General features: G+C 59.7%; 4 protein-coding genes across 8 annotated transcripts; 1 reads left to right on the top strand and 3 right to left on the bottom strand.

The window, feature by feature from the left end:
- Positions 1–12,405: 12,405 nt before the first annotated feature.
- Positions 12,406–13,322, bottom strand: HES2 (hes family bHLH transcription factor 2). The gene is made up of 4 exons (XM_047083808.1): positions 13,278–13,322; positions 13,096–13,191; positions 12,727–12,826; positions 12,406–12,650 (listed from the first exon to the last, which is right to left on the bottom strand). The coding sequence occupies exons 1-4, from the start codon at positions 13,320–13,322 to the stop codon at positions 12,406–12,408; spliced, it is 486 nt and encodes a 161-aa protein (XP_046939764.1).
- Positions 13,323–18,874: 5,552 nt separating this feature from the next.
- ESPN (espin) lies at positions 18,875–50,676 on the top strand. 3 transcript variants are annotated; one of them, XM_047084897.1, is made up of 14 exons: positions 18,875–19,285; positions 22,204–22,397; positions 33,039–33,225; positions 33,361–33,543; positions 33,724–33,855; positions 36,342–36,543; positions 37,453–37,721; positions 40,355–40,516; positions 40,607–40,808; positions 43,326–43,471; positions 43,560–43,823; positions 48,310–48,389; positions 48,487–48,498; positions 49,765–50,676. In XM_047084897.1, exons 1-14 carry the CDS (start codon positions 18,992–18,994, stop codon positions 49,910–49,912), a joined length of 2,475 nt encoding a protein of 824 aa, XP_046940853.1. In that variant the 5' UTR covers positions 18,875–18,991; the 3' UTR covers positions 49,913–50,676. The 3 variants fall into 3 exon arrangements, with proteins under 3 accessions (XP_046940853.1, XP_046940854.1, XP_046940852.1); XM_047084898.1 differs by lacking the exon at positions 40,355–40,516; XM_047084896.1 differs by having other exon boundaries at positions 40,355–40,808.
- Positions 50,677–50,919: 243 nt separating this feature from the next.
- Positions 50,920–55,541, bottom strand: TNFRSF25 (TNF receptor superfamily member 25). 2 transcript variants are annotated; one of them, XM_047084899.1, is made up of 10 exons: positions 55,346–55,541; positions 54,682–54,802; positions 54,354–54,488; positions 53,820–53,987; positions 53,642–53,720; positions 52,843–52,898; positions 52,640–52,747; positions 52,393–52,430; positions 51,730–51,904; positions 50,920–51,534 (listed from the first exon to the last, which is right to left on the bottom strand). In XM_047084899.1, exons 1-10 carry the CDS (start codon positions 55,385–55,387, stop codon positions 51,203–51,205), a joined length of 1,254 nt encoding a protein of 417 aa, XP_046940855.1. In that variant the 5' UTR covers positions 55,388–55,541; the 3' UTR covers positions 50,920–51,202. The 2 variants fall into 2 exon arrangements, with proteins under 2 accessions (XP_046940855.1, XP_046940856.1); XM_047084900.1 differs by having other exon boundaries at positions 52,393–52,427.
- A 1,349-nt stretch (positions 55,542–56,890) lies between these two features.
- On the bottom strand, positions 56,891–73,671 carry PLEKHG5 (pleckstrin homology and RhoGEF domain containing G5). Of its 2 annotated transcripts, none has more exons than XM_047084713.1 (20): positions 73,570–73,671; positions 67,680–67,809; positions 66,388–66,490; positions 65,950–66,007; positions 65,493–65,584; positions 64,934–65,070; positions 64,508–64,653; positions 63,839–64,033; positions 63,564–63,761; positions 63,181–63,276; positions 62,519–62,569; positions 62,242–62,391; positions 61,816–61,926; positions 61,520–61,669; positions 61,292–61,429; positions 61,001–61,120; positions 59,225–59,357; positions 59,010–59,125; positions 58,737–58,924; positions 56,891–57,696 (listed from the first exon to the last, which is right to left on the bottom strand). In XM_047084713.1, exons 1-20 carry the CDS (start codon positions 73,669–73,671, stop codon positions 56,916–56,918), a joined length of 3,195 nt encoding a protein of 1,064 aa, XP_046940669.1. In that variant the 3' UTR covers positions 56,891–56,915. The 2 variants fall into 2 exon arrangements, with proteins under 2 accessions (XP_046940669.1, XP_046940670.1); XM_047084714.1 differs by having other exon boundaries at positions 64,508–64,660; positions 64,935–65,070.
- Between the last annotated feature and the right edge of the window lie 32,867 nt (positions 73,672–106,538).

Below are 106,538 nucleotides of genomic sequence, written 5' to 3'. Positions count from 1 at the left end.
GCATTGCAGCTGACCTTGAAGGAGTTAGCACCTGTTGGGTTTTGATGTAGTAGCAAAGAAAAGTATCCACAAGTTTCTGAAAAGACTATTAAAACATTAAAATACTCCTCCTTTGGGGCACCTGGGTGGCTCAGTCGGTTGAGCGTCCAACTTTGGCTCAGATGGTCCGTGGTGATCTCGTGGTCTGTGGGTTCGAGCCCCACATCAGGCTCGCTGCTGTCAGCCTAACAGTGTAGAGCCCGCTTCAGACCCTCTGTCCCCCTCTCTCTGCTCCTCCCCTGCTTGCGCTGTCTCCAAAATAAATAAGTATGAAAAAAGATTTTTTTAAATACTTCTCCTTTTCCCAACGATATATTTGTGTGTGTTTTCATAGGCTTCCATGGGAACAACATATCAGAACACGCTGAGCGCAAGAGATAGGAGAATCTAGCTGTCTTCTAGTAATACAGATAGCAAAGAGATTTGCAAAGCTATAAAAAACCATACCGCGCTTGTCTCCAAATAGTTTTGTTTTGAAAAAATGTATTATTGAAAAGATGTATATGCTGACAAGTAATGCATGTATTGTTGTTTCTAGTGAATTAACACATAAAGTTTTAAAATTTCTTTTTAATCTCTACTAGAGTAAATATCGATAGATATAATCTACATAAAGTTGATTTTAAAACGTCTTCCGGGGGCGCGTGGGTGGCTCAGTCGGTTAAGTGTCCGACTTTGGCTCAGGTCATGATCTCACAGCTCGTGGGTTCCATTCCTGCATCGGGCTCTGTGCTGACAGCTCGGAGCCTGGACCCTGCTTCGGATTCTGTGTCTCCCTCTCTCTCTGCCCCTCCCCCTCTCAAAAATAAACATTAGAATAAAATAAAATAAAATAAAATAAAATAAAATAAAATAAAATAAAATGTCTTCCAGCAACGGTTATAGCTAACAACACAAGTGGATGAACTTTCCAGGACTTCTATAACAATGTAGCACAAACTGAATGGCTTAAAACAATAGACATTTATTTTCTCACAGTTCTGAAGCCAGAAGTCCCAAATTAAGATGTCAGCAGGGCCACGCTCCCTCTAAAGGCCATAGGGAAGAATCCTCCCTTCCCCTCTTTGGGTGACCCCTGGTGCTCCTTGGCTTGAAGCTGCATCACCCCAATCTCTGCCTCATCTTCACAGGGCCATCTTCTCTCTGCCCTACTGTCCTCTTGTCCTCTCCTCTTTTTCTTTTTCCTTTAAGTAGGCTTCATGCCCAACACAGGGCTCGAACTCACAACCCTGAGATCAAGACCTGAGCTGAGATCAAGAGTTGGACGCTTAAACAGCTGAGCCACGCAGGCGCCCCTGTCCTCTCCTCTTCTCATAAGGGCACCGATCCTTGGATTTAGATTTTTTTAATGTTTATTTATTTCGAGAGAGAGAAAGAGAGAGACAGAGACAGAGCACAAACAGTAGAGGGGCAGAGAGAGGGAGACACGGAATCCAAAGTAGGCTTCAGGCTCTGGGCTGTCAGCACAGAGCCCAATGCGGGGCTCGAACTCTTGAGCTGTGAGATCATGACCAGAAGCTCAACCGACTGAGCCACCCAGGCGCCCCTAGCAATGTTTGGATGTAGAGCCCACCTAATCCAGTGTGACATCATCTTCAATTAATTCCATCAGCAAAGATCCTATTTCCAAATAAGGTCACATTCTGAGGTTTCAGATAGACGCGAATTCTTAGTCTATTTTTACTGACCCCACTCCAACTAGTTTACTACTGAAAAGAAATGCCCTGAGCTGGGTGATATATCAGGAAGTAAAGTCATATGGGGGAGGGGGGGGCTAGAAACGACGGGGGGTGGAACTGGCCTCACCACTGCGGGACGGGAGCCCCTCGGGAGCCCCTCGGGACCCGGCCTGCCTCCCCGCCTGGCCGTGAGGTTAATAACTAGGATTAAGTTATTACAGAGCCTAGCTGGGCTGTGCTGGACCTGGTGACAGAGGACAGGGACCACACCCCCAAGGAGCTGCAGGTCCTGGAGAGAACACACAGGACCGGATTCGGAGGTTGCTCGAAGAGTTGGAAAATAGAGTTGGTTAAGGGAGCGTGTATTGCTTTGGGGACATCATCCCAGGACACCGGCTGTGTCACACCGGCATTTACCCCTGGAGATGGTGCGGTCACGCGGCTAAGGTGGCTCTCGGCGGCATGACGGGGTGATGGCCCACTCTAAGGGAGGCCGGCCGTGCCTGAGAGGCTCAGAGGAGGGGCCCTGCTACCACGGACGTGCATGTAAGGCTGGACAAGCCCCCAGATGAGAAGGCTACTTGGGAGCACCCGGAGGACACACATTCGTAAGGAAGGCACAGCGAAGGTGCACCTGCGTCACGAAGAGGCGGAGCAGCGGGCAACAGCAGAAGACGCCGCTTCAGGAGCAGGACCACTGTCATCCCAGGATGACGGACTCCAAAACAGCAGAGGCCAGATGGCAGCGCTTAACCGTCAGAAGCCGGGAGCTCGGGACGATTGTCCTGAGTGGCAGAGACAAGGTGGCCACCAGGGAGGCCTGGGCCACAGAGAGTGGCGATGGCCACGAAAACAGCGTCCCAGCGTCCCAACATGGGCGTGGCTCCGTCTGTATAGTTAGAGGAAATAAAGAATGCTTACCGGGGCCTATGGCATCGGCCCCAATAAAAAGCAATGATTCCTTGCCTGTCTTCCATTACCGGAGACAATGTTTGGGCGTGGAACCCACTGACTGAAGGAAGGCTGGGCCCCCAGGACTTTGCAACACGAAGTAAATGCATATAATACTGAATCCTCCTGGATTTCCCCCCAAGAACCAATGGCCCTTACGTGGCTAACTGTGCCCTAGGGGAGGTAGCTTGTGTGAACATTTCCTGGGCCATTGGACACAGAGTCCAAGTTCATAAGGATCCTTGAAGATCCAAAGTGTCGTCACATACCCTCTTCGAATGGGAACGTGAGTGACGGAGGCCACGTCATTAATGGAGCCCTTCCTGGTCCTGTCGGGCTCACAGTGGGTCCACCGAGTGTGTGAACATTTCACACATGTGTCATTTCTCTGGTCCCCCAAGTATAATTGGAATACAGAAACTTGATATTTGGCACCACCCCCACATTAATTCTGTGGTCTGTAGGGTAAGACCTATCATAGAGGGGAAGGTCAGGTGTAAACCTCTCAATCAGAAACTTCCTGGGCTTTAGGAAATTACATCTAATCTAGGAGGGAGCAGTATTATGATGTGTGGGTTAGGAGAATATAGAATGGTGAGGGGCGCCTAGGTGGCTCAGTCAGTTGATTGTCCGACTTCGGCTCGTGTCGTGATCCCTCGGTTCATGAGTTTGAACCCCAAATCGGGCTCGTTGCTGTCAGCACGGAACCCACTTCAGATCCTCTGTCCCCCTCTCTCTCTGCCCCTCCCCTGCTCACACGGTCTCTCTCTCAAAACTAAATACACATTGGGGCGCCTGGGTGGCTCAGTCGGTTAATCGTCCGACTTGGGCTCAGGTCACGATCTCGCGGTCCGTGAGTTCGAGCCCCGTGTCAGGCTCTGGGCTGATGGCTCAGAGCCTGGAGCCTGCTTCCGATTCTGTGTCTCCCTCTCTCTCTGCCCCTCCCCTGTTCATGCTCTGTCTCTCTCTGTCTCAAAAATAAATAAAAAACATTAAAAAAATTTTTAAAAAATTAAAAAAATAAAAAAACTAAATACACATTAAAATAAAGAAAGAATATAGAATGATGAGGGGCATCTGGGTGGCTCAGTCACTTAAGCATATGACTCTTGGTTTCAGCTCAGGCCAGGATCTCACGGTTCGTGGGATCGAGCCCCGCATCGGGCACGTGAATTCGCTGACAGTGGAGCCTGCTTGGGATTCTCCCTCCCTCTCTCTCTCTCTCTGCCCCTCCCTGCTGCAAACAAAATCAAAGTGACAAACGTGATAAACAGCATTCTATATTCTTTTTTTTGTTTGTTTAAGTTTATTTAATGGTTATAGAATGGTGAGACACGGGACAGTTTGTCACTGCGGTTTTGTTTGCACAACGATATACACATTATAGAATCCTCTGTGCCTGAGCCAAACTTGACAAAGTCATATTAACGAGATTGGGAAAGTGAAGGACTTAGCAGAGTATGCTTTTAAGCTGGAACTAAAGAAAAACCTGAAACAGAGACAACCAAGACTGGGGGGCCTGGGTGGCTCTGTAGGTTGAACATCCAACTTTGCTCAGGTCATGATCTCGTGGTTCGTGGGTTCAAGCCCCATGTTGGGCTCTGGGCTGACAGCTCAGAGCCTGGATCCTGCTTCTCCCTGTCCCTCTCCCCTCCCCTGCTCATGTTCTCTCTCTCTCTCTCTCTCTCTCAAAAAATAAATAAACATTAAAAAAAAAGATGAATGAAAGCATAGTGGGAAAATATCTGTCCCTTAATTTAAACCCCTCCCACACAATTCTTTGTTTAGAAGTGAAGCACTACCGTGTGTGTGTGTGTGTGTGTGTGTGTGTGTGCTCACATCATTTTCTTAAGTAGGGTGTTAATTTTGGAATCAAAGGATAGTTAGCATCTGTTAACAGTATGTATACTAATAAGTTACTAAAGTTATCATTAAGTTACTAATGAATTCTTTCTTTTTTTATTTTTTTAAATGTTTATTTATTTTTGAGAGAGAGAGAGAGAGAGAGAGAGACAGAGAGTGAGCAGGGGAGGGACAGAGAGAGAGAGAGAGAGGGAGACACAGAATCCAAAGCAGGCTCCAGGCTCCGAGCTGTCAGCACAGAGCCCAATGCGGGGCTCGAACTCACTAACCGCGAGGTCATGACCTGAGGGGAAGTTGGACGCTCAACCGACTGAGTCACCCTGCGCCCCCTTTCTTCTTTTTTTTTAAGTTTATTTGAGAGAGAGAGCACGCACAAGTGGGGGAGGGTCAGAGAGGAGAGAGAGAATCCCAAGCAGGCTCTGCACTGTCAGCAAGGAGCCCAATGCTGGTCTTGAATTTGGGAACCTCGAGATGGTGACCTGAGCTGAAGTTGGACGCCTAATCGACTGAGCCACCCAGGCATCCCTTTAATTATTTTTTTTTTAAGTGCAAACCTCTGAGAAAATTGGACGGCCACATGAAAAAAATGAGACTGGACCACTTTCTCACCACACACACCCATAAACTCACAACGGATTAAAGACCTAAATGTGACACTTAAAACCATAAAACTCCTTGAAGAAAACACAAGCAGTAATCTCTCTGACATCAGTCGTAACATCTTTCTCGACATTCCCCTCAGGCAAAGGAAACAAAAGCAAAATTAAACTCTTGGGATTACATCAAAATAAAAAGCTTTTGCTCGGTTAAGGAAACCATTAACAAAACGACACGGAAACGTACTAGATGGGAAAAGGTATTTGCAAACAGCATATGTGATAAGGGATTAATATCCAAAGTATACAAAGAACTTATACAACTCAACACCAAAAGGCCAAATAATTCGATTAAAATGGGCAGAAGACATGAATAGCTATCTATCCAAAGAAGACCACAGACGCATGAAAAGATGCTCAACATCACTCATCAGCAGGGAAATGCAAATCAAAACGACGAGGCATCACCCCACACCTGTCAGATCGGCTAAAATCAACAACCCCAGAAACGACAGGTGTCGGTGAGGATGTGGAGAGAAAGGAACCTTCTTGCCCTGTTGGTGGGAATGCAAACTGGTGCAGCCACTGTGGAAAAGAGTACGGAGGTTCCTCAAAAAATTAAAAATAGAATTATGACCCAGTGATTCCATTACTGGGATCTACCCAAAGAAAACAAAACTCTAATTTGAAAAGACATAGGCACCCCTATGTTTATCACAGCATTATTTGCAATAGCAAAGATATGGAAGCAACCCAAGTGCCCATAGATAAAGATGACAAAGAAGGATAAAGGAGATGTGAGATATATCACATATATATATAAATGGAATATTATTCAGCCATAAGAAAGAATGAGATCTTGCCATTTGCGACAACATGGGTGGACCGAGAAGGTATCGTGCTAAGCAAAATAAGTCACTCAGAGAAACACAAATATGATTTCACTCATAATGTAGAATCTAAAAAAAACAAAACAAATGAGGCACACCTGGGTGGCTAAGTCAATCAGTTAAGTGTCCGACTTCGGCTCAGGTCATAATCTCGAGGTTCATGAGTTCGAGCCCAGCGTCGGGCTCTGTGCTGACAGCTCGGAACCTGGAGCCTGCTTCGAATTCTGTGTCTCCCTCTCTCTGCCCCTCCTTTGCTCATGCTTTGTCTCTCTCTCTCTCTCTCTCTTTCAAAAATAAATAAACGTTAAAATAACTTAAAAACAAAACAAATGAATAAACAAAGAATAAAAGAGACAAAAAAAACCACACACTCTTAAATACAGAGAACAAACCGGTGATCGCCAGAGGGGAGGTGGGTGGGGGATGTGAGAGAAAGGGGATTAAGAGTCCGCTTATCATGGGGAACACTGTATAACGTATAGAATTGTTGAATCAGTCTATTGTGCACCTGAAACTAACAGAACACGGTAGGTCAATTATACTTCAATTTTTAAAAATGGTTAAAAAAAAAAAAGGAAAGAAAAGAAAAAAAGTGCAAAGCTCTGCCCCCAAGCAGGATAGGCTAGTAAATCAAAACAGTCTAGATTCCCAAAGTGGCAAAAATTGATGCCACTCTTAAAAGGCCTAAAGTGTGCATCATAGCTTCATTTAAGTCATCTCCAGGATGCCCCATGCGAGGCTCAAACTCACAACCCTGAGATCAAGAGTCATGAGCTTTATGGACTGAGCCAGCCAGGTGCCATGTTTATCACAGTTTAATTTAATTGACCAGTCTACTTCCTATGAGAACCGGATGGATCTTCTGCAAACTCAATCAATCCTACTGCAAACTCGATCAAGGGGCAGCCCCAGTTTCAGATACTGCTTCTTTTCATTCTTGTTTTTGGTGGTAAAATACCCAGAAAATTCACCCTCTTTTTAAAAAAATTTTTTTTTCAACGTTTATTTATTTTTGGGACAGAGAGAGACAGAGCATGAACAGGGGAGGGGCAGAGAGAGAGGGAGACACAGAATCGGAAACAGGCTCCAGGCTCTGAGCCATCAGCCCAGAGCCCGACGCGGGGCTCGAACTCACGGACCGCGAGATCGTGACCTGGCTGAAGTCGGACGCTTAACCGACTGCGCCACCCAGGCGCCCCGAAAATTCACCCTCTTAACCGTCTTTAAGTGTGCGGTCCAGTGGCATGGAAGCACACTCACGTTATTAGCCAACCAGCATCACCATCCGTCCCCGGGACTCTTTTCATCTTGCAATCCTGGAGCTCTGTCTCCACCAAACACTGACTCCGTCTTCTGTCCTTCCCCCCAGCCCCGGGCACCCACAGTCCTCAGACGCGGTGTCTTTGCCCGAGCAGACTAACCTGGCCTCGGGTGTGTATGGTGTGAGGCTGTTGACTCAGACACAGGGCATCCGAACCCCTGGACGTGGGAGCTGGAAATCTGCATTTCACAAGCTTCCCAGAAAGGTGTAAAGGAAAAAAAAAATGCCGTAAATACTGTAAATATTCGTGTAAATATATAGCTTGTAACATAATAGCCCATAATGAATGGATGCAGTGAATGGAAGACATTTACCGTGTTATTGTCATCGAGCATTCTGGACTCTTACATTTGACCACGGAGTGTCTACTCTGGATTTAGCAGGAAGCTGATGAAGCTCAAGCTTGGATCTGCTCCCAAGGAAGGGCATAACCTAGTAGAATGTTCTGGAATGGAGGAAAGGCCTGGGTTGTCACCAGGAAGGTTTTCTGTGGAAGTGTGTCTGACAAATTGCTTGAAGAGAAACCAAAAGCATAGACATCAGTCTGCAAGAGCCACGCGTCTGATGTGATTTATTTTTTCACTGAGTATTTTCATACTAAGTCTGTATTTACAATTTTATATTGGAATGTAGCCCCACAAAACCTGGGTCTGCCTCTGATTTCTGAGGTCTAGAATGGTTCTTTGTTCTTTAATAACTTGGTCCCATTCTCCCTGAGGCTCGTAGTATGCCAAGCACCAAGGCAGGTGGTCTGGGCCCACCCTCCGCAACAGAACGAGCAGTGAGCACATACTCCTTCCTTCACCAGGGAACCCAGCCTCACAAAGCTGTGACCAGCCCCTGGGGCCCCTGCTCCCTACTGCCCCCCAGTGGATCTCAGGTGACAAGACACCACCTGTACACTGGGTGTGCCCATTAAGTGCCTTTCTCACGCCGCTGAAAGTGCCTGGGGCTTTGCCAGGGCCTCTCAAAACCCAGAGCGAAACTGGTTGCTCACTGGGAACTCTCAGTGGGTGGCAGCCTTCTCCCGCACATCACATGCCCTGGCAGCTCCCTGTAGGGCGGTCACTTGGCTGTGCAGAGGGATACACGTGCACACACACACACACACACATGCAGTCAGTACCCCAGAGACACAGCCACACTGGTAAGCGGCCAGGCCAGAAGTAAAACCAAGGGAAAAAACACCATTGGCTGGGTTAGTTCTTTTCTGGGATGTCTATAGCAACCTAGTATTTTTTTTTTTAAAGGCCACATAATTTGCAGCAACGTGGATGGAACTGGAGGGTATTATGCTAAGTGAAATAAGCCAGGCAGAGAAAGACAGATACCATATGCTTTCACTCGTATGTGGATCTTGAGAAACTTAACAAAGACCACGGGGGAGGGGAAGGGAGAAAAAAAGTTACAGAGAGGGAGGGAGGCAAACCATAAGAGACTCTTGAGGACTGAGAACAAACTAAGGGTAGATGGGGGGTGGGGGAGAGGGGAAAGTGGGTGATGGGCAGGGAGGAGGGCACTTGTTGGGATGAGCACTGGGTGTTGTATGGAAACCAATTTGACAATAAATTATATTTAAAAAAATATATCTATATATATAGCCACATAAAGGGACTCCTGCATGGCTCAGTTGGTTAAGTCTCCGACTTCAACTCAGGTCATGATCTCTCAGTCTATGAGTTCAAGCCCCTAGTCGGGCTCTGTGCTGACAGCTCAGAGCCTGGAGCCTGCTTTGAATTCTGTGCCTCCCTCTCTCTCTGCCTCTCCCTCTCTCAAAAATAAATAAACATTAAAAAAATTTTTAAAATATGGCCACATATGGATGTTTCAAATAGGAGATAGTTGCCCATGATGGGGAAGCCCCCCTCTGTCTTGCGGCTGTCTCCAGAGTGGTCACCCCAAAGCATGGGGGTGGGGGAGGTTCTGCAGAGCCGTAGATTTTTTTCCAGACATTCCCCGCAGGCTATGTTCATTCTGATCCTGTTACAGATAAACCAGTGGGAGACTCATTGGCAGAGTCTGGGCTTCACAGGCAGAGCAGAGCAATTTGTAAATGTTTATTAGAGGATCCCTCCTTGGCAACGTGCTCTTTATCCTCCCTCATGGAAATGAGATTTGACCTCTCCAAAGTAACTGGTGCCGGGGAGGGGGGATGTGTGGGGTTTGGCCCCAGCCTGAGTTTCCCAGACAGCTCAGTGCTCTGGTTATCCTTGGGCCATTGGATCATTTCACCCACTGGTTTATGAGAGACACAGGAGACTTTTGTCCAACCGAGCGTGATAACCAGACAGTTAGATTCAGTCATGGGATCATAGCAGAGAGGACGTCATAAGTGCTGGTCACCGGGCACGATGTGGGCCTCGTTAAAGATTTAATGCCCCTCTGAGCGAGGCAGCCTCCCCCACGTAGAAAAAGGCTGCACTGCCCTTCGTTCACCTTTAGGAACACCTGGGGAGGAGCCTGAGGGGGTCCTGTGGAGGAGGCTGGTATCATCCCTGTTTCAACAAGCCCAGTTCAGAGGACCAGCTGAGAACTTGTGGGCAGCTGTTGCCTATTCCGACTGGGAAACCGGCTTCTCACTGCAGGCCCAGAACCTCACCTGCCTGGGCACGCCTCAGCTCCTTGCCAGGGCCCGGGTAGCCACCCGGTCCAGGCTCCCCGGAACGCCTGATCCCGTGAGTCACAGGCCTGTCTACACTCCCCTCCTTCCCGGCTGCTTGTCTTATAGCTTGATTGGCGTCAAGTCAATGGGAGTCACAGGGTCGAGGACCCAGGTGGGGCTCAGAAGCAAGAAGTGGCAAATATGACCCAAAGAGGGAAAGGGGCCTCTGGCCGGCCAGTTCTTACTGTCTTCAAACCTGTGTCAAAAGATACTACGTATTGGGAACAAGGACCCTGCTCAGTGTGCACCCAGCGCGGAGTCCTCAACCCAAGGAGGAAACCTGACATCATGTGGTTTGTGGGCTGCCCCTCCTTATCCACCTGCTCCTGGAGACTCGGGAAAATAGGCTTACATTCTCAGGAACAGGGAAAACCAGCAGAAACTGCTCTTTCCGTTCTCCACACCCTCCCCCACGTTTGTCCCCGGGACGCACAAGTTTTGGTGGAGCCGATACGCAAAGTGACATTAGGGACTAGGGGTGGGAGTCGGGGCAAAAGGACTCCGTACAGCTGGGGTCCAGTCACACTGCCTGTTAGCTCGCGATGTTTATTAGGCAGCCACCACGTGCTGAGTTCCTGGGGGTCACAGAGGTGCACTCAGCCCTCGCCCTTACAGGAACTTACAGTCCTCGCCCTTATAGGAACTTACAGTCTAGCCAGCTGGGCCTGACAGGTGGCAGGACAACACTCCTGGCTGGGGGCACACCTGTTGTCTTTTTTTTAATTAAAAAAATGTTTTTAATGTTTTTTTTTTTTAATTTTTTTTTTCAACGTTTATTTTATTTTTGGGACAGAGAGAGACAGAGCATGAACGGGGGAGGGGCAGAGAGAGAGGGAGACACAGAATCGGAAACAGGCTCCAGGCTCTGAGCCATCAGCCCAGAGCCCGACGCGGGGCTCGAACTCCCGGACCGCGAGATCGTGACCTGGCTGAAGTCGGACGCCTAACCGACTGCGCCACCCAGGCGCCCCTAATGTTTTTATTTTTGAGAGAGAGAGCGCGAGTGGGGGAGGTGCAGAGAGAGAGAGAGAGAGAGGGAGACACAGAATCCAAAGCAGGCTCCAGGCTCTGAGCTGTCAGCACAGAGCCCGATGCGGGGCTCGAACCCACGTATGGTGAGATCATGGCCTGAGCCGAAGTCGGACACTCAACTGACTGAGCCACCCAGGCGCCCCTCACCTGTTGTCTTAACACTGACTCCTCCGAAAATGCCCACAGCGTCCCACCCAAATCAGTGCCCAGGCCACCATGGGTTTGTGACATAGTTGGACTTAGTTAACATGCCTGCCAAGTCAGCTCCTCTTGTCCCTAGTGCCCTGGTCCCTTGCTCGGGATGTTGGACTGGGGATGGCCGGGAGGACTGCCAACCTCCCTCGAATGCCCAGTGAGTCCTCGTGAAACAGGAACATGCCCAGCAGGCTGCAGCTGCCCCCCCCCCCGGGCACGCAGGACTGGGGACCACAGTCCCCTCCCTGAGTCTTCTCAGGCTCCCCTTACTTCCATGCAGAGGGAAAAGAAGCCCGAAGAACAAGTTGCTTCCAGTACCTTGTCCTAAGGAGTAGCAGGGAGCAGTTTGCAAGAGAAAATGAGGAAAGGTGTTTCCCCGCTCCTTTATTTGTTCTTATCCCCTGAATTTCTGCCGCTCTGGGTGACACACAGGCCCTGCTCACCTCACATTGGCATGGACTCTGCTGGGCCCAGGCCCTCCAAGCGACAAGGTTCCTTGAGGCCACAGGGCACCCTCCTTATCCCACCCCTTCCTCACACCCCAAGACTCCCTAGAGGTAACTTAACGCCGGGGAAGTAAGTCCAAGTAAGTCCAAGGCCCTGTGACAATGCCCCCAACCCCAGCAACACAGAGCCTTGGCTGCACCCGGTCCCTATAACTGAAAGCATGGGACAGGAGAGCCCGGGAGCAGAGGTGATGGCTGCCCGGCCCGAAGAGCCCCTCAGGCCATTGCTATTGTGTGTCCAGAGGTTCCAAAGCTGAGCTGTTAAGGAGCCAGGCCCAACTGGGAGGGCAGTGACCAGTCAGAATAGACGTGAGCTCCTGGCCCAGTCTTTGGGCTGGTGCCAGCTGCCCAAGCATGGCTGGCCCGGTACCAGGGCCCACCTCCAGTCGCTGCAGTGGGGGGCTCCTTCCTCCCTCTGCAGCCACCTGCCCCCTTCGCCTCCACCTAGACGCACCCAAGTTGGGGTGAGGCTGGGCTGCTCCGCTGATTGCCTTAAGCTGAGCCCGCATGGCCTTCAGTCGTCACACAGATCACAAACATCCAGGTTCGGGCCTGTGGATGCTGGGCTGCTACCTCGCGACGGGAACAGCAGCTGGCACCACGGGTTTCCTCTGTCTGCCCAGCGCCCCAGGTCTCTTGCAGCCAGCAGGGTCCGTGGACTGGCTAGGGGGCTACCAGGGCCTCCAGAGGCCGCGGGGAGGTTCAGGGGGCGCGGGCGCGGCCGGCGGGGAAGGCGCGGGAGGGCCGCAGGAGTCCCCAGCGCGCCCCCCGTCGGGGGTGGTGCCGGCCGCCCTCCGCCGCAGGTGCTCCAGCAGGCGAGCGCTCACGGCGGGCTCCAGGACGCGGCAGGCGGGCAGCACACGGGCCAGACGCGCCAGGCAGGCGCGGTAGCCCTCACCGTAGCTGTCGGAGGGCGCTGCGGACGGAGAGAGGCGTGAGGCACGCGGTGGGGCGCGGGGCAGGGCTGCGGCGGGGCGGGGCGGGGCACTCACCGGGCGCTGCCGCGGGGCCGGAGGACGCGGGCAGCTCCTGCAGGAAGCGCACGGTCATTTCCAGGATGTCCGCCTTCTCCAGCTTCGAGCAGTGGGAGCTCTGCGCCCGGCCACGAGGGAGAGGGGCAGAGAGACACACGGACAAACGAGACACATCTCCGGCCGACTGCCGTGAGCGCCGGGGTGTGGGGCGCGCGTGGCCGGAGGTGGGTCGGCCCCTCGGCGCCAGCCACGCTCGGGCTCGGCCTCGGGCGCCGCGCGGAGGCCCCTCGCCGGCTCCGGGGACAAGGGCCCCTCGGCCCACCCGCCCTCCTCGCTCTGCGCCCCGGGAGTCCCCACCCCCGGCCCCCCGAGAGCCCCGGCACCCACCTCCCTTCCCAGCAGCGGCAGGATGAGCCCCTTGAGTTGCCTCAGGCTCGCGTTGATGCGCGCGCGGCGGCGCTTCTCCAGCAGCGGCTTCAGGCTCTGCGGACGGGCGCCCAGGCCGAGGTCAGGCGGGTCGCATCAAGGTCCCCGCCCCGGCCGCCCAGCCCTCAGTCCCCAGCCCCTACCTTGCGCAGCTCCGCCGGGTCCCCCGCCCTCCGAGGCAGCCCCATGCTCCGCGGAGAAGCGGCGCGCAGACCGAGCCGGGAGGAAAAGAGCGGCGCGCAGCGGGGGCGGTCCCGGGAGGGTGGCGCACCGAGCCCGCCGCCAGGCTTTAAGGAGGCGGTGTCGCCCGCCCCGCCCCGCCCCGCCCCAAGGAGTCTGGCGGCCCGGGGTCCCACCTCCCGTCTTTGTTCCTTCGCCGGGTAGGGGCGAGCGGGTGACTGCAGAGCCCCCCAAGGTGCTGCCCTCGTGCGGCCTTCGCATCCCATCTGCGGCGCGGTCGCGGGCGGGGGGCGCACCCGAGCACCTGCAGGGGGTATGTGGGCGCCATCGGAACCTTCGCGGTCCTGAGTTTGCTCCTTCATTCGCGCCCAGCACCTCCTGTGAGCCCCGCCCCAGGCCGGGGCGGGGGACCTAGCGGCGGCAGGAGTTCCCACGTAGGTTTCGGAACAAGGGGAGGGACTCCCCCCACGAGCAGCTCTGCCGACTGAAGGGCTGAGCTGGAAGGGGAAACCGAGGCCCAGAGTAAAGTGGCAGCTAGCCTCTGGGAACTGGCCGGTCGCTGGAGGCCTGCCCTCGCTCTAACGACCTCACAGAATCTTCCAGCGGCTCACCAAGTTAGGGATCATTGGGTTCTCCCGTGCTCGGATTTGGATGGGTAAACTGAGGCCCGGAGAAGACGAGGCAATCCAGGAGCCCTGGGCTCGTTTTCATTTCAATTGGCTCCAGCGGCGGGTTCCTACCCGCGGGACGGTCGGAGTTCACGTGACGAGCGGGGCGGGGCGGTCCTGGGTGCCCCCTGCCCGCTGTCCGCCTCGGCCCCGGGGGTCCGCCGGGCCCGCCTCCGCGCCGCGTGGCCGTTGCTGTGCCAAACTGGCTGGGCGTCCCCCGCCCATCTGCTCGGGGCTGCCCTCCCCCAGCCGGCTGGCGGGGCAACGGACAGCCTTGCGGACTGGGACTGCCTGCCGACCTGTGGGCGAGCGGGGGGGCGAGACCCACAGACCAAGGGCCAAGAAGAGGTACGCCGGGGCTGGACCGACAGGCGCTGTCCAGGGTACTAGACGGATGTCCTCCCTCGCCGCCCAAACCCCGTCTCTGTCCCCTACCCCCGCTGCTCGCTCCAAGTCCCCCCGCCCATCCCCCCCAGCAGGGCCTGAGAAGACCGACTTGGCTATCAGGAAGGGGCCTGGAGCAGTCGGGGTGACCGGGGAGCTCAGGTCACCCATCCTCATCTGTGACACTCAAAGGACCAACTGGTCACCATTCATGGACCACGTGCTGTGTGCCAAGCACCTGTTAGCCACCCCCCCCCTCCATTAACCTCCATAGCAGTCGTAATTATGAGAACAAAATTCCCAGCAAGGCCTGGGAATGCCTGAGCCCCTGTCCTCCTGGCATCATTGAGCCCAGGGTATCTATGGACCAGCCCCTTCCAAGTTAATGAATTGTTCTTTAAGGGCTCAGAAAATGATTTTGTGGATCACTTAGTGGATCACTGACACCTCACGTGTCCCATCCCCCCCCCACGCACCCCTCCACACACACACTGCCTGACTCAGCTCTGTGCCCACAAGCCCACCCCACCCCAACATTTGTATCTTTGCTGACAGACCCTGATAGTAGCTCCTGGGGGGACAGAGTAGGAAGATTGCTCCTAGAACACCCCCCTCCATGCCTGTGGATCACCATTGGAAGACTGAAGGTGGGGGAGCAAACTCCCTTTTCAGCTACTCCAGATTTTAAGGTTTTTTTCTCCATTCTCCCATTGCTGTGATGGACTTTGGCCAGGTTGGCCCGCCGTTCCCTTCAACCAAAGGATTCTGGAGGTTTCGCTGGTTACCTAGAGCCAGGAGTTATTGATGACCAGGGGAACAGGTAAGACAACTGAGTAGGCAGAGTATGGGGGTGCAGGCTTTAGGGGAGGGTACAGTGGGGTCACACTCTGCCCTGGCTCCCTGCCCTTGGGCTGGGGGAGAGGTGTGAACAGGGTGGATGATTGGCCTGAGCCCAGAAGGGGGATGAGAAAAAGCCTCCTGGTGGGGAGGGAGCTGACATCTGGAGGGCACAGTGGAGGTGCTCTGAGCATTTGTGTTACCCCAGGCAAGATACATAAAAAAGAAAAAACAACAACAATAATCTCCTGGTGCCTCAGTTTCCCCAGCTGTAAAATTGTGATTGTACCTCTCTCATAAGTGTCGCTGTGGAGATTAGGTATACAGGTGAAGGTGAAATGACCACCTTTCGCCATGGCCATTTATATCACCCATCCTGTCTGCCAAACAAAGTGTGGCCCACAAAAACCATGGGGTGCACAAGATGGGCACACTACACGCGCAGCTCAAACCACAAAATATGGAAATTAAGTGAAAATTCATCTGAAATTAAAAAGGGAAGAGCAGGGGCGCCTGGGTGGTCAGTCATTGGAGCGTCCGACTGTTGCTTTTGGCTCAGGTCGTGATCTCATGGTTAGTGAGCTGGAGCCCCACATCGGGCTCCGCACTCACGGTGCAGAGTCTTCTTGAGATTCTCTGTCTCCCTCCCTCTCTGCCTGTCCCCCCCCTCATAAATAAATAAACATTAAAGAATCCCTACCAAATTGCTTTAAAAAAATAAAAAGGGAAGGAGAACCCCATCACAGGTAAATATATGCCTCCACCTGTTATCACCCAAAGCAGATCCTGCCGTTAAGAAGGCAGCCTCAGAACGTTTTCTGGACCCAAATGCCCAAACCCAAGCATTTGATCAGCTTGGCCATCTCTACCAAGGAAGTTCCTGGCGGGTTCTCCCCACAGAACTCTCCCAGCATCACAGCAGTGGGAGCTATAGGGCTGTTCGGAGGCTCCCGGACTGGCTTTTAACAGCATCTTCCAGAATGAGAACTTGCAGCTGCAGCTCATTCCCTCACCTGTGACCAAGGAGGGAGGCCTCTCTGGGGCCTGGAGACCAGAGACAATCTTAAGGCAACCGGGGAGGGACCCCGCTCTCTGGCTGGCTTGGCCCCCCTCTGCCTCCTCAACTTCTGAGCAGAGGTTCTGAGGTGCTCTTCCGTGCCTGGCGCTTTGTCGGTGCCCCCCAATTCCCCAGGAAGACTCCCAGCCCCTTGCAAGATCCTGCTGGGGCATCAACTCCCCAAACCCATCGCTTTTGTTTTGCTTGTTAAGCAAAGGAATGTCACATAACTCCCTCCAGCTTTTTCAGAAAATGCACTTGCCGGTTTCCCTGAAGCTTAGAGAATAGGTGGGGCTCAGGCAGGCGGCATTCCAGAGTCTGTCATACTCTGTCCCCTCCAGCTGCTGGGTAACAGGGAGGAACTTGAACTTCTCTTGCGCAGAAGAGGGAGCGGTGGCGCCTGAAAGCAGTGTAACTGAGCCCTGCGCTGGAGGGAGCCAAAGACCTGTGGGGGCGAGTGCATCTCTGTTCTGATGCGTTTATGTTAAAACCAATTTGAGGGTAAGACTCGTCCCTTCTAACTATCAATGTCTCTGTGTTAAAGTTCATATGCAGGCGGAGCTTAGCGTAGTGCCCGGGGAAGCAGAAGGGCTTCCACAAATGTGTTCCTGTTGGCGTGGGCTCCCTGGGGCTGCCGGGCGGGACCTGGTGGAGCCCGGAAAGGACAGGGAAGGCCTGGGTCTCAGCCTGAGTTTGGGCGGTGTTCTGAGAGGGGTCTGAGGAGATGGCCAGCGAGGACGGCTGCTCACAGGCGACCTTTATGGAGCTGTCCCTGTCCACGGTGAGAGAGGCTCAGGGTGTCTCCTCTGCCTTGCTGCCATGGCGACAGCACGTCACCCCCATCTGGCCCCCAAATGACAAAACCGTGTGAGACGTGAGGGTGTCCAGCACCAGGGGAGCCACCTTGGGAGTGAAGAACATGAACGGTAGGGATTTTTAGTCATGGAGGAGGTTCGGGGCGGGGGGCCCCGAAGTCCAGCCGTTTTAGCTCTCTCTCTTCACAGCACCCCCTGCCACTCGCAGGCCCCGCGGTGTGCCTGCCACTGGGTGCGCTAGAGAAAGGCAGCTCTAGCGGGCGTCGAGTCAGCTGAAGCATGGAGGATGCCACGATAAGGCTCCTCCCTCCCTCCCCTTGTCTGCAAACCGCTGGGTCGGGGTCCCAGGCCCCAGTTGTCGCAGGTCCCATGGAGGGAGTGAGGCCGTCCTGGCCGTTCGGAAACGAGTGGAAACCCACCAGGCCACTGCTCTGGTTTCCCGCGGCACCTCGGAGCCCTGCAGGTAATGGTGCACAGCGCCACCAGGTGTCAGCCCCGGAGTCCCACACGAGGACTCCCACTGTTCCCGGAAGCAGGTTCATTCTACGGCATGTCTACAGCTCGGGGCATCCCTGAGCTGGTGCTAGCTAGGTGCTGGGTGAAACAAACCCTCACAGGGCTCCAGTGGGGGGTGGAGGAGGGGGAGGGGGTGGGGGGTGAGGGCTGGGAAAAGAAGGGCACAGGCTGTTTCAACTTCACAAGACGTGCTGACTGCGCTCCCACAACTATGCAGCCCCCGCCTCCTGGCAGCTTGTCCTCCTGTCCAGGGGGCTACGCCTCCCTCCAGCTCCCACGAAAGGCTTCCGGCTATGCAGGCAGGCTGGTTTGGCACACGTGTGTTCTGGCCCCCTGCCTCCTGGAACCTTCCTGAGCCCTCAGGGAAGTGTCCTGGCCCTGCTCCCCAGGTGACTGCTCTGCTGATCTCCCCACTGCCCCCAGCCCTTGCATTCCTACTTCCCTTTCTCCCTATTTGGCAGCCCCAGGCCCCCAAGCTCACGGTTGGCCCCCCGCCCCCACCCCCCGACACACACCCCAGACAGAGGCTCTGGGGGCTCTCTAAGCCCACAGCCTCCAGACCCAGAAACCTGAATGTACCGGGCGTTCGCGCCCCTTCCTCTTCTTTCTTCTGCCTCCAGGAGGCTCTGAGGACAATTCTCGGGGGCCTGGAGGGCCCAGCAGCTGTTGCACCCACTTTGAAACAGACCCAGAGCCCCCCAAGGACTCGTATGGCCTGTTCCTGCTGCAGGATCTTTGCCCTGGCAGCCATCCCTGCCTGGAATGCCCCTTCTTATCATTCAAAACCCAGCCCACCATACCTCTTCAGACGGACCTTTCCCTGACCACCCACGTAGCCCCTACAACTCGCTCTCTAACCCCGTATTTCCGCGCTGGCGACACTCGTCACTCTCTGGAATGGTGGTAATTATTTGCTGGCTTGTGTCTCCAGCGCTTGGAACCACCGCAGGTAGTGGGCACTGGGTCGATGAATTAATTCGTTTGGGGGCTCTGTTCGCCAGCGCCTGGACGGCTCTCAGATTCGAACCCAGTGTGGCCGCCCTCCGGGGGTCTCTTTTTATACGTGAGCCAAATCAGGAGAGAAGTCCCCGGGCGCACTGGCCTTTGTCGCCAGCCCGCGGGGCGGCGCGGCGGAGGCGGGGCGAGGCGGCGCGGGGGGCGGGCCCCAGCCTTACGCCGGGCGCCCGCGGGGGGCCCCGCAGCCCCAGAGCGCGGCGGCGGCGGCGGCGGAGGCGGAGCGGAGCGGAGCGGGCGAGGCAGTGCGGGCCGAGACCCGGCCGGCAGCCGCTCCGCCCCCCCCCCCCGGAGCCGCAGGGCCCCGACGGCCGCGCCGCGGGCAGGACAGGTGCATGGCGTCCGGGGGAACGCGCTGAGCGGGTCGCGGCGCCGCGGGCGGCACCATGGCCCTGGCGCTGGCGCTGCAGGCGGCGCGGCAGGGCGAACTGGAAGTGCTGAGGTCCCTGCACGCCGCCGGCCAGCTGAGACCCTCGCAGCGGGACCCGCTGGACGCGCTGCCGGTGCACCACGCTGCCCGCGCGGGCAAGCTGCACTGTCTGCGCTTCCTGGTGGAGGAGGCCGCCCTGCCCGCCACGGCCCGCGCGCGCAACGGAGCCACGCCGGCCCACGACGCCGCCGCCACCGGCCACCTCGCCTGCCTGCAGTGGCTGCTCTCGCAGGGCGGCTGCGGAGTGCAGGTGGGTCCGCGCGGCTCCCTGGGCGCCCTGGGGGCTTCCTCCCCGGGGGGGGGGGGAGCTCTGGCCCAGAGCCGCCTTGGCTCCAGGGTGGGTGAGATTGGGCACCTACCGACTGAGCTTGCTCCCGAGCTCCTTCCAGAGGGCTTGGGGTGGGATGGGCTCCCCAGATGGAGAGCGCGCCGGGAAGACGCCCCGGCAAGCCAGGGCCACTGCCTAGAAGAGCACTGGGTAATGGGGAGCCAGAGGGAATTGGGCTTACCTGGGCCAGTATATAATCTGGGACAGGGCTGGGGAGGATGGGGAGGAGAGCAAAGCACTGATCCAGGGGAGTCCTGGAGTGTAGGTGGGGCACGGAATCAGAAGCCCAGGTCTCCTGAGAGCAGGTCTGGAAGAGGGTGGGCAAAGTGCCACCCCCGGCAGGCCACCCCAGGCGGAGATGCAGGTGTCCCCAAGGCCAGGGCGTGGGGGAGGGGTGATGGGCGTGGTATATGGGGCCTCCCCAGGGCCTTAGCTGACCCCGGGACACCAGCGCCTTCCTCCCTTCCAGCTTCGAGTTGCTTCTCCAGCCCAGCCTGAGTCTTCCTGCCCCAAGACCCCACCTGGTTGGTCTCACTCAGTGGCCCTCAGGCGGATATAAGCCTGGCCCCTCCTGGGCTGGAGGAGGAGGCAGCTCGGGGCCCTACGTGTATCTCTGCGTTTCGCTCCTGCTGGCATTAGAGCATCCAGCAGGTACCGGGCTTGGGGATTCAGTCACCTGATCTCCTGGAACTGTCAGTCCATGGGGGCAATGGCCCATGCAGTGGGGTGTCAGGGAGCTAGCCGCTTGGGCGAGGTGGCTAGGAGTGAGTGGCCTCTGCAGGGAGTCCTGGATGATGAGAAGGAGGTGACCAGGTGCCGATCAGAGAGTTCTAAGTGCAAGGAACAAGGAGTGCAAAGCCCTCAGGCACACACATTCTTATCCTGTTGCAGAAACAGCCAGGAGGAGGGCATGTTTGGGGCAGGGGGGGCAGGGGAGGGTGCTGGGAGAAGCCACCATAGGCCGGGGCTAGGAATTTGCATGATGTTCTAGTTGTGGGGAAAAGCCACTGGAGACAGGACCCAGAACTGATTTCCCACTTAGCAAGACCACTGGGTTAACTGAATGTAGAAGGAGAGAAGGCAGGGGTGGCCCAGAGCTGGCTGGTTGTGCCCTAAGGATGACCAAACCCCGCCCCCCCCCCCACTTCAGGATGGCAAGACCCCCCTTCCTACCCTTCCTGGGAGATGGACGGATTGCTTCTCTGCTGGCTGGCTCTGTTATCAGGACTTCCTGGCACATGGTCCACACCCACTCTTTTGGGAGGTGGCACGCCTCCCTCATCCCAGGGTCCGTCCAGCCTTGGCCGGAAGCCTCCCTGGCCACTGCAGAGGAGGTAGAGGAACAAGTGGCCTTGTGCCTGGCTTATCAAGTCTCCCTCCCTCGAGCCCCAGCCAGCCTGGGTGCTGAGGACGGAAGTGGGGGGGGGGTGGGGAGGATGACCTCGATCCCTGGCCCTCCTCAGCCCAGAGAGATAAGCAGCTTTAGGGTGCGGGCCACAGCACATGAGGCTCCTGGGGCCTATGCAGCTGCTGGAGGCTTGGGGACAGGCCAGAGCCCATAGGCCCGGGTTCTCTCCTTACTGCCCACCCCCACCCCTCCCCATGCAGAGGTCCGGGCTCGGGGGGGACAGACTGAAGCAATCTTCAGCCCCTGCCTGGGCGGTCCAGCACACAGAGGGCTCTCAGTGTTGTGCTCAGCCGCCTCTGTGCCGCCTGGTCCCCCTCACCTTCCTCCTGCCTCCTTCCTAGCCCCACAGCCACCCCCAGAAGCTGACTGGTGACTTACTGGTGGTGGCCCCTGTCCCCTCTGCGCCCTCTTTTCCTTGTGCCTGTTTTATAAGAGCCTCTGAGATTCACCCTCCTCGAGCCTCCTTGGCCACACCTGTCTCCACAGGGCCTCTCTCTGGGCAGAGGGGCTTCCCTTCCTTGATCCTAGTAAACCATGCCCACCTCTCACTGCTTCTGCACCCCCTCCCTGCCTGCTTCCCCATCATCCCACGTGCTTGGTGCCGGGAGCTCGCGCTGTTCTCGAACCAGTGCCCACGCTCCCAAACTCGCCGGCCTTTGAGTCCAGACTTCTGGGTTCTCTGTGATTCTCCTCCTCCAGCCCAGGTGAACATCAGCGGCACCTGCCAACCCCCTCCTGCCCCAGAGACGCACACACCTGGGTGTTCATGGATGACACATTTAGTACTTCCGGGCCATGATCATCAGCCTGCCCCCTCGGGAGTGCCCGGGGAGGTGTCCTACCCAAACCCCTCCCAGGGGCTGCCTCGAGCCCACACCTACCACCGTTGGCTGACTGTCCAGGCCCTGCCACCGGTACCCAGAAGCTTCCTCCTCCACAGAGCAAGAACGCAGCCTGTTCCCTGGGCCAGGAGCAGGGAGTCTGCTGGGGGGCCGGGGGGGGGCAGTTCTCTGCACTGATGTTGGGGTACTGAAGGTACACCAAGCTGGAGGCCTTTTCTCATGTGACACTTGGGGAGAGGGAGGGACCAAGGGTTAGATGCAGGGGCTGCCCCCCACAGTCCTGATGCTAGCTTGGTAGAGCCCCAACAGCCCACCCTTCCTGCCCCAGCCACCCTTGCTCACTCCTTCAGGTGTCCCCAGAGCATCTGGGGGACAGTTTCTCCTGCAGGGAGGATGAGAGTGCTGTGTCCTGAAAGTCTACTATATGCAAGCAGTTCCCAGCCGTGACCTGCAGCCTCAGGAAGCCCGGCCCGTATGGGTGCCACTTATGAACTGGGGCCGGTTAGGTGCCCAAGGACAGAAGGGCCCCTGTGGCCGGTGGGATGTGGGGCAGGACAAGGCGTCGGGACTAATGCGCTCTTCTCCCACAGGACAGAGACAATTCTGGTGCCACAGTCCTGCACCTGGCCGCCCGCTTCGGCCACCCCGAATTGGTGGAATGGCTCCTGCGCCACGGCGGTGGGGAGGCCACCGCGACCACAGACACGGGCGCCCTGGCCATCCACTATGCTGCCGCCAAAGGAGACTTCCCCTCCCTGAGGCTCCTCGTCGGGCACTATCCTGAGTAAGGACAACCCTCCTCGCCCGTCTTCTGGGTGCTGCGGGTGGGCGAGGCCTCCCGGGACTGCCTGGAATCCGCCCCTCCAGCGTTCCAGGGGAGTGACCACTTCTGGGCCACTCCAGTGGCCAGAGGGCCAGGCCGGAGACGGCTCCTACCCAGGCTGCAATGTTTCCTTTCCTGGCGGGCCGCCCACGGCCACTTGCCCCAGAGCTTGGCAAGCAGGTGTCCCCCAGCACAGCTGCCCCTGGGGGGCTGGGCACGTGGGCCAAGGTCACATGCTCCTCTCCAGGGAGCCTACGCGTGTGGCTCTCTTGAGCTCTGGCCTGTGCCAGTTTGCGAGACTATTCTAACGGGGGGATGGGGGGCAGGGCTGAAGATATGGGAGAGCTTCCTAGACCGCTACTCAAGAAGGAGGAGGAGCCTCCTCCTGCCCCCTGATTAGGCTGTCCACAGAGCAACCTGTCACTTCCTGTGGCCCCTCAGCCCATTCCCACCACCACGGGAGGTGGGGCCCCCAATCCTCCCAGGGTCCTCAGCCTGAGTGGCAGGTCTGAGAGAGCTGCTGAGCAGTGAGCTGGGAGCTCCCCAGGGTGGGGTGGGAGCATGAGGAAGAATGGGGCTCAGTGCAGAGCAGGGGAGTCCTGGGAGGTCCCCGAGGGAAGGGAGGGAGCCAGTATTAGGTGGATCTGGAGGGAAGCAAGGGTCCTAGAGGATTGTCTCAGGGGAGTGGGACAACAGTGGCCCCAGGGACCTGACAAATGGGGGCTCTGCTCAGTGACCTTTGTCAGTCCAAGTGGGTGCCTGGGGTGTGAGCAGTGACAGAGGACCGAGTCTCAGGAGGAGAGCAGCCCTGAAGTCAGAGGGCCGATCCTTACCACTGGTTCCACACCCGAGGGAGCCTGCAGGGCGTCTGGCTGCCAGAGAGGAGGCAGGAGGGCTGCCCGGCCCATGGCCCCATGGCAGGCTGGCCCCATCGGAGCGACGTTGGGCAGTCCTAAGACCCCCAGCTCAGCCTGCAGTCGCCTTGCTAAGCAGGCATGGCCTGGTTTGGTGGGTGGGAGCCCAGCAGGTGCACGGGCCGGGACTTCCCACCGCCGTCCCTGCCAGAGGCCGCTTGGTGTCACTTCGGCATGAATTCTCTGCTCTGGACAAGCTAAGGCTTGGGTCACATCAGAGTCCTTGGGATTTAGGGGAGGGCCCCAGAGACCCTTGAGTGCTCCCCACCTGGCACCATCAGCAATACCCCTGGGGGACCTGGTCCCGACACTTCTGTTCCACCCTGTCACGTGACACAGAGGACACTGAGGCCCTAGAAGGGGACGAGTGGGCCGTGGCCACCCTCCTGCACCCATAAGCCTCCCTCGGCACGCGTAATGGGCCCCCAAAGGCCAGGCTAATGGCAATGCCAACTTAGCCCAAATGATGTAAACTGAGAGAGGGCTCCAAGCCCAGCCCTGGCAGCGCTGGTGAGGAACGTGGGCGGGAGGGGTAGGGGTGGAGCCCCAGGCTGGCCCCTGAACCCCTCCTCACCGAAAAGCCTGGGGCCTGGGATGAGCTGGGGCCCTCCATGGGCTGCGATCCCAGCCTCGGGAAGACCGGCCGGGCCATGGAGCACCATCGCGGGCTCCGGGCCTTGGGAACGCTGACCCCTCCCAGGCCATGCCAGACGCCGGCTGTGATTGGGTCCTGGGGCCAACTCGGAGGCCAGGTGGCCTGGGCTGATGAGCCGTCAGCCCCTCAGAGGCCTCTACGAGTCTCACAGAGGCGGTCAGAGGACTTGGGTCCGGTCCCCGCCACAGCGTGTGACCTGGCTGATAAGAAAATGCTTTTATGTGCTTGCCTCAGGCAGGAGGGGGCGGCTGGGAATTGGGAGGCCTGCTGCGGGTTGGAGGTCAGTGCCCATTTAGACGCCTGTCTCGGGGGTAGAGACTCCTGCTCTCCAAGGCGGGGCATAGGAGAGGGCAGAGGCCCAGGCTGGCCCCCAAGCCACAGGGCTCAACCCGGGACCCGGGCAGCCCAGCTGTGGAGGCTGTGACTCCACGCTTTTCACTCTCGTGAGCCTCCCGGGCCTGCTGTGAAGCCCGGTGAATTATTCACAAGGGCTCAGCCCTCCCTGGCGGTTGGTGAGGGAGGAAGGGCTCCCAGACCTACCAGTGAGAAACTCGATCCCGCCCAAGGAGGCGAGCTGCGGGGAAGCGGGCGGGCTGGACAGCCCCGGGGAGGCCTTGCTAGAGCCAGGCTGCACCTTCGGGTGTTAGACAAGGCTTCAGATTGCAGGGACACCCCGCGCCCGCCTGCCTCTCCTCCAGGGTGTCCCAATCCATTGGGCGAACTCTTCCAGAGGTGGAGGAATTGCTACAGTGGCCTCTGGGGCTGTTCTCCCCTGGGGATCCTCCCCGCAGAAGGAGGGTCCCTAAGCTGGCAGCATGGAGGCTGGCAGGAACTGGGTCTGAGGGCGATGGCCAGGAGCACCGACCCTCCTGGCCAGGAGCACTCGTGGTTGGTAGAGGGGAACCAGCTATCCAGGCCTCCGGTCGGGGCAGACAATATATCGCCTCAGAGCTCCTGACCACCTTGCCAGCGGGGTGCTGGGGCCCAGGAACTACCTCGTGCTCGCTTGGCCTCAACCATCTGCTCACCTGGGGTCTGTGCAGCTGGAGGGGAGCCCCAGGCTCAGCTCGGACCCTTGGGCTTGAGTTTTGGGGCTGGGGAGAATAGTGGAGGGTGGCGGGGCTCTGGGCTCTTCCTTCCTTTGGGGCCCCCGTGCTCTGCCAGACGTAGCAAACGGGGAAAGTCAGTCTGTCCAGAGATTTGCATCAATTCCACCTCCTTGCAAGTATCTCCTTTGCCTGAGGCCTCCCCTGCCCCGGGGCAGAGATTGGAAGTGCCCTGGCCAGGGGTCAGGATAAACCCGGATGAGCTCCGGCCTGCTGAGTGCTTACTAAGTGCCTAGCACCGCCCCCCCCCTCCCCAGGTAGTCTGAGCCTTATAACCACCCCAGGCAATAGCTCTATAAACAGCCCAGTTTACAGATTGAGTTATTCGGATGTAGATTGAGATTCAGATTGAGCTCAGTGGCAGAGCATTTGACTGCAGATTGAGTTATTCAGCTAATGTTCATTGAGTATCTACTCTGTGCCGGGCAATATCCTTTCCTTCCTTCCTTCTTTCCTTTCTTCTTTCCTTCCTTCCTTCCTTCCTTCCTTCCTCCCTCCCTCCCTCCCTCCCTCCCTCCCTCCCTCCCTCCCTCTCTTTCTTTCTCTCTTTCTTTTTCTTTCTTTTCTTTTCTTTTCTTTTCTTTTCTTCCTTCCTCCCTCCCTTCATTCCTCTTTCTCCTTCCTCCCTTCTCTCCTCCTTTCTTTTCTTTCTTTCTTTCTTTCTTTCTTTCTTTCTTTCTTCTTTTCTTCCTTCCTCCCTCTCTTCATTCCTCTTTCTCCTTCCTTCCTTCTTTCCCCCTTCCTCCCTTCCTTCCTCCCTCCCTTTCTTTCTTTCTCTTTCTCTTTCTTTCTTTCTTTTTCTTTCTTTCTTTCTTTCTTCTTTCCTCCCTCCCTTCATTTCTTTCTTTCTTTCTTTCTTTCTTTCTTTCTTTCTTTCTTTCCTTCCTTCCTTCTTTCTCCCTCCCTTTCTCCCTCTCCCTCTCCCTCTCTCTCCCTCTCTCTCTTTCTTTCTAGAGTGAGAGGGAATGCAAGTGGAGGAGAGGGGCAGATGGAGAAAGAGAGAGAGAGAGACAGAGGATCCTAAGCAAAGTCCATGTTCAGCATGGAGCCCAACACAGGGCTCGATCCCATGAACCATGAGGTCATGACCTAAGCCTAAATCAAGAGTTGGATGCTCAACCGACTGAGCCACCCAGGGCCCCCGTGCGAGGTAATATTTTAACGTGCCAGGGATACATCAGTGAATTAAACAAATGTCCCTGCTACACAGTGTTGACAGAATCAGACATGGTGTCTCAGAGAGGCTAATTGAGCAGCCGAGGCCCCACCAGTTCCCCAGTTCCCTGTATGGCCTTGATCAAACCACACCCCCTTCCAGGTCTGTCTCCCACTCCTGGTCCAGTCCCTAATCTCTCAGGTCTCCCCACCCTGGCCCTCTTGCTGTCCAGCTCTTCTGCCTTTGGGAATGCAAGTCAGATGCCCGGACTGGCCAGTCTCCCTGATCACTGATAGAGAAGGCCATTTCCCCACAACGGCCCAGGGGCCCTCCTCACCCTGGCCCAGCCCGCACGCCCCACCGCCAGCCGCTCCCCCCTCCACACCCCGTTCCACCTCCCGGGCCTCCTTGCTGCTCCTCCACCAGGCTGGTACGCTCCAGCCTCGCACTCGCTGTTCCTGCCGCCTGGAACCCTCTCCCTAACTTGGAGTCTCTCCTCCACCCCCACTCCTCCACAAGGCCTGCCCACGGCCTCCTTTAGGTTGTCACTTGCCCAGCAGCACATTCCTCGCCTGCTTTATTTTCCCTCGCACCCTCGTAACCACCTGACATTACGTTCTGTGCATCTTGGGGCGTTCTCTTGCCGCAGCTCCCCAGCCAGGGAGAGCGGACCTCGTCTTCCCCATCCTGGAGGCCCAGTGCCTGATGCGCACTAAACATTGGTCAAAAGCATGAGGAGGCCGGAAGCCCTGGGGCTTGTCTGGCCCCGCGTGCAGCTCACTGAGTGACCTCAGATGGCACTCCGAGCTGGGCCTCCCTGGGCCCACCTGGCAAACAGACCAGCTGAGGCCCTGTGCGAGGGGACATCGCAGAGCTCCCCGTCTGACTGCCCGTCTCACTCACCCCCACAGTTACTCAACAACGAGCAACTAGGCACGCCGTCAGAGCTTGGGGTGTCATGAGCCCTCGCAGCTTCTTGGAGCCCACTTTCCGGGAGGCTCCAGGGCAAACAAGGGGACAGGTGGACAGCACGTGCCTCATTCACAGAAATTTATTTGCATGTGTGTTGGCTTGCCATCTGGGAGCTGCAGGGGAACCAAACTCTGACGGCAGGGGTCTGCTCTTTGCGTGGCGCTGCCCCATCCTGGCATGTGGCAGCCTGGTGACATGTGTCCCTGGAGTGAACCAAATAGGCACACAAGACGTCTCCAGTGACCAGTGCCATGAAGCAAAACAGGGTAGTTTGGTAGAAACCAATGGGGTTTTCTTTAAATTCAGGGGTCAAGGGGCACCTGGCTGGCTCAGTCGGCGGAGTGTGTGACTCTTCAACGTTTTTTTTTTTTTTTTTTTTTTTTTTTTTTGGGACAGAGAGAGACAGAGCATGAACGGGGGAGGGGCAGAGAGAGAGGGAGACACAGAATCGGAAACAGGCTCCAGGCTCTGAGCCATCAGCCCAGAGCCCGACGCGGGGCTCGAACTCACGGACCGCGAGATCGTGACCTGGCTGAAGTCGGACGCTTCACCGACTGCGCCACCCAGGCGCCCCGGAGTGTGTGACTCTTGATCTCGGTTGTGAGTTTGAGCCCCCACGTTGGGAATAGAGATTACTTAAAGACAAAAATCTCAAAACACACACACGCGCACACACACACACACACACACACACACACAAGAAATAAATTGAGGGAGTCAAGGAAGCCCTCCTAGAGCAGGTGAGAGCTCATCAGAGACCTGGATAAAAAGAAGGGCCGGCCCTGCAGAAACCTGGCGTGACAGCATCACAGGGAGAAGAACCAGCAGAGGCAGGTGCTGAGGTAGGATCAAGTTTGGCTTTGCAGAGGACGAGAAGGAAGGCCTGGGAGGCTGGGGGAGTTGCAGGGAAGGGTATTCAGCCCGGATGGATTGGGCGTAAAGCTGTCCTAGAACCTCCCTGAAATCATCACTGCATTTCTTCCCTGCATCAAGCCGAATTTGGGATCTTTTCAAATAAGCCAGGAGGCGTGAGTGGAGGCTAAGAGACGTAGAGCCACCAAAGGATCCATGATTTTACCCAAGGCGGCCTTACCCCTGATCCTCATAGGGTCAGCTCCTTCCCGACCTCCCTTGGAGCAGAAATTGTTGGCCACCAGAAATGCTGTTCTTTGACCTGAATCTGGTTCTGTGGGCGGGTCGCTCCTTGCTGCCCACAGCAGTGGCATCAAGCAAGCCGGCACCGGTCTTGGACGGAGATTTCCAGCAAGCATTCCACTTTTTCTGTGTTGTCGCAGTTCACTCGTGTCCTCTTTTTTCCAAAGAGGGAGAAAAATATGGTTCGTGTGATTGTTGCTAGGGAGTTTCAGGCGTATAAAGAGGTCAAGGGTTGGGGGTCTCCAAAGACTCCTAGAGCTTGGGCTCAAGGGAGGCTAGTGTGGTGTCCTTTGCCAAAATGGGGTTGGCAGGTCGGGGAGGGTTTGAGGGAGAAAGGCAAGAGATCTGCTCTAGGCACGTAAAGTTCCAGAGGCCTGGGCAATGCACACAAGGACCAGTGGGCGGAGGTGAGGGCCGGATAGAGAGACTCCAGGTCCAAGCCAGAGAGAGGAACAGCATGGGGGTGCAGGTGGCCTTTGACCCTGGGAAGTGGATGACCTTACGGGGGGGGGGGAGACTGTGTTCAGAAAGGGGGCCCTGGGGCATCCCCACATTTGGAGGTCAGGTGAAGGCCAGGGCCCAGCAAAGAAGACTTAGGAGGCTTGGCGTGAGAGTCGGCTGCTGGTGCAGGAAGCCAGGAGGAGCAGGTGTTCCGGAGAGGGAGGAGGGGCACGTGCTAGGGAATGGCCAAGTCAGAGGAGCATGGGGAAACCCCTGGGGTTGGTCACAGGGAGTGACAGTTGAGACCCAGTGGGTGGGGGAGGGGGTTGGCTGGTCAGGATACGGCTGCCGCACCAGGAGGCAAAGAGCCGCCTTCCCTCCAGGGAAATGTGCAACCTTCCAAAGCTTCCTCTTCCATTCCCTCATAAGAGGCAAGGAGATGCCGGACAATTATGATACCCATTTGCCGTATTTGGAAACTGAGGCTCAGGAGCTTAATAACCCACTAGGGTCCTACCCAGTGAGCTACAGAGTCAGGGTGGTGGCTGGAGGCCAGGGCCAAGGGCAGGGGCTGGGACTGGAATGGTTACCCTTCATGCCACTTTGGCTAGAACCCGATGGGTTAGAGCAGGTGGGATCCTGAGGCCAGAAGTACCCCCGCAAGACCCTAGCCCCGTCCTCTGGGTGACCCTCCACAACAGAAACAATGCCTGGCCTGACCTGTGCTGGGCTGAGCCCAGACACCCCAGCCCAGCAGTGTCCCCACAGAGGTACAGGGAGGAGGGATCCCAAAATATAACAACGGTTTCAGGCTCATGCCAGGTGACAGGCCTGTGCTGAGGGGTCTCCAAGCATGTTTCCTGGGCGATTACTGCCCCCTCTGCAGACAGCTTTGAGATCAAAGAGACAAGAGGCAAGACTCTGACATAGCTTGGGGGGGTTCATACCCCAAGTTCCTCTTTTTTTTTTTTAATTTTTTAAAGTTTATTTATTTATTTTGAAAAAGACGGAGACAGTGTGAGTGGGGGAGGGGCAGAGAGAGGGGGAGAGAGAGAATCCCAATCAGGCTCCGTGCCTGACGGGGGGGGGTGGGGGGGGGCCGAAGTCACACGCTTAATCGACTGAGCCACCCAGGCGTCCCCCTAAGTCCCTCTTGTGCCCAGGTCTTTCTCTGCCTGTCTCTCATCGAGCGGTCCTAGGCTTCTTTGCACAGTATCTGGAAAATGGGAACAATGCCAGCACCTCCCCCATCCGTCGCTGAGAGGACGTGGTGAGAAAGCTCTGTGCTCATCACGGTGCCTGAAACAGACCTGCTTTCACTGGTATCGATTATCGTCGCTGCTATGATATATTCAGCTCTCCACTGAAATTAATTAAGTTTGCTCCTTGTGCTCCTCCATATTTTTCTGATTTCCCCCAGTGAGCATGAGGGTGTCCCCGCCCCTCTTGCCTCCAGGCCGAAGTAGAAGGTGACAAGGCCAGGGACCCCCTTTCCCCGCCCTCGCCCTCACCCTCGCCCATCAGCATATCTGCCTCATTGTGCTGGGGCCTCCTGGGCTGGACAGGTCCTGCCCTGTGCCAGCGTCTCAGACCTTCTCAGACCTTCCCAGGCTGGCTGGCCACCCCTGGATGGTGGACACCTGCCAAGCAGGGGGTGCTGGGAGGGCAGGGCTCCTGGCGTGTCTGGCGCCCCATGGTGTCGCCATTGCCTCAGACCTCCCCAGAGAGGCCTCGGTGGGTCCTGGGTGGTGGCCCCCTCAGCCTCTGATCCCCAGGACCCCAGCATTCACTGTGCCTTGGTTACGGGGTGAATAATTCAGGCCACTGAGTGTCGGTCATGAAATATTAAACAGGCTGTTACTGTCACATCAGTATGTGAATGCATGTGTGGGGGGTGACGATGGCACTGGGGCGTGGAGGCTGGTGGCCGCAAGCCAGACTGTTCCTGGGGAGAGGCGTGTGGGTGAGTCTCTGTCACCGTGTGCCCTGTCGGCTCGTGAGCACCGTTGCCCTGGCACGGGTTGGGTCACGGAGGGCAGCCAGGCATGGTCTCTGTCCCACCCCAAATGTGTGAAGTGCCACACTCCGCATCAGCCCTAGAAAATGGCAGCTCTGTGTCTAGGGAGGAGGTGCCCGTGTCAGGAGTGAGGAGAGAGCAGGGAGGCGCCCAGTGTGGGGCTGCAGGTGGCCTGGGGTCAGGGGTCCGGGAAGTGGACAGGGACCAGGGTTTTAGGGACAGGGAGAAGTCAGCTGGGAAAGGGACCAAGTCATGTCATGACAGGGTGGGTGAGAGGGCAGAGAGAAGAGGACTGGGTGGCCTGGCGCCCATGTTGACGGACAGCTGGGCAAGTACTTGGATGAGGGAGGGAGGGCATGGTCGGACACTGGCGGAGTGTGTGACTGATGTCGCCAGCAGATAGATTGGGGAGGCAGATGGGCGGGAAGATGTGAAGTCAGGTAAGAACTGTACTTCCTGGGGCACAGAGGGCTGACCCAGAACAGGGGGGCTGGGGAGGGTGGTGGGCACACAGCTCCTGTGTCTGGTCCTGGGTTGTGGCTCCACCTAGTGCCCAACTGTGGTAACTGTGCTCTGGGCTGTCCACACCCAGACTCTGTCAGTGGCAGGGCCAGCTTCCCTGTTTCCCAGCAGCACTCCACCTCATGGGGTTGACTCCCAGTTCCCCGGTTAGGACTCTTCTTCAGCAGCTGGGGGAACGGGCACGAGGAGCAATGACACCTACAAGCTGAGCCTCAGGGAAGCCCAGGAGTGAGCACAGGGAGCGTCCTCTTCGTTCCCTGTGTACCTACTGCATGCACCAGGCTCTGCATCACAAACATACGCTCCAATGCCATTTACCAGTTATGTGACCTTTGGCAAGTCAAAGCCCCTGAGCCTCAATTGCCCCTCTGCAAAATGGGAATGACAATAGGACCTAAGCTGGGGCATTCGATGAGAACCTGCCCACCAATATCGTGTTGAGTAAGAAGTTGCTGCGGCCAAGGTCAAAGAGGTTGACCTGCTGTCTCCTCGAGGATTTTGATGGCTTCCTGTCGTACATTTAGGTCCTTCATCCATTTTGAGTTTATTTTTATGTATGGTGTAAGAAGGTGGTCCAGGTTCATTCTTCTGCATGTAGCTGTCAGGTTTTCCCTCTTCCTTGCTGAAGAGACTCTTTATTCCATTGAACAGTCTTTCCTCCTTTGTCAAAGATTAGTTGGCCATATGTCTGTGGGTCCATTTCTGGGTTCTCTATTCTGTTCCATTGATCTCAGTGTCTGTTCTTGTGCCGGTCCCATACTGTCTTGATGATGACAGCTTTGTCATACAGCTTGAAGTCCAGCCCGCCCACCAATATATAGCACACCAGAGGTGCTTGGTGAATGGTGGCCTCCTGTACAGTTGCCAGATTAACAACAGGATATCCAGTTTAACTTTAGATACATGGCAAATAATGTGTTAGTATAAGTATGCCCCATGCTTTGTTTGGGACATACTTATGCTAGAAGATGATTTCTTGTTTCGCAATTCAGAATTAACAGGGCATCTTGTGTTTTCCCTGGCAACCCTACTACTCTGCCCTCTGGGAATTAAGTCTTCCAGGGGAGGCAGAGGCCAAAATCAGTTACGTTCAATCAAGCATGATAGGCAGTCCATGGAGTGAGCCCAGGGCCGTACAGGGCACAGAGGTAGGAAAGGCAGGCTCTGCCTGGGGAAATCAGGGCAGGCCTCACTGAGGAGGGATCTGGACTGAGTCCTAGGGAGGAGGAAGGAAGTGCATTCCAGATAGAGAGGGACCTGATCAAAGGCATAAAGGTAAGACAGAAGGTTTGGGGACTTGGGGGCTCACGGTGACAGTGGTTCAGTGTGGCTGAAAAGGTAAGAAGAGGCCAGCTCACCACATCCTTGTAGACCTTGGTGAAGAGGTTGAGCTATTTACTGAGGACAGGGACTAACTCGGTCAGATGTACACGGAAGCAGGGAGGCTGCTGGAGGGGAGTGGCCAGGCCAGAGGGGCCCCCCTGAGGGAGGCTGGCACAGGACCGAGTCCAGAGGGAGTCAGGTATAGCGCGACCCGGTAGCTAAACCTCCTCCAACCCACGCCCCCGGCCCTCCAGAGCTCCCCAAAAGAGCGCGAGGGGCGTTAAGAAGCTCTGGAGGCAGGTGGGCGCTGAGAGCCCGAGGTGGGTGCTGTGTCTCCGCAGGGGAGTGAATGCGCAAACGAAGAACGGTGCCACGCCCCTGTACCTGGCGTGCCAGGAGGGCCACCTGGAGGTGACGCAGTACCTGGTGCAGGAGTGCGGCGCGGACCCGCACGTGAGAGCCCAAGACGGCATGACCCCGCTGCATGCCGCGGCGCAGATGGGCCACTGCCCGGTCATCGTGTGGCTGGTGAGCTCCGGGGCGGGGCGGGGCCCGGGGAGGGGCGGGGTCTGCACGCCCAGCCGCCGGCACCGACGGGGGCGGGGCCTGGAGGGGCCCGGCGCCCAGCCCCCGCCCGTCTTTCCCCCGCCCCCTCCCGCCCAGGTGAGCTGCACCGACGTGAGCCTCTCGGAGCAGGACAATGACGGCGCCACGGCCATGCACTTCGCGGCCAGCCGCGGCCACGCCAAAGTGCTCAGCTGGCTCCTCCTGCACGGCGGCGAGATCACGGCCGACCTGTGGGGCGGGACCCCTCTGCACGACGCCGCTGAAAACGGGGAGCTGGAGGTGGGGACGGGGCCGGAGCGGGGGGGCGGGGCCGGAGCGGACGGGGGGGGGGGGGTGGGTGGGACGGGCGCCCTCTGCTGGCGCCGAGCTCTCAGCACAACCCTGCCCCGGCGCGGGGCGGTGAGGGGGGGCGGGGGGCCCGGGCTGGCGACCGGGGTCCTCAGTACTCGACCCCCGCAGTGCTGCCAGATCCTGGTAGTGAACGGCGCGGAGCTGGACGTCCGCGACCGTGACGGATACACGGCGGCCGACCTCTCGGACTATAATGGCCACAGCCACTGCACCCGCTACCTGCGCACCGTGGAGAACCTGGTACGACCTTGGCGCTGCCCCCTGCTTAATCTCGTCCCCCACCCCGCCTCTCCCTGCCCCCAGAGGAAGGTGTTGTTACCCCTTTACCGTGGAGGAAGCTGCGGTTCGCAGACATGAAGCCCCTTGTCCCTTGTCCGAGGTCACACAATGAGGAAGTGTCCTAGACCATTACCCTTCCCAGCCCAGAGCCACTGACCATTGAGGAGGGAGGGGGTGAAGGAAAAGGGTCAAGGGGAAGAGGACCAGCGTCCTCCTGGTAAGAAGGAAGGCTTGGAGAAATCGCAAGACACTTACATACCAGTGGGAATGGTCAAGCCCATTCACCTGCCCACAGCCCACAAGTAGTAGCTCATTTAACTCTCCACCACCTCTAAGGTGGGTGGTGTTAATGTCCCCATCTCACCCAAGGTCACACAGCTGTTAAGTGGTAGAGTCTGAGAGGCATGGCCTGGAGCCACTGCTCTCGACCACGACAGTGTATTTGCTCACTTCATGGCTGCTTCATAATGAAACTTCTGTTACTCTGTTTAAATTATTTTATTATGGTTGTGCAGCTGGGAAGTAACCTACTGGGACTTGAGCTCAGGTGTGGTTGGTTCCAAGTTCAGGGCACTGCCTCATCTGGTGTAATGCCTTTGGGACAGGAGGGAAGACAGAGGGTGGGCCTCCCAGGTGCCTTTCAGCCCAGGGGGCAGCCTGGCCAGAAGAGGGACTAGGAAATGAGGTCTGGAGGGGAGAAGGTGGGATGGCCTTTTGCCCACAGCACCGTCTGCCCTGTCTGCAAGCACACAGGGGCACCCTGGTGCTGGGTACTCCAGAGCACAGCTAGGCCCAGCGGTCGGAAACTGCAGCTGGACCCGAGGAAGAATGTCCCCCCAAAAGGGCCGCCCAGAGAGAGTAACGGTCTGTCACCAGGGTATACAAACAGGGGTAGATGCTGTGAGGGGCATTTCTGCACCACAGGTGGCTCTTTCCCACTGAGAGAGGGTACGATTCTGTTTGGAGGGTGGGGTGGGAGGAGGCACAAAGCCCCAGCCCTTCTGTCTCTAAGTAAGCAATAAATAAGCAATAAACACCATCCCTTGAATCCTCACTCTGACACGCAGCCTGCCAGCACTTTCTAGCATAATCTCAGCCTCCACAGTAAATTAATACTAACAGCTGACATTGTGTAGCACGTGCTGGCTACCATACCCTGGCCCTTCACTAACTGTTAAAATCTTCCTCATACCTTAATGGGGCAGGAGATTCTGTTATCCCCACCGACAGGAAGGATAAGTGACTTGCCCGAAGTCACTTGGCTAGTAGGTGGGAGAGGTGAAAATTGAAGCCGGCGTTCCGGGCTGCAGAGCCTGGGCCCTTAACCTCTGCTATCCGTGGGGTCAGGACTGGGCACCCCCATTGCCCACTGCTGGTGGCCAAGAAAAGAGCATTTTCATCTTCTCCCTACCAGAAGCCCAGCCCCTATGCTTTCCCTTGGCTCATGGAGGAGGCAGCAGGGCCCGGCCCAGCCCCGCTGAACTGGGTGGGCTGTGGGCCCCTCGGCCCCCTCACCCAGACAGGCCCAGCTGCAGCAGAGACAGATCCAAGCCATGCAGAATGCTGGCCCAGAAAAGGCAAACACTCCCACAGAGCCCCTAATTACAGGGCCAATGAGCAGGGCTGCTGAGCTGTTACCTGGTGCGAGGCTTGCCTCCCGCTCCCAGGGGGCCTGTGACACTTCTCAGGCAGGGGAGGGGGCGCGGGGCAGGGAGGAGCAGGCCTGGGCAGGAGGCAGCAGACGGAGCCAGCCAGCGGGCTTGCCAGCAGCAAGGCCAGCATGGGCAATGTAAGCGAGCCCCCACCCCAGCCCGCTCCCGTCCCATGGGAGGGTCAGGCCCATGGGCGGGGCATAGACAGTGGTGGGGACAGCATGCCTGTGGCCTGAGCCCGGCTGCCCTCCAGACTCAGCCGGGCCACCCCAGGCCCTGCCCCACCTCCAAGGGCCCCATCAGGAGACAGGCTGGGCTGGTATTGGGATTTGCCCCAGTAGGGCAGGGAGAGACCAGGGCTGCTGGCCGGGTAATGGGGAATCAGTCTTCCCTGCAAGTTGTGGGGCCCCACCCGCCTCCCCTAACCCACCTGCCCCAGGTGTTCCCATCAGCTGCAGCTCCTGAGCCCCTCCCCGCAGATACACTGGAGCCCACCCCTCTGGCTGGTGCCATGGCAGTCTTGCCCTTGGGGTCCAGACCAGGGCCCCCTTTTCCGGCCATCTCTCCACCCCCTTGAGCAAAGAGGGGCTGGGGTGGGAGTTTCCCAAGAACCCCGGGTCCTGCTGCTTGAATCTTAGCCTGGGAAGAACCCGACAGACATTCTCATTATGGGGTGGGAGCCCAGAAAGGGAAGCGGCTCGGCCAGGGCCACACAGCAAGGACATGCCGGAGCAGGACCCTGGCCCGAGCGCACCGGTCTTCATTGTCGACCTCATTGCCTTCCCTCCTGTTCAGAGTGTGGAGCACCGCGTGCTGTCCCGGGATCCGTCTGCTGAGCTGGAGACCAAACAGCCCGACTCGGGCATGTCTTCACCCGATACCACCGTGTCGGTCCAGCCGCTGAACTTTGACCTCAGCTCGCCCACCAGCACCCTCTCCAACTACGACTCCTGCTCCTCCAGCCACTCCAGCATCAAGGGCCGGCGCCCCCCACGTGGTGAGCGGGCCAGGCTGGGAGGAGGGAAGAGGGAGGAGGGAGGAGGGGGCGCAGACCGGGACAGACCACCGGGCCCTGAGGGCCAGCCCCAGGCCCACTCTGCACTCTGCCCACCGCTGACGCCGGAGGCTGCCCAGGTCACCAGGAAGGGCTGCTGGTCCTGGTGAGAGGCCGGTGACACTTGTCCTGGTGTGTGCTGCTCGCAAGCACACCTGTGCACCCACATGTACTCTCCCTGGGACAAACCCCACGCGCCCCCTGCAGATGACTCACTCGCTCACACACACAGATGTTCCCCAGACGTGACTCACACCTGTGCGCCCTCAAGAGGGCACACGTGTCTGCACAGCACACAGGGACGCGCATACACACCGTGCAGATGCACGCACGCACCTACACTACAGCACAGACACACAACCTTCCGTCCCCATATCCGGGCACGTGTGCACATTAACACACGCACACCCCACGTCCACAAACCGATGCAAACACATTTGTAAATACAAAGAAATGCGCAGATGCTTGCACACCTGCACACACCAACGCGCAAATGTTAGGCAGAGGCAGACACGCGGGTATTCACGCGCTGACGACACGCTGAGCCTAGGTGGCCATCCACCTGTGATACCTGCTTCCTGCTGCCAGGTGGTGGCCGCAGAGATGGTGGGGTGGCCCTGCAGTTTGGGGCATGGCCATGCGGGCTCCTGCCGCCCGGCCCTGTCAGGTCTGAGCTCAGGAGCTACGCCTTCACCCTCTGGTTGGGCCCTGCGCTGCTGGGGCTCCCAGTGAGCCGTAGAAGCCGTATCCCTAAGCCCACCTCACCCCTTGGCGCGTTGCTTCTGGGTGGAAGGGGGTCCCAGTCTTGGGGACTCTGCAAACTCCCACACCCCGCCTTCCCTCCCTCCCCAGGCCTTGCCAGCTCCAGAGCTGCAGACATACAAAGCTACATGGACATGCTGAGCCCCGAGCTGGGCCGACCCCAGGGCAAGATGGGGAAAACCACACCACCACCACCACCCAGCTTCCCTCCGCCGCCCCCACCCCCAAGCACCCAACTGCCCCCACCCCCACCAGGCTACCCGGCTCCCAAGCCCCCTGTGGAGCCACATGCCGCGGACATCTACGTGCAGACCAAGAGCAAACTCCGCCATGTGGAGAAGGAGGCCTTCAAGAAGGAGGTAGTGAACCTTCTCCCAGCTGCCTGCCTCCCAGCGCTGGGCTGAGGCCAAGAGACTGCCTGGCTCATGGACACAGGGCAGGGGGGGGCCCCGGGCCAGTGGCCTATTCAAGAGTATAAACTCCTGGCTAGCCCCGTGGGGGACTCAGGGCTGGGCACTGGGGACAGGGAGATGAGTCAGACGAAGCCACTACCCTCTCGGGAACTGGTGATGGGTGAAGGAACATATAATCAGACAGCCGGGCCTCTCAGGGAGCCGGGTCCTCCCCGACCTCTTGCACAGCGTGGTGGGGCGGTCACGGAATTGGCAGAGACTGCCCCCTCCGCAGACCTGCCTGCGCCCAGAGCCCCAGGCTCAGGTGGGGAATGGCTCCCAAGGGGCTGTCTTCCAGGTGGGAGATGAGGGGGCAGGGAAGGTGAGGGCCAGGAGGAGGGTGGAGGAAGGGAGAGAGGGACTCAGCACTCAGTGGGGGCTGAGGGAGGGTAAAGCTGAGGTTGGCTACCCAGTCTGAGGCTTGAGTGCCCAGGCTGATGGAAGGGCCAGTCCTGAGATGCGACGTGTGGGGGAGAAGCCAGCCTGTGGGGAGGGGGGCTGTGTCCAGTGTGGGCACATTGAGTGTGAGGTGCCCAGGATGTCAGGGCCTCTGGGGTCCTGGCTGAGGCTCCGGAGCCAGAGGGCTAGTCTCGGTGGCTGAGAATGCTAGTCAGGGAGCCCCCCAGGGGGCCCCCGGGTGCTGGCCAACAGGGCAGAGCCCGCTGGTCTGGGACATGGAGGGCAGCCTGAGACCACAGGTGGCTGAGTATGGGGTCTAGGCTCCGGAGGGTCCTGTGGGAGCCCTGACCTGTAGTTCTCCCTCAAGCCCAAGGCAAACCACTCCAGAGCCTAGCCGAGTAACCAATTTGCCCACAGGTGTCCCAGGTCACAAGGCCACTGGGTGGGGGAGGGGAGGGGCAATTTTCACAGCGACTCCACCCTCCCCTCATGCCATCTGCGGCCAGGCTGTCAGTCGGGTTCCCCTTTCATCTCCGTGAGGTGGAGAGGGCCCAGGAGAGGACTGCAGAGGGCCAAGGGCGGGCGGACTTTCCTGGCCCGCCGTGCGGGCTCTGGCCAAAGCACAGCCTGTGCCCCCTCCACTCCCCTGAGCCCCAGGATCTTGAGGTCCCGTGCCCCTACCCGCTGTGTGCGTGCAGGGCCGCAGGCGACAGGCAGCTCCACAAAGGGCCCATTGTGTGCCCACTGCGCCTGGCGCCCCCCCCCTCCGCCCCCTGGGCCTGGCCGTTGCTTGACCGCAGCGGGAGCAGGGTCGCGGCATCCGCGCCTTGGGGCTGCAGGGGGCGCCGAGGGGCGGGCTGGCCCAGAAAACAAATCCTGTGGTGTCGGGTTTCCTGCAACGAGAGCCGGTTCGGGTGGGGCTTGGAGGTCCGGGGCCACCGCGGGGACGCATGGGCGGGGGGTGGGGGGGGTGGATCAGGGGACAGCCCCCGCACAGGGACTCGGCCTTTGGCCCCGCCGCCCCATGTCCTTTTCCCTGGGCTAGGCTTAGCAGGGGGCAGCTGCGATGGGGCGGGCCACCGCGCTGTCATCCGAGCCCGCCTTGCCGCCCCTGAAACCCGAGGCTTAGGCGCGGGTGTCGGTGTCGCTTACGCGGATGTCGATGGTTTCCAGATGCGGGAGGGGAAGGGCGGGGGCGTGACCCGGAACCCGGGGGTACCAAACACCCGGGGCTCCACTGGTCGGGTGGCTCCCGCACTCCGGCCACGGGGTATGGAGGGGACAAGTTGGAGGAGGGGGGTGAGGGCTGGGGTGCTCGACACCTAGCGGAGGGAGTGCGGAGCAGGGGCCGGGCCACATCTGGCTTACGGGGCAGGCGAGGCGCTGCGGCCCGGTCGTGGCGACGCAGGTGGAGCCCCCGTGGCATCCCCCCTTGCTGGGAGTGGGTCGGCGCGGGATTGGCTGGCCCTGGGTGATGTCAGGGCGACAGAGCTCATAGGCGCTCTTGGGCGCGGGCGGGCAAGGGCTGGGCTGTAACCCGAGAGGAAGGATCAGGTGGCGCAGGTGTCGGGTCCATGCCGCCCCCGCCGCCAGGTGCACAGCGGGGGCCACCGGCACTGGCGCAGGTAGGAGCAGCCCCGGGACCGCGCGGCTTAGAGCCTTGGGCAACCAGGAGCCTAACAGGACAAGGGCTCTGAGAGGGCTCCCTCGGGGTCGGGGTCCCTGAAAGAGAGGGTTCGGCAGAGCCTTGGGGACGCGCGGGACGGCCGGGTAGCCAGGCGTGGGGTGAGGCAGAGGCCTTCGCGCTGGCTTAAACTGCGAGCTGCCCCTTCTCCGGCTCCCCCTGGCGACTGGGCTGGGTCAACCCGCCCCTGGTCCCGCCCCTTCTAGCCTCACTGGGGGCCCTTGTGGCCCTTGGCCTGCGCCCAGAACCCCTCCCTGGGGGGGCGACCGAGCCTGCCCTTCCCCGGGACCCTCGCCCCATCCCCGCTCGGAGGACCGGAGGGCCTGGGAACCTGGCTGCCTGCACCCCTCGACGGCCGCTGGCCATGAGCCCCGGGAAAGTGAAGAGCTGGGGGGGCGGGGCGTGGGAGGCCCCGGGGACCAGCGCCTGAAGCCCCTCCGCCGCTGTCTTCCCGCAGCTGAGCTCCCGCGACGGCCACAACGGGCTGCGGAGGCAGGACTCCAGCCGCAAGCCCCGCGCTTTCAGCAAGCAGCCCAGCACGGGGGACTACTACCGCCAGCTGGGCCGCTGTCCCGGGGAGCCGCTGGCCACACGCCCGGGCATGGCGCACAGCGAGGAGGTGCGTGCCTGCCAGCCCGCGCCCGCCGGCCGCCCGGGACCCGGCCCGGCCGCCCGCTTCTCACTCGCCAGCCCCTCCGCTCCCCCGCAGGCGGCGCTGCTCCCCGGGAACCACGTGCATAACGGCTGCGCCGCGGACCCCAAGGCGTCCAGGGAGCTGCCCCCGCCGCCCCCGCCGCCCCCGCCGCCGCCCCTGCCGGAGGCCCATAGCTCGCCGCCGCCGGCTCCACCTCTGCCCTTCGAGGGCGCTGGCCCTGGCTGCGGGCAGCGTCGCTCCTCCTCGTCCACTGGCAGTGAGTAGGGGCGGGTTGAGGGGTGGGGGGCGGTGCCAGCCCTGAAGGGGAGGGAAGCCTAGACATCGCTCGTTCCCCAGCTGCTGCTGCCGCCCTGGTGCTCCCTCTTTTCCGACTCGTTCTTCCTGCGGCAAGCCCCTACCCCAGTGAGGACCTAACCCTAAGAGGAGGCTCTGGGTTGCCTCAGTGTGATCTCAGCGCACCTCAGTGACCTCTCTGGGCCCACGTCCCATGCAGCAGGGAAGGCCTCCCAGCTCTGGCGGCTGGTGTTTCTAATGGGCTGGTGCTAACTGGGCAGCTCTAAGTAGAACTGGATTCAAAGAGGCAGGGGCCAACCTTCGTCCTGCCCCTTCTCTATCCTGAGCTTCTCTTCTGCTCCTCACCCCTATCTCTTGTTCCTCCAAGCTAGCTAGCTTTTCTCAGATGCTTCAGGGCCTCTTCCTGGCCAGATACCCCAGAGGCCCCAGGCCAGCTACGACCCGGCTATGGGGACGAGGCCAGTGACCCATCATGCTCTGCCCTTTCCCTCCTGATGACCCCCATGGGCATCCTTTTAAGGTCTAGGCTGGTGAACAAGATTCCTGGCTTCTCTTCTGTGAGGTGGGGCAGTCTCTTGCATGCCAGGGCTCCTGCAAGGCCCAGGAGGTGGTGCCTCGTGTGTGTGTGTGTGTGTGTGCGCGCGCGCGCACGCCTTCTTCACCCAGCCACTCGGTGCAGGGACCATGTTTAGTGACATCCAAAGCTTCATGTCCCTCACTAGGAGTGCAAGGGTATAACCGGGTCCAGGGTAGGGCCAGCCTGGGTTCCCTTCAGATCCCTATGGAGCCTTAGCCCCTGCTGACCAGGGCCCATCGTAGCCTGTCCACCACCAGCTGAGCCTCCAGAAAGGGCCCTAGCTCTGGGGTTAGCTTTTTCTTTCTGGAGCAAGGCTGATGCTAGGAACGGAAGAAAAATAGACTTTGGGCTTCTCCAGAAACCCCTTCTCAGCAGAGCCTGGGCTGGGTGCCCTATCCCAACCCAATGCCAAGTTTGAGGCCCTTGCTGGGGGAACCAGGGCCAGTGGCAGCCCTACCCAGTCCTCAGGGACAGCAGTAAAGCCCGGAACTGGGTGGACCACCCTTGTGGAGCCCCAGAGCAGCCCGAGCCAGGGTCAGATGAGCTGGAAAATTCCTCCTCTCCTGTCTCCCCTCCTCTGCGTGTCTCCCTCCCCTCTTCCTGCCCTCCCTTCTCTATCCACACCCCCCCCTCACTGTCCTAGCCTCACCCCGGCCTCCTCCTTGTCCTAACTTTGCTGTCACTTCTCTCCTCTCAATCCCTAGAAGTGAGAGTCCTGAGACACAGGAAGAGTGAGTAGCTGCGTGCGGGGCTCCTGGCTGAGGTGCGGGGCAGGGAACAAGGCACGCTCAGGGGAAGCAAGGCCAAGGACCTGGGGCTTTAAAAAAAAAAAAAAAAAAGGAGGGGGCAGGGCCAGGGGCTGGCAGGCCAGGGGTCCTCCACACTACAGGTGGGGCCACTGGCCCCACAGCTACCTTCCTACCTCCACCACACCCACACACACACCCACAAATTCTACTCATGGCTTTCAGTTTTGCCCAAATAAATGAGCCTGTTGCCAGTGCCTGCCTGGCAGCTTTCCCTTTTACCCCTCCTGCTGCTCGCTCAGGGATCCCCAACCTGGGGAACCCAAGAGCTGTTGGCCTGTTTTGTTCCCCTCACCCAGCCCTCACCCCTCCCTGGGTCTCTAAAGACAGCCCTTCCCAAACCCCAGCCGCCTCCGCGGGCCTTGTCAGAAAATGCAAACTCCGTGCACCTGCCTATTTGCATGCTTTTCACCTGGCCCTTCTTCCTGGGTGACTTCACCCCGTATCCTTAGTAAAGGCTCCGCTTTCCTAGGTCCCCCAGAGCTGAGCAGCGCTTTGCTACACGACGGGCTTGCAACCAGTGTGTCTGCGTCCATGTCTGTCTGTCTGTGTGGGAGGTGGGGAGGGGACTGGCTTGGTTCTGGTATCCAGGGTCCTGAGCCCATATAGCCACGGAGGCCCCAGGCAACTCAGTCCAAGGGTCACTGAGCTTTGCTGATGCAGAGAGGGCTGGAGGGAGACTCCACCCTGGCTGGCAGAGCCAGGGAACCCAGGACAAAGGTCGGGTGGCTGGCCTTAGACAGGTAGTGTCTTAGAGCTGGTCAGTCAGTGTCCTGGGTGGAGACATTCGCTGGAGTCCCCAGGGCCGGCCCAAGAGCCAGCATGAACTCCCAGGGGCCTCCAGGCAGGGCCCCCATGCCCCGTGAGTAGGGCCGGGAAGATGGTGGGGCTCTGTGAGCTGTCAGCGGGGAGCCCGCCTCTGGGGTACCCAAGAGCCGCCCCCAGGGCCTGGGATCTGGAGAGCTGTCATCTGGGGCCCGGCCCCTCCCGACTTGGGGAGGGGGAGGCAGAGGGGCAGGCTAGGGGCGGCGGGGATGCAGACCTCGCACCCCCACCCCCCCGCTTGGCCAGCACCTCCTCTCCTGCCTCCGTGCAGGCACCAAGTCTTTCAACATGATGTCCCCGACGGGTGACAACTCGGAGCTACTGGCGGAGATCAAGGCCGGCAAGAGTCTGAAGCCGACGCCGCAGAGCAAGGGGCTGACCACGGTGTTCTCGGGCAGCGGGCAGCCGATCTCCCAGGTAGGCGGCTCGACAGGTACCCCGCCCCGGCCCCCCCCCCGGCCCCCCGTGCCGGCCGGTCACTCAGCCTCGCCGCTTCTCCCCGCAGCCCGAAGCGCCGCTGCCGCAGGCGTCGCCCGCGCCGTCCCGGGCCCGCAGCCCCACCCCGCCGGCCGTGGGGCCCCAGCCACTGCTCAACGGCAGCGTGGCGCCGGCGCCGCCCGCCACCCCGGCGCCAGGCGTGCAGCTCGACGTGGAGGCGCTCATCCCCACGCACGATGAGCAGGGCCGGCCCATCCCCGAGTGGAAGCGCCAGGTGATGGTGCGCAAGCTGCAGCTGAAGATGCAGGAGGAGGAGGAGCAGAGACGGAAGGTGGGTGGGGCGGGGCTTCTGCGCCCGGGCCCATCCCCCACGTCGCCGCCCGGCCTGCGGGGGCCTTTCCACCTCAGGCGGCTCCCGTTGTCCTTGGGGGGCGGGAAGCCGGGTTGGAGGACCTCCCCTGCCCTGGGGACTGTCCTTCCGTGAGACGGGCAAAGCTCATCAAACGCCAATGTGCTTCACGTCGCCCGGGATCTCGTAAAAATGCCGATTCTGATTCAGGAGCTGTGGGTGGGGCTGAGATTCTGCGTGTCTGGGAAGCTCCTGGTGAGACTGACCTGCTGGTCCAGGGACCGCCCTCTGCGTGGCCAACGGGCTTTGGGCCGCGGTCAGACTGGCCTGGGCCCTTTCCTGCACCGCCACTTTCCAGCCTTCGAGACCGAGCCTCATCCAGCCTCAGTTTTCTTATCTGTCAGATGATTGACCGTCTTTGGCTGGCAGGGTGGTTTGCCACTGACCGGCTCAGCACGTGTTTCCTGGGTGCTGTGTTCTGTGCACTGTTGTAGCCTCTGGGGATTCGCGATGAGTATCTCAAGGCCTTTTCAAAGGTGGCTTTGGGGAGTGGGGCGGGAGGGGGTCAACCAACAAGCAAACACAGCATCTTAGTAGAGAGATAAGTGCCCCCAAGAATACAAAACAAGGTAACATGAGAGCCTGAGTGAGCAGGGAAGCCAGGGACGGGGCTGTTAACAACACTGCCCTCACTGGGATGGGGCATGCAGAGGCCTGGGGCTGCCCTGCACCCACCGTCCTATTTGGGGTGGGGCCAGCGTTATGAAGGAGGAAGTGAAGTCCAAGGTGGACTTGGAAGATGAGCAAGAGGTGGGCTGGGAACAGAGTGGGGCAAAGAGAAGGCTCAGTGACTGTCCTGTCAGTACAGGGGCGGAGCTGGAGAGATCAGTGGGGGCAGATCACCAAGTCCTGGCCTTGAAGAAAATGGACTTTCTCCTGCAGCAGTAGGGAGCCTGGGAGAGGGGTTAAGTGAGGGAATTAGCATCATCCTGTGTGTCTGTGAGGGAACGGATTGATTGTAGTGGGTCAAGATGAACCGGGAGGATGTGAGGACGACCCCCCCCCCCCGCCACCCAGCCCAGGCTGCAGAAGCCCAGCACTAAAGTGAGGAATGAACGAAACTCTCAGCAGTTCCTGGCACACCTAGCTCATAAAATTGATTATCATCCCTAGTGCCGGGGACAAGGGGTGAGAGCTGAGGCTTCAAGCTGGTTCAGCAGTAAAACACTGACAGCGTGCACAGGGAGGGCTCGGGCTGCGGGGACAGCTGACAAGAGGTCATCAGTATGCGCGAGGTCCCTCTGGGATGTGGCCTCCAAACAGCAGCCCTGAGATGGGGTGGGAAAGGGCAGCCTGGCGTCGCAGCTTCAACGCCTTTTGCATGTTCCTTCGGTGGTGTAATGAGCAACCAAGCCAGGTGTGGAGACTCCCTCTGCCCGCTCAGTCTCTGCAACAGCGCCCAACGACCCCGCCAGCGACCAAAGTGGACACTGCCCAGCGCCCGGAGTAGCGGCCTGGGCCGAAGTCTCGCCCCAGTGTAATCACCCGCCGGCCGGGCGTGGCCCATCCCTGCCAACAGAGCCCCGCGGAGCCATTACACCACCCAGGACATGCAAAGGGCGCCCCCCGGCGGCCGCTGCGGGAGCCGGGCCAGAGGGAGACGCGCCTCCCTCCCCTCTCTTGTCTTCCCCGCCTTAGCTGACGTCCGCCAGCTCATGCTGCTACCCCCGCGAGGGCTGGAGGTACTCCAGCGCGCACAACGCCATCCTCGGGCCCTTCGGCGAGCTCATGACCGAAGCCGACATCCTCCGCATCGAGCAGCAAATCGAGAACCTGCAGGTGTTGCACAAGGCGCAGAAGCTGGAGGCGCGCCTGGAGCAGCTGGAGCTGGAGTTGGAGCAGCTGCTGCCGATTTCGGCCGCCCTTTCCGCGCCGCGCTTCACCGTCGATCCGCGCCGCATGCACGGCCGCGCAGCCAGTCTGCCTGCCTGGTGCAGCAAGATCTCCACGCTGCTCAAGAGCATGGCCACGCTGCTGGCCGCGCTGGGCGGCCGGCCCGCGCACCTGGCCGAGCTGCTGGCCGCCGACACCGGCCAGCCGCTGGCACCGCTGCCCGACGCGCCCTGGCGGCCGGGTCCGCTCTGCCTCGGCCGCTCGCACTCGCTCAGCTGGTGTCGCGAGGCCGTGGCGCGCGAGATCCTCGAGTGCGGCGTCTCCGTGCAGCATCTCCGCGCCGTCTACGAGCTACGCGCCCAGGGCTCGGCGCCCGCGCGCGGCTCGCGCCGCAAGCTCTCGCTTCCCGCCGCCGCCTCGGGCCGAGAGCCCATCCTCGAGGAGGACTACGTGGCTGCCGGCGCCGGGGAGCCAAGCGCCCCGGTCGCCAACGGCTTGCCGGCCCCCTGGGACTCCGTGGGCGCGCTGGGCCCGCCCGACGCGCCGGACCACCAGGCGGCGCTGCCCGAGCCCCAGCAGCTGGCGCGCCAGCCGTCGCTCTCCACCGAGCTGCGCGGCGTCCAGGACTACATAGATATGCGCAAGGAGCGCATCGTCTACCTCTTCCTGGAGCACTGGCGCAAGTGGACCTTCCGCGGCCCCCGGCGCCACGCCCAGGCGCGCCTGCGCAGACTGCTGCCCCGCGTGGTGGCCGCCGGCACGGGCCCCGGCCCCGAGGCCGCCGACGCTCTCCGGCCGCCGGCCGGCGACGGCCCGGATGCGCGGCTGCTGCGCCTGCTGAAGCAGCGGCAGGTGGTGGGCAAGCTGCTGGGCCACTGGCGGAGCCTGCTGCGGCAGGTGCCGGTACGCCCTTCGTGTGGCTCGGGCCTGGCTCACGGCCTGTACTGGCCCGAACACTTTCTGCCGCCCCTGGACGGCGGCGCGCCCCCGCGCTACGACAGCCTCACGCTCGACCTCTTCATGCTCGGCTACTTCCAGCTGCTGGAGATGGGCCTGAGCCGCGAGGAGCGCAAGTTCCGCCACCTGCTGTGCTACGAGATGTTCGACCGGCTGGGCAGCCACCCGTGGGAGCTCATCCGCCTCTTCCACCGCGTGGTGCTCGAGGAGGTGGAGGCTGGCCGACGCACCTGGAGCGACGGCTTCGAGGACCTCAGGCGCCAGTTCTTTGGAGACAGCCCGGAGGCTGAGCCAGCCCGGGAAGAAGAAGCGGAGAAGGAGCAAGGAGAGAAAAAAGAAGAGGAAGAGGAGGAGGGGGAGGCGGCGGCGGCGGAGGAGGAGGAGGGAGAGCCGGCAGAAAAGGTCCCTCCGGGTCAAACGGTGGACTGGCCAGAGGGGCAGCCCGAGGCCCCAGCTCCCGCGCCGCAGCCCCCCAGCCCCCCTCCGCCAGCCGCGCCTCCCCCGACGTGGGACCCTCCTGGTTCCGAAGCCCCTGTCGAAGACCCCCTGGAGCTGGTGTCTGAGATGGGCGAGTTCAGCAACGAGGACATCTGCCGCTACATCGACCGCAGCTTCTCCTTCTGGAAGGAGAAGGAGGCAGAGCTTTTTGACATCTGAGCAGCAGAAATCGGAATTTCCCCCTCAAGCATCTTAACCCAGGCTTGGATGCCCGTCTGATGCCCTCTGGAGGCCAGAGGCCCACAGGAAAAACCCAGAAGCCAGCAGGGTGGCCTTGGAAAACCCGGAGTATCCAGGACCAGGCTGCCAGAGCCTTTGAAGCCCACTATGACCAGATGTGGGGCAGTGGCTGCAGTGGGCAGGGCACAGGGCAAACCAGGTGTTCCCCTCTGGGCCTACAGTCTTGCCCGGCTCTGCATGGTAGGCAGGTAGAAGAAGCCGCCCCTCTGAGTGAGGGACCGTGGGTCCCCCCTGGGGCAGTGTGGCTCTCCTCTCTTTGGTTTTGCACTGGAATTCACAGCTACTTCTTTGAGGTCAAGGGAGCCACATGTGTAGTGTTCGTGTGACGTGTTCTCCTGTGTAACATCCACGTAATAAAACTCTTTGCTGTAAGCTGCCTGTGTTGGATGCCCGCCTCCGCCCCTGCCAAGTCGATGCAGCCACACAGTTGTAGAGGTAGTGTCTGCTCCACTTGGGAACAGGACGTGCATAGGCCAGCAGGTCCTTCGCAGTGGAGGCCAGCTTGAGCCCCTCCGAGCTGGCTGGATCTGTGGGGGCCCAAGTATGGGTCTGCCCAGAAAGTTGAGGTCAGGGCCCTGGAGCCATCCATCAGCCTGCCCTAGTGGGAAATCTCATTCTCTGCTCCTCTCCTGCACCTTAGCTCTGACCTATCTGGCACCACCTCTAGAACACAGGGGGCCCGAGTTATGAGGGGGTAGAGCACAGGAGGCCCCCTCTAAGGGGGCTGTGGCCAGGCACCGTCATCTATTTGCTCTGTAGAAGGACGTCTGTATCCCATTGTCCCTGACTAGCGCGGGTCCCCCGGGGTTGGGGGTGCACCTCCCCCCAAGCCCCACCTCCCAGCGCATGCTGGTCCTGAAGTTCTGTGCTTGTGTTTCAGGAGGAAGAGGAGGAGGCCCGGCTGGCCAGCATGCCTGCCTGGAGGCGAGACCTCCTGCGGAAGAAGCTAGAAGAGGAGAGGTGAGCCGGGGGACCGGAAGCTTCAGGGCCCGGTAGGGTGTCTTGATCATGCCCCTGAGGTGGTGGCACCAAATAATGCTGTCTCTTTTTCCTCTAGGGAGCAGAAGCGGTGAGTGTGGGCCGACCTGCTGCCCCTCCCTGGCTTAGGCACAGTCCTTTTGCCCCTTCATCCAGCCCCATCTTGAGCACACTCCCTTGTCTGGTTTGTAGCACAATCTCTCTGCTCCCACTAATGCCACCAGACTCTTCTCCCCCAGCAACTTAGCCCCTGCCCCAAAGTCTAGATCTTATGCTCTGATAACCTCGGCCTGGATTACCGAGCCCCTCGTCTCCCACTAACCTAGCCTTCAGTTATAACCCAACTTCAGTACCAATAACCTTGACCTCTGTCCCTCAAAGCGTGGTTTCTGCCCAGTAATCTAGCCCAGTGCTTACAGAAATATAACACGAGCCACTGTGCAAAGTTTTCTAGTAGGCACTTTGAAAAAATAAAAAGGTAAAGGTGAATTTAACATTTACATTTTACTTAGCCCAAAATATCCAAATATTATTTCAATATGTAACCAGTGTAAAAGTCATTAGCGAGATGTGTTACAGTCTTTTAAAAAGCAGTCTTCGTGATGCCGTGCGCATTTTACAAGTATCCTGCATCTCAGTTCTGACACTTCAGATGCTTAGTAACCACCTGAGTTTAGTGGCTGCCTTGTCAGCAGCACAGCTCTAGCCCCTATTTTATTTTTTTAAACGTTTTTATTTATTTCTGAGACAAAGAGAGACAGAGCATGAACGGGGTAGGGTCAGAGAGAGAGGGAGACACAGAATCGGAAACAGGCTCCAGGCTCTGAGCTGTCAGCACAGAGCCCGACCCGGGGCTCGAACTCACGGACCGCGAGATCATGACGTGAGCCGAAGTCGGACGCTTAACCAACTGAGCCACCCAGGCGCCCCTCTAGCCCCTATTTTATAATAACCGTCCCTAATTAGCCACCACTGCCTCCCACTAATGTGGTCCCTCCTACTTGGGTCCTGCCCCCAGGACACTCCCCGCTCACCCTCTGCCACACTCCTGACCCAGCACCCCTGTTTCCAGTAATACCCCAGCCAGAAATAACTCAGCCACAGCCTCTCCCTCACCCAGCTCCTATGTGTGCCCCCGTGACTCCAGTCTGCCCCCAACCAAGCCCCTCCCTGTTCCCACCCTATCCTTGTGGCTCCTGACCCGACCCCAGTCCCCAGTCCCCCAGCCCTTCTGCCCCTAGAACCCATTGCCCTGGCCACCCAGCCCCTGCCCCCAGTAACGCCTTACTTGCCCCTCACGGTGCCTGGCCCACCGTCTCACGCTTGCCCGCGGCTCTGCCCCCCGCCCCATGCCTAGGAAAGAGGAGGAGCGACAGAAGCAGGAGGAGTTGCAGCGAGAGAAAGAGCAGTCGGAGAAGCTGCGGACGCTGGGCTACGACGAGAGCAAGCTGGCGCCCTGGCAGCGACAGATCATCCTGAAGAAGGGGGACATCGCTAAGTACTAGGTGCCGCCCTCCTGCTCGCAGCCTCGTGAGCCCTGGGGGCCCCAGTCTCCGCCCCGGCCTGCCCGGCTCCGGCGGAAAGGGCTGGGAGCCGCGCTGCCTTTCCCCTCCCGCGCTGGAACCTCTCCCTGACCCCGCTCCGGCCCCCGCATGCCCAGCCCGGGGCGCCGCTGGAACGCGCCCGCCGCCGCCGTCGCCCAGGAAAAGTGCCCAAGCAAGCTGTTGACGCAAAAAGATGCTGCTTATTTGCATGCCTATTTACATATATTTGCATGTTCGGTGGAGGTCGCGCAGAGCGCTCCCCAGCCCCGTGGGTGGCGACCTTGTTTTCCTGCCGGGCGCGCGCCCGGCCGCAGCCCCCTCCCCCGCACCCCGGAACCCACGCGGCGGGCGCATCCTGGGCGGAGGCAGGCCCCGCGCTCGGGGAAGGGGTTTTCCTCCCGTCGTGACCCAGATCTGCACCCGGCCCGCATTTCCCATCCCCGCCGAGGGTTTCCTCTCAGTCATTTGTTTACCAGAAACGATGAAACCGGCAACCTGCCCGTCGGGACCGAGTTGCCGCTCCGGGGGCCCAACCTCTGCCTCCCCCCCTCCCCCTCGCCCTCCCCCTGGTGAAGTCCGCGCCCCCCTCCCCCCGGGTCCCACGATTCCCAGACCCTTTCACGACGCTGGTGGCGTGAGTGCGAGGCAAGGGTCCCTGCGCTTGTGTCTCCACCTGCTTCTCCCCGTCCCCGCCATCCCGCACCCCCATTAAAGCTCTCTCAGCCGCCGCGGCTGACGTGCACTCTCTCGCGCTGTCGCCACGACTTCCTCTCTCCTTCGGGTAACTAGGCCGCGGCCGGGCGGGAGCGGGGCGCGGGGGCGGCCTGGGCGCCAGGGGCCACACTGGGTTCCACCGTGGGTCCCCGACCCTGGGGCGCTAAGACTTCCGGGCCTTTCGACGACGCCCCCCAGGAAACGAAGCCGGGGCCACTTAACACCACAGCCCCTCGGAAGCACCAAGCAGTAGCTTTTCTTCACAGATTTAATACCCAGGCCTCGGCCAAAGTCGGGCCGAGACACTGCTGAGCCACCTCCTGCCCCCTCCCGATATCCGTCGATGCCGCTTGGCCTCAACCAGAACCCCAGGGGGCGCGCGGCAGGGAGGGCGGCTGGCGCTGCTACGCAGGGCCGTGCCAGGAGCTTATTAAGTGACATAAGATGTCTACACGCATAAGTAACCGTACTTAGGGCTTCTGCAAGGGCCGCCAGAGCCCAGAGGCACCCGGTGTGGGCCCCCCCCCCGCCCCCGCGTCACGGGCCGCGCTGCAGGCGGCTGCGCAGGTCCTCGGCGCAGCCGTCCAGCCCCATGCGCTCCAGCGCCGCGTAGACGGCGCCCAAGCCGGCGGGCTGTTGCTGACGCCAGCGCTTGAGCATCTCGTACTGCTGGTCGCGGAAGCGGCCGATTTCCACCTCCACGGCCTCGATCTCCGCTTCGCGCAGCCCCAGTGTGCGCACGAACTCCTTCCAGCGCCGCGCGGGCACCGCGTCCATCACGTCGTAGAGCTGCGGGCCCGGCTGGAGCGTGGCTGCCGCGGAGCCCGCAGGGGGCGCTGGCGAAGGCGTGGGCATGGGCGGCGGCGGGTCTGGGGACGGGCCAGAGAGAGTCGGTGGGGAACAAGAACGGAGGCCAGAGGCGGGACCACGGGCAGAGCGGGGGGGGACCAGGGGGGTGCACCCCGTCCGCCTGGGACGGGAAGTGGGCAGGTGGTGCCTCAGGAAACCATTACTTCTCATCTCAGGCTCAGGAGAATGCGGTCAAGGCCAGTGAGGTCTCTTACCGAGGGCTCTGCTGCGCAGCTGGTCCCAGGACCACGTCACCTCCGCGCAGGGCGCCTCCTGGATCTGAGGGGAGCCAAGGGCCCAGCCATTGCCTACCAAATGCGTGGCGCGGACCTTCTCGATACTGCTGGCTGGAGCTAGAAGGGTGCTGTCCCTGGGTGAGAGGTGGGTGGCCTGGAAGCCAAGAGAGGCCCCAGGTCAGCCTGGGGTCACCCCTTCCTGGGGTCTCTGGCCGGGAGTAGCCATTCCCTGGATCAGTCAGCAAACATTCTTTAAGGCTGCCTCCCGAAGTCCCCCCTCATCTCTCACTGGGTGGCCCAGAACTATTTGCCTGAAATAACCCTGTCCTGGCTGCCCTCCCCTGTGGCCCCAACCCTGCCGGAGGCCTCCCTATGGTGACACTCATCCCACTGAACTGTCTTCTGTTTACCTGTCTGGATCCCACCAGACTGAAAGCCACTTAGAGACAGGTGCCTTGCTGCTCTCATTCACCGACTACTCAGGGAATTCACATGTGTTCATTAGGCCTACTCTGTGCCTGCCAGCCACCGTGCCCCGTGTGGGGGACCAAGAGTTATAATACGGCCCAGCCTCTCAGCTCCAGAAGGCTGAGGCCTGGGTTCTTGCTCACTCTCTTCCCTGAATATTACTAATATTCTTACCTGCAGGGGAGTCAGGGCCTCCAACCCAGCTTCATCTGCTGAGAGACAAGAGCATCTCATCAGCAACCAGGCAAGACTCCTAGACCTGGGTGCTGGTGCAGCTCCTCTTGGGTTCCTGTGCCACCCCTGCCCCCAGCACTCTCTCCCTCAGTTTCCCCCCTCTGCATCAGGGGTGAGTGGGCTCTGGGCTACCCATGCTGACCCGATGCCCCTAGAAATGTGCGTGCGAGTGCGTGCGTGTACTTACTAGGAACTGTGGGCTTGCAAGGCTGGCAGCGGTGGTATGTGTAGGTCAGGGTGGCACCGAGCAGGAGCGGGACCACCAGGCCAGCCAGGAGCACCTGCACCCAGAACACTGAAAGAACAGCGGGTGAGTGGTGGCTAGGAGCCACACCCCAGCCTCCCCAACCATCCCAATAATCCTGCCTAAATTCCCAGCACACCACCTACTCTGCCTCCAGCCACAGACAGTCACACAGGGCTCAGGACAGCTCCCGAGGGTGCTCCTGCAAGAAGAGGGGGTGGGGTGGGGTGGGGGGCGTGAGGGAGTAGACACCAGGAGAGGTTACCTGTCCTCTCCATCCTGGAGGCCCTGCCCTCCCCAGGTCTCTTCCCTGGGCGCCACAGTACCCTGGAAAGTTCCCAAAGGACTGCTGAAACTTCACTGGTGTCCCCAGAAACAAGAGCAGCAACCGCTATTTATGGAGCTTTTTCTAGACTAGATTGAGGGTCACTAGAATGTCAGCTCCATGAGGACCAGGATTTGCCTACATTGTTCCCTGTTGGATCCCCAGCACCTAGAACATCTCTGGAAAATAGCAGATGCTTAATAAACACTTGCAGAGCAAATGAATGGATAAAGTGCTTTACCCCTTAACCTGTGCCCCGGGGGTGGGGGGGGCAGAACCTGATAACATCGTCACATGGAGAAGCCACAGATTGGAGTGGTGACGTCACTTGCCCAAGATCTCCCAGAGAATGAGTGGCAGATCATAGTTTTGAAATTGTATCAACTTGACTCTCTATAAACGGCCAAATCCTATGCTTCCTTAACCTACAGCTGGAAAGATTACTAAAGGACACAACCCCTTATTTATCTGGCATAAGGTGAATGCAGATTTCCCTTCAGTATCCAATGTCTGCCTGAAATGGCGCCCACCCACCACAGGACCGAGCTCCCTCCACCTTCCCGGGATCCCCACTCTGCTCCCAGAACCCCCTCCCTGTCCCAGGGCAGCCAGGACATTACGTGGGGCAGGACACACAGCTGTTGCCATATTCATAGAAGCCAGGCAGGCAGGTCCCACAGTCGGTGTCTCTGACGGAACCTGCAGTCCAGGAGATGGCTTGTGTGTCAGGAAGGGAGAGCGGGAGTTAGGGAGAGGGGCGGTGTGGAGGGGTAGACAGCCCAGAGCGGGAGTACTCACAGGGCACCCGTGTGTGGCGGTGCAGGGCCCTGCAGTCTGAGCACGGGTGGCAGCGGAAGGGGGAGCCGTCCCTGCAGGACTTGACCAAGCACTCGGGGAACCAGCCCGGGTCACAGCCACAGTGGGCATCTGCCACTGCTGAGCAGTTCGTCAGGGCCACCTGGGAAACTGGCAAGAGTGTTCAGGGAGATGGGGAGAGTGGAGGCCATCAGGGCCGGAGACCCCCCGTGGGGACCCCGGGCAGATCCCCTGGAGAATGGAGATGGGGGCAGCCAAAGACGGGGCCACCCCCAAAGGGAGAGGAGCATGGAGATCACCCCAGATCAGAGGCTGAGGCATATATGGAGATGGGAGGGTCATCAGGAAGTGAGGGGGCAAGGGAATCCTAGGGTGGGATCGAGGGGAGAGGGGCCTGGGATGGGTGGACACAGGGCTGTCACACCAGAGGTTAAGCCCAAGCCAGCCACCTCCTTCAGAAACAGCCTGGCCATGGCCTGTCCTCAGGAGTCCCCCACTGAGCACTAGGCCCCTCACCCTCTTCATCACAGGCCTGGCAGCGGGTACAGCGAGTCTCATGGTGGTTCTCCCGGGCCAGGAAGGTGCCGCGGGGGCACGGGAGGCAGGTAGAGGCACCGCAAGGCTTTGGGCAGGGGGCCTTCAGGTAGTGCCCTGTGGAAACCAGACCCGGGTCAGACAGTCAAAGGGGGTTCCCTCTTTCCCCTCCCTCCTCTCCTATCTCTGGCTCCCTACTTCCTCCCCACCCCTGCCCACCTCCCCTGTCTCCTGACCCCGCCTGAACCCCATCTCCCTCTGTCCGCCCTCACTTCCCCTCCACATCCCTCCCACCCCTTCGGCTGCTCACCGGCTGGACAGCCCTTGCAACAGAACAGACCGCTCCTCTTCTGGAAGTTGGAGGCACAGTCACACTTTGGACTGGGTGTGCCACCCTGGCCCTGGGCGCCCAGCAGCACAAGGAGCAGGACCTGGAAGACAGGTGGCTGTTGGTTGTGACAGGGCTGGCCATGCGGGCCCTCCCCGGCCTCCCCCCCTTCCGAGCCCCCCCACCGCGTTTGCCCTCAGAGAGGCCCTCTTCTCAGGTTCTTGGGCAGGAGGTGTCATGGATGTGGGGTAAGACGAGCTTCCCTCCCCCCGTGCACAGAGCAGGCTCGGGAGAGGCAGAGCGAGGTCTCCAGCCGGCTCCCCCCACACGTTTCCCTCTGCCAGGGCACCAGGGCAGGCACCGGGGGGCCCCGTCCCCACTCCTGGTTTGTGTAAGGTGGAGGACCCGGATCCTTCTCTGCCTGGGGCCCCTAGACCCTTCTGGCCCCCGGGGCGGGGGTTTCCTCTCCGCGGAAGGGCCCCGCCCGGCTGAGGCTCTAACTAGCGGAGTCTCTAAGTGGAGAGGGGTTGGTGGTGGTGCTGGCACACTTCCCCGCGAAGTGGGGCCCCATCGTTCTTAGCGCAGCGACCCAGGCCTGAGGTCAGGCTCCAGGCTGCTCACCCCCCTCCACCGTGCTCCCACTCACCGCAGCCACCGCTGCCGTGCAGCCCCCCAGCCGCAACTCCATGGCTCCTGGCGCCTTGCTGGGCCCTCGGATGACAGGCGTGCGCCAGCCCGGGGGCTTCCCCCGCTCCGCCCGCTCTGCCCCAAGCCAGCCCCGGGGGAGCCCGCCTCAGGGGTGGGGGCCAGGGCGGGGCCCCCAGCCCACGCAGCCTGCCCCTGCGCACCTGAGCTCACCTGAGGTGGCCTGGGGGCAGCAAGGCGTACACAGGCCAGGGCGGCATCCAGGTCCCCCCCGCCTGGCTTCTGGCCCCGGCCCTGAGACTACAACTTCCAGGTGAAGTGACTTCCCTCCTTCGGGCCTCAGAGCCCTCCCTCAGCCATGAGAGGTTGGGCCACAGCGACAGCGACGCAGCTGGGAGACCCAGCCTCCCCAATACTGCCTGGGTGTGGGTACAGGGGCCCCGCCCCTGCAGGGGAGTCCCAGCGGGCATTCTCAGTAGAGCCTGAGATGCATCGCCCGCCCTGGCAGAAGTTTACGGGGACCACCCAGGGCAGGGCCCGTGAGGCACCTCGTGGGAGGGAGAACTTCATGGGGGGCTCCTGGGTAGCCCTCGTGGCTGAGGCAGGGGATGGGGGGTGATCTTGGGGGTGCTGGTCTGGTCACCTCTGCCCTGTTAATTCACTAATGCTTCTCCACAGTCTCCTCCGGGGGTGCCCTACCACAGACAGAGGGCGACAGGAGTGAGAGGCCCCTGCCCCCCCGGCTCAAGTGCACCTGAGTCAGGAAAGGGGCTGGTTCCAAAAGCAAAGAACTTCTTCTGGTAGTATATACAAGTCTTTATAAAAGAATCAAAAGCTCAATAAATATGCAACTTTACACAGAGCCCAACCCGAGCCTGGGGTGGCCAGTGGGCCTGGGAGAGAGGGAGGCAAGGACAGGAGAGCAAACATCCCATTTGGGGCCGGATGAGGGTGGAGGTGGGAAAGGCCGCCCTGGAGCCCACCCCAGGACTGGAGCTGGTGACTTCAGGGAGCAGCGAACAAGGGACCCTGCGGGGGTCGGGTGGACAGGTTAGTGGGGGTGGCCTTGGGGGGAGTCCTGAGGAAGTACTGCGGCCTGGGCCTGGAGCTCTGCTGAGCCCTCCTCCACTTCCATCCAGTCTGGCAAAGTGCAAATCGGGGGTCCTGCCCGGCGCTCTGGCTACTGTGCGGGCAGCAGCCGGAGCAGGGACCCGGATGCCCCAGGAGGCATGCTGTTTGCTGTCTCTCGGTCAGCGGCACCCTCGGGGGCCTCCCTCTGCTCAGACCTCTCTGCAAGAGAAGGGAAGGGACAGACAGTCCTTCCTTGGCTGATGCCACTTCCAGAGGGGGCCCTGGTCACCCTCCCTGCCCCACCAGACTCCTTAGGCCCCTTCCCCACCACCCACTGTAGACCCTGTCATTCAGGCTCTGAAGCAGGTCTCAGGCTCCCTTCTCCCATCCCCACCTCCTAATGCCATCTGCTCCCAGCCATGACAGTGCCCCTACCCATCCCGAGGCTCAGCGCCCCCAAGGCCAACACACTGGGCCACAAGCCCTCTACCCCAGGCCACTCACGAGGCAGTGAGCGTGGAGTTAAGCAGCAGGGTGGTCCTGATTCGGTACAGTTGGGCCAGCGTCAGCTTCCGGTGCTGGGCAGAGATCCCTGGGTGGGGCTCGGGCTGCACCCTGGGTGAGGCCCCCAAGGACAGCTCTCTGCTCCTCCCGGTGGGTCTTTCGGGCGCCCCAGCTGGGCAGCTGGTTCTGCCCTCCAGCTCTGACAGCTTGGGGCCACTGCCAGGGCTAGGTGCCCCCCGGTGAACCCAGCTGGGCCCGGCTTCCTGAGGGGAGCCCTGAGTCCTCGTGCCAGAGACCGTAGCGGCCAAGCAGAGTTCTGACAGACTGCGGCTGGGGGCCGGGGGCGCTCCACGGGCAGTGGCCCCTGATAGCAGCTGGAGGAGGCTAGCCTCAGATTTGGACTTGAGCAGGTGGGGCGGGCGGGGCAGCAGCTGGACAGGGGTGCGGCGGCGGAGACGGGGTGAGGGTGGGGGTGAAGGGGCCTGTGGTAACTCTGGGGGCCGGGGCGCTGGCTCCACCACAGGGGCTGGGGCCACAAAGTCTTGCAGGGAGGTGGGGGAGAGGGTGCCGTAGGCAGAGTCCATGGAGCAGGAGCGGCCGTCCACGGGCCCCAGGGGCAGCAGCTCGCTGGTGGGCGTGACAGATGAGGCAGTGGTGCTGAGAGAGGTCTCGTCCGACTGGGAGCTGAAGGGGCCACCCTCGAACTCGGGAGAGGACAGCGGCTCCCCAGGCTCCACCACAACCATGGCCAGGGTCTCCGTGGAGCCATCTGAGGCACTGTGGGGCCGGGAGAGGACAGTCAGCCCAGCCTCAGGAAGCCCAGATGGCCTGGTATAGCCAGTGCTTGGCAACGCAGAGGTCCACAGCCTCCGCCCTCCCGACTTGAGGCTCAGAGATGGCAAAAGCATGTGGCCCGTGAGCCAGAGCTCCCAACCCTGGGCCCACAACACAGATACCCATAATGATGTCTGTCACCATCACACTCCTCCCTCCAGCTGGACACAGTGCAACAATCCTCAGCTCAGGGGCGCCCGGGTGGGTCAGTTGGTTGAGCGTCTGACTCTTTTTTTTTTTTTTTTTTTTTCAACGTTTATTTATTTTTGGGACAGAGAGAGACAGAGCATGAACGGGGGAGGGGCAGAGAGAGAGGGAGACACAGAATCAGAAACAGGCTCCAGGCTCTGAGCCATCAGCCCAGAGCCCGACGCGGGGCTCGAACTCACGGACCGTGAGATCGTGACCTGGCTGAAGTCGGACGCTCAACCGACTGCGCCACCCAGGCGCCCCTGAGCGTCTGACTCTTGATCTCGGCTGAGGTCATGATCTCATGGCTCGTGAGTTTGAGCCCCACGTCAGGCTCTGCACTGGCAGTGCGGAGCCTGCTTGGGATTCTCTGTCTTCATCTCTCTCTGCCTCTCCCCCACTTGCTCGCTCACACTCTCTCTCTCTCTCTCTCTCAATAATAAACATTAAAAAAAAAAAAAATCTTCCGCTCAGCTCCACCCCGCTGGCACTGGGGGATCAGAGTCAGCGCTCAAGTTCAAAACCTTTTGCCATCCCCGCCGGGACTCTGGTGGGAGACAGAGCCCTCTCCCTCATGTTGTGGTCACAGCACGAAGCCATTCGGAGGAAGGTGGGGAGTCTGGGCCCTACCCGGTGTCAGCGGCCCTGGGGTCAGGAGGGCCCCGCTCGGGGTCAGCGGCCCTGGGGTCAGGAGGGCCCCGCTCGGGGTCAAGAGGGCCCCGCTCAGGGTCAGGAGGGCTGGGCCGCAGCACCTGCCCTGCTCTAGCCCGCTGAGCGGCCCCGGGCGAGCATACCAGTGCTGGGAGTTGAGACTGTTGCTGCTCCTGCGCAGGATGGTGGGGGAGCTGGCGGCAGAAGCGCTACTCTCCCCCGCTTCCTCCTCGTCCTCGTCCTCGTCCTCTTCGTCCTCCTCCTCTTCCAGGCTCTGCAGGTGCGGCTGGCTGCCTGGCTGCTCCTGGGTGCGCAGCTGCTGCAGTTGGTTCTGCAGGTGGGGGAGGGGGTGGTGAGCGGCTCCCCCCCCCGACGGGCCACCCTGGCCACCCACCCGCCCACCACTCGGCTCTCACCTGGGCGTTGTAAATGGCGTCCACCCAGCCACGGCACAGAGCCTGGCCGCTGGCCTGGAACGTGTAGGCCCCCACAGCGCTGTGGAACTCGTTCAGGTAGATGAGGAGAAAGGAGCCTGGTGAGGAGGGGCTCCCATCAGTGCCAGCTAGGACCACAGCCCCTGCCCATCACGGCCCCCTCCCCACCCCACCGGGAGCAGGGCCGGCCTCCTCACCGGGGTCTCGAAGCTCCCGGCACACAATCTTGTCCACCAGCAGCGGCGGCCGGATGACCTTGGTCCTCTCGGCCTTCTTCACCGCCTTGGTCACCAAGAGTAGGTCCGTGAAGAGGAAGCAGTACACGTCCATCTGGAGTGGGGGTGGGGGGAGCAAGGGGAGCAGGCCAGGCCCGGGATCAGGGCCAGGGTCTTGGGACCTCAGCCTATCTGCCGTGACGCCCTCTCCTGGGCTGGACCCCTTCCTGCCTGTACTTTGGTGATGTTGCTGGGGGCACCCGGTTTGGTCAAACGCCTTCCCTGCTCCCTGCCCCCCATGAATCTGGGAATACAATTAAGATGAAGAGCAAGGTGGAGCTAACATACTTGTCATTTCTTTCAATTAAAGGTTTACATTATAATTTAAAAATAATTCCAGAAATTGGTAAACCACAAGAAATTATAATATTCTCAAATGATAGAGAATAACCGAACGAGGCTCAAAGACTGCTTCCATTTGGGTGGTTCAAAGCATGTCTGAAGATTTTGAGGCTTAAGTGACTGTCAGCCAACAATTAAGGGGTCCAGGGCAGCAGTGCTGAAAGTGTTCACTTTTAGATAGTCCACAATATAAAAATTATTCTTTTTAAGGGGCGCCTGGGTGGCTCAGTCGGTTGAGCGTCCGACTTCAGCTCAGGTCATGATCTCGTGGTCTGTGGGTTCGAGCCCCGCATCGGGCTCTGGGCCAACAGGTCGGAGCCTGGAACCTGCTTCGCATTCTGTGTCTCCCTTTCTCTCTGCCCCTCCCCCGCTCACGCTCCATTTCTCTCTGCCTCTCAAAAATAAAGAAATGTAATAAAAACAAATTATTTTAATTAATTATTATTTTAGAGAAAAAGTGTGTGCCTGTGTGAGAGAAAACAGGGAGGAGCAGAGGAAGAGAAAGGATCCCAAGCAAGCTCCAGGGTCAGCACAGAGTCTCGTGCAGGGCTCGATCTCACAACTCAGGGATCAAGATCTGAGCTGAAATCAAGAGTCAGACGCTCAACCGACTCAGCCACTCAGGTGTACCAAATAATTCCTTTAAAAAAATTATGTTTATGATAATATTAAGATATTATTTGTATTTTTCACTTTGATCCCCTCAGAAGTGAAAAAGCAGAGCTTTCCAGAGGCTACAGGACATGTGATGATATCATTGTGATGGCTAATGGACTTCTGCTTGTGTATTTTTATACTTTCTAGAATCTCCTATGGTAGTAGTTTAGATTGTAAGTATTTTCAGAGATTATTTCAGTTTGTCCTCAAAAACAATACTATGTGTCTGTTATTTTTGTTTATAGGTGTTATTACAATAAACTGTACCTTAGTTATAAAAAAAAAAAGGTTTACATTAAAGAGAAAGAGGGAAGTGATTTTAAAACCACAATTTGCAGGCTCTGGGTTAAGCACCTGGGATTAATAGCTCAGGAGCGAGGCTCCGGGTTGTTCCTGGTCTGCTCTTGGAATGGGCCCCCTCCCTCCCACCAGGAACCCACATGGCACCAGCAAGTGGGCAAGACCAGCACCCCACGGGCTGTGTGGTTGCTGCCATATCTGTAAAGAGTAAACGGCAGGCAGATCATCAGCCCTCGTGTGACCACAAAGTCATCCCTTCTTGAATTGCCACCCAACTGCCAGGGCAGCTGAGAACCACTAAATAGGGCCCAGAAGGTCCCCAGGAAAGGGTGGTCCAAACGCACAGGGGAAGAGGGGGTGCAGAAGGGACCCCGGGCGTGAGGTGGTCCCTAGACTCACCTTGCTGTCCTTCCCCTCCTTCATCCTCAGGCTCCCCTCCAGCAGCAGCTGTCGTGTCTCCTCGGGGGAGGCGCCAGGGATGGGTGCTGTCAGGTCCAGATGCAGAAATTCCTTCAGGAGCTGGTGATTGGGGGCGGGGGGGGGGGGGCACGTGTAGGGAGGTCACGGTCTGACTCCCCTTCTCCGCTGGAAGTCCGCGCGAAAGATTCCCGGCCTAGGCGCCTGTCTGCCAGGGTGGCCCCTCCTCCATTCCCGCGGGGCCAGGGTCCCCCCGCACAGGCAGCCTCCCACCTTGTCCACCTCGTCGTTGCTGCCCTCCACCACCTCGTAGGCGTCGATGCGGCTCACCACGGCCGCCAGCCGCTGCCGCTCTTGCCGCTGCCGCATGCACGCGTTCACGTGGTGGATGAAGCGCTCCACCGAGTCGATCTGCAGGGCGGGCAGGCGATGGCAGGTTCAGGGCCAGGGTCTGGGGGCGGCCGCGAGCTGCGGAGGGACCCCGAGCGCCTCCCCGGTTACCATGGTGACGACGGCCTCCTTGGCGCGCGGCTCGTCGGTCTTCCTCAACACAGACTTGAGCAGCAGCGGGTACTTGGTGAGCCGCTGGTGGGGCTTGGCCAGCATGTCGCTCAGCTTCAGCCGCTGGCACTGCTGATGCTTCTCGGCCCACTGCGGCGCAAGCGGGGACTCGGCTCAGGGCGCGCCCTGCCCCCGGGCCCCAGGCCACGCCCACCGCCCGCCCCCCCCCCCCCCCCCCCCCCGTGCACCTGCTGCCCGGGTGGGCCCAACTGTCCCGCGCCCCGGCCCTTCCTCACCGTGACGTATGCCCGGAAGAGGTCGTTGTCGCGCAGCAGGCCACGCATGTACTCCATGCAGCCCTCCTCCTCCATGCAGTATCGGATGTAGGGCTTGAAGAGGGAGCCGAACTGGCCCGGGACGGAACAGGCACGGTTACTGCGCGCTCTCCGCGGCCAGGCCCTGCGCCGGGAGCCTCACGAGCCCTCCCTCACCGCACTTTCGCGACCACCCCAGGCTGAACTTCCGCCAGACAGAAAGGGCAGATGGCCAGGTGGGGTTCAAACCCGGGCGACCGACTCGGAATTCCTTGCCTCCGACCACTAGGGGTCACGTGGCGCCAGGGTCGGGGGGAGGCCGGGGTGGTGGGCAGACGGGATCTGCGCCCTAGCCCTGCCGCGGTGTACCCGCCCCCCCCCCCCCACCGTGTCCGGCCCAGCCCGTACCATCTTGAAGCCTCTGAGGAAGTCCCCGGGCTGCAGCAGCGCCCGCGTGCGCCGCGCCTTCTCCAGCACCGGCACCATCACGCTGCCCCACAGTCCGCGGTGCAGCCGCACGATCTCGGGGATGTTGCTGAACAGGCGCTCGGACTCCACCTGAAGGGGCGGGAGGTGCGCTCGGCCCCGCCCCCGGCCGGGCCCCGCCCCTCCGGCTCCATCCTTGTGCCTCGCCCCCGCCCCGCCCCCAGCGGCAGGCCCCGCCCCCCGGGGGGCCACACCTCACCTCACACAGGAGCCCCGATTCTTGCAGGTTCAGGAGGCAGCAGAGGAACAGCTGTGGGGGCAGGGGGCGCTGCAGCTGGGGGGGGCGTCCCAGTCCCGACGCCCCCCCGCCCCCAGGCTGTTAGGCTCCCCTCTACCCCTTACCCCTCCCAGGAAGCCCTGAAGCAGCTTGGGACAGAGACGGTTCACCCCTTCAGAAAAGGCCCGACCTCCACGGCCCACCAGGGGTTCATCCTGCCTCGTCCCCACCTGGAGGGAAAGCTCTGGGAGACTGGCCTTGCAGTGACACCTGGAACTCTCTCCTCCAGCTGTCCTGGCTCGGCCCCAAGTTTCAGCTAAGGAGTTCTTCCTGAACCCCAAGCCAAAGATAGGTGCTCTCCCCAGGGTGAAGTACACACACACACACACACACACACACACACACACACTCACACTCCACTTCCACAGGCCGGGTGTGGGCTGCTGGGCACCTGGCACACAGCAGGTGTTCAGAGACAGTGGCTGAATGAACGAGTGCAAGAGTGAGCCTAGTGCTCAGCTAACTTGGCAAACTTGCCCAAAGCTTTCTTTCCCCTGTTCTTCTGCAAAGCCCCAAACTCTGTTCAGGGGCCCCCAGAGGGAGGCCCTGGGGGGCAGGGAGGCAGGGTGCGGACCCACACTCACGTTGGTGATCACCCTCAGTTTCTTAATGTAGGAGGCTTCTGTGTGCAGGAGCTCCCACACCGCCTCCTGCTGGTGGCACTGCCTCCGGGACAGCTTCTGCGGGAAGTGCAGGAGGTTGGCCAGGAGTCCCAGAGTGTGCCGGATGACCCGGGAGGGGGTGAGCCACCTTGCAGGCAACCTCCTTTTCCCCGTGGAAACATGAGGTCCCCCAAGTTCTGCACCCTCCTCCACCACTAAAACAGCCAAGCGGCACACCGCATGTTCCTCGCCTCAGTTTCCCCACAGCCTGGTGGGGAACACCTTGTAGAGCACCTCGTCACTGGGTCCTTGGAAGTGTCCCCTTTCCCTGAAGGGAAGGGAGGAAGGGCCGCGGCTGTACCCACCTCGGGCCCATCAATGAGCTCCCGCCAGCTGTCTTCCAGCCGCAGACAGGCGTCCTCCTCCTCCTCCTCCTCCTCCTCCTCGTCCCCCTCCTCCTCCCACGAGTCGTGGTCGAAGCGCAGCCTGCGGGGCAGCCGCGGCAGCCCGAAGAGGCTGTAGGCGTGCAGCTTGCCCTCCAGCTGCTCCATCCTGTCTACCTCCTGGAAGGAGACCCACAGCTGGGGTCAGGGGACGGGCCCGCCAGCCACCCTGCCCCAGGGCCCACGGGACCACATACCCGGCCCAAAGCGCTGGTGCTGGGGCCCGAGCTGAAGAAGCCACTGAAGCGACTGGCCGCCCGGTTCTTCCAGCTGTCGCTGCCACCACTGCTACCACTGGGCAGAGAGCAGCTGGAAGGCGTGGGGGCCTCCTGCCCAGGGATGCTCGTCTCCCCCAGGAACTCCGACATGTTCTTTCGGCGGCGGCCAGGGGCCTGGCCGGGAGAGGGCGATCAAGGCCAGGGCCCCCCTGACCCTCACACCCCCCCTACCCCACGGTGGGTTTCCTGGACCTCAGGGAAGCTGAGATGTGGGAGGGTCTCTGCACCCCCGCCCTGGGATGCCACCTCTTCTAAGACCCGTAGATGCTCTGGGGGCTGAAGATCCAGGCACAGGTGTAGCTGGACCACCGCCCAGCCCCCAGCCCCAAGCACCACACAGTCACAGGCACACTTAGATGCACAGCTTATAAGCACAGCTCCAAATGGATACACACACACACACACACACACACACACTCCTCAGGCACTAGCAGACTCTCAGAGACAAGACCCATTATCTTGGGGCTCCCTATCCTCAGAGCCACCCCTATTTTCCAGAAGGGGAAATTAAATCCCAAGAGGTGAGGGGCCCAGCTGACCTCCCCTCTAAGGTCCCTCCCCGCCCCCAGCCCTGACACAGCCCCTCACCAGGATATCCAGGCTCTCCCGGCGGCTCTGGGGTTCCACGCGCTCCAAGGAGGGGGGCCCGGCCCTGGCTGGCCGCAGGATTGGCAGACTCAGGGATTTGGAGTCCTTCACTCCCTGTTCCACCTTCCCCTCGTCCCCCGGTTTGGCTGGGGCAGCAGTAGGGGGCAAGGAGAGGTCCTCAGCATCCAGGCCCGGTGGAGAAGGGAACCCAAGACCTCTCTCTCCTGGATCCCAACCAAGGCCTAGCTGCCCTCCCGTGAGGCCCCGCCCTGCCAGCACCCATTGCCAGGGCCCAGCAGAGACACCTGTATGGTAATGAGCCAGCTCAGGGCCTGGCCAATGGGAACCTGAGCCTGGGAAGAAGCAGCCATCTCCGGGAGGCCCAGTCAGGCCCCAGCCACCCCACCTGCCAGGTTAACTGCTCACCTTTGACCCGCAGGTAGTGTCCCCCGAACCTGTAGGCCTCAAAGGTGAGGGACAGGGGCGTGTTGGATTGGTCCAGGTAGATATCCACCTTGCCCAGCGTGATGCCCTTCCTTTCAAATACCGGCAGCAGCACCTCCCTGCCCCAGGATGGGAGGGGTGGCTGTTAGGGGACAGGCACACGAACCCCCACCCTATGCCCAGCCCCAGCTCCACCCCACCTTACCAGTGGGAAAGGGAGCCACCCGCAGGATCACACACAGGTACGAGGACATACAGGTGTGCGTGCACACACAGCTGCCTACAGAGGTTTGCACGCTCCCACATGGGTCGACACACAAGCCAGTGCTCCCATGCCCTCCCGCTTCCGTGTCTGCCACCAGGGTGGACACTGTCACATGCTGGTCCACATCCAGGAACCGGGCCATGCGCACACGTGTTGGAATCCATGGGTGGGTCCGCTCGCTCACCGGCCACCACACAGACACACACAGTTATGCCTGCAAGGAGCCACCCGCACCCCCGGCCCCACTCCCCCTGCCTCGGCCCCACCAAGCCCTACCCCAGCGACTTCTTCTTCATGGCTGGTACGATCTCTGTCTCAATGTCTACATTCAGGTCAAACTTCAGGGTGAAGCACTCCTTGCTGGGGTCCTGAAAGGGTGTGGGTCTCAGCTTCTGCACCCCTTGTCTCGGCGCCTCCCCGCCTACCAGGGTGCAGGATGGGAACCCCAGCATGGGAGTGAACCCGGGGATCTCCCCAGCCTGCCTCGGTCCCAAGGAGGTGCCCAGTGTCCCTCTTGCCCAAGGGAGGTGTTCCTGTGGCATCTCCCATCCAGCTAAGGTGGATAGTAGTGGGCGGCAGGGCAGGGTGGGCAGGGAGGGACCCACTCACTCCAGGCCCCGTTCCTGGTCCTGGAGCTCAGAGCAGACAGGCCCAGTCTTGGGGATGGAAAGGAAAGGGCCCAGGAAGGGCAGGGGCTGACAGGAGCCCCCCTGACAGCCCGGGGGCTCCTTACATCTGTGTGTCTCCTCCTTGCCTTCTTGGAGAGTTTCAGGCCTGTGCTCTTCCGGTCCCTGCAGGACAGAGGGCAGAGGTTGGAGGCACGGGTAGGCCCTCACCAGGGCGGGATGTGAACAGGCCCCGGCTGCCCACTCTTTGCTCACCCCAGGCGATCAGATAACTAACTCAGGTGCAGCTCAGGCAGGCCAGGGCCCACAAGGGGCTGAGTGCCCTCTGGTGGCCAACCCAGGAGCCACACCCAGTGGTACCTAGACAGGAGTCTGCCTGCGCCAGGCTGGAGGCTGGCCCAGGCTGGGCAGCTTCCTCCAGGAATCAGGGCATCCACAGGGACATGGAGGGGTCTCCAGTCGGGTGTTCTGAAGCCTCTTGTCCCTGGATCTCTGATCTGAGATCCAGCCTTGGGATCCCTCAGGTGTCTGCTTTGCCCACCTACCCTTTGCCATCCAGAGAGCTTTCCTCTTCCTCCTCCAAGTCCGCTGCAGGGCTGGTGCGTGGGGGGCATGACCGGGTAGACACGTTTCTGGCCAGAACAGAGCCTTTGGGGTAAAGTGGGAGGAAAGGTCATGCCTATTCCCTCCCTGGCTGCCTTCTTAGCCTGCTACCAGTCCTGGGAAACCCCCACCCCCAACAAACTAGGGCCCTTCAGGTCTGTGCAGAGAGGGGCTCAGTCACTGCGGATCACCCATCCATCCCTAGACTCAAAAAGACACAAGCACCCTGGGATGACACCCCAGGTGATGCCCTGCCCCCAAACCTGTGGCCTCAGTTTACCCTTCTATAAAATGGGGATAAGGAAGCTCTGCCTCTGGGATTGTTGCAGGAAAGAACCAAAGTCTATGGCTCCTTCTCTCAGGCCTCCTCTCCACACAACCCCCCCACCACTGTGAACACACCCGGAGTCCCGGGGGGCCTTGGCAGAGGGGGAGAGTCCTTCTGTCCATCTGACCAGCTAGAAATGGAGACACAGGGTTGGCATTTCTGGCCAGGCTCAGATGCCTGTAAGTCACCCCAGCACAGCCAGTTGGTGCTGGGCCTGGGCCAGGTCCCCACTCAGCAGGAGGGTTTCTGGTTCCTTTCCACAAGCTCCTTCTGACCTGCCCACACCCACCCCCACGGCCCCTGCTCGCCAGCAGCCTGGCTGGAGGATTTGCCCAGCAGTACCCTACCCCGAGGAAAAGAAAGGGGCCTTTTCCATGCTGGCCCGGGGCGAAAGGCAGGAGCAGGTATGGGATGTGCAGACCCAACAACAAGGACCCAGAACCCGGAAGAGACAGGCCTGCTCTCAACATGGGGCACAGTCCCCCACCTTTTCTCTTGTTTAAAAACTTGTAGCACAGAAGGAGCCACAACATACTTGGGTTTCATGATTTACAGTTAACTCTTGTTCTTCTTCCTCTTATGTTTATTTATTTTAGAGAGAGAGAGAGAGAGAGTGCGAGCAGGGGAGGTATGGAGAGAGAGGGAGGCACAGAATCCGAAGCAGGCGCCAGGCTCTGAGCCATCAGCACAGAGCCCGATGCGGGGCTCGAACTCACAGACCGTGAGGTCATGACCTGAGTCAAGTCGGCCGCTTAACCAACTGAGCCACCCAGGTGCCCCAACTCTTGTCCTTCTGATGGCCCGTCACAGCTCCAACAGCTACCAAGACACCGTGCCCCTAAACAGGGAGTTCAGAGCTGCTCTGGGAACCCTACGCGCCCAGCTGGAGTCCCTACCCACGCTCACCTTGGGGAGGCAGGTCGAAGCGGACGTGCCCATCATAATGCATGGCGCTGTGGAACTTGCTGTCACAGGCCTCGCAGAGGTTGAGGGGCCCCCGGCGGTGCAGCTGCTGGCAGTCAGCGTGGTGGCATACCTTGTGGGGAAGGAGGGAAAGGTGGGTCGGGCCGGGCCCCCGCAGAGGGTCAGGCAGGCGGGCCTGTGGCCCGACCACTGCAGTGCACAAGTGGGGTTGTGGTCCGTCCGAGGGCTGCTCTTCATTTTCCAACCGTCCATTCCCCACAGGGTGCCCTGTGCTGATGAAGCCACTCTGCAGACCTTTCCCAAACTCCACCGTGGTTCCATTCTGAGGGGTGCAGAGAAAAGCAGATCCCTGCCCTCGAGGAACAGATCGTGGAGGGGAGACTTCCTGTAAGGAACCACGAGGCTGTTGCTACCAGGGTCTCTTCCTGGGGTGCAGACAGGAAGGGCACCCCAAAATGCTCAACGCTGCCATTTGCTTCTGCCAGCTCAGTGTTGGAACCGGCAAGCCCTTCCTGTCCTCTCCTCCAGACCCTCTGCTCTAAGTTCTGTGACCTGTCTGGCCCCTGCATGGCCAACCTCACATGGGACGAAGGGGGTTCTGGGGGAGTTAGGGACAGGTGCTGGCAGTCTGGGTGATCAGGCAGTACCCTTCCCCCCCGCACACACCAGTATTTACTGTATTTACCGTATCACCCTGTACACGTTCTCCCCCATCCCTGTGGATAACTTTCCCATTTTCTCCTCTGCCCTCCGGCTCCCACAGCCTACCTCTGACCCCTCCACTTCCTACTTTCCTTGTCCCCTGCCCCCACCCCAGCCCAACACGTCCACCCGCCTGCCCCACACTGGGGGCGTCACCGTGCTCCGGTCCCAGCCACCTCCCAGCGAGCCCTCCCCTCCCCTATAGTGTCAGGCTCCCCATCTATTGGCTCAAGACAGGTTCTTTCCCATCTGCGGCTCCCTTTTCCCCGCTCCCTTTCTGCGAAGCCCGGTGAAACAGGTCTCCATCCTGACCACTTCCTACTTTTCCCTCCCAGTACTCGTTACCTTATTTTCCCTGGCTTTCCATTTTTAAATGTTTCAAACCTACAGAAAACTGTAAGAACGGTACAATGACATCCACACACCCTTCTACCTTCCCCCGTCACGAACATTTTGTCACACTGGCCTTCTCTGTCACCTACCTCTCCCCTGGCGCAGAAGGGCGTGGGCGTTCTCCTACAAACCCCCAAAACAATGGGCACCCTCGGGAAACTGAACGCTGGTATATGATCCGTCTAAGGTCCGCTGTCTGAACAATGGCCTTTATAGCTTTTTTCCCCATATGGGAGCCAATTCAAGATTCGCGCATGCGTTCGTTTGTATCTGTTTATCCCTTTAAGAAAGAGTTCTCTGTCCTTTTTGTTTTTTCTTTCATCACACTGACGTTTTTGAAGCACTCAAGCCAGCAGTCTGGGAGAAAGCCCCTCCACGGGGATCTTTCTGGAGGTCCTTGGATGGTTTCAGGCTGAGCATTTGGGGCAACGACACGAGAGAGTGGACTGTGCCCTCCTCAGTGCGCCCGTCAGTGCGGCTGGACCCCTTGGGGGCCTCGCGGTACCGCGTAAAGACCCTTTTTCTCTTTGTAATGAATAAGTAGCCCGTGGGGAGATAACTTCGAGACATCCTGTTCCCGGCAATCTCACACTCCAGGGTTTTCACATCCACTGGTGACATCTGCCTGAATCAAACATGACTACGACAGTTGCAACTGAAGATTTTCTAATTCTTCCCTTCTCTCTCAGACCCTCTCCTATCTCGGGCCCCCACCATGTTTTCTTTTTTTTAATAACTGTTGTTTTTGTTTTTTTTTTTTAGTTTATTTATTTATTTGGGGTGGGGGGGGAAGAGAGAGAGAGATTGAGAGAGAATCCCAAGCAGGCGCAGAGCCTGATGCGGGGCTCAAACCCACACAACGTGAGATCATGACCTGAGCTGAAGTTGGACACTTAACCAACACCCAGGAGCACTCCCTCCCCCCCACCATGTTTCTAAGTCCACGCGTAGGACCCAGCACTGCCACAGGTGGTCTCTTGCACACCGTCTCCTCCGTGGGCCCCAGGACCCCATGTTCTGCGGCTTCCCCCGCAGCTTTTGGCTCCCTTGCCTGCCTCCTGCTCACGTTTATCCGCATCCCATACCCCTGGGGACTCATCCAGTCTCGTGACCCGAAAAGCCATCTACGTGCCGGGGGCTCCCGGAGGTAAATCTTCAGTCAGGTCCTCACCCAGGACACCAGACCAACCTTCTCCATGCCCCCCTTGCGTTCCGAGAAGCGCCTCCCACTACCCACGTCCTCTCGTGTGCTGCCGGACTGCCCCCTGCAGCTCCCTGCACCTCAGTCAATGGCAGTGCCTTCCAGCTGCGTGGGAGTATGGGCTGAATTGCGTCCCTCAGACAGGTCAAGGCCTAACCCCGGGTCCCTCAGGATGTGACCTTATTTAGAAATAGGGTTATTGCAGATGCCTTTAGTTAAGATGAGGTCATGCTGGAGTCTGTCACCAAGTGGCGTATGGGGTAATCCTGTGACTGGGGTCCTCACACAAGAAGAGGAGAGACAGAAACAGGGACACGTGGGAACGAGGCAACCGGCTTAGACTACACTGTGTGGCTCTCCGTATGTGGAGAATAAACTTCCCACGCAATCGGGGTTCACTGTCACCGCAGCTCCAGGGAATGAATACATTAGGCCCAAATCCCTGGGGTCACCTCTGACCGTTCTGTTACACCCCCATCCAGTCGATGGGACGATGGGACGACGCTTGCGGCTCTCCCTTCAATAGCTGTGGCTTCAACCCGGCCAGGCTCATTAGCCCACTGCTGCCCCCTGGTGGCCGTCCCGGTCACCTCCCAGTGGGATTCCAACAGTGACCTCATAACCGGTCTCCCTGCTTCCACCTGCCCTGAGCATCATCTCCGTGAGCAGCCAGAGTGGCCCCTGTTCAACCAGGAGTCACATTCACCTCCTCAGAACCCTCGACGGCTTCCCATCTCACTCCAGGAAAGGGCAGAGTCCCGTATGGTGACTGCAGGGGCCCTCCTGCCCTGCCCTCCTGTCCTGGCTCTCGCCCTGCTCCACCCACCGCCCCCTGGCGACCCCGACTCGCTGCCTCCGAGCCCTGACCATCTGCCAGTCCCTCGGCTGGAATGCTCTTGCACTCTCTCTCTCTCTCTCTCAAAAATAAATAAATAAAAAACAACAACAACGCTTTAAAGTCAATGCCGCTCCACACTCTCTGTCCCCTCGGTGTCCTTTCCGCGGTGGACCAGCCTGTTTCACTTTGGTGCCTCTCCAGCTCGCCAGCCCTGCAAGGACAGTGATTTTAGTCTGTCCGACTCACTGCCCTAGCTCAGGTCCTAGCCACTCAGTGAATACTTGTTCGGTCTACTAATCAGGGTGATGCAGGGTCACTGAAGAGTTTTGTCTGGGGAGAGCCCCATCAGAGATTTTCAAGGTGACAGACAGGGTGAGGACAGACAGCAGAGAAAGTAATCAAAGGGAGGAAGAACAAGTCTGATCGCTGTAACTCGGGGTCACCGTGTGCCTGGGGCCGCACAGAGGGCCCCTCACCCGAGGAGGCAGGAGCTACGACTGCCCCTATTTTACAGAGGAGGAAAGTGGGACTCAGGGAGGTTTCGAGTAACTTGTTGGGCGTCACACAGCCAGCGGAGCCGGGACTTGAACCCAGCGTGTGTAGCTCCAGCGCCTAGATGTCCAGCATATTCATGCCGTCTATCTCTTGGGTGGCTAAGAAGGGAGAGAGGAGCGGGGGGAAGCCGGCCCGGGGGCAGCAGTCGGGCAGCCGGTGGGGGAGTGCTGTAGAGAGAAGAGGGAAGCAGTCATAGTTTGATGCTGCCTGTTTGGGCTCCTGTGTCCTCCTAGGCCTCGGTCAGAGAGGAGAGAAAACAAAACAAGACAAAACAAGAACACCCAAAAACGTGGGCAGAGAAACGACAGCCAGCAGGGGGCAGACTGGGGACTCCTCTGGCTGGCTCCAGGGGGTCTAACGTTTCGAGGGCTGGGCCCTGGGTGAGCGGCGGGGCGTGGACACGATGGCCCAGACTCCCGAAGGCAGCCTGAGCGCCACATGCGCCCAACTCCCACACCCTTCTCAGCGGTCTTCAGGTGTGTCCGTGGGGCTTTGGGCAGGGGTGAGGGGCGCCCCTCAGCCAGCGCAGCTGTTTCTACCTTCACTTCACCTACTCCCGGAACAGCGTGAAAACCGCTATCCTCCGCCATGGCTCTGCCTGCCCGGCTGACAGACATCAGCCCTGGCTTTGCAGATTCTGGACCCCCCCTCCCCCGCCCCTCCCCCCCGCCCCTCCCCCCACCAGCTGCAAGCATCTCCTCTTGACAATGACTCCGGGCAAGGCACCCACCCCACTTCAGCCCCTTCTTCCCGAGGAGCCCCGCAGTCTGCCAGCCAGGCGGCCATCCCCCGCCTCTGCATCCAGCCTGGCAGCCGGCCTGGCACAGATGGCCCCTCCCACCCCTTCCAGGCCTCTTGTGATTTCCCCGCTGGCTTCATTTTGCTGGCGCCCAGGCACAGAGCGGTGGGACTGCGGACCTGCGGGTTACCCAGGCCCTAGTCTCATAGGGGGTGGGAGGTGACATGGCAGGGGCCATGCTAGGTTCGAAGGGTCCTGCGGAGGGCCTCTGGGACCCCTCCAGCCCGAGTCCCTGGCTCTCTGCCACAATCCTGTTTTTAAACCAATCTAACGTACGGGCGGCAGACTGTACACAGAGTCACTCCCGATAGCAGATTCAGCATTCTACAAACATTTATTGAGCACCTACTAGGCGCCCGCCCTGTGGAGGCACTGGTCTCTCTGAGGCACTCAGGAGGATTCACTTCCCAGCTCTGTGCTGGGCTCTGGGTGAACACCACCACCGCTTCTCCTCCCGTTACTACCCGTAACTACTACCACTACTAATGGTGACGGGAGCCAGTGCCCCTCCACCGTGGTGACCTCTTCTGCTTCCGTCCCCCCAGCAGCCCCCAGGCTCAGGGACAGCAGGGGCATGTGAGGGTCTGACCCAGGATCTGAACCAGGTGGGTGTTTCTTTACTTAATTCAACGAGTCTGGTTGATGACGGCTTCCAGGAGCCCCCAGAGAGAACCACAAGCCCAACTGGGAGGCTCAGACTGGGGTGGGCAGAGGCCCCTTGCTCTGACTCTGCTCCCCCACCCCTTCTCGAACCTCCATCCCCAAACTGCTGGATGTCCGCAGCTCCCTCTGGGAGCGAGGGTCTCCCCTGAGCTAAAACAGGGCAGCCCCTTCCCAAAGCCAGACTCTTGGACCTTCTCTCAGACCGAGGTGCCTATTCTCCACCTCCTTGTTGCCCACCACGGCCACCCTCTGAGAGCGCGGCACCACCCCTGCCAGTGGGGGAGGGGCAGCAGGGTCCAAGGAAAAAAGTTCCCGGGACTCAATCCACCGAGAGGAGAGCCCACCGGATGGAACAGCCGGATCACCCAGCACCTCCAAAGACAGCGAATGGACCCCAGCTTTACGAATAACAGAGGGGGCCCGTTGGGGAGCACGGTGGGGATGGGCACCAGAAGTCAGACTTCCCCACTCACACACCAGCCAGAGGCTGGAGCGGGGATGGGGGGAGGGTGGGCAGGGCCTGGACGGAGGAAGGACAGGGAGCTGGGGCCCCAGCGCAGGGCCTGGCACCCACAGGTGAGTCGGGAGGCAGCCCCAGACACAAAAGGCTAAGGGCTGGCGGGCCACCTCGCCGCCCGGGGCGCTTCGGTCGCAGGGTGGGGAAACATCCCCAGGGGCGGGCCGTCGCGCGCACCCCCGCCCCGCCGCCCACACCCCGTACCTGGCCTTCGCCGTCGCGGGCGCGACCCTCCGCCGGACAGGGCAGCCCGGGGCCCGGCCTGGAGGCCGCGCGGCGCCCGGAGACGCCGGGGCCCGTCCCCATGGCGGCCGGAGGAAGCGGCGGTCTGCGCCGCCCGCCGGACAAAGCGCGGGGCTCCGCTTCCTGCCATTGTGCGGCCGCGCCCGCCCCCGGCCGAGCGCGCCGGGACCCCGGGGCCCCCGCCCGCCTCGGCCATCCCGGGGCGGCTCCGCTGCGACCCCAGCCCCGCCCCCGGCGCAAAGGTTCGGGGCTCGGGCGTCCTCGTCGGACCTGCTCTGGGCCTCGGGGAGCTCCCAGGACGAGGGCGCCCGGGCCGGGCCCGCCCCGGCTGCGGAGCCCCGACCCCCCGCCCAGCCCCGCGGGCGCCCCGCTCCGCCCGGCCCTCCACCCCACCCCCAACGCCGACGTCTGGGGCCCAAAGGCCCCTCCCTTCAGTCCTGGAGACCCCGCCTCAGAACCTCAGCTCCGGGACCCTTTCTCCCTCTCCCAAGGGAGCCCTCCGAAAGCTGGTGGCAGAAGGGGGTGGGGGGCAGAACGGGGACACCTGTCTCTGCTCTGACCTCCAACTGGCCGGGCCACACATCCAGCGCTCAGAGCCCCTCCGGAGCGCCACCCTGGCGCCGGCGCACAGTCCTGGAGAGCCCAGCCTCAGAGCCTGGGCCTGGGGGACCCTGCTCCCACTGCCCAGGCCAGCGGTGAAGGCAGAGGAGCGGAGGGCTCCAGGCGACCACTGGTGGAGGCAGGCACGTGGGTGCAAAGTGGGTGCAAAGGGCAGTGATGGTAGATCTTCCGGAGCCCCCGGGAGTTGGGTGAGACGGAGCATCGGGAAAACCTGGGAGCCCAACTCGGCTTTCCCCCCAGATCTCTGCTGCTCCAGGCTGGGTCTGGGTCCCTTCCACCAGCCCCACGGCCAGGGAGGCGCTCTTCAGAGCACTAGATTAGAGGGACCAGGATTGGGGGGGGGGGTGATGGTGGGGTCCCCGCTGTAGATTACACTCACTCCCAAGAGGTGGGGGGCGGGCACTACTATGGAGTGACTCAAAAGTCTACAGGCAGGACTGAAACCCAGTCCTGACTCTGTTGTTCTGGAATGGCCTCCTTGGGACCCCATCTCAGTACCTCTGGTGCTGCAGGGGGGACATGATGTCATCACCCTACCCATCCCCTACACAGCTCCTCCTCCATGGGGGGGGGGGGAGACAGGGCAGGGTCTCTGAAGATGGCTCTGAGGAGGCAGCAGTTTACTCCAATCAGGAGGTTTCAAGGACCACCTCCACTCCCAAAGCCCAAGCCATCCACTGTCCACACCACAGGCAGATAGATCTTTTGAAAACTAAAACCCGAATACCTCGCTCCTCCCTTAAAACCTTCCAGGAATTTGGAATAAAATCCCAACATGGCTAACCCTGACCTCACCTCCCGGCAGGTCCCTCATGGTGGTCTCCATGCTAGCCTGCCTCGTCCATCCCCACGACTCACCAAGCTCAGCACCCGCACCTCTGTGTTCTCTGTCTGGAACCCTGTGCCCCTGATCTTGCCATGGCTGGCACTGGATCCCGGCTTCAATGCCACCTCCTCAACAAGGCTTTAACCGCCTCTCAAAATAAGTAGCCCCTTACATGCCTCACTTCCAATCCTCTTGAACTAAACTCTTTCCTCCTAAGCATTTAAAACTACCTGAAATTGTTTGACTTCCTTGTTCACTTCTTGATGACCACCCCTCCCCACTTGAATATCCTCTCCAAAGGCCAGGGTCCTTAGCTGTCTGGCCCACACGGTGCCCTCCACCCAGCAGGTGCCCAGTGTAGACTAGGAGAACAATGGATGAAAGCAGAGGAAGGGTCTTCATGCCAGAGAAGGCCACGAGGGCAGGGAAGATCTCTGCCAGGGTGTCCCTTCCTGCTGCCAGTGGTCGACAAAACCCTCCCCACTGCCTGACCGTAGGATTGCTTCTTTTTGCTAGCAAACGTGACCTCGGGCCTGCTGGCCTGGGCGGTGGTTTCTACCACAAATTCTCTGTTCTTGCTGCCCTACAGGCTGACAGCTGAGCGCTCCCAAACGCCAGGCCTGTGCCAGTATCCTGTTCACTACTCTCAAAGGAAGAGGCACGGTTACCATCTCCACTTAACAGATGGGGACACTGAGGCTTGGAAAAGTTAAGTGGCTTGCCCCGGGTGCAAAGTGGGGAAACAGAAGAATGCCTGTGCTTTGGACCACTATCCAGGGGCCTCAGGCAGGGTGGGGGGCATGGAGACCAGCTAAGTGGTGGTTTAACAGCAGGGCCTTGAGTCCTACCGGCTTGGGAACAGGGCAGGTCCCAAAGCCAGTTCAGGGGGATCCTACTGGCCTGGGGTTAGCAGGTCACATCAAGCAGAAACCTCGGGGGCTGGGCCAGGTAGGTCACCAGAGGTCACCTGAGTGACCAGGCCCTGGCCATTCCCCAGTCATGCTGCTGCTTGCTTCCTCCAGCCACGGCAGAGGGCCTGCTCCTCAGAAGGCCAGGGCCCTAGTGCCCCAGGGCCGAGAGGGAAGGAGGGTCAAGGAAGCTGCAGAGTCAGGGGAGGAAAGGAGCCCCTGGCCCTCGCGCCAGGAGAGGGAGAAGGCCTCAGCAGTCTCCTGGGTCCCCACTTCCTCTAGAGGAGGGAGCTGAAATAGCCCATGCCCAGGACAAAGAAGTCCTCGGCCCTGGCTCCCTGGGGAGGGGGCCCCTCTCCAGCCCAGCCCCAGCTCCAGGCTCATGAGTCAGGACTGGCTTGTTGAAACTGATACCCAGAAACCAGATGCTGGGGCTGATGAATAATGGAGTCTCCAAGGCAGAAGCCCCCCTTCCGCTCCCCCACCGCAGCACCATCTCCCAAACCCAGAAAAGCAGGGGACTGTGGGCAGTCCACCCCCACAGCAGGTGGGGGACCCGGCCTGGTCTTTGCTGAGACAGAGGAGCTCCCTGTCTAGGAGGAGAGACCATAGATCTGGGGCCAGCTCCATGTTCTGCCCACAACAACCAGCCTGGAGCACCTTGGCTAGAGGGACACCACTGCCCAGGGGCTCCCCATCCGGGCTGAGCTCCCCTGGGAGCCTACTGGCCCCAAGGCCCCATCTAGCTCCTTGGAAATCCAAGGGTGGAGGCTGCATGTTTGAGCAGGTCGGCCAGGGTGGGGCCAACTCTGCCAGGCTGCTCTCCAAACAGCCCACCCAGCCCCTCCCTTCCCCTAGGCCTGGGCCTCACCCCTTGTCCTTGGATTCTGGGGCCCACCTGGAGGCAGAGCCTGCCCTGAGGCCCTGCCCTGTGCTGGATGGATGCAGGGAACCTCTCTGCAGGCCCGGCTAACCACGTGGGCCCCAGAAGTCAGCAAGGCCCCTACCACCCCAGGGAGCAGTCCAGCTGGGACCCAGTTTTAGGGACGGAGGCAGAGGCTGTGGTCAGTGAACCTCACCTCCTGCCCGGTCCCTGCACGAATGTGCCAGGTCCTGGAGCCCCAGATGCCAGCATCGAAGCCAGTGCCTTCTCCTGATACCTCTCTCTCCAGCACTGTATAAAAGTCTCCCTGGGAGGGAATGAGGAAGAAGGCACATGCCTGCGCTACAGAAGACGTGCTTCTGGGTCCCACCTACCCCTGCCCTTGCCCATCTGTGCAAAGAGGGCACTGGCCAGTTCTCTAGAATATTCTACCTAGGGATGGCTCCTGGGCCTTAATATGTGCCTGGACCCTGGCCAAGGGGCAGAACAGTAAAATCCTCCTACAGCCCCACAAACCTGGGGAAGGTTACTGGGGAATTTGTAGGGCCCAGGACCCCCTCGGTCTCCATTTCTTCGTCTTTCATCAAGGCAAGCCAAGGCCTCTCCAGGTTCAAGGGTCTTCTCCCTCTCCCCTCCCCCAATCGGGTCCCGGCCGGCCCAGACTGCCTGAGGCTCAGACTCGCGCGCCCCCTGCCGGCCTCGAAACGACTTTCCGCCTCGGACCAACTCTCGGACGCCCAGATTGGGCAGGGTCGCCCGAGCCTCCCAGCCACCCCGCGCCAAGCCCCACTCCAGGATCCTCTCGCCCAGTCAACAATCCTCACACCGGAGAGGGGTCCCCATTGGCTCCACACTGCCCTAGCGCCGAGCCAACCCCACCCTAGAATCACTGGGGTGGGGGCGGGAGCTTGAGCCCATTCCACCCTCAAGTAAATGGAGGTAGAGCCAGTGGAGCCCATCGATACCCACCGCCCCTCCCCCCCCCCCGCAGCCCTGGGACTGCGTCGGTCCCTTTACTCCCGGTTCTGTCCATTAATTCGGGGGGAGTCCTGGACGCCGGAACCACAGCCGTCCCGATCCCAGCCCCGTCTCGTCCCCAGCTTCCCCTTGAGACTCACCTTAGGGACATGGGTCTCCTCCCCTGTGGCTGGGGCTCGGGCCAAGGCTGCCAAAGCCCCGAGGGGCGCGCAGAGCCAGGGGGACCGGAGCCGCGGGGCGGGCTCAGTCGGCTCTGAGCCGGCGTGGGGCGCGGGACGTAGGGGAATTACGGTAGGCCGGCGCGGGCGCTACCACCTGGGCGGGCCGGGACGTACCATCGGCGCGCCCGGCTGGCGAGGGGGAGCGCGGGGAGCCCGGGAAGGAAGCGCGGCCGGCGCTGGGGGGTAATCTAGGGGCCGGGAGGGAGGGGTCGTCACTGTCCCCGAGGGGGCTGGCTCTTCACAAATGTGCGGGAAGTTCCAAGTCCCTAGGCTTTAACCTGGGCTTGAAGACGGGAGGTCGCCGGTCCTCGGCGAGGGCCCGCGGCGGGAAGCAGTCCCGGCCTGAGAGAGGGAGGCCCCGGGGGTCCAGGCGCAGAGACCCGCAGGCCGAGCCCGGCCGGGCATCGCCCCAAGCCAGGCTCGCTTCCGCTGGATTCTGAACTGTGCCGTCCACGGCGCCTGAGAAACGGGCCCGCCTATCTCTGTGCCCCCTCCTTTTCCCTAGCCCGTGCCTGGCATGGCTGAAAAGGGGGGCATTCGGCCCTTTGGTGCTTCCCAGCTTCCCTCTCCCGCTGCCTAAGTTCAGAATAACTCCGCGCTGGGCACGGGGGTTGCGGGGAGTGCACGAGGATACCGGCGAGGATACAGGAGTACTGCGAGAGGAACTGGCCCCAGCACACCAACCCCCTTCCCTAATTATCACTACGGGGTGGGCGTGGGGCCGATCTTGGGCTCAGGCCCACCAGCGTTTTTCCAAACCTAGAACCCCCTCCCACAAGCCCGTCACCAGGCCAAGGCCTCTAGGCTGCCGGTTCTCTTTCCTAGCAGGCTCTGCCCTCTTTGGCAGCACTGACCTCACTGGGGCTGGGTCCACTCCGGGACGGCTCATCTTGGCCACATCACACATGGTGGGTCCTCTGTCCCTGCCTCTTGGGCCTGGCGCCCCATGCCGTCACCCGCTGCCCCCAGAATGACTTAGCCAAAGCCCAGGACTTCCGTTTGCCCTGCTACTCTGGTTCTGCCGCTTCCTCCAGCTGCAGACTGGACTGCCACCTGCCTACAGCTGACCAGCATCTAAAAGTCACCCCCAGAAATCCCCAGAATCTGGCCATTCTCAAGGGCACCCTGGCCTCCCACCTCTCACTCCCAGAGCACCACCCTGGAGAATAGGTGACTCCCTCTCCCATTATTCACTACATCCTGCCCATTCTTTCCCCACAAGGATCTCAAATCCGCCCCTTCCTCTGCCCTGTGTCCGCTGGTCTTCAGCTGGCCACCACTCCCCTAGACACACCTCCCCCTGACTCATCCCTGCCACCTCACAACCTGTTGTTAAACCGGCAGGGAACTCTAAGGTCATCAAATCCAACGTCCACTCTGCTTGAATACTTCTAGGAATGGGGTGCTCACAACCTGTACACTGGGGAGCAGCTTCAGCTGTTGGAAACTTCCCATCCTGCCTGGGCCCTTGGAGCCAAGCAGAAAAAGTCACCTCCCTTTCCTCCTGATAGCTCCTTAGAAATGGGAGGCTCTGAGGACAGACAGATCTGGTTTAAGTCCTGGCCTTGCCTTGGTGAGTCACTTACCCCCCTGCTTCATGGGATCCTATCGCTCATGTGGAGATGGGGTGGTCCCTATGGCATAGGGAGGGTGAGAGGACAAGAGGAGGTCCCTTTGGGGAGGCATAGAAAGCAGGGCCTGGCACACAGTAGGTGCTGAATACATGAGTGGTGGCTGCTAGAAGCATCACCTTTGAGAATGATGCCCTGAGGGTCCCATCTCCAGGATAAATACCCTTGAGTCTTCAGTTCCCTCTGAAGTGATGGTCCATTGTCCCCTGGGCCAGCGAAAGCCCTCCACCATGTCCCCTTGTGACCTGGAGTGCCCTGCAGACTTTGACCAGATCACCCAGCTCAAGGGGGCCCGGCGAGGAGTTGGGGAGTCCGGACACCATCTGTCCTGTGGTTACTCTGCAGGAGGGCTGGATACTCACTATATCATCACCAGGCCCCCCTTGAGAGAGGGAACAAACACTCCCTTCATCTCCACCCCTCCCAAGACTCCAAGCTCCACCTGCCCTGGGGACAGGACAGATGTGCCATAAACATTTGCCATGCTGGGTGGGGTTGGCTGGGGTCTGGGCTGGAATCTGGGGAGGTCTCAGATCTCAGGGAGGGGAAGGAGGGCACGCCCAAAGCCTAGGGGTTTCTCTCCCCTTCCATGGCGGACGAACAGCTAGCATTCTCTTGAACCTACATCATGCCACACTCCACGCCAAGCACTTCACATCTGAGCCCTGTTTAATCCTACCTACAACTCAAGAAGCCTCAGTCTGCAGATGAAGAAACGGAGATCAGAGAGGTATAGTGACTTGCCCAGGGTCACACAGCTGGAAAGGAGTAGGCTTTGACCTTGGAGCCACTCTACACATCCTAATCCAGAGCAGGGGCAGGGGTACAACTTCTCTCCTGTGATCTCCGAGGCCCTGACTTCGGGGGGCTCCTGCCCCTCTGCTCACTCAGCTTCCCTCCATCTCCATACCTCCTCATTCCTCAGGACGCCAGCAGCCTCCTCCAGGAGCCTGTGCCCCGGAACCTCCAGGGCAGGAGGTAGGCACGGGGCAGCTGCTTTATCTCAGAAGCCCCAGCACCCACGACAGGCTGAAATTTAAAAAGCCTGGAGACAGGCTTGTCAAACCCAAGTGCTGACTTCTCCCCTCCTAGGATGTCCGCTCCAGGAGGTCCTGGGCCTAGAAGTGGGCCCTGCACAGCAGACGCTACAAGCTCATTTGGTGAACGAATGAATGACATCATCTCCTTTAAAAAGCTAGTCCTGGGGCACCTGGGTGGCTCAGTTGGTTGGACGTCCGACTTCAGCTCAGGTCATGATCTCACAGCTCGTGAGTTCGAGCCCCACGTCGGGCTCTGTGCCAATAACTCAGAGCCTGGAGCCTGCTTCGGATTCTGTGTCTCCCTCTCTCTCTGCCCCTCCCCTGCTCATGCTCTGTCTCTCTCTGTCTCAGAAATAAATAAAAACATCAAAAAAATTTAAAAATAAAACAAATAAATAAATAAATAAATAAATAAATAAATAAATAAATAAAAAAAAAGCTAGTCCTATCCTGCTAGCCTTCTGAGCGTGGCTGGGGAGGAACAAGAATGAGGCCCTTGATCCCCCTCCGGAAACAGCTCTGCCGGCCATGCTGTGCAAGGTGGGCAAAAGCTCTTTCCTCTCTGAGCCTCATTTCCCTCACGTCATGCGAGAATAACACTTTCCTCCTGAGCTCTCGAGGGTTCAGTGACACAAGCATCAGGGCCCGACACCCCACCTAGGGCGTTTGGTCGGTGGTGGTGATTGTCACCATCAAGGACATTCTTTGTTCCTCTTCCTCAGCAAAGCAGGATGTCATTTGCCTCTTCTCTCGCTCTCTGCTTTAGCCTGCTCGACCCCTTGGCAAGACTGGCCCCCCTGCCTCTCTGATCACTCAGGCATCCTTGGCCCCAAAGTGAGTCTGTGCCATTTGTTCTAAAGTGGGTCCTACGAGTGCCAGGGCCTCGTGTCTCCCACGGCAGTCTGGGTGACCCTCTGGCCCATGGCAGTCATGCCGAGTTCCAGGCAGGCCGGGGCTGGGCTGGAGCTAGGACCGGGAGGCTGCAGAGGGCCCCCACTTGCTGAGACCAGCTCTCAACTCACAGGCCTCACCTCTACGTGGTCCGAGCCCTCCTACCTTTGCCCCTGCCTGCAGCAGCTCGGGGACTTGCCCCAGGAGCAACTACCCAAGGAGGGGCCCCAGGGCTCTGCAGGCCCCTGGCAGGATGTACGTTGGGGGTAGCTGAGGCCAGTTTGTTGCCAGGAGCCCCCATCTGGGAAAGAGGCAACCAGCCAACACCAGAGCCCCAATGCCAGGCACCATCCGTGCCAGCAGATTGTGTCTGACATCACAGCCACCCCCCTGCCCGGTGACCACGGCAACTGAAAGCCTCCCCCTCCTGTCTCCGCCCCCAGAACAGTCCTCCTTGTTCCTTCTAACCTGGTCTTCCTGTGCAGAATGTATGAGCATGTGTCTGGGCGGAGGGGGGTGGGAGAGGGAGCTGGGGGGGTGGGAGGGTGGCATTTTTAATTTCCTGCAGCTGGCAGAGCTGAGCTACACGGTGGTTAGGAACACAGGTTCTGACATTACACAGAGCTGGGTTCTGGGTTCGAATCCCAGCTCTACTATATCCTGGCCATGTGTCCTTGGGTGAGCCATTAGCTCCCTGAGCCTCAGTTTCCTCATCTATAAATAATGACAGGACAGATCTCAGAAGGCCAGAAGGAGGAGACAGCGAGTCCCCAGCTCCCCAGCTTGACACAGTAAGAGCTGGCAGTCATTACCATGGCCACTCAAATGCGTGCTGGAAGGGGCCACGCTTGGGTTTGAGCCCTGGCTTGGTCTCTCATGAGCTGTGGGGCCTGAGCCAAGTCACAGGACCTCTCTGAACCTTGGTATCTTCATCTGGAAAAGGGGGCACACAGGCCGGCCCAACAGAGCTGCCACAAACAGCACATAAGGCACAGAGAGCATGTGGCACAAAGCCCGGCGCATAATGGACAGAGGTGCCCGGCGACGATATTTATCATTCTCCCTCTTGTTCTGCCCTGCTGCTGGCTCCCAAGGCCTGGCGCTTCAGGACCAATTTGTCCCTTCTTCCCTCTGTCATTCCCATGGCACCCTCACTCTCACCAAGTCCCAAAGTGTCCCTGACCCATGCCCAGGCCTGAAGAGTGATCCAGTGCTCCAGGAAGGGGGCCAGCTGGGCACTGGAGCACAGCCTGAGCTGGGGGGGGGGGGCGGGGTGTCCTTTCTCTTCCTGGGTCTCAGCTTCCTCATCTGTGACATGGGGCCACAGCTCCTGTCACCTCAGGGTGGCCACAAGGACTGCAGTGCAGGAAAGGGCTTCGGTGTACCCCTGCCCCCTGTTCTTACAGAAGTCCCCTCCATTTTGCTGTTTCTGAGCCAAGGGCGGCCCCTTTGCCTCTTAAACAAGCCGCCCCGCGGCCCTGCCCACCCTTGAACCCAGAGGACACTGTGGGTATCCATGCCTGAATAGAGAGAGGGTTGGAGCCCTGTCCTCTCTGCCCCCGGCAACCCAGGCCCTCCAGCCTCCCTACCTTGGCTGCCCGCCCCTTGTCCATGCAGTTGGGGTTCTGACAGCGCAGTCCCTTTTCCTCCGCCAGGCTCTGGTCATCTGCAGAGGAGAGAAGCAGAGGGTTATCAGTCGGGTGGGGTCCAGGGAGGCTGCGCCCCAGGCCAGGGCACCCAGGAGGGCCCTGGGGCCCCAGTGGCCTCCAGACTAGAGGATGGGTGGAGCTGTCTCCTCAATCCTCCCTTCAAAGGAGGTCAGTGTCCCTTTCTCTTTTAAATGCCAACTTATCTGCACGGGAATCTGTTTGCAGAGCCCTTTTCTTGTTGCAGTTCCCCAGGGAAATTATCCAGATTCCACGGGGAGAAAACGTCTTTGGAAATGAGCTGCTCCCTCCCTCTGTCCCACTAGTGGGGGGCGGGGTAGCTCAGTGACCTTGCGGGGCTCCAGATTTCCTGGGGGATCCCCAGAGGGCTGCCGGGTCCGCGGTCCCTTCTGACCCCCTGACCTCCACATCACTGCCTCTGTGGATGGACTCCTCTTCAAAGGCCCGGGGTGTCCCCTTTACCCCGCGGTCCATCTTTGACCCCAGAATTTGGCCTCCTCCAAGCTGCCTCTCTTCCTAGGGGCTGGGGTGCAGCAGCGGAGGGGGCAGGGAAGGGGCTGACAGGCTGCCCGCGCCAGCCAGCGTGCAGGGCCAGGGGAAGGGGTGCTGCTAAAGCGGGCCCCAACAAGGGGACAGAGTTCGGAACCCCACCGCCCTGATTCCGAGGCCGGCGTTCACCTCCCACCGGGAGCAGGCCTTACCCAGAGCAGGGGAAGGAGCGCGCCCTGCCCCCCCCCTCCGCCCGGCCCGCCTGCGCGCGGCGCCCCCCGCCCGCGCCCCTCCTCGAGCCGGCGCGGAGGCAGCCGACCGGCAGGCCTGCTCGGCGGGGCCGGGCCGGGGCCCAGCACTCACCCATGGAGGAGGCGCCGAGCGGCCGGGGAGGCGAGCGGGGCGGGGGGCGCCACGGGCCGGCCGGCGGGGCGGGCGACGGCGGCGGGGGACGGGCGCCAGCCGGGTGCCGGGGGAAAGGCCGGAGCGCCGCCGCCGCGGGACCCTCGGCGGCGGGAGGCGGGGCGGGGCAGGTGGGCGGCAGGAGGAGCCCGACGGGAGACCCCGCCTACGTGGGGCGTGGCTCCGCGGGCCTCCCCGCCCCTCTGCGCCGCGCCCCGCCTCCCGCGTCTCCCGCCCTGCGATGCTTACTCCGCGCCTGGCTGAGCGGCGCCTGCACCCTGCCACGCGGGGTGTCCGCCGGAAGGGTGCGAGGCGATTCCCCCCCCGCCCCGTTCCCCAACGCCCTCAGCCTCCCAGACACCTCACATGAAAACACCTCTGGTGCTCAGGAGACGTTTTCTCAATCTCTTGGCAGGTGGGAATGAAGGCATTTTAGACAACTTTGCCATTTCCCCTGGCCCGAAAGCTACCATCTAAGTGGAAATGGGACCTTCCTGTAGGTAGGAACGCAGGTCGGAACAGCTCTCTGGCCCTTCATCTCCCACCCCCAGCAGAGTACCCGCATTGGGAAGTGCTGTCACGGATAGGGGTAGGACTCCGCAAATGGGGTGGGCTTGGTGGCTACTGTTTTGTTGGTTAACATTTTAAAAACTTTTGGGAAGTATGAACATGTACAGAAAAGTGCAGGAGTGCACAACTCAATAAATGGTCACAAAATGTATTTTCACAAAATAACCAATACCCAGCTCAAGAAGCAGAGCATCACCAGCCCCCCAGACGTCCCACCCCTTCCCCAACCCCCCACCCCGCGGGGCTGCCAGGAACTCCCCACAAGGGGAGGACACTGTCCTGACTTCTAACTGCATCGGTTAGTTTTGCCTGGTCTTGTACTTTATGTAAATGGCATCACTCGATACCCGGACAGCACTTTAATGGTTACAAAACACTTTGCACTACAGAAATGGAGCCTCGGGAGGTGGCCAGCGCTGCCCCGAGGGACTGAAGATGCTCCCAAGCCTGTCTAGACCCCACCCCATGGGCTAGATAGTGCCAGGAGGCCCTCCGTGGATGCGACCCAGGAGTGGAAGATCCGGTTTCTGGTGGGGCTGGGATTCCCTCTCCCAAAGGCTCCCCTGGCCTCTCGTCTCATCTCATCTCATCTCATCTCAGCCAGAGTGGGGTACTGCCTTCCTGCATGTATCCCTTACGTGGGCCAGCCCTGGGGACTCACAGGTGACCAGAACCCAGCCCCTGCCCTCGAGGACTCCTGGCAGAGGGAAGTGTGATTGGTCCAGGTCTTCTGGGTTCTCTAGATTCACTCAGCAGATACACATCGAGAGTCCCCTGAGGGGCCACCACTTGCCAAGCCCCAGGCTGGGCACTGGGGACCCATCAGTGACCCTGACAAGCCTTGGGGAGCTCCCGTGGGCCCTTTGAGGGATAGCACATCTGCATGCAGTGGGGAGGGGGCTCTCCCGGAAGAGGCTGAGGGACTACGGGAAGCATCTATCCTGAGGGCTTAAATGGTGCCCTGAGGCTTTTGGGTGAGGGCGCCAATGACACGGGCCTCAGTCTCCTCTTGGTGCAGTTGAAGCTGGGGCTTCTGAGGAGGGCCAGGCCCGCCTGCCGTAATTCTCAGGGTGCTGAGGCCTGTGCTGCTCGCTCGGTTCACAGAAACACACAGTTCTGGTTTCCCCATCAGAAGCTCTGTGGCCTCAGCTGTACAAAGGGCCAGTAAGGCCTGTCCTGACAGGGTCCCTGGGGTCAGGGGTCCCGAGGGCCCTGCCCACCCCCCTCTGCCCTCTGGGTTTCCATGGGGACCTGGGGCCCTCAGCCATATTGGGGACTGGGGGGTATTTCCCGTGTGCCCTGTAAGGGAGTTCTCAAATTCAGGTCCCCTGGGTCATAACTCCAGGCCTGGGGTCAGGCTCTAACACCTTTTGCCCCAAGACTTCTGGGTTCTGGCTCTAAATTCTGGGGGCTCTGGGCTATTTCCTCCACCACAACGTTCTGGAACTGCTTTCCCAGCTCTCTATGTCCTGCCATGACTGGGTCAGGCCACAGCCCCTGCACCGCCTGATCCGCCCGCAGCTGCCGCTGAGTTGTTGACTTGTGGTTCTGGAGTTCTTTGTCCTGGTTCTTCCAGGCGCTGGGGCTCTACCTGGCTGAACTCTCTAGCCTCTGAGCCCCGGTTTCAGCTCTCTCTCGAGATGCTCGAGATGTTTCTAGACCCCCTCTCTGGACTGCTTGCTCTTCACCCCCCTGGGGGCTAGCTTTCTCTGTGCTAAAGCTGCAACCTCCTGGGGTCTGTGGGTGTGCTTCTCTCTCCCAGAGACCCCAAACACAGGAAAATCAGTGAAGGTCCCGGTAAGAGGGGCTTCTGGGGCCTGGAGAGGGCTCAGCACAGGCATAGGCCATCCCCACCACAGGCTTGCCGGGAGCTCCTCTCCCGGCAAGCCAGCCCATTTACAGCCTGGAGGAAGGGTGGGCCTGGTGAGGGGGACACTGTACCAGGTAACATCATACCCTGGACATAGATCAGGCCAGAGGTGGCCACCTGGCCTAGCCCATTCAATTGGATTTGCTCTCTTGAGAATTTGAATCGAGACGGGCAATACCCATGGGGCCCTGCAGCCTTGCAGCCCTGCGATCATGGGAAGTCAGTGTGCGTGGGTGCAGAGCCCTGTGATTGTTGAAGAGCAAGAATGAGGGGACCCATAGAAGCAGCTGGTCAGTGGGGAGGACCCTAGAGCAGAGAGGGAGGGGAGAAGACAGCCCCGTGACCGTGCGACAGCTCCCGGGGCCTGTCTCCACCGCCTGCTCCTGTAGGACCCCCTCTGATTTGAGTCAACCTGAGTGGGTGTCTGGCTGCGACTCCTGAGCCAAACCTCAGGCAGACGTGGAGCCCTGAACTTGCCCCCCGCACCCAGGGTGCCAGAGGCTGCCCCCCTGGGTGTGAGACAGCCCAGCAGCCCTCCTGGCCCCTCCAGCTCCCTCCGTCCTGGAAAGCCAGGGGCCCCCTCGGCCAGGCAGACAGGCCCACCCTCCAGCCCTCCCCCCACCTCCTATCTTAGTCATGGGATGCCGCCTTTGCGTCTCTCCCAACATGATCTCTACCACAACTGGCCGACAGGGCGCCTGGGCAGAAGCCGGCCGGCAGACATGTTTTGTTTGGCCAAGCACGGTGCCTCAAAAGAATTTGAATTGGTTGCCAGCTTTGAAAAGTCAGATTTCACATAAAAATCCGGATTTCTGGCTTCTATGGACAAACCAGAGGAGCCTGGCAGCTCTGGACCCGTATCCCTGACGGCTCCAGGGCCCGAGCTGCGTGTGCCTTAAACAGGCACCCACCCTTCCACCCCCCACCCCCATCGCTACCACTCCCTATGACCTCACAGCAGCGCCCCCCACCCCCCACCCCAAGGGAACTGAGCTTTGACCCCAGCCCTGCCCTTCCTGGTTCTTTCCCTCTGCCCCCTGCCACGTCCTTCACATCACTGTCTACTGATGTCCCCCCCACTCTCCAAGGCCTCTGTGTCTCAACATATCCAAATTCCAGATGACTCTCTGCCTGCTAGATCCTACTATCCTGGGATGGGCTTCTGAAATGACCTATTACTTTTGACCTCTCCTCCCCACCCGATGGCTTTAGGAGCAACTGCCCACACAGGGCTCTCTGACTTGCTCAGCGCTCTTGGCTTTCCAGACCTGGTCTCCTTTCACTGTCCAACCCTCTGCGGTGTGATCTAACCCCAAATGGCAGCCACACGGTCTGTGCCTCCCGGACACCTGCAACAAGGCCAGTCCAGGTTGAGATGAGCTGGACATGTGAAACACACCAGACGTGGAAGACTCCACGGGGGGAAGAAAAAGAGTGTAAAATCTCATTGATGATTTTTTACGTTGATTACAAGCTGTGATGGTAATGTTTGGAATGCACAGGGTTAAATGAAAAGATCATTAAAATTAATTTTGGTTGTTGGTTTTAGTCTTTGTTTTGTTTTTTAGCGTGGCTATTAGAAAACTGTAATGATGGGGCGCCTCTGTGGCTCACTCCGTTAAGTGTCTGACTTTGGCTGAGGTCATGATCTCGCGGTTCGTGGGTTCGAGCCCCACGTCGGGCTCTGTGCGGACAGCTCAGAGCCTGGAGCCTGCTTTGGGTTCTGTGTCTCCCTCTTTCTCTGCCCCTCCCTTACTCACACTCTGTCTCTCTTTCTCTCTCAAAAATAAATAAATGTTAAAAGAGATCTTTTTTTTTTTAATTTTTTTTTCAACGTTTATTTATTTTGGGGACAGAGAGAGACAGAGCATGAACGGGGGAGGGGCAGAGAGAGAGGGAGACACAGAATCAGAAACAGGCTCCAGGCTCTGAGCCATCAGCCCAGAGCCTGACGCGGGGCTCGAACTCCCGGACTGCGAGATCGTGACCTGAGCTGAAGTCGGACGCTTAACCGACTGCGCCACCCAGGCGCCCCTTTTTTTAACTTTTTTAACGTTTATTTATTTTTTGGGACAGAGAGAGACAGAGCATGAACGGGGGAGGGGCAGAGAGAGAGGGAGACACAGAATCGGAAACAGGCTCCAGGCTCTGAGCCATCAGCCCAGAGCCCAACGCGGGGCTCGAACTCCCGGACCGCGAGATCGTGACCTGGCTGAAGTCGGACGCTTAACCGACTGCGCCACCCAGGCGCCCCAAAAGAGATCTTTTTTAATAAAAAAAAGAAAATTGCAACAATGGAGGCTCTATTGGAGAGCACTGCTCTTTTTTTTTTTAATTTTTTAATGTTCATTTATTTTTGAGAGAGAGAGAGAGAGAGAGACAGAGCACGAGTGGGGGAGGGCCAGAGAGGGAGGGAGACACAGAATCTGAAGCAGGCTCCAGGCTCCTCCCGGCTGTCAGCACAGAGCCCAACACGGGGCTTGAACTCACAAACTGCGAGATCATGACCTGAGCCGAAGTTGGACGCTTAACGGACTGAGCCACCCAGGCGCCCCTGGAGAGCACCCTTCTAAACAATGGAGAGGGAGGTACGATCATTTGCCTGTTTTACAGACGGGGCAACTGAGGCTCAGAGGATCGGGGGACTCGTCCAAGGTCACACAGCTGTGTGGGTGGTAAGGCTGAAGACTCAAAGTCTCGGCTCCTAACCATTAGGCAGCACTGCCCCAGGGTGCCCCCCTGGCACCTGGCACACATGAATTCATGCCCCCGTTGTCACATAAGTGCCCCCTTTCCCAGCTGGCCCCAGGCTGGCCTGAGGATATAAGAAACCACCTTTTTTTCGTTCCTCAGAGACACCCCTCACTGTGAGCCCCCACTTCAATGAACCCTTCGGCCCCGAGGAGGCCATGCCTTTCCTGCCCACCACCTCCCAAACCCAGGCCTGGCCCTGCAGAGGCTGCCCCTCCCAGGAAGCAGCTGTGACCTTAAATGCCCGCTCCCACGCAGACCCAGCCCTCTTGGGAGCCTGTCCTCGCTGGGGCAGCCGCCATAGGCTGCATAAAGCCCCCTCACCAGGCAGCCTGTGGAAGGGCCTGATCTGGCCCCAAGCTGGCTTAGAGCCAGAGGGCATGTCCCGGGCACCTGGCTTCTGGCCCCAGAAACCATCTGTCACTCCCTACCCTGGTCAGAGCATCACAGGTGGCCCAGGAAAGACATGTGGTGCCCTCCCCAAAGCCCCGTGGAGCATTTTGGTGTCGGGCGGTCAAGTGGGGACCCAGCTGGAGGAAGGAGCATGGACCGTGGCCTCCAACGCTGCCCCTGCCTGAAGCCCAGAACCATCGATGGCCTCATCTCCTGGAGCCCGGAGACCCCAACCATTGCCGGGCGCGCCCACACTCCTCAGGCTCAGTGAGAAGGGGTGGGAGGACCCACTCAGAATTCCTTTCTGGGGCCAGAGAAACCATGTGGACAGAACACGCAGGCCTGGAGCCACCAGCCACTTCCTCCGGCTGAGGCTTCTGTGGGCCCCTGCCCATTTGCCCACCACGGGCTTGGAGGAACCGGGAGCGACCGAGGAGAAATCAGAGCGGGGCTGCAGAACCCCGTTTGAGGTTCCAATTCAGGACGGTCACACTCCGTGCCTGAGCCCCACCCCCATCACCGGGCCGTGCTGGCGCCCGGCTCACCACCCACCCCGATGGGCCCAGGCCAGGGGCCAGCTGGCTGCAGAGGACAGAGCCCACACAGACAGCTGTGTGCCCGCTCACCCACCCAGCCCGCCTCGGCTCACTCCCGACGTCTGCTCACGCGCCTGGAACCACCCACTGTGTGCCAGGGCCGCCCTCCCAGCTGTGAGCAGGCCTTGTGTGAGGGCGGGACTTGTGTGCCCGCCACCCCCACCCCCGCCACCCCCTGCCACTCAGGACCCTGCTTCCAGAGTAAAGGGGACATCAAGAATCATCCCTGCCCTGGGGCGCCTGGGTGGTTGAGCGTCCGACTTCGGCTCAGGTCACGATCTTGCGGTTCGGTTCGTGAGTTCGGGCCCCTCGTCGGGCTCTGTGTTAACAAACAGCTCAGAGCCTGGAGCCTCCTTCGGATTCTCTGTGTGTGTCTCTCTCTCCCTCCCCTGCTCATGCTCTGCCTCTCTCTGTCTCTCAAAAATAAGTGTTAAAAAAAAAAAAAAAAGAATCATCCCTGCCCCAAAGGGTACTCATGAAGATGCCAGGAGCAGGTCCCCTCGAAGTGTTAGCTGCTGGGGCTCAGAGCTGGAAGCAGATGGGCGCTGCGGTGGGCTATGCAATCCCAGAGGCGGGAGGGGCGGTCTGCCTGGGGCGGGCGCGGGGAGGGCGGGCTTCGCAGACGGTGCCCCGGAGCCACGCTGAGTGGCGAGGGCATCCCAGGCAGAGGTCCCCAGCAGCAGCAAAGTCTGGGCTCCTCTCGAAGACGGGGACAGAGAGAACAAATAGGAGTGGGGGACACAGTCCCTGCTGGGTTTGCCTGGCTTGTGGCCGGGACAGGCGGGATGAGCTCAGGCACATCTCCAGCCCTTGTTGGGACCTCGGCCACTTTACCTGCCTCAGGTGGATGGGAACTTGCCAGGTGAGTCAGTACAAGCAGACAGGACTCCCACAGCCCACGCCCCAGGCTCACTCCCCCCCGCCCCACCCAGCCTACCCTCTGGCTCCAGAACAGTGCCTGACTGAAGGAAAAGGGGGGCTTGCCTCTAGGCTGGCCCACAACCACACACTGCCTGCCCCACCTCCTGCTCCACACCCTGCCTCGTGGCACAGGCTCTCCCTCACACTGTCCTGCCCCCTCGGTCTCCTGCACGTGCCCCGAAGGTACCCGGTGCTCCCGGGGTCTGGGTGGGCAGTCCTTGCCCCTCCCCTCCAAGCAGCCACATGCTCCTATCCATGTCGGCTGGTGGGACTGCAAGCAGTGAGGGGGCTGATAACACACGGGACACCTGTCATGTATACCCACCAGACATCCGTTCTCTGGGAGGAGCATTTCCCAGCGAGCTTTGTGGCACCCACGCCCCATGTGGTCTTCTGCGGTGGACCACAGGCCTGCCCATCATTCCCCATGCTCCTCTGGGCCCGTGGCCTGGGGAGGCCACCACCTGGGGCCCGAGATGAGGCCCGGCTTTTGTAGGCCAGACCCCACAGAACTGGACTCGCCACCTGGAAGCTGAATATTCTTCTGGACCTCTGATTAGTTGAGCTCTGATAAAATAATGGCAGTAATAACAGCAGGTAACGGTGCCCTTGACCTGGGCCACGTGGAGCTTTGAAGTGCTCCGTGCGTACCACCCGTCGGCCACTCCACGGTGCCACTGGCATCGTCATCCCACTCATAGGGCTTTCTTGACATCTCACTTCTGAGAAAGGGAGTGGCCGTGTGGGCACCCAAGCGCGGGCTATGGGGCCCGGCACCCCCACTACCTGTCCTGTCTCTTGGGAAGCTTAATCTCTCTATGCTTCTTTTCCTCGTCTGCGTGGACACATGTCCCGGGGCCTTGACCATACAAATTCCAGAAGGATTCATCCTGCCACACGGCCTTGATCTCGGAGGCAGAGGACAGAAGCAGAACCCAGGCTCGAAGGCCGGCACTGGTCGCTGCTGTCCTCCGCTCTAGCTGCCCTGCTCCAGGCCCAGGCGTGGGGCCCACATGCCTGTCAGGCAAGCCCCCCGGAAGCAGAAGCTCCTTGGCCCGCCCTCACCTCTCCTATGGCTCCCAGGGTCCTCGGGCCCCTCTCCTCCACCAGCCGCGGCTCTCAGGAGGGGCTCTGGCCTCCGCACCACTGCCAAGTACGTGACCAAGAGTAAGATGTACGTGGTAAGCGGGCCACGGGCCCTGACCAGAGGGAGGTGGCCAGGTGGATGGGGTGTCAGGGGCTCCCGAAAGCCCTCCCGGGAAAGTGGGCCCGTACCTACCCCCGAGGTCTTCAATGATGTCCAGGGTGGAGCTCCAGGAGAAACGCTCCACGGCCCCCAGCTCCAGCTCGGCCAGGGCACCAGGCAGGGCCTCCAGCTCATAGGCGCCCCGCTTCTTCCAGTAGAGAAACATGCTGAGGCCCGAGGGGGCTCCCCCACCAGGCCCGTGCCCTCAGAGGCTGGGTGGCCCCGGGGACCCAGGTCCCCGAGGCCTGGACACAGCGAGTACAGGGGCTGTGGAGGGGCTGCAGGGACCCCGGGCTGGCCTTGGGCCGGCAAGCACGGCCCTCCCCTGGGAAGGGAGCATGCTGGGAGCATCTGGGGGCCTTGGAGCTGACCAATGGCCAGGGCCCCGGCCCCACACAAAGCGCCTTTCTTCCCCTCCTACGGACATTTTACAAATTTCAACTTCCCGGCCCCCTCGGAGCCCCCACCAAGGGGATGGGCAGGCCGTCTGGGGACGGCAGAAGCCCGGAAAAGACTGCAATTGTTCCGTGGTCTCTTTGCGAAGATAAATTTTCAGAGGAGAAAAATGTGCTGCCCCAGAAGCAATTCCAGCCCCCCCACCCCTGACTTCGGACCCCAGCCCCCAGCCCTAGCTGGGATCTCTCAATGAGGAGTGCAAGCACCCATGGGGGTGCTATGGGACGGCTCCCAGAGCTGCTTCAGCTGCCCGACTGGGTCCCCTCCCCCAGGAAGCTCCAGGCCTGTCTCCCAGCTCCACCGAGCAAAGGCCTGAAGGGGGCATCCGGGGGCCAGAGGGCAGGAGCCGCTGGGCAAGCCTGAGCCCCAGGGTGCCAGGGAGGCCCAAACTCTGCCCTCTGGATTCTCCCCAAGGGCCTCTCCCCTGCTTGGGCTGGCCACACTTCACCAGGCTGCCTACCCACCCCGTCTCCCTTCTTGGACTATGTGTCGGTCACCCACACTAATGGCAGCACGACGCATGGAGCCCTGGGCGGGCCAAACCCAAAGAGGCTTTGCTGTCATCACGGAGCTTCACTGCCCCCGGCACAGGTGGGGTCCGGGGTGGGTGCATCGAGGAGGTTGGAAGGGTGGGGGTGTGGGGGGGTGGAGGAGCTGGGGGCACCGAGCCACCCGCAAGGAGAACCATGAGAAGGAGAAAAAAACAGCTACGCAGAAGGTGAAGGTCCCCGGCCCAGTTATTCTGGAGCCCCGTGAAACTTGTCCATTTTTATCTAGTTAGAAAATCAAAACCAAAACCTATGGTCGCCCTCCTGGGGAGAGTCCTCTGCCCTCGTATCCAGGAAAGCCGTGCCTGCCTGGTCATTTCGGTTCTCCCCGTGGAGGTGGGATTAAACCCCGTGGTCCAGATGAGGAGACTGGGACTCAGCTAACAAGGTGCAGAACTTGGATTTGAACCCAGGACCGTATGGCTTCAGAGCCAGCTTAGGGACCTGGACGGCCACCTGGGGGGGTGGGGCAGCCCCTCGGAAATCCCGACGGGAGGGGGAAGGACACGGTGCTGGGCCCCCCGGCCTGCCTCTGCCGTGTTGCCGAGCCTCCCTTTCTGAGCCTCCCCTGGCTCCCCAGGCCGCCAGGACGGAGAAGGAGCTAGCCCCGGGGGGCTGCAGAGCTGGAACACAGCTGTCAGCAGAAGGCTCTGCTTTCGAGGGTGGGGGGTGTCACTCCAGGGCTGTGTCTGGTGAGAGGGTGGTAGGGGTGGCCGTCCGAGCAGCCTGCACGCCCCCAGCTGAGGGCTGAGGTGCCAAGAGGCAGCTCCGGTAATCCAAACCATATGCTTGCCTGCCTGCCTGCCCAGCCCCCCCTGCTTCTCTGGCAAAGGGCCAGGGACAGACAAATCTGGGTCCCCTTGGTCCTCTATCACTGGCACCCACAGGCCTGGGTGCACAGGAGGTTGGGGGCGCCCACCCCGGCTCGTGTTGACGAGCAGGTGGCCGGTGTGGGGTATCAGGTCAAGCTCAGGGGAGAGAAACAACCTGTCCCCGGCAGCCATGGCGGGTCTCAGGGACCACCCGGCAGAGGCCAGGGCTACAGAGTGGGGATGGTCACGGAGCAGTTACCCGGTCCAGATCCCTCTGCTTTAGGGCCCGGCGGGGGCCACACTTGGTTCTGGTTTCAGAACAGGCAGCCTCAAAGTGGCCCTACCCGGCAGGGCGGGGGGATTTCTTCCCACCCTCAGCTCAAGGAGTCCCCACTCCCTGCAGAGGCCCCACCGGGCGGCTGTTTGCGTTCAGGTCTCTGATGCTGCAGAGAGATTGGGCCTCCCTCTCCCGCTGTCCAGGGCACATTCAACGTCATTCTCCAGGTTCTCTCTGTCCCCAGATGTGTCCATGCTTCTTCCCACCTCTCCACCTGGATGTCCTCTCTGGCTCCCATGGAGCATCGCCCCATCGACACCCTTTCTGTCCAGGCCAGAGGCCCGCATCCCCAGCCTTGCGTCCATCCTCCCCAAGCAGGAGGGCACGAGGGAGCCCCAGGCTGGGGAGACAGCCCCCACGGTGTTCCAGGTGCCGCACCAGCCCCCACCTCCGAGGGGCAGTCGGTGTCTGTAGCAGCGGTGGACCAACACACCTGGGCCTTTTACTCAGTCTGGGGGCAGCCAGGACAATAGATGGCTGGCGACACTACTTATAAATGTGGGGGGGTTTTCTGTGGCTTCTGAAACAGCTGGGGTACAGCGCGTCTGTCTCGCATGCTGCTGTGTTCCAGCCCGAGGAAGGTCAGGAGTGAGGACGGCCACACTGACCGTAGGCCAGATGCCGAGCTGAGCATCCCTCATATGCTCTCTCCCCTAGGTCTCCCGGCCGCCCATGAGGCAGGTGCCATTGTCCCCACAATGGTGCTAGAGAAGCTGAGGCCAGGGGCCAGTAACTTGCCCAGGGGTCACACGGTGCTGGAAGAGGTCAAGTGGGAGGGGGACGAACCCCAGAGCTGTCATCTCACCCCTGGGCTGCTCGGCCTGGCCCTTGGCAACACGGTTACCGCACCTTATAGGCAGGCAGCCCGAGGCCCGGAGGGAAGCAGGACAGTCCCAAGCTGGAAGCCTGTCCTCCCGAAGTCCCAGGCCCACCTCTCCAGGCCCACCTGGCGGGAACCTCACGACCTCTGGGCAGGACAGTCCGAGGAGAGCCAGGAGACCAATGGTTCATGCTCTTCTCTCAAGATGCCCCATTGGGGTTGGAGCCTCAGCCCCAGGCAGGGAGAACCTAGAGGTGTGCCTCTTGTCCCCACCACTGGGAGGCTCCCGTGGCCAGGGGCGGGGGCCAGGACGGACAGAGGGACAAGTTGCTGGTTTGGGGGCTGCTCCATCCAGTGCCTGGCAATGGCCTTGGATGTGGGAAAGGGTTAAGCCCTCTGCAAACTGCAGCTGTTCCCTTGAGAGCAGAAGTGCCACGTGAGGATCCAAGCAGAAACCCTGAGTGGCCCGCAGGCCCGCTGAGTAAGGGAGTGAAAGAGGAAAAGGGGCAGGTGGCCCAAACCAGCCATCAGCTCCCACCCTGGCCACCTCCCAGCAGGCCCTGGCCAAACAGAGACCTTGGCCTTGGAGTTATCTTCCCTGCCTCAGCCAGCACACTGGGGGCGGAGGGGTGGTCCCTGGGCCCTAGATGTCCCCTCCCCCTCAGCCACCCCGGCTGATCCCTTTCCCCGCTGTGCTAGGCCCTGCAGCTCCCTGAGGGCAGCTCCCTAAGAGGTAGGACTGGTTCGAGGTCCCGCCTCTGCCTCAAGAGCCAGGCAGCCCCAGACACACTTCCTGAGATTCCACATCTGTGAAATGGGTCGAGGAAAGAGGCCCCCACAGTGTTGTCTCCATGGCATCCTGCCCGCATAGGCCTAAGCAAGGAGTCTGGCACAGAGCCCCACAGGGACGGAGGGTCCCTGCATCCTGCCGACGGGCCCTGCCTCTCCCCCTTCCCAGGCAAGATCCATTATGACACTCTGTAGTCCCTTAAGCCCCCCCCAGAAGCAGGGGGTCACATCCCTTCCTCCTCCTCTGGCATTTGGGGAGGCCTCTCTGGACCCCCAGGGCAGCCCAGGAGTGAGTGCCAGATGTGTGGGCTGGTGGAGGTGGCCGGGAATAGAGCTAGTGCCCCGGGGCCGTGCCAGGGCCAGCCACCCGGCTCTCGTGAGAAGTAGCCTCGTGGGCCGTGTCCTGCATAAGTGCTCTCGGTGCGGGCTGCCGAGCCTGTTAGGAATTAAGTCAGGCCAGCCAGCCGGAGGCCCATTACATAACCCAGTGGGGGGCTGGCGCTGGCCACCTCCCGGCCCTCCGCCATTCTGTTTCTGCCCCATCAGCCAGCTCTGAGAGGAGATGGTTCGCATGACCACCCCCCCCCCACACTCGACCTCCAGCTCCAGGTAAAGACAAGAATCTGTCCACGCTTGCCGGTGGCCCAGGCCAAGGACCCTTCAGGACCACTCCCTGGTGGGATGGTCCCAGGGTATGATGGAAGCCAACCCCTGGCCAGGAGGCAGTGCCCCACCCCCGTCATCCAGTCTGGCAGCTGCAGGAGGGGTGAAACAGTGGGGTCTCTGGCATGAGCGGCATACACTCTCCCCTGCAGAGTAAACCATTCCAAAGCCTGGACACGTGTGCCTGAAGCTTCAGTCGTCCACGTCCCGTCGATGTGGGAGGTTCTGGTGGAAAGCTGGGGCACGGCCACCTGGCCACAAGCCAATCCTGCCCTTGAGCCTTGACCCGGCCCCAGCCCCATGCCCTCTCCCAGAACACCTTCTCGTGGCCCACAGCCTCTGTGGGACACTGCCCACCAGGGCACGCTGCCCTCACCGTGACAGGAGGGCTCTAAGAGGTGACCGCCACCCTCTTTTGCTGCCCACACACCCCTTTCTCCAATCCCCGGGGAACCCAGCGGCTGGGACTGTGACACGCGAGATGCTGTCCAGGCCCAGGAGGGTTTGCAGAGCCCAGCACCGAGACGGGCAGAACAATGCAGGGGGTCTCCACTCCATCCCCAGGGTGGGCACGGCAGGCTGCTGATGGTCAACACTACCCCCTGAGCCGGGCGGCCCTGACATTCAGGGACGTGAATGGGCGTGACCCATCGCCACGGCCTGGGGACAGATTCTGCTGTCAGGGAGCCCCGTGCCAGGCACGGGAGAGGCTGGACCCGAGTGGCCAGGGCCAGGGAAGCCTGTGCTGCTCTCGCTCGGGTGCGCCGACACAGACCCCTCAGAGGCAGAGGCTCCTGTTCAGCTGGAGCCCCTCTTTCAGTCCCTCTGTCTCCAGCTCCGGGCCCGGCTCACACAGGGACACGAACACCTGGCGAACACCTGTGTGCTAGGCTCTCTGGAAGAGAGCCACGGGGGCTGGGTGCCCCTCAGTCTGCCTAAGGATCCTGTCATTGCGCCAACATCACGCCCATTTTGCAGAGCAAGAAGCCGAGGCTCAGAGGGGCCTAGAGACCTGCCCAGGTCAGCCAGGGGCTGGATGGGGGATGCCACCCGTTTCCCTATGACCTTCCATGCCACCTGCTGCTCCCTCCACGGCCAAGACATTCAATTTCCACATGCTGCCAGGATCTAGTTAACGGCCCCTCCTGCCCACTGCTGCTCAGCGCCCTAGGCCAAGCCCCAAGCCACGGGGACTCCGGTGGACCTGTCCTGGGTAACTGGAGTCCTGAGGCCCTTCCTGCCCCGGATGCACCCTGCCTCGGGACTCTGGGAGGACCTCAGGCTGGGACAAGCCTCCCTGACCTTTGAGCCCACTGGCCGCAGGCCTGAACAGAGGCGGGTCCCTCACTCGGCTCCCAAGTGTGGGGGAGACAGGCAGACAACAGGCTTCTCTGACCCGGGCCACTCCCCAGAGGTGATGGGAGGGGAGGTCCAGTCACCGTCCAGCATCTGGCCCGACCGTCACCACCCGCTTGTCCGCCCACTGTAGCCTGGCGTCGAGCCCAGTCCGGGCTGGTCATGGACCAGGTGCCCACACCACTCTCAGCTCTGCCCCTGGAATGCCCTGGCCCCCCTCAGGCCCCCCCATCCAGTCTTGGTTCCCTGCCTCACTCTACCCCCTCCTAGTTGGCTTCCAGATCCCAGCTCCTGCAGCTGTGGAACGTTGGGAAAGTTGCCTAGCCTCTCTGGGCCTCAGTTCCCTCACCCAGATAGCAGGGGTATTCGTAGCACTATCTCGTGGGGTTGCTGTGGGCATTAAGTGAGTTAATCCAGGGGAGCGGCCTTCACACTCAGGCTCCATTCCTGGTATGGGCTCTGTGGACACTGACTTTCAGTCACGATGAGAACACGCCGCAGATCTGAAAATGTCACTGCTTGGATGAAGAGCCTGCTCCTCTCACCTGTGGGGCGAGGCCACCCTCCCTGACACGGCCACTCTGACCCTCCAGACCCACCCCACCCACTGCTCCCTGTTGAGCCGATGGCTGCCGGGCTGGCTCCTACTCCTGTCCCCGTAGCACGTGACCACACCAGAATGGTGGAAACCAGGCTCCATCTAGACTGGGAGCTCCTTGAAGCAACCACTGGCTTCCTTCTCCCCCAAATGCAGGGCCCAGGCCCAGCCTGGCCCAGAAAATGTGCCAGGGAAATGCTTATTGATTGGGACTTGATTCACAGTCAACCATCTCTCTCTGGGGCCAACATCTGAATTCCTCAAAGTTTGGTCCAGCTGGGCTCCAGCTCATCTTCCAAGGTTAAGGCGGCAGGGCTCCTCACAGGAAGACCCCAGCTCAGAGGCTAGCCTGCAGGCTTGGGACACCCAGCCTGGGGTCAGATCCGGCTACCCCCTGGGAGGAGCTGAGACCCTGCTGGACCCAGGAGCTCGGGCAGCTGGGGTGCCAGGGTTTTCCCGGCCTGGGAAGGGGGAAGGGGAGGAGCTGGGGGCCCGAATTGCCAGGGCTGTCTGTGGCCCTGGCAGGATGGCCACATTCCAGTCTCACTGCCGGCCGCTGGCCACTGCAGACTGCTAAACCTGGCCAGACAGACTGAGAGGCTGGGCCCTCTCAAGGGCCAAGTCTGTCCAAGGAACAAAGGCTTCTGGGCCAGGTTCCCAACCACAGAAAAGACCGGCCAGACTTCCAGGACAGCTGGGATTTCAAAATATCTAGTCCATCGTTGAAACACCGATCCTGATGGTTGGAAACTATCATTACTGCCCCCTTGCACATCCCCAGAAGTGACTCAGGCTGCCTCGGACAGGCCTTGTCTCCTTTTTGGCCCATGGAGGCTAAGGACCCCTCCTTCCTCCGAGCCCAGGATACGAGCCCAGCCTACACAGGCAATTTCTGGGCAGGGCAGCTGCTGGGTCTTAGGCTGTCTTGGCTCTGTAGCAGATGCTGGTGTTCAAGAGCCTTCCATAGGGAGCTGGCGAGGTTCTGCCTGGGTCCTGTTCACTGGTATCTAAGAAATACAAAGCAGGTAATGGAGAGAGTGTTGGGGGGGGGTACATGCACATTATTTTACAGTCTCCCTCTCTGAGGAAGGTGACTTTGAGCAGAGATTGGAATGATATGAGCAAGCTAGCCATGCAGATATTGAGGAAGGAGCATCTCAGGCTGAGAAAACAGCAAGCCAAAGGCCCCCAGGTAGGGACGTATCCTGGGTTCAAGCTAAAATGACCAACTCCTCCAGTTTGCCCCAGGCGGAGAGGATTCCCTGCACTTTGAGTATTAAAAGCAGGGTGAGTTGGTCACCCTAGCTAGGGAGCCTCAGGGAGGCCAGTGTGGCTGGAGCAGGGGAGGGGGGAGGAGATAAAGTCAGACACGTGACGGGGCATCAGGTCCCATGAAGACCCGTGAGGACTTTGTCTTTTATTATGAGACAAAAGCCATAAGAGTTGTGTTGTTGTTTTTGTTCTTTAACAGAGGAGGGATGTGATCTGACTTAGTTAAAAAGCTGTTGTCACAGAAGTAATTGTGGGGACCCTAGGGGGTACAGGGGGGACTCTGCTTCCTACAACAGTGGATTAGATAAATTAGATCATCCTTCCCACTCGGGACAAAGAAAAAGGTGAATTAAAACAAAGACATTTTAGGGGCGCCTGGGTGGCGCAGTCGGTTAAGCAACTGACTTCGGCTCAGGTTATGATCTCGCCATTCGTGAGTTCGAGCCCCACGTCAGGCTCTGTGCTGACAGCTCAGATCCTGGAGCCTGCTTCGGATTCTGTGTCTCCCTGTCTCTCTGCCCCTCCCCTGCTCGTGCTCTGTCTCTGTTTCTCTCTCTCTCTCTCTCTCTCTCAAATAAAATAAACATTAAAAAAACTTTTTTTAAGATATTTTAATCTTAAAAACATCAACCCAGCTAAAACTCAGAAGAGAAGGAAGGATCTAGGGAAGTCAAATCAGATGGTCTTACCCTCAGGTTATTTATGAAAAAAAAAAAAAAAAGCTGGGGAACTGCGCTTCACTTTTAATGGCCATATGGGGTCTGGGGAACAAAGTTGAAGAGAATCTTTAACTTGAATTTAGAGTAAGGGCATCCCAGACTGGCGTTGTCCGCAGGCATATAGCAGAATTGCACGAAAATCCTCTATCCGCCTAGACCTCAAATTTTTCCTACAAATAATTTTAAAAATACAATGTCCAATACAGAATCAAGGATAACGAGGCACAGAAGGAAAAAAGGCTCCATGGTGGAAAACCACCAGAAACCCACAAAAACTCGAAATACTGCAATTATCAGACACTGACTCAAATACCTCCTTATCTGATCTCCACAATAGCTCTGGGTGGTAGACACAACTATTACCCCCACTTTGAAGATCATGAAATGGAGGTGCGGAGGCTAGGGACTTGCCGAAGGTCATCGCCCCACTAGAGGGGAGTAGTTCAGCACGGGTCAGTTGCCTCTCATCTGTGTCCCTAAAAACTCACCACGTGAGAGGGTCCTTAGAAGGGAAAACTAATGAGGGGTGCCTGGCTGCCTCAGTCGGTGGAGTCTGCAACTCTTGATCTTGGGGTTGTAGGTTCAAGCCCCACAATGGGTGCAGAGATCATTTTAGAATAAAATCTTAGGGGCACCTGGGTGGCACAGTCTGTTAAGCGTCCGACTTTGGTTCAGGTCACGATCTCAGGGTTCGTGAGTTCGAGCCCGGCATCGGGCTCTGTGCTGACAGCTCAGAGCCTGGAGCTGCTTTGGATTCTGTTTTCCTCTCTACCCCTCCCCCACCCCTGCTCACAGTCTCTCTCTCTCTCTCTCTCTCTCTCTCTCTCTCTCAAAAATAAATAACCATTAAATTTTTTTTTAAATAAAATCTTTAAAAAAAGAAAGGAAAACTAATGAGGAGAAAGGAATCATGCCTGATGTGCCTTCTGTGCTCTCCTCAGAGAGTCCTAGAAGCACAAGAACAGAGCCTAAAGCTGACCTTGTGCCACGGCTAAGAGCCACAGCATCTCCATCATGGGAGGGAACAAAGAACAGACGTGTCCGGGACCACACAAAGGGACACCTGCCCAGCCACCTGCCCTCACGCGTCAGGGACAGTTTCTTGGAGGATGATGAACGCACATGGGAGCAGATGAAGAACCAAAATACTCCACCAAGGAGAGAACAAGTGGCTTTCTGGGTGACAGTCTGGAAACAGGCATTACAGTGCCAATGCTCACACCCTACCACCCAGCAATTCCCTTCCAGGAGCTGCCATAGTCTTTCACAAGCGCACAGAGATACAGGTGTAAGGACGTCCGCTATGGTGTCATTTACAAGGGTGAAACATTGGAAACCACCCCAAATGTCCTCTCACAAAAGGCCAGTTTAAAAATTAAGGTGTAGCCAATACATATCAGGACGCCACTAAAAAGAACGAGGTAGAATTTTTATGTATCAGCATTTTTTAAGTTTATTTATTTCGAGGAGGGGAGGTGTAGAGAGAGAGGGCCAGGGAGAATCCCAAGCAGGCTCTGCACTGTCAGCACAGAGTGTGACGTGGGGCTCAAACCCACAAACCACGAGCTCATGACCTGAGCTGAAATCAAGAGTCGGATGCTTAACTGACTGAGCGACCCAAAGGGTTTCCCCAAAGGGAAAAACATTTTAAAGGGCTTAAAGGCACGATCAAGGGTACTCTGAGGCAGAAAAGGGGGCCGTTCTCTGCCGTCCATGTGTGGCAGGTATGATCTGGGGGACACCGCCTATGGCCTGTAGCCTACATTTCACTCATGCCTGGAGATAATCTCCTTCATGGGAAGGCGGTGATGGACCTTGAGCTCACTGGACATCAGTCACGGGGACTCGTATATCAGTATGATAGACCTGCTAACGTGGCCGGCACACTTGTATTTTATTCTCTGGCTGCCCCCCCACAGAGACACCAGCCACGATAGGGGAGTTTTGCTGCGGGGTTGAGCCGGAGGAAGGAAACGTCAGCAGTGGAGACCCCTTCCTAGTAGGGGATAACCTGCGATGAAGGGCCTACGTAGGTATTAGGGGCAATTCTCCACGACTGCCTGCTTCATAAACCTGCCTCGGGCCAGCCAAGGGTGTGACGGGGTCGGGGGCCAGAATGGGTGCTCTCATCTGAGCACGCAGAAGTCAGTGGCCAACACATCCCCGGGCCGTTTCTCTTTGGCCAGGAACGGGGTGTTTCCCGGGCCAGGGCTCCGGCTCTGGGGTGCTGGAATGCCATTTGATTCCACGCTCACATTCCTGACCCCCGCTGCCAAAATGTGTCACGGCGTGTACCAAAAGAGTACTTAAAAATATTGATGGTTTAAGAGGACTTTCAAGGCCTTTCTTGAGAGCTTCAAAGACCAGGCCCAGGAACCTGGGCCAGACCATTCTAGCAGTGGGGACACAACTGTAATGCACAAAGCGTGGCAGTTTGGAGGGTCTTGGAGCACACTTACCCCCCACCTTCCATCTCGCACAGAGGAAGCTGGATAACCATCCGTCACCGTTGGCCCTTCTGAGGCAACTTGTCAGTTCTGCCACAAGAGCAATTGTTTTTTTCATGTTTACTTATTTTTGAGAAAGAGAGAGCGAGCGAGCGAGCAGGGGAGGGGCAGAGAGAGAGGAGAGAATCCCAACCAGGGTCTACACTGTCAGCGCAGAGCCAGATGCGGGGCTCGAGCTCACAAACCGTGAGATCATGATCCGAGCCAAAACCAAGAGTCTGGACACTTAACCGACTGAGCCACCCAGGCGCCCCACTACTAGAGTAATTTTTTTTTAATGTTTATTTATTTTTGAGACAGAGAGAGACAGAGCATGAACGGGGGAGGGTCAGAGAGAGAGGGAGACACAAAATCCGAAGCAGGCTCCAGGCTCTGAGCTGTCGGCACAGAGCCAGACGGGGGTCTCGAACCCACGAACCATGAGATCATGACCTGAGCCAAAGTCGGATGCTTGACCGACTAAGCCACCCAGGCGCCCTGCCAGGAGTTGGATAGCTGAGACAGAAAGCCTCCCCTTCCCGCCTTCTCAGAAGACAGGACGTTACCTGCAGCCATAAATCAAAGCTGGCGGCTAAAACTGGCTGGACAACCCCCGCCTTCCATGTTCTCAGTTCATCATGTCACCAATTAACAAGGACAGAAGTGCCCAGCCCCGAGAGCTTCTTCCAGGGCTCAGACTAATTCCGCAAGCGTGGGGCGGTGGCCCCTCTGAGACCCGCAAAGCCTCAAAGCCTCCTCTTCTTGCTCTGGGTCGTCAACCCTCCTTGTTGGACAAAGAGGCAGAAAACACTCACCACTTCCCGGGCGGAGGCTGAGCCAGAACCCACGTTCTGGCAGGACTGGATTCACACTTGCCCTCTGGTGGCACCTTGCCTGGCCCTCGAGCCACGTGTCAGACACACACACACACACACACACACACACAATCTCTGCCCACCTAGACCCAACACCAGAGGGCTTCTCCCAGACTCAGCCCCAGGCTGAATCTGTCCAACTGAATCGTCTGCACAGAAAACCAGAGCTTTCAGCCCCACCAACCTGCTTCGCCTTGGACGCAGGCCCCCTGGGTGCTGCATATTTGATGGTATGGACTTTGTGGCCATGCTTCACACCGGCTCCTTGCTGGTTTTCTCCCTTCCCATTCCCAAGTACGCATCTGCTCCCTGGAAAAGGGCTCTCGCGGTGCCGGCTGCCTCGGCGGGTGCCTTCCCTCCTTTCCTGGAAAGCAACTCCACGAAGACCCTCATCTCTGCAATCCCAACAGCCAGCAGCTGGCCGGCCTCCTCGAGAGGAAGTTCTCAGTTTGGTGGCCTCTCCCCGCCCGACATGTTCACAGCCCAGACACCTTCCAAAGCCTCGGGAAAACCCACACCACGGTCCGCTGAGCACCACAGTGGCATCAGGGCCCGTCGCCATGGCAACCCTTGGCTTCCCAGCCCAACACATCGTCTGCCGGCTCGGCTCTATCTGCTGACTCCCAAGACTTTGCTTCCTCAGCTCCCGGCATTCCCAGATCGGACCTGCCGCCCCTCGCCTCCACGTGGGTCTTGCTGACTGCCCGCAGCTACCCCCTGCCCCACTTTCCCGGGCAAAGCCTTTCTGAAAAGGACTCCTTCCCCCTTACAGCAGTTGGCTCCCTGGTTCGGGCTCGCTGGTCGGCCCAGGCTCCTCCCCTCCGCCAGGCCAGCGTGGGGACAGCGAGGACAGAGTTGGGAGTTGCTGGGCTCGCATCACTGCGCTCAGGCACAGGCCCCAGGCTGGTTTTCCTCTTTAATTCGAACCTCTCCGGCAGCAACACGCTCTCGGAGATAGGGCGGAAAGGACATAGCGTTTTCTCTTAACTTACATCCTCGGGCCCAAACAAAACTTAAACTCCCACTGCGCTCAATATTGTGTCGGAAAAGGGCACCGGCATCTGCTAGGATTTCCTGTCTTCCCTGCTCTGGCATCCAGATCCCACGTCCCAATGCTTTATTCTCCCCAGCGTTCGTCACAACATCTCCTGCGTTCAAATAACTCCCTGGAGTAAAATGGTCTATCTGTGCATACGTAATAAAAGTACACAATTAAACTCATGTTCTCAAAAATCTTTAATGATACAGAAGTTCACGTGTTAACTGAAAAGAGCTGCATAGAAAACCATACATACGGCAGGACCCCCAATTCTGTAGAACACACGTGCCGTTTAGAAAAACACCAGACGAGACAGTGATCACCCACGTGGTGTGGCTAAAGCCACGTACCACACGTGTGACGTGTTCATACAACTTGAAAAGCAGTTCAGTGGAAGTCTATGAAAAACTTCTAGGAACGGGGACTCAGTGGAGGGTATGGAACCCACGTCCCTGGTTGTGACAACAGTACACTTGGCTAGAAAGGGAAGACAGCTGTGGATTTAAACATTTAGTTTCTTCGACCCAGTGTGACCGTAAGGAACACGATCTTGGTCCCCGTCTACACTGCCCCGCCACGTATAGACAAGTCTCATGTACCCCACGTACAGGCAACCGAGGGAACAGCCACCAACCCATCTCAGAAGTAAACAGGCTGAGGTCAAATATCTCTTGCAAAGTTCCTCGGCTGGCCCGTGGCCCCTTGGGATTCCAACTCAGCTCGGACATCAAAGCCTGCCACCTTACCCACTATACGGCCACATCGAAGCCTAAGGAAGGAAGCTAGCAATCGGACAATTAAAAACAAAAAAATCACCGTCTGGCACAACGGAAGGAACCTGCTCCCGTGTCCTCTGGTGCTCACGCGGCTGGGCAGAAACCCGAGTCCAGCAGGTAAGCAGCCACCTGTCACAGGGGTCCCAGCAGAGGGCTGGGCTCCGTCCACCCAGCCCAGGGCCCCCCACCCCCGCAGGCCTCTTCCAGACCGATTTCGCAAACATTCAAGGCACCTGAAGGGCCAGCTCAACTGGCGCTCTCCCCTTTCTCAGACCTCGTTTCCATGGCCAGCTCTCCGGGGGGGTCACCGCTCCCACCCCCAGGCCTAACAGAGGACAGCTGGGAGCTGACCTTTGTTTACAAAATAAAACCCCAGGATCCAAGAATCTTGTTATCTATTTTCACATCTATCTTTCCTGTAGAGGAATCTCATTAAAACAACCACAAAAGGAGCAACTAGGGGTTTCAAGTTCTGAGTCA

This window comes from Lynx rufus, unplaced genomic scaffold (genome assembly GCF_022079265.1).
Source record: "Lynx rufus isolate CCGP_SWC_20201006 ecotype Redwood Valley unplaced genomic scaffold, mLynRuf1.p SCAF_2, whole genome shotgun sequence".
Lineage (NCBI taxonomy): Eukaryota > Metazoa > Chordata > Mammalia > Carnivora > Felidae > Lynx > Lynx rufus.
The sequence above is the reverse complement of the archived record's forward strand: the minus strand, read 5'-3'. Positions and strand labels throughout refer to the sequence as shown.

Excerpts from the sequence above, each read along its gene's own strand:
- HES2 (XM_047083808.1), bottom strand. The coding sequence starts at position 13,322 with ATGGGGCTGCCTCGGAGGGCGGGGGACCCGGCGGAGCTGCGCAAG. Across the intron at positions 12,827-13,095 it reads TGCCGCTGCTGGGAAGGGAG|AGCTCCCACTGCTCGAAGCT; the intron begins GTGGGTGCCGGG and ends GGCCGGGCGCAG. Across the intron at positions 12,651-12,726 it reads CGGCCCCGCGGCAGCGCCCG|CGCCCTCCGACAGCTACGGT; the intron begins GTGAGTGCCCCG and ends CTCCGTCCGCAG.
- ESPN (XM_047084896.1), top strand. The coding sequence starts at position 18,992 with ATGGCCCTGGCGCTGGCGCTGCAGGCGGCGCGGCAGGGCGAACTGGAA. Across the intron at positions 33,544-33,723 it reads CTGAAAACGGGGAGCTGGAG|TGCTGCCAGATCCTGGTAGT; the intron begins GTGGGGACGGGG and ends CGACCCCCGCAG. Across the intron at positions 43,824-48,309 it reads AGGAGGAGCAGAGACGGAAG|GAGGAAGAGGAGGAGGCCCG; the intron begins GTGGGTGGGGCG and ends CTTGTGTTTCAG.
- TNFRSF25 (XM_047084899.1), bottom strand. The coding sequence starts at position 55,387 with ATGGAGTTGCGGCTGGGGGGCTGCACGGCAGCGGTGGCTGCG. Across the intron at positions 52,431-52,639 it reads TTGCAAGCCCACAGTTCCTA|CAGATGAAGCTGGGTTGGAG; the intron begins GTAAGTACACGC and ends CTTGTCTCTCAG. Across the intron at positions 51,905-52,392 it reads AGGCCCTGACTCCCCTGCAG|GCCACCCACCTCTCACCCAG; the intron begins GTAAGAATATTA and ends CTTGGCTTCCAG.
- PLEKHG5 (XM_047084714.1), bottom strand. The coding sequence starts at position 73,671 with ATGGGGACGGGCCCCGGCGTCTCCGGGCGCCGCGCGGCCTCCAGGCCG. Across the intron at positions 61,121-61,291 it reads GCAACGACGAGGTGGACAAG|CTCCTGAAGGAATTTCTGCA; the intron begins GTGGGAGGCTGC and ends CCCAATCACCAG. Across the intron at positions 58,925-59,009 it reads ACGCCATTTACAACGCCCAG|AACCAACTGCAGCAGCTGCG; the intron begins GTGAGAGCCGAG and ends CCCCACCTGCAG.